Source organism: Cetorhinus maximus, chromosome 22 (assembly GCF_964194155.1).
Source record: "Cetorhinus maximus chromosome 22, sCetMax3.hap1.1, whole genome shotgun sequence".
Classification (NCBI taxonomy): Eukaryota; Metazoa; Chordata; class Chondrichthyes; order Lamniformes; family Cetorhinidae; genus Cetorhinus; species Cetorhinus maximus.
This window is the reverse complement of record NC_135900.1, coordinates 60707390-60830632: the sequence shown is the minus strand read 5'-3', so window position 1 is coordinate 60830632 and position 123243 is coordinate 60707390. Positions and strand designations below refer to the sequence as shown.

Below are 123243 nucleotides of genomic sequence, written 5' to 3'. Positions count from 1 at the left end.
GAGACAGACAGTGGGAAGGGAGAGAGACAGACAGTGGGAAAAAAGAGAGAGATAGATAGTGGGAAGGGAGAGAGACAGACAGACTGACAGTGGGTCGGGACAGAGAGAGATAGCTAGTGGGAAGGGAGAGAGACAAATTGACAAAAGAAGCAAAAGCAACACGAAAACCATTCACACAGCGAATAGTTGTCTGCAATGCACCGCATGAAAGTGTGGTGGAGACAGGCTCAATCGAAGCATTCAAAACGGAATTAAGACTGTTTCTGAACAGGAAGAATGTGCAGTGTTATGGAGAGAAGGCGGGGGAATGGCACTCGGTAAATTGGTCATTGAGAGAGCGGGTGCAGACGCGGTGGGCCCAAATGTCCTCCAGTGATTCTGAGTTGCAGAATCTGTCCTGCAATGTAAGAGCTGTGAAAATTAATACACCAAGAGCAGTGCTGACTGTAAACAGGTCAGTATCATAAATAGGTTGCTAAACTTCATTCCCTTCCTGGAAACTGTCACTGCCACACATTCCCTCCCAGCAGAAGGGTGACATATTGAGTTTGTCCGCAGCTACCATTTGTATGGTTTCTTGATTCTCTAGCAGCGTCTTTTCTGTCTTTATACAGTAGGCCTTTTTTTGCCAACATTTCACTCCACTTTTTCTCTAGCATAGAGCTAGCAGAACGCGAATCAGTTTACAAGTACAGTTCAAAATCAAATTCAGGTCCTTCAAGTGAGTTAAAAGCAAAAAACTGCAGATGCTGGAAATCCAAAACAAAGATAAAAATACCTGGAAAAACTCAGCATATCTGGCAGCACCTGCGGAGAGGAACACAGTTAACGTTTCGAGTCCGTATGACTCTTCAACAGAACAGGTGAGTGCCCAGTCAAAGATGAAGAAAGCACTCTTGAGTGAGGGGTTTGTCCTCTACGCTTATCATTAATTATGATTGTTTAACTGCTTATTGCCATTGCAGAATAATCATTGGTTACAAGGCCTGTGTAAAACCTCAGACGGCCTCAAAGAGTACATCAACTCATCACCATTGATTGTTGCATAATTGGTTTGTTAGCATTAGTAAATGAGAGCAATTTCTTTTGATGCAGCTTCAGTTGAGCTTTTACAATCTGTGCAGTGACTGCTACAAATTCAGCAGGAGCTGCATTATACGAAGGCAACAGCCTCTGTTCAGTCTGGTATAGGCTGTAATCTTCAGTGGAGCTGCCTGGTGCTTTGTGGTGTTTCCAAGCCTGACTGTAGCCTCTGTTCAACTTGGATAAAACTTGTGCTTTCTGGGCTGATAGAGCCTTTCAATTCATGAATATTCCATGAGGACAGGAGGCAGGTTTAAAAAAGTGTAGGAGACTGAAAAATATTTTCTTTCTCTATCTTTCGCTTTGCATGAAAAAAAGTTTAATTTTTCTTTATTTTTTAAAGGCATATCATCCTCTTTATTCCCTTGTGGTCTCACTAGAACATGCTCCTCCTGTGGTCTAAAGGAAGGATAGGTGAGCTGCTCCAACATCCCCAACCATACCATTCTTCAACTGACTGTTCACAAGCATTGATAGCAGCCTGTTGGTGACCGTCTCCATCACTTCTTCGTTGCTTTACACTGCCCCCATCCCCACACACTCTCCTTCCCTCCCACCACCTTCTACTTTGACTTCTTCTTGGTGCTTTGCCACAGCAACACAACTGAGATTTGGAAATGAAAAATGTGAGGAAATTACCCGGCATCCTCACCATATAGATTTACCTAGAAATTACAACAAGCAGTCGGTGTTTGTGTTTCTCCTCACTCTGTCTCCTGCCAATGCAATATGGCCACGCAAGACGACCACTGATGCCCATTTGCACATAAGCACTGGTCCGCACATACGCGGAAATCCAATGAAGTCGCTGCTGGAGCCTCCAGCCTAGAACTCGAGTGACAGAAGGGGGAGGGAAGGATTTGCAGACAGGACGCTAAAATCCTTTCCTTGTGGAATATTTTACTGCAGTCATGTTTGAGAGTGTTTCTAAACTCTGTCTCACTATCCCAGTCATGTAAGTGGATTGTAGGTTTCTGTGAGTGTTCGATGAGGCAATATAGATGAGGCAACCTACAATCCACTTGCATTACTTGGAGAGTGAGGCCAAGTTTAGAAACACTGACCAACATGACTGCAGTAAAACATCCCACGAGGAAAAGATTCTAGTTTGTCATCTGCAAATCTTTCTCTTCTAACGGAGTAAAAGGAGTTTCCAAAATCCATCACTGTCAGTCCAGGATAGAAATTCACCACATTCTGCCTTCCTGCTGCCAGTGATGACCATGCATGCACCTTGCTGCACATTGGCCCCTATAAATATGGCAGCTGTTAACCCAGGCCTGTCATCAGCATACAACTGCGCATGCACAGCGTTGACAGCAAATGCAGCCATTTATCCTCCACATGATCAATAGTTCTAAGCCGATTTGGTCACCCTGTTCCTAGGTCCTTGTATTCTCCTTTCCTTTAATCATCTATCTAACTTATTCTTAATTGTTGAAATAGTCTCTACCTGAACCATTAAGTACGTTCCATTGCCTCACAACCCTGTATGTAAAAGAAAATGTTTCTCCTGATCTGAACTAAAATAACATATTTAACCTGATATCTATGTCCCTTTGCTCTACACTACTCATTCACAGGAAACAGTTTCTTTCTGTCTCTTCTGATCAATTTTTCATAATTTTAGGCATCTTTATCAAATTCTCCCATAACCACTGTTCTCATGAGAACAGCCACAATTTTTCCAAATGTTTCTTTGTATTTGCTCATACTAGGCAGCATCCTAGTGAATCTGCATTGTACCACCTGTTGTCCCAACATCATTACTGTTGTCTGGGGTCCAAAACGGCATTTGCTATTTCCTTTATGGTCTTCCAAAGATTTTATGTGGATTGATAATTACTTCTTGTCTTTTATGTTCTATATCCCTTGCCATACAATTCAGTTTTCCATTATACTTTTTATGCCCTTATCCACTCGAGGTACTGCTTTTAATGTCTTGTGAACCTGAGCCCCCAATTCCCTCTTCTTCCACATCACCCAGTTTTCCATCATAAAGAGCATCAGAATATACCAACTGACAATTAAATTCTATCCGTCGTTCTTTTTACCTGTTCAACATATTATGAGTCTGTCCTTACAACTTTGTTCGGTCCTCAGAATTACTAACGATGCCTCCTATTCAGTAACATCTGCAAATTTGGATACAGCTACTAGCTCTATAACCAAATCATTTAATGTATGCAGTGAACAAAACAGAACTGAACCCTATGAAATAGACCCATTTCCAACCACTGACAATCTGTTCTTGACTCCAACCCTTAGCATTGTTCCTTCTTACCAGTTTTAAATTCAATTTCTTATTGTTCTTCTAATTTCTTATCCATTGATGTTCTAAGGTAAATTTTTTATGTGGTACCTTCTCAAAGGCTTTCCAGAAATCCATTTACACCAAATCCACTACATTTCCCCTACCATCCATCATGACTTTCACTGCCTCAAATAACTCTTATAAGTTCGACAAGCATAATCTCCCTTTCTGAAATCTTATTAGCTGCTTCAAATTATTTTCTATTCAGTTGAATATTTAATAATTTCATCTTAAAATCATGATTGCAGAATTTTTTCCTACCACAGATATTAAACCAACTGGCCTCTAATGACCTTGGCTACCTTTGTCTCTGAAAATAGCCATTACATTGATTACTGTCTAGTCCTCCAGTCCATTGAATAGAATGATAGAATCATGAAATCTAATTCCTAGGAATTTAAGGAATCTCTGTATTTCTTTCCCTATTTCCCTAAGGATCTTTGGAAGTTTCCAGTCATGCCTTCTTTTATCTTAACTAACTTCTGTAGTTTTAACTCAATATCCTTCCCTCTGAATGTCCCTAGTTACATGGAACAGATTTTCTTTACTGATATATTTGTACTATATGTTCACTGTTTTTAAGAATCTCTTTTGAAATTCTATCCTCATGCTACCTCCTTGTTTTCCTTATCCCTTCCTGGATCTCATTCCTTATTTTCTCATATTCTTACTTTTATTATACCTAAACCCATCATAACCCTTCCTCTTCAACTTTAGCTTTGTTTCAAACTTCATTTACTCACAGCTTTCTGAAATTTGACAATTTTTGTTAATGGAATTTTTTATTCTTTCATGGGGTATGGGCGTCACTGACTAGGCCAGCATTTATTGCCCCTCCCTAATTGCCCTTCAGAAGGTGCTGGTGAGCCAACTTCTTGAGCCGCTACAGTCCACGTGCTGTATATACACCCACAGTGCTGTTAGGAAGGGAGTTCAGGATTTTGACCAACAGTAATGAAGGAATGATGATATGATTCCAAGTCAGGATGACGTGTGGTTTGAAGGGAACTTGCAGGTGGTGGTGTTCCAATACATTGAGCTAACCTTGTCCTTCGAGATGGCAGAGGTTGCAGATTTGGAATGTGCTGTCAAAGGAGTCTTGGTGAGTTGTTCCAGTGCATTTTGTAGATGGTACACATGGCTGCCACTATGTATTTGTGTGGATAGGGCACCAATCAAGCGGGCTGCTTTGTTCTGGATGGTGTCAAGTTTCTTAAGTGCTGTTGGAGCTGCACTCATCCAGGAAAGTGGAGAGTATTCCATCACACTCCTGACGTTTGCCTTGTAGATGGTGGAAAGGCTTTGGGGAGTCAGGAGAAGGTTACCCTCTGCAGAATTCCCAGCCTCTGACCTCCTGTTGTAGCCTTGGTATTCATATGGCTGGTCCAGTTCAGCTTCTGGTCAATGGTAACACCCAGGATGTTGATAAAGGGGGATTCAGCTATGGTAGTGCCATTGAATGTCAAGGGGAGATTGTTAAATTCTCTCTTGTTGGAGATGGTCATTGCCTGGCACTTGTGTAGCCCGAATGCTACTTGCCCAAGTCTTGGTGTGTATGGACACTGACTGCATCAGTATCCCAAAAGGCATGAATGGTGCTGAACATTGCATAATCATCAGTGAACATCCCCAGCTCTGATCTTATAATAGAGGGAAGGTCATTGATCAAGCAGCTGAAGATGGCTGGGCCTAGGACACTACCCTGAGGAACTCCTGCAGTGATGCAGGGCTGAGATTGACCTCCACCAACCACAACCATCTTACTTTGAGATAGGTATGACTCCAACCAGTGGGATGCTTTTCCCTCTTATTCCCAATGACTCCAGTTTTGTTAGGGTTCCTTAATGCCACACTCAGTCAAATGCTGCCTTGATGCCAAGAGCAGGCACTCTCACCTCACCTCTCCATGTTTGGACCAAGGCTGTAATGAGGTCAGGAGCTAGGTGACCCTGGCGGAACCCAAACTAAGCATCAGTGAGTAGGTTGCTGCTGAGTAAGTGCCAATCGACATCACCTTCCATCACTTTGCTGATGATCAAGAATAGACTGATGGAATGCTAATTGGCCAGGTTGGATTTGTCCTGTTTTTTTTTCCTGTTTTCCCACATTGCCAGGGATATGCCAGTGTTTCAGCTGAACTGGGACAGCTTGGCTAGGGGCACAACTATTTTGGAGCACTAGTCTTCAGTACAATTGCTGGAAAATTGTCAGGGCCCAAAGCCTTTGCAGTATCCAGTGCCTTCAGCCATTTCTTGATATCACATGTAGTGTATCGAATTGGCTGAAGACTGGCATCTGTGATGCTGGGGACCTCAGGAAGAGGTTGAGATGGATTGTCCACCTGGTACTTCTGGCTGAAGATGGTGGCAAGTGTTTCAACCTTGTTTTTTGTACTGATGTGTTGGGCTCCCCCATCACTGAGGATGGGGATATTTGTTGAACCTGCTCTTCCTGTTAGTTGTTTACTTGCCCACCACCATTCACCATTGGATGTGGCAGGACTGCAGAGCTTTGATCTGATCTGTTGGTTGTGGGATCGCTTAGCTCTGTCGCATGCTGCTTCTGCCGTTTGGCATGCAAGTAGTCCTGTGTTGTAGATTCACCAGGTTGACACCTCATTTTTAGGTATGTCTGTTGCTGCTTCTCGCATGCCCTCCTGCACTCTTCATTGAACTAAGGTTGAACCCCGCCTTGATGGTAATGGTAGAGTGGGGGATATGCCGGGCCATGAGGTTACAGATGGTGGTTGAATATGATTCTGCTTCTGCTGATGGCCCAAAGCGCCTCATGGATGCCCAGTTTTGAGTTGCTAGATCTGTTTGAAATCTATCCCATTTAGCACGGTAGTAGTGCCACACAAGAAAATGGAGGGTATCCTCAATGTAAAGGCAGGACTTCCTATCAGCACTGTCATGGACAGCTGCGCCTGCGACAGAAAGATTGGTTAGGACAAAGTCAGGTAGGTTTTTGCTTCTTGGTTCCCTCCCCACCTGCCACAAACCCAGTCTAGCAGCTATGTCCTTTAGTTCTAGGCCAGCTCAGTCAGCAGTGGTGCTACCGAGCCACTCTTGGTGATGGACGTTGAAGTCCTGCACCCAGAGTCCATTCTGTGTTCTTTCCACCTTCAGTGTTGCTTCCAATTGGTGTTCAACATGGAGGAGCACTGATTCATCAGCTGAGGGGAGGCAATAGTTGGTAACCAGCTGGAAGTTTCCTTGCCCATGTTTGACCTGATGCCATGAGACTTCATGGGGTCCAGAGTCAATGTTGAAGACATCCAGGGCAGCTCCCTACTGATTGTTTACCACTGTGCTGCCATGTCTGCTGGATCTGTCATGCCTATGGGACAGGACATACCCAGGGATGGTGATGGTGGTGTCTGGGTTATTATCTAAGGTATTATTCCATGATTGCTTGACTAGTCTGTGAGACAGTTCTCCCAACTTTGGCACAAGCCCCCAGATGTTAGCAAGGAGGACTTTGCAGGATCGACAGGGCTAGATGTGCTGTTGTCATTTCGTGCTGGGTCGATGCTGGTTGTTCCATCGGTTTCATTCCGTATTCTTTTCTGTAGCGGTTTGATACAACTGAGTGCTAGGCCGTTTAAAAGTCAACCACTTTGTTGTGTGGCTGGAGTCATATGTAGGTCAGACCAGATAAGAATAGTAGATTTCCTTCCCTAAAGGACATTAGTGAACTAGATGGGTTTTTAATGACAGTAGACAATGGTTTTATGGTCAGCATTACTGAGACTAGCTTTTTTAAATGCAGATTTATTGAATTTAAATTCCACCATGGTGGGATTTGAACCCTTACTAGTCGAGTGACATCAGCACTACGCCACTGCTTCCCATTGCATTTATTTTGCAATCTTGCAGTCTTTTGTTTTTTAAACACATTTCTATTATTGTTCTCCAGTCTAATGTAAAATTTTCTCTTTCCAACCCTAGCTTACTCTTCATCTTTCGGAAATCTACCCTATTCCAATCCAGCATCCTTGTTTTTAAGTTCACTTTCTATTTCAGCCTTATTTCATGTTGCTGAGATGCACACCTATATTCAACTCATCTTTTTGGTTACTTGTAACGAGATCTAGTGATCCTTTTCTCCTTATATGCATGTGAACATACTGCTTAAAGAAGCTTACACACATTTCAAGAATTCTTTTGCATTTACTCCCTCCCTGTCCCAGTCAATGAATAGATAATTAAAATCTCCCACAACAGTAATTTTGTTAATCCCATGCATTTTATTAACTATCAAGAATGGCTGAACAGGCTGGGACATTTTGCTCTAGAAAAGCAAAAGCTGAGAGGGGTGACATAACCTAGGCCTTCAAAATTGAAAGGGTCTAATGGGGTGGGCATAGAGAAGATATTTCCACTTCTGGAGGATTCCAAAAGTAAAGGTCATAAATATAAAACAATCACTGAAAGATCCAATAAGGAACTCGAGAAAAAATTCTTTACTCAGAGAATGATTAGAATTTGGAACTCACTGCTGCCTAGTGTAGTTGAGGCTCGTAAAAGCTATGCATTTACAGGGAAGCTAGATAAGTACATGAAGGAGAAAGGATTAGAAGGGTATAGATAGAATGAGTTGAAGAGGGGTGGGGGATGGCTTGTGTGGAGCATGAACACCAGCATGGAGTATTTGGGCTGAATGGACTGTTTCTATGCTGTACATTCTATATAATGTAATCTCCCTGATCTGCCTACAGATTTCCTTGACCATTTCCCTCCCATAATTAGTGGCTCTGTAGTACAACCCCATTAAAGAAACAGCCCCTTTATTTTTTTACCTCTGACTTACTATATTGACTTTTTTCTTGTACACCAATCCTTTATACAACATGTATTTCTTCTTCAGTTTTACCATTACCCTTTCTTCTTAACTTTTTATTCCCTCCTAAAAATATAATCCAATATTTTTATTGTCCACTGCCGCTCAGTTTGCAGTGAGACATCTGTTACTGCTGTTGTATCTATATTTCTCTGTTATAACATTGCATTTAATTCCCCAGTTTATTTCCCACATACTTGAGCAGTGCAGTACCTGACCACCTTCTTTGTCTTTTCATATTTAATGCCATTCCTTTCACCAGAGTTTTATAACAAGCCTCATTTTGCCTGCTTCTAACTGGTTGATTTTAATATTCTCCTTCTGATCCTATTATTCCCTCTGCATGTTTCTTTTGCTAAATTTTTGTTCCTTTTATTTTTGCTTCATCTACATCTACATTCTCTTGCTCCCTTTGAAGGTTTTTATTTTCCCTGTTGCCTTCCTCTCTAGTTCAAATGAGCCTGCACTTCAATATTTCATTACCTCCCTTCCTGTTCAGATGTAGCTTACTTTTCTGGAATAACTACCGTCTTCCCAGCTTATTGCTTTAGCCAAATACCAATCTTCCTAATCGTTTTATCCTTCCCTATTCTAGCACATGGCTGGGAATATAACCCAAACATTACAACCCTTGAAGTTCCTTTCCTAACAGTGCTTTCTAACCTCCTGAACATCTTTTGTAGGACTTCAAGCCTTTTCTTTCTTATATTGTTGACCCCTCTGCATGGCTCCTCTTATCTCCTTCCATAATCATTACCAGTCTTTCTGAAAGGTTCTTTACTCCATCATCCAGGAGATACTAGAACATCTAGAGCACACTGTCTGGACTGCTAAATATCATTTCCAACCCCCGTCTTGTCCTGGAGCAACTTCTAGTATTGTGTTACATTCCCTAGGTAGCCAAGGATGTACCACAAAACAAACAAAACCTGTAATCCTAATTGAATTGTTAACTTGCCTTCCCCACCCTCCACCCTGCACCCCCAAACCTCCCCGGTCCTCTCACCAAAATTATCTCATGATTTTTGGTGCTATTGCAATGCTGTGTGTCTCTGGTATGTTTGCCTATGCCTCTCTTGCAGTTAAAACAGTGAAACACATTAGACCATAGTGTTATCATTGACCATTGGTAATACAACTTTGGCAAGGAGGGGCCTTTCTATTAGGTTACTTATTAGGTGGAATGATTGCACTGCCATTGCTAAGTGACCAATCTCTTAGTTCAAAATGACTAAATTGTTCACAGTGGAAATTTTCCCATTGGTGAGATTGAAATTCTTTCCTAATATGTAACCATAACACTAACAAGTCCCACCAGAATTCTGGTGCTTGTAATTTTCCCTTGGACCACCGTAGAATTTTGTCTAGCATGAAATGCCCTGGAGCAATGTTGTGTTACATTCCCTGGGTAGTCAAGGATGTACCACAAAACAAACAAAATGTGTAATAGATTTTGTCACATGATCATGGATGATGTAGTAAAGGACATTTCAGAAAGACTAGTAATGATTATGGAAGGAGATAAGAGGAGCAAAATAATTTCACTCTGTTTAGATCTCAGACAAGAAGAGAGGATGACTGTCACCTAGAATTACTGAGCACCAGATTATAGAATCTCTGCTTCATCTCAAAATTACTGTTATCCATTAATCATTTGATCTCATTCAGGTATAACTTCGTACGCACTTGTGTTTATTCCTGACTTAAGTGTGAAAACTCTCAAAGTCACTAATATAATTATATTTTATCCATTACAAATCACTATGTCAAGGGTAATGATAAATATAAGGTAAAACATTTTGTAATCTGTTTGATTTTCCTGCTTTACTACTACAGTTACGAAATCAGTGTTTTAGGCCAGTGACATTTTCCTTATTTCATAATATACATGAATTTTGTGCAGTTTTGCTTTAGTAATCAGCATGTGTTGGATTATGTCCAAAGGTAGCACTGTAGTGTTTTGGTAACTGAAGTGAGTATTGTGAGCATAATTGCTAAACGATTCACTCATCTTGTTTTCCTGCAACACAGCACGTTTAGGATATGGTAATACTTTAAGGGCCCGATCATTTCCAAGCTTACTAGAGTTTGGCCAGCCTGGATTCGACCATGAAAATATGATTGTGAGGTTTCTGGGAGGACGGTTCATGACCATTACTGCATTGACATGGTGCAATTTTGTTTTTAGAAGTAAATGCATTTTTGCAGAATTAAACTTGCTCATAATTTATTAAAGAAATACCAGGTTTCTAACTCCGATTCAATGGGGTGCTGTTGCACATTCAGCCATTGAACATTGAAAGTACATGTATTTAAAACATTAAGTGGAATAAATATCAACCCTTTAAGTACCCGGTGCATATGTGGGCATTGGAGCAGGCTGTCAACCTGACAGATGATGCCATCTTGACTTAGTAAGTTCAGTTACCTTCTGTAGGACTGCGTTGACAAGTATGCATAGGGCTGATGGCTCAGCTCATTCTCAGTTGCATAGGGCTGATGGCTCAGCTCATTCTCTTCTATTGCCCCTGTACTGCTCTTCTTGGGTCTTTGTAACAAGCAAGTTGGCTCTTCTGCCTGGCACCTTCCAACACTGGGTGTACCTATACTACATGGACTGCAGTGGTTCTAGAAGGCAGTTCACCACCATCTCTCAGGGTGATTAAGCATGGGCAATAAATGCCAACAACACAAAAATGCTGAGAACAATTTTTTTTAAAGTCATTGCTCTGTCGAAGAGCCCTGTACCTACTTGTTTAACTTGCTGAAAGTCTTCCTTTTGGAACTTCCGGATTCTACCACCTCCCCACCCTGCCCTGTGAAACCAGGAGTTCCATATCAGCCACCTGATTAAACTAAGACCAGATGCTTTGGTTCTGCTAAATGTTGGCGAGCAGCTCAGATGTTTGGTTCTCCCTCTCCAAAATAGGTGCCATCCTCATTGTGTGCATTTTCTTCCATAGCACTACTGAAGTTTACAGTACAGAAGAAGCCAATTGGCCTGTCGTGTCTCTGCTAACACTTTGCTTCAGTAATTCCAAATTAATCCCATTGACCTTCTTTCTCGTCCTGGTCTTGTAGTTGAAGTAATAGTGCATTTAGAGTGCAGTTTTGGGTGTCTCAGGGAGAGATATCAGCTGGAGGCCCAAGCAAGAAGCCTTGGTGTTAAGATATTGTAAATCTTCACTGAGTTTAGCGTCTGTAAGGGTATTGCTAGGGTAAAAGGAATGGTGTGAGTATGAATCGTTTTCTTGTGTTTGTATTGAGATCCCTCCAACCTTTTTATCTGGTGTAATATAGCTCTTTTTTTTTCCTTGTTTAATAAATGTTTTATTCTTTATGTTCAAAGTTCATCAGTAAACTCCTGTGAATTTGTTCATTAACTTTTCTCCACAGTTTCTAAAAAAAAGCACAGGATCAATGAAGCCAGGTTTCACTCTGGAACCTGACTTGTCCATTATTAACATCAGCTGGGATCGTCACAATAGTGGGAGATTCAGCGAATATCAAGAGAAGGTGCTTAGATTAAAACTCCCTTCCAAACAGCACTGTGGATGTACCTTCAACACATAGCCTGCAGTAAATGTCGGCCTAGCCAGCAGCACCCATATCCCATGAAAGAATAAAAAAAATGCTGGGTGTTTAGATTTCTTTTTTAAACTTTAACAGTTCCTAACGGGATTATAACATTAGAAAACTTGTTAGCTAAAACGGGAATCTGTAATCTGATTTGAGAGCTTTAGTTAATTAACTGACAGAATTATGCCATAAGATTTCAAGCTTTTAAATAAAAACAAACTATATTGTATATCAAAATGAATTAAACAAAGGAATTGCTTATCTTAACACTATAGTTTATAAAGACTTAAACTCAGTTCTGCTTTCCCCCCAAGAATTCCCTTAACTTACAAAATCTTGAAGGCTTATTCACATTTCTAGATAGCAACCCAAAGGTATGCCACAGTCTTCCGGAATTACTTTCATTCTCCTCAGTATTCCAGCTTTTTCCCAGATTTATGCAGATCCTTCCATTAGCTTTTGGCTAAGTGACCCTCCAATTTCCTTTACAAACCTCGCGACTGTGGACTCTCTAGCTCCCTATCCTGGCTTTGGACAGACTGCTTTTCCCAGTCTGCTTCCACGGCTTCTGTACAGCTCCTTCCAAGCTAACTATTCAAGCCTGCTTTCTGTCATAAAACTCTGCGAGGTCCACTGTAGATTTCTTCCTTTAGTTTCAAACTAGGCAAATCTCCAGCTGCTTTTCCCCTCTTAAAATCCAAACTGAGATAGAACCCCCACCCATATTCCTTGCAAGGAAAAATAAAGTTAGTATCTTCACTGCTTGAAGTGCAGGCCTAGGTGCATGCATTTTCTTTGGCTTTCCCCACTCTGAGCTGTAGCCTACACAAGGCCACATCTGCAACTGCCTCTGTCTTTTCCCCCAACTGAACTAATTGCTCCTATCACCAAACACACACAAATAAATTAAACAAAAGAACCTTCTGACCAAGGTTGCACCCTGAATCGTTATCTCTGGCAACGTGGCATGCTTTGGGATGGTTCAAACAAAAATGCAAACAAATTATTTTATCTTCAACACAGCTCTTTGATTCTGCAACCCAAAGGAATAATATATATTTCTAATGGATGTAATTGCCCTCTCTCCAGACTCCCTTGGTCCATTACATGCTTCAAGGTGGGTCATTCATTGTTCGAATTTTTCACCATCAACTCTGACCTTGCAAGATAAACTCAAGTTAGCTTTTAACTGTAATTACCTTCAACCTTGTTAGAATTGCATTTACTTCTGGGTTGTTTATCAGTTTCTCAGTCAAGTGCCTCCATTTTTCTAGTTAAAACTTTAATTCCCAAAACTAAAAGTTATATTCTAAAACGTATGCAGTAGATATTTGCAACACTAAGCCGATCTTTAAGCATTAACATAGTGTTTGAAGGATCATTCTGTGCTTCCTTCTTGGTTAGAGTACAAATATAGTATTGAATAAAAATAATCATTTATTTCAAAAACAGTGTGCTGAACTTTAATAACAGAAATACAGTGGATTGCAGTCAGGTTAGATATTCAAATTCTCAAACCCAACCCCGACTTGCCTCCAACCAGCCCACTCCCAAGTTTAATGCAGTTAGGACAAGGGGTGGGCAGCTGACACACCTCAAGGAGGCGGGTTGGAAATTGAAGTATTTTAATGAGGCTTGCAGCCTCTGATTTAACCTGCTTTGAAGGTTCATCAGTAGCAGGGCTGGTTTCCTAGACCTTGGTAAACCCAGTAGCTAAAAGGAGGCAAAGACAGCTTCAGGAAGAAGGAATGCCTCTCTACAGCACAGTTTAAGAGTTAGGAACAGCAGGAGTGCTTCCTCCCAGACCGATAAGAAACCTCACCCTCTCTTATACAAAGACCCCAGGTTGGGGATTGGACCCGCTCTTTCTCCCTCGATTGTTAATTGGACCTACCTGCTCCAGAGTCTTCCCCACCTGGCTGGAAGCCAAGCTTGTCAATCAGACTGACTTCCAGGTGGCGAACCTGTCAAAGCAAAAGACAAACGAGGTGAAACCTAGGCTTCTAGATTGTTATTCCTCCGAAACAAAGTTTTGATTTCTGAAATGCGTTATGTGCAAGAAAAGACGTAGCATTTTTAATGTTATCTCATCAATCTTCTGTACTGCTGCACAGAGGAGGACAGATTTTGGCAGTCATCATCTAGGCAGTAATCTTGCAGGGTGAATGCCCCCGCCCCCAGGGGGCTACTGCCTTCCTGTCCTTATTAAATCAATGAAGTGAGTTAGGCAGGTTCGATAAAGGATGGTGCGCTGCTCTACTATTTTACCAGCCAGGTGGTGAAGATCATATGGTTGTCAGAGAATCTCTGTCTCTGAAGTCTCGTGTTGCTGATTTTCTTAGTTTTTCCTCTTCTGCTCCTATGTCTCTCTTCTCTCTTTGCTGCTTCTCTTTCCTAAATATGTCCTTTTGATGATCTTTCTGTCTTGTCTTCTTTTCTTTCAGGTGTAAGATGGTGGGTGATCTAGCAAGGAAAGAAACCATTAATGGCATTTGGGGTGAGGATTGGGGGAAAAAGTGTCCATCCCTTCCCATTCACTCTTCCAGTCACATGTTTTACTCTTTTCTCCTCCTCCATCCCTCTCCTTGCATTTCCCCTAATAGCTTCACCTTCAGTTACTGAAAACAGTAGCTAATTACGAAATAGGAACTTTTGTGTGGCACACAATGTGCCATATTTAACATTGAAAATTCCTATCACAGCATCACCTACAGGAGAACAGGTACTGCAGGTACTTAAACGAGTTTTCTGTGAAGCATGTCCTGCATGTAAAATTTAGTGTATAATAGGTAAATAGGGGCTGAACTAGTGATCTGTTTATGTTCAAGTTGTCATTTTCCTGCCTTGTTTGCATTTGTTTTATTCTCCAGAGGCTGTGACTCAAGTTTTGCTGTTTCCTGTTTCTAATCCTAACCCCATTCTGTAAAGGATATGGGCAAAGAGCAGGGATATAGCTCTGGTTGAAGAGCTAGCACCAGCACAGGTATGACGGGCCAATGGCCCTCCTTGTGCTGTAATTTGTATAATTTCATAAACTTTAGTGTACCATATTCCCTTGCCTGTATCATCTAAACTAGGACAACAAACTTGATTGAAAACCTTTCAACCGATACTTTTGTCAGCATATGTGCTACGGTTTCGAAGTAAAGCGTAATCTTACAATGTGAACAAAGTAGTGGTAGTGGTGGACATCTTGTTATCCATTAGGGATGAAAGTCCACACTTATTAGATTTTTTTTGGACACACAGTCAGTAAAAGTAGTTACAAATCTAAAATGACATCAAAGGGATAAACGCTATTTGCCTGAAAAAGTTTACTCCCATATATTATAACTGTACCTTACTTAATCTCCTGTAGGAATTTTTTGCATAACTTATCTCATGACTCCAGAAAATCAATCCATCGATTCCCACATCTTCACGCTTCAACCCTGACTGATCACTTTCCACCAATTACATGTCCTTTGTTCTAGCAGCACAAGAACTGTTGTGTTCCATGATGTATTTAGTTACCCCTCTTTCCGTCTCTATCTCTCTGTACCCCAGATACTTATTCAGTTCTTTTTGACGAAGTTAAGACTGTATTAGTTCCTTTTGATGAAAATCTATTTTACATGGGCTGAATCTTCTGGTTGGCGTGCGGGGGTGGGCCCGACATGCCGACGCGTGATGACTTTGGGCGTGCATCATTTCGTTCAGCGGGCGCGCACCAGAGGCAGCTGCGCGCCTGCCAAACTGTCAGGGGCCTATTAAGGCCATTAAAAAAGTAATTTAACTTGTTGACAATGCTGCCCAATAACCTTCAGGTTGGCGGGCAGGCAAAGAGCCAAAATGGCCTTCGTGTTTTTCAGGAAACCTCATCCACGGACGGGATGAAGTTTCCTGAAGGTTTCATAAAATAAATAAATTTTACTTCACAAACATGGCCCAGCTCATGTGACACTGTCACATGAGGGGACATGCTTAAATTAATTTGCACTTTATTTATTAAAAAGTTTTCACAACCATTCAATCTCCCCAGCTCCATAAAATGGTGGTGCACAGCTGATCGCAGGCGCCAATCGGCTCCGCTCCTGCCTAGCCCGCCCGCCATGGGAAAAATTCTCCCCCATATTACTATTAGTGGGAAATTTATCTAGGTCTTTAGCCTCATCTGATATTTGTTAATTTTCTTCTTAGTTGTAAGCCACTAGCAACTACTTTTTATGAATAATTTTCCAAGATTTATTACACTAATAGACAACAAACAAACAACTGGATCTCTGTCTTTGCCTGTACAATCACACCAGTGTAAAAGGCTGAATTTCCCTGAACCCATTGCGGTAAGAATATGGTGGTATAATCAAGCAATACCTAAAGACTGTTTAGACAAAACTGAGATAACTTAGTGTGGTATTTATCTGATAAAGATTAAACTAAAATAAGGCACACTTGCAATCACCTCATGCTCTCCTCTAGGTTTTGGGAGAGGCAGAGGCTTTCAAAAACAAGTAAATTGTGTTATTGTGAAATATATAATTTCTTCAATTCAATTTTATTTTGTTCACCCTTATTTTGGACATTAGAGGTGTGAGTTACTGAAATAGAAATTGTGGATGATAGTCATTTTGGATTCGTAGTGACGAGGGCTAGTTGACATAGGATTTTTCTTTTTAAAGGTCAAGTAGGAAAAGCAAAAGTGCACATTTGAACCAAGGGAGGAAAGAGGGGGAAGAAGAGCAGAAGGGAGGGGTAGACAAAGCAGGAGAAATGAAATGGGAGGAGGGGAATGAGAGAACAGGAGCAGCATGGGAATTGGATATTGGGCGTCAACTACATAGAATAACATATTAACAGCACAGAAACATGTCATTAGGCCTTAACAGGTCCATGCTGTTGTATGATTCACACTAACCTCCCCCAGTCCTCCTTCATCTAGCCCCATCAACCTACCCCTCAATTTCTTTCTCCTCATGTGTTTTTCAAGCCCCTTTAAATGCATCTCTGCTTATCACCTGAATTATTCCTTGTGGTAGTGAGTTCTGCATTCTAACCACTCACTGGATAAAGAAGTTTCTCTTGAATTACCTACTGGATTTATTAGTGACTATTTTATATTTATGGGTCCTAATTCTGGTCTCCGCACGAGTGGAAATATGTCTATGTCTGCCCTATGAAATCATTTCATAATCTTAAAGATCTTCATTGGGGCATCCCTCAATTTTCTCTTTCCTAGTGAAAGGAGCCCCAGCTGGTTCAATGTTCCCTGATAGGTATGACCTCTTTAGTTCTAGTATCATTTAAGTACATCTAATTTTCACATTCACCAGTGCCTCTATATCTTTTTTATAATATGGAGACCAGAACCGTTCACAGCACTCCAAGTGTGGTCTAACCAAGATTCTGCACAAGTTAATATAATCTCTCTGCTCTTCAATTATCTCGCTCTGGAATTCAAGCCCAGTGCTTTGTTTGCTTCTTTTTATGGCCTTATTAACCTGTGTTACTATTATTGATGGTCACAGATGGGAGTAGTACAGGAGAGAAACTAGCGTGGTGAAGATTTCAGGGGCTCAACCAGGGTGGTTAGGGATATATCAAACAGGGATCTACATCCGAGTGGGGTGAGAGTAATAGCATCAAATGGTCCTAGTGAAGTCGAAGATAAGAAACTAGTGCGTTTGACCTGGGGCCACACCAATACAGATGAGCTCATTAAGAGAACAGCCAGCAGTGAAAGTGTTTTTTTAAATTAATTCTGGCAATATGGATATCACTGGCAAGGTTGGCATTTATTGTCTATCCCTCGTTGGCCTTGAACTGGTGCATTTGGTGTGGTGAAGTTCTTGCAATGTTCATAGATAGGGAGTTCCAAGGTTTCTTCAGTGCATTTTAATTTGCTGGAGTGACAAATACTTCACCTCGTATTCTGCCAGCCATGACTCAGTTGGTCGCACTCTTGCCTTTGAGTCACAGGGCTCTGGGTTCAACACAGGGTTCTGGGTTCCATTCCTACAGCGCTTGAACACAAATATCAAGGCTGACAGTCCAGTATGGCTGAGATGTTAAACGAGGTCCCATCTGCCTGCTCAGGTGGATGTAAAAGATCCCATGTCACTATTTTGAAGAAGAGCAGTGGAGTTAACCCCAGTGTCCTGGCCAATGTTTATCCCTTAAGCATCATCACAAAAACCAGATTATTTTATTAACATATTGCTTTTTGTAAGAATTTGCTATGCACAGATTGGCAGCCACATTTCTACATTACAACAGTGACTATACTTCAAAAGTACTTCATTGACTGTTAAACACTTTAAGACATGCAGTGCTTGTGAAATGTGCCATATAAATGCAAGTCTTTCTTTTCACATTCCGAATCTGCAAAATGATAGATATTTAAATGAATATTTCATCAAAATTTTATTTTTTCTCTTTTATTCTATTTGTCTGTTTATTTTGATCTAACAGTTTTTCTTGAATCTTTGATTAGGTCTGGTTTTGATGGAATGTAGATATGACCTAGGGACATATTTCGATCTGGTCGTCTCCTCTTAGTTCCACCTACATAACCATCATTCCCCAGTCTAGTAACAAGCAGCTTTGTCCCCAGAGCCCTGCTGGTCTAAAACTCGCTGTTTTGTGGCAATTATATTGTGGCACTGTCTTTTGCTAAAGCTTTGCCAATAACATCAATGGTGCATTTGGAGCTGCTCCTCACAAAATGGATTCCTACAGTGCTGAGGCAAAGGTAAATGATGCTGGTTGCCATTGGGCACCCTTTTCTCAGGCTGCAGGTGGGCCCTTCTCTACAGATCCATTGTCCAGTTTTGATGTTGATGGCCTTTATGGACCTTTCTCTAATGTCAGAGAAGGTCTGTATTTGGAAAAGTCACGGCAACTGCGTTTTGTGTATCTGTGCACAAATAGTTGTTTCGATGTTAGCTGTAGTCTAGGGCAGACTTTAAGTTGACATCAGTAAGTTCAATCACACCAGACTCATTATCATATTGTTTAACTTAGAGCCAGCAGTCAGATTTTATTCTGCTCCCCTCCCAACCTCAGTACACACTGAATATTGCAGGTTCCAACATTTCCATTTAAACATTGGGGCAAGCTTTTTCAGTGCCCTGACTACCAGATAATGTAATATGTTTATTGCATGCTTATGTTTGTTTTAAGCTAATTTAAGGGAGAAAAGTGTCAGCCTCTTCACTGCAATTGTTAAGAAGTTCAGTGGTGTCTGCTATCCTTTAGAATGCTGAATTTTCAGTGACCAGCCATTGTAGGAATTTCACATAATTAATTCAGCTTGCAACACAATCTGACTGCGTGCCTCCAGTTCTGTGTTAACTCATTTTACTGCCTTGCTAAGATGCTGATTGGTAATTCTGAAAGTTGAAAGGCATTATTTTTAGAAAACTGACTTTTGCCACAAGATCTGTTTATTTCATGTCCATCTCCTTTACTCCTCTTTGTTTTGATGGTGGAGACAGTGCTCTTGTAGCTCACTCCACTGATCATTCCTCTGGAATAAGACTGGACAAAGAGTGTGAAGAGGAGGTTGCGCCATGGAAACCATTACAGCTGAGCTGGATTCAGTAATGTATAGCTGTAACAGGAATTACTAAAATCGGCAATGGAAACCCTAACTAGTCATTTTTGTCACCACTTCTGTGCACCAGCCCAGGAATGTTGAGGGTCCACTGCACCTTGGCAGGGTTTGGTTCTTTCAACAAAGATTGCCTCACCAATACTGCTCAGTATCATAATACAACGTGAACTGACCAGTTGAGCTATTGGGGAGGATGGACATAATTTATTTATAACAGTGCAATTTGAATATTCTATCAATCTTGATCACTTTGATATGCTGCTATTCTTAAAATGTCTTGAAATATTTAACTCAACTCGGCTATGCGTAAAAATAATTAATAGTTTGTTAATTGTTGTTTCAATTAAGTTTTTGGGGTGAAACTTAACAGCACCAAAAAACATATACTGTCCTTTTAGCCCTTTCACTATTTCAGCCTTGTGTGGAAGGAGTTGGAACTACAAAAGCATGGGTACTTCTGAGATTGTCTCTGATTTATTTTATTGCTTATTACTAAATTGGAGATGATTTCATTCCCTACTCTTCGTTTTGCTAAAACTCTTGATGCATCCATTTCATCCACAAAATATCAAGGTGCAAAAATGTATCATTTAGTTTAAAAATGAATGCAGCCATAGTATCAGAAATATTGGGCAAATAGTGTCTGGAGTAGATTGCTCAACTCTAAATTTAACTTTCTGTTTGTGCTGGTGAAATGGTTAACACGAGACTGTAGCATGAACCAATTCTAATTAATGGGACTTTTTCTTGCAGCGTTCCTGTCCCAGTAGTCAGCCTTGAGAAGATCCCTAACCTGGTGAAAGCAGATGGTGCCAATGTTAAAATGAGTTCCACCACCACTACCACCTCTACCACCTCCTCTGCCTCTTCATCTTCCACATCTTCTGCAGCTTTGGTTAAATCTGCTTTGACATCAACAACATCAAAGCCTGTGCCACCTTCACCTGAGAAGATTCTGAATGGGAAAGCAATAGTATCTCCTGCGATAGACAAGAAACACCAAAATGGCACTAAAAGCAGTAATAAGTCTCACAAAAGACTTTCTGGTGAGCATTGCCACCTACTTTCTCCTGTACTACAGTTAAATATTTGTCATTGTTCATATTAATAATGAAAAGGAAATCTACAGTAACTCGGCAGAGCAATACCTGTGAGGTGTTAGGTAGCTGGATTGTTGTTCGCTGATATATTCATGTTGAAGTTAAGATTTAAAGCAAAAAAATCACTTAAGCTTGAAAGAAGTTATTCATTACAACCTGGTCATCTCAGTGAGCTTAATCTAAAGCTTATGTATTTAATCATCTGGGCTTCCGGGGGAGGGGAAAGGTTAGAACTTTAAAAAATATGGTTTTTTTTGGAAGTTAGTCCCATTTAAAATACTTGCGTTTTAAAGAAACCAGAATTGGTGTACAGTGTACATGTGCTGGGATGAAATGCTTTGGGTTTTGGAGAATATAGGGTTGCACAATAAGCCTTGCTGTCCACAGGCTAGGGAGGGAATAAAATTATCCAGAGATCCTGCCGTGATCTGTATCCAGGGGCTCCTCTGAAATGTGCTTGTGTCTGGATGTTCAGTGAGGACACAGTTGGTTCAGCTGCACTGCCCTCCATAGTCAAACAACATGTCAACACTGACTGCCTAGGTCCTGGTATGAAGGCTGGCTACTTGGATAATGTACTGATGTATTCCTCTTACCTATGAATCTATATGTCAGCAAGAATCAATATTCTCAGGAAAGGAAATGCCAGTGATTAACCGTAACAACATGGATACAAAATTGACCAAGAGACAGCTAACAGGAGTAATGATGAAAAGTTGTTTTTCAGATTGGGGGAAGTAGAGTGGTGTTGCCCAGTGATCGGTATTAGGGACACAGCTCTTTTTGATGCACATAACCTGGACTTAGGCATATGAGGCATAATTTCTAAGTTTTCAGATGACACAAAACTTTGAAATGTAATAAGCTTGAGGACATTAGCAGTCTTCAGGTGAAATGGGCAGACACTTGGCAGATTAAATTTAATGCTTAAAAAGGTGAAGCAATACATTTTGGCAGGAAGCGTGAGGAAAGGTAATATAAATTAAATGGTACAATTTTGCAAGGGTTGTAGGAAGAGAGAAACCTGGAGAATTTGCATCCACAAACCCTTGAAGGCTGTAGAAGAAGTTAGTAAGGCTGCTTTGGAAACAAAAATGCATGGGGGACCCTTGGCTTTATAAGTAGAGACATAGAATACAAAAGCAAAGAAATTATGATAAAACTTTACAAATCACTGGTTTAGTCTCAGCTGGAGTAGTGTATCCAATTCTGGGCACCACACTTCAGGAAAGCTGCCAAGGCTTGGAGAGGGTGCACAGGAGATTTAACAGAATGGTATCAGAGACTAGGGAAACTGGGATTGTTCACCTGAGAGCACATAATGTCAAGAGGAGATTTAATAGTGATATTCAAAATTGTGAGGGGTTCTGATTGAGTAAATAGGGAGAAACCAGCGGGGTCAGGAGCAAGGGGATGCAGATTTAAGATAACTGGCAAAAGAACCAGGGTAGGAATGAAGAAATAAAATTACGCAACAAGTTAGAATCTGTTGTAATCTGGAATGGTGAATATATCACTGTCTGAAAGAGTGGTATATTCACCAACAACTTCAAAGAGAAATAGAGTATACAATGAAACCTGTACAAATGGACACCCCACAAAAAAAGACACCTGTAAAAAAACAGACACTTATTGATCACCCCAAATAGCTTATAATAGAGATAATAACTATCCCTTGAAACCGCAGGCGGTTGCAATTTATGAATTACAAATAGCCTTCAATGCACACAACCCATTTATAACATAAAATACCAAACATACAGGCAGGGGATCTTTTGTGTAATGGAGATTTATTTACCCAGCATGCACAATGACAGAGAAACCACCAATGCACACACACAGACACACCCTCTCTCTCTGCATGACTGCTTGCAAAGAAAGAATTGATAATTAGGGGTCCCGAAATCATGGGGATGCAGGGCACTCTCACTGAAATTGCAAGGGGCTCATGTTTGGGGGATGGGGGGTCAAAATGGACACATTGAGTCTTGGGATGGGAGATGGAGCAAATTGTTCCCCCTTTTTCCCGCTTACCCTCTTTAGCTGCTGCCAGATGTTTTCCTGGTTCTTGGAATATCTCATAACAGCTGTTGGCATAAAACCACACACAAAAAATCTCAACTACAGGGAGGTGTATCTTTAAAGGTGTCCAATTACATTTATAGAAGTCATGTGAGTCAGTGACATGTGATCTGATGTCACATGATCAGATGTCATGTGGTCAACATATCAGAAGATTAAACTTCAGGGAATGTCTTCAGCCAGAGTTGGATACCATACCCCAACAGTATGTCAGGTGTTGATGAGCGACTTTCCACCGCCTATCACTTCAGATATCAGCAGCTGTAGCACACAGAACTGGGGTTCTTAGCAATTTGCAGGACATCAATCTCCCCCATAGTTTGGTTGGAATCTGACAGGCACTGTGATCCTACATCAGCCACCTCGCCCTATGAAAGCTGCCAACAAAAGCAGATCGTAGGGTTAGGGAATCCCTCCTCCCTCAATGGAAAAGGACCATTAGACTGCAATGAGCGAGGAAACCCAACAAACAGAAAATGAACTAAAATTTTATCCTGCTGGCAAGCCTCCGGAATTCTGCACGATCCCAAGTAAGGGTGGAAAAAATGAAGGAATGCTGAATGAGATGCAGCAAACCCTGGAATATTTAGCTTTCAGAATGTACATATAATGATTTTGAAAATAAAAGGCACCTGATGCAAGTCCCTTAGGTATCCCTAATTTACATTATTCAATAATTCAGTGTACTGTATCCTTAAAATGAAAAATTTGCAGGGCTATGGGGATAGAGTGGGAGAGTGGGACTAATTGGATAACTCTCTCAAAAGAACTGGTACAGGCACAACATGCTGAATAGCCTCCTGTACTGTGATTCTATGACTCGGCAAATAATAATTAATAGTAATTTCACACCAATCCGGCAGATCAGAATTTTTAAGAATTTTCAAACAAAGTCTTCAGATTGGTTCATTGCAATGCTGCTTGTAATGATGGCATTGGAAAGATTTTTTTAATAGAAGGCTATATGTAAGAGGAATCATTGCCCTTCTTTCAACTTTTTTTTTAAGATTTGAAGGATTAGATTTGGAGAATTAGGGAATCAAGTGAGGAGCAGGTAGGGATAAAAGTAAGGATGTTATGCTTCAATTATACAGGACATTGGTGAGGCTGCATCTTGAATAATGTGTGCAGGTTTGGTTTCCTTATTCAAGGAAGGATGTAAATGTGTTGGAGGCGGTTCAAAGGAGGTTTACTAGAATGATACCTGGAATGAGGGGGTTGTCTTATGAGGAAAGATTGGACAGACTGGGCTTGTTTCCACTGGAGTTTAGAAGAGTGAGGGGTGATTTGATTGAAGCATACAAGATCCTGAACAGTCTTGACAAGGTGGACGTGGAAAGGATGTTTCCTCTTGTGGGTGAATCCAGAACTAAAGGATTCTGTTTTAAAATTAAGAGTCGACCTTTTAGGACAGATGAGGAGAAGTTTTTTCTCTGAGGGTTGTGCAACTTTGGAACTCTCTGCCTCAGAAGGTGGTGGAGGCGGGGTCATTGAATATTTTTAAGGCAGAGGTAACAGATTCTTGTTAGACAAGGGAATCAAAGGTTATTGGGGGTAGATGGGAATGTGGAATTTGAAACACAAGCAGATCAGCCATGATCTTATTGAATGGCAGAGCAGGCTTGAGGGACTGAATGGCCTACTCCTGTTCCTTATTTCTTATGTTTCTTATGATAAAATGGGGATTTGAAAAATTAATTGTTAGAATTTGAATCTTTGAATATAACAGTTAATAAAATCTGAGATTCTGTTTCATACAGGGTGCCAGTGGCAAGCTGAGCAAATTAATACTTGTAAAAATTAATGACCTCAGAAGTTTTTCAGATGTATTGAATGCATCTTCCTAATGCTACAAGATGCCTTTATTTGACTACCTCTTGTATTTTGGAGTAAAATCCAAATTTTTTCTTGTTTGCTTATTCATCACTTTTCCATCATGTGTTTTAAATAATTGAGATTGTCGGATAGTATTGTTAAATAGCTGGGGAATGTGAGAAGTATGATGCATTTTCTGTTCAGCTATCAAGCCCATCATTTTATCATATCGTCATTAGTTCTAATTTACTTACAGTTCATTCATGTTCAGACCTTGTATTTTAAACTGCAGTCAGGCTAGGGAAATTGCATTATAAAGCTTGAGCTGCTTCATGAATCTCATACTGACTGCAGTATTCATTTGTAGTAAATCTTAATGACCCTATATTTTCAAGAAATTTTCAGCAACTAAATTTATTCAAAGGGGATTCATGTAGCACAGTGAATGCATAGGGTCATAAAGCAACATGATCTATGTTTGATCCTCCACTTCAGTCAGTTCCTTACGTCTATAACAAAAACAAAAATACCTGGAAAAACTCAGCAGGTCCAGCAGCATCTGCGGAGAGGAACACAGTTAACGTTTCGAGTCCGTATGACTCTTCAACAGAACTAAGTAAAAATAGAAGAGAGGTGAAATATAGAGGGCCAGTGATGGGTGGAGATAACCAAAAGATGTCACAGGCAAAAGGACAAAGAGGTGTGAAGGTGATAATATTATCTAAGGAATGTGATAATTAAGGGTAAAAAGCAGGACAAGCAAGGTACAGATAGCCCTAGTGGGGGTGGGGTGGGGTGGGTTGGGGTGGGGTGAAGGAGGCGAAATAGGCTAAAAGGCAGAGATAAAACAATGGATGGAAATACATTTAAAAATAATGGAAATAGGTGGGAAAAGAAAAATCTATATAAATTATTGGGGAAAAAAAGTGGGGGGGGTTGGAAAGGGGGTGGGGATGGAGGAGAGAGTTCATGATCTAAAATTGTTGAACTCAATATTCAGTCCGGAAGGCTGTAAAGTGCCTCGTCGGAAGATGAGGTGCTGTTCCTCCAGTTTGCGTTTAGCTTCACTGGAACAATGCAGCAGGCCAAGGACAGACATGTGGGCATGAGAGCAGGGCGGGGTGTTGAAATGGCAAGCGACAGGGAGGTCTGGGTAATGCTTGTGGACAGACCGAAGGTGTTCTGCAAAGCGGTCACCGAGTCTGCGTTTGGTCTCTCCAATGTAGAGGAAACCTCATTGGGAGCAACGAATGCAGTAGACTAAATTGAGGGAAGTGCCAGTGAAATGCTGCTTTACTTGAAAGGAGTGTTTGGGCCCTTGGACGGTGAGGAGAGGGGAAGTAAAGTGGCAGGTGTTGCACCTTCTGCGGTTGCATGGGAAGGTGCTGTGGGAGGGGGTTCAGGTGTAGGGGGTGATGGAGGTGTGGACCAGGGTGTCCCAGAGGGAACGATCCCTGCGGAATGCCCCCGGAGGGGTGAAGAGAAGACGTGTTTGGTGGTGGCATCATGCTGGAGTTGGCGGAGGATGATCCTTTGAATGCGGAGGCTGATGGAGTGATAAGTGAGGACAAGGGGGACCCTATCATGTTTCTGGGAGGGAGAGGAAGGTGTGAGGGCGGATGCGCGGGAGATGGGCCGGACACGGTTGAGGGCCCTGTCAACTACCATGGGTGGAAAACCTCCGATAAGGAAGAAGGAAGACATGTCAGAGGAACTGTTTTTGAAAGTGGCATCATCAGAAGAGATGCGACGGAGGCGAAGGAACTGAGAGAATGGGATGGAGTCCTTACAGGAAGCGGGGTGTGAGGAGCTGTAGTCGAGGTAGCTGTGGGAGTCGGTAGGCTTGTAATGGATATTGGTGGACTGTCTATCACTAGAAATTGAGACAGAGAGGTCAAGGAAGGGAAGGGAAGTGTCAGAGATGGACCATGTGAAAATGATGGAGGGGTGGAAATTGGAAGCAAAATTAATAAATTTTTCCAGGTCCAGACGAGAGCATGAAGCAGCACCGAAGTAATCATCGATGTACCGGAGAAAGAGTTGTGGGAGGGGGGCCAGAGTAGGACTGGAACAAGGAATGTTCCACATACCCCATAAAGAGACAGGCATAACTGGGACCCATGCGGGTACCCACAGCCATACCTTTTATTTGGAGGAAGTGAGAGGAGTTTAAGGAGAAATTGTTCAGTGTGAGAACAAGTCAGACAGAGGAGAGTAGCGGTGGATGGGGATTGTTCGGGCCTCTATTCGAGGAAGAAGCGGAGAGCCATCAGACATCCCGGTGGATTGGATGTCCAAGGTGAAGAGGAGGTGGTTGGGGCCAGGGAACTGGAAATTGTTGATATGATGTAGGGTGTCAGAGGAATCACGGATGTCGGTGGGAAAGGACTGGACAAGGGGTGAGAGAATGGAGTCAAGATATCAAGAAATGAGTTCTGTGGGGCAGGAACAGGCTGACACGATCGGTCTGCCGGGACAGTCCTGTTTGTGGATTTTGGGTAGGAGCTAGAAGCGGACCATCCGAGGTTGGGAGACTATCAGGTTGGAAGCTGTGGAAGGAAGATCTCCAGAGGAGATGAGGTCAGTAACAGTTCTGGAAACAATGGCTTGATGTTCAGTGGTGGGGTCATGGTCCAAGGGGAGTTGGAGGAAGTGTCTGCGAGTTGACACTCAGCCTCTGCGAGATAGAGGTCAGTGCGCCAGACAACAACAGCACCACCCTTGTCAGCAGGTTTGATGACAATGTCAGGGTTGGACCTGAGGGAACGGAGTGCAGCAAGTTCAGAGAGAGACAGGTTAGAGTGGGTGAGAGGAGCAGAGAAATTGAGACGAGTAATGTCACGGCAACAGTTCTCAATGAAAAGATCAAGAGAAGGTAAGAATCCAGAGGGAGGGGTCCAGGTGGAGGGAGAATATTGGAGGTGAGTAAAAGGATCCGTTGAACAGGGAGAGACTCCTGCCCAAAGAAGTGAGCACGGAGACGAAGGCGGCGGAAGAAGAGTTCAGCATCATGCCGAGCCCGAAATTCATTGAGATGAGGGCGTAAGGGTATGAAACTAAGTCCTTTGCTGAGCACTGAACGTTCAGCATCGGAGAGTGGAAGGTCAGAGGGTATGGTGCATACACGGCCGGGGCTGGGATTGGAAGACGGGATGGGGACAGAGGGACAGGCAGGGGTGGAGGGTCCTGGATGGGTGTTGATATCGATGAGTTGCTGGAGCTTGCGTTCCTTAGCACCTGAAAGAAAGAGACAAAGTTTCTTGTTGAGGCGTTGGATGTCTGTCGTGTTACTTTGGGAAGTGCTGAACAGACACCAGGGGCAGAATTTCTGGCTGACATGCGGGTGGCGGAGCCTGCACGTCTGCGCTTAAAATGTCACGCGCTGACTTCGTGTGAGCGTCCCGACGTCAGCGCGCAGCATCGCGATATTTCGGTCGGTGGGCGCGCACAGCAGCAGGACACTCACCCGCCATTAATTAAAGGCCTCGTTAAGGCCCTTAAATTGCCAATTGTCCGGGATTTTGAGGGGCCCATGCGAACTTCATGCACTGGCGGGATATCAGAGGGGTTGTTCATGTTTTCCATGAAGTTTTGATTGCAGAAAGTGTTTTAAAGTTGCGTGTTTGATTGTTAGCAGTTCACATCAATTTCCAAGAACTTTTTGAAACCAGTCTGCAGACAATAATCTTTCTCAGGCCTGCAGCTTTCCGGGGGCCTCCATTTAGCCTTGGGGTATGGGTTCTGACATCTCCACTGGAGGCAACTCCTCTGAGGAGGAAGGGAGAGATAGAATAAGAAGGAGGCCAGGAGTGTACAATCCAGGGGACCCAGCTTTGGGAGGCCAGGCGCAGGCACAAGGGGCACAGGGCCAAGAGGTTGTCCAAGGTTGAAGGGGCCGCAGAAGACGCCACTATCCTGTTGCCAGTGTATACAGGCGGAGAAGCAGCTACCTCAATATTTTCTGAGGTGCAGTGCCGAAGGAGGCTCTGACTGTCAAGGGAGACAGTCAACTATATCTGTCAGGTGATTGGCTCTGAGATCTCCCCTAACTGTGTGGGTGGACACCCCATGCCAGCGGCTCTGAAGGTCACAGTTGCCCTCCACTTCTATGCCTCTGGCTCCTTCCAGGGCTCGGTGGGTGATCTTTGCGGTGTCTCCCAGTCAGCTGCCCACACTTGTGTCAAGCAGGTTACAGACGCTCTGTTCAGACGGGTGTTGACCTTCATCCACTTCCGCTGCGACCAGGCAAGTCAGACACAGCAAGCCAGAGGCTTCACGGCCATTGTTGGCTTCCCCCGCGTCCAGGGTGCAATAGACTGTACACATGTGGCCATCAAGGCGCCAGCAGGTGAGCCCGGTGCCTTTGTCAACAGGAAGGGCTTCCACTCCATGAACGTGCAGATAGTGTGTGATCACAGGATGCAGATTCTGCAAGTTTGTGCAAGGTACCCAGACAGCTCCCACGACGCCTACATCCTCAGACACTCCCAGGTGCCGGGGCTCTTCAGTGGCTCTGGCTCGGCTGGATGGGTGGCTGCTGGGTGACATGGGCTATCCCCTCAGAAGGTGGCTCATGATGCCTCTTCGCCATCCAAGAACAGAAGCTGAGCAGCGGTACAATAGGAGCCACGGCACCACAAGGGCTGTGGTGGAGAGAGCCATCAGTCTTCTCAAGATGCGCTTCCGTTGCCTGGACCACTCAGGGGGCGCACTCCAGTACCCCCCAGATCGCGTCTCTGTGATAGTGGTAGCATGCTGCACTCTGCACAATCTTGTGCTGGAAAGAGGGAATGCAGTTGACGATGAAGACCCTGACGCCCTGGATGAGGCTACACATGATGAATCCAGCAGTGGCTCAGAGGATGAGGAAGCACAGGACGATGATGAGGGGCTGCACGCCGACCCGCTACTACACCAAGGAGGCAGGGACACCTGGGACAATTTAATCCAACAAACCTTCAGCTAGCTCCACACACATGGATCAGCAGGAACAGCATTGCCTGGCGCTTCCACACGTGGCATTTAGGTGCTACATCTTCCACCAGACTATTTTCTAAATGGGGAGAGAATTCAGAAATCTGGAGTGCAAAGGGACTTAGGAGTCCTAGTCCAGGATTCTCTTAAGGTTAACTTGCAGGTTGAGTCAGTAGTTAGGAAGGCAAATGCAATGTTGGCATTTATTTCGAGAGGACTAGAATATAAAAGCAGGGATGTGCTGCTGAGGCTTTATAAGGCTCTGGTCAGACCACATTTCGAATATTGTGAGCAATTTTGGGCCCCGTATCTCAGGAAGGATGTTCTGGCCCTGGAAAGGGTCCAGAGGAGGTTCACGAGAACGATCCCAGGAATGAAAGGCTTAACATATGAGGAACTTTTGAGGACCCTGTGTCTATACTCGATGGAGTTTAGAAGGTTGAGGGAGGATCTGATTGAAACTTACAGAATACTGAAAGGCCTGGATAGAGTGGACGTGGGGAAGATGTTTCCATTAGTAGGAGAGACTAGGACCCGAGGGCACAGCCTCAGAGTAAAGGGAAGACCTTTTAGAACAGAGATGAGGAGAAACTTCTTTAGCCAGAGAGTGGTGAATCTATGGAATTCATTGCCACAGAAGGCTGTGGAGGCCAGGTCATTGAGTGTATTTAAGACCGAGATAGATAGGTTCTTGATTGGTAAGGGGATCAAAGGTTATGGGGAGAAGGTGGGAGAATGGGGTTGAGAAACTTATCAGCCATGATTGAATGGCGGAGCAGACTCGCTGGGCCGAATGGCCTAATTTCTGCTCCTATGTCTTATGGTCTTATCAGCTGCAACTAAGGGCTTAGTACAGAAACATCTATGTCCACACAAACACTGATATGTCTGTGAAACATACAAATGCAGCACAATGGATACACCCTCAGCCATGGTCAGAAAAGTGGACTTTATTATGTCCAAAATATAACAGTGACTTCTCCATTGCAAACATAAGAATTTTTTTCTCTATTCTAAGGCCAACACAAAATCACCAGTGACATACCCGTGGAGTGCCTAACGTGCCTTATGCTTTCGTTTTTGGGTGCTACGTCTAGGTGCTGCCCCATCGGTCGGAGTGGCTCGTGAGACAGCCTGCTGACTCTGCTGTCCTGTTGGCGTCGATGACCTTAGCGGGCATCCTCTGGCCCATGGAGCCTGTGATGGCCCTGCCTGGGGGCGGAATGGCCAGTGCCAGAACTGGCACCTCCCCAGTTGTCACAGCCTCAATGGAAGCAACGTTGACTGGCAGAGGGGCGGAGGAGCTGCTGCCCTCATCAGGAGCGTTCTGAGAGAAGCTCGCAGCGATGACAAGCAGCTGCTGCGCCGACGTGAGGTCCCATTTGACCTCCCTGCTCACCGCAGATGTATGGGCACCGAGTGCCGACGCTTGGTGCCCACAACATCTTCCACATTGGGAATGACCACCCGTGGCCAGTACCGCTGCGAGGGCTTGCAGGTCAGAGCGTAACCCAATCAGAAGATTTTCCATCCGATCGAACCTCCTCTCCATGAGAGTCGCCAATCTCTCATTGGAGGAAGCCTGAAGCTCTGCCCTGAGGTTCATGCCTTCACGTGCACTATGCCTGCACTCCTCTATCGCAGAGACCAACTGAAGCATATCCTCATGCAACCTTGCCAGATGCAAACGCGCTTCCTGCCGCTTGTCCTACAGCTGCTACATTGGTGACAACTCCAGAGGCACATCATCAGTGCCGGACTCAGCATGTGTCTCGTCCCCTGCAGCCCTCCGGCTACTGGCGCCATCGGCACTCTCTGCCCCAACCATCTCCTCCAGCGATTGTGAAGTGCTCTCTCCACTGTGACCCGGGACACTAGCCGATGGTAAATTCCCCACCGAGGTGTTTGTGTCTGTGCTGATGCCTGGCTGGCTGAAATGATGTGCCACAAGTTGCACGTCTTGGGCCTCAGGCGTGGAGGGGGAGCTCTGGTGTCTGTGGGCGTGGCCATGTGGTGGTGATGCTGAAATTAACAACAAGGAGGATCATCCTCCGCCATTTCCGCCAACTCCAGCATGATGCCACCACCAAACACATCTTCCCTTCGCTCCCCCTGGTGGCATTCCGTAGGGATCGTTCCCTCCGGGACACCCTGGTCCACTCCTCCATCACCCCTTACTCCTCAAGCCCCACCTATGGCACCTCCCCATGCCCATGCAGAAGATGCAACACCTGCCCCTTCACTTCCTCTCTCCTCACCGTCCAAGGGCCCAAACACTCCTTTCAAGTGAAGCAGCATTTCACTTGCATTTCCCCTAACTTAATCTACTGCATTCGTTGCTCCCAATGCGGTCTCCTCTACATTGGAGAGACCAAACGCAAGCTGGGCGACCGCTTTGCAGAACACCTGCGGTCTGTCCGCAAGAAAGACCCAAACCTCCCTGTCGTTTGCCATTTTAACACACCACCCTGCTCTCTTGCCCACATGTCTGTCCTTGGCTTGCTGCATTGTTCCAGTGAAGCCCAACGCAAACTGGAGGAACAGCACCTCATCTTCCGACTAGGCACTTTACAGCCTTCCGGGCTGAATATTGAATTCAACAACTTTAGATCTTAAACTCCCTCCCCCCATCCCCACCCCGTTTCTTCCCCCTCTCTTTTGTTTTTTCAATAATTTATATAGATTTTTCTTTTCCCACCTATTTCCATTATTTTTAAATCTACAACTAATACCTTGTCAGTCTTTCCACCCCACCCCCACTAGAGCTGTACCTTGAGTGTCCTGCCATCCATTCTTAATTAGCACATTTTCTTAGATAATATCACCACCTTTTACACCTCCTTGATCCTTTTGTCTGTGACATCTTTTGATTATCTGCTCCTATCACTGCTTGCTTGGCCCTACAACCACCCCCCCCCACCTCAACTTCTCTCTCCCCACCCCCCCACCTTAAACCAGCTTATATTTCACCCCTCTCCTAACTATACTCAGTTCTGTTGAAGGGTCGTGAGGACTCGAAACGTCAACTCTTTTCTTCTCCGCCGATGCTGCCAGACCTGCTGAGTTTTTCCAAGTAATTTTGTTTTTGTTAACAAGGACAGTGCATCAGTTAGCGTACAGTCAGTTAAACCTTCATCCCTTTCTCCCCAAGCCTCATAAGTCGCTCACCCTTCAAGACCCTAAGGAGACAAATATTGGTGGGGTGGAAAAGAGTCAAGAGGAAGCCCAACTATTAGACGTGCATACAGACAGGCTGGTCAGATGGCCTCAGGAATGTCACATGGCATGTTATGTACCATTGGAGTGGGGAGGGTGCAGAGGTACCTGACCTGGATGCATGCTGGCCTGGATAGTTGCGCTGCTGAGGAAACATCGCAAACACTTGCAACATTTGCTGTGGATCACAGGAGATTGAGAGGTCACATTATTGACCTTCACACCGTTAGGAGGGACATAGACCGGGTGGGCAGAAGGCAACATTTCCCCTTGGCGCAGGGATGAGTAACGTGGTGGCATTTATTTAAGTTGAGTGCCATGAGGTTCACAGCTGAGGTGCTGAGGACCTTTTGGACAGAGTAATGTGGGGCGCACTGGCTGAAAGGGTGTTGGAGGTCCCAAACTCCTAAGATGCAATAAGTCTTTGGCTGTGCAGCAGCGATGCCATGGCATGTTAGGCCATGGTGATAGTGGTCACAAACGGGAGAAGGTGACTTTGGAAGGTGGTGGAGACACGAATCCTCAAGGGGATGAGGGACCTTTGTGTATGACCCACACTTCAGAATGTCTCAGTCTGTGAATGAGCAGTGTTACAGCATTAACAATTGCAGCAACCATCAGTTGTTTGGATGGTGGGCAAACAGAGTGAATTCCCATTCACTCTGTGGACCTCAAATACCTGGCCGCTGGACCCCAGCCTCGCCGCCCTGGCCTCCTGCCTCCTCCCCAGCTCCATGGCCTGCTCTTCAAATGTTGTGAGGTGCTGGAGCAGGGATTGCCCAATTCCAGTCATCTGGTGCTCCTGCTGATTGTGTTGACTTTGTGCCTGCAGAACAGAGAAGAGGATTTATTGGGGCTGATCGCTCATGTACTCTGCACGCGCACGCCACACCCCAACCACAGTGGCCCATCTGAGGCCTCCAGCGGCTCCTGTCCACAATACTGGTGACCAGTCCCCAGAAGATAGTACAGCTGGTCCCAACCCCCTCCCCCAACGGCCACCTTGGAAAGATTCGGCGTCCATCACTTTGAATATCACACGGCTCTTAGCGCCCATGGCAAAGAGGCACAACTAGGTGCGGCGCCGATGCTAGCAGTTGGCACTTGGCCACAACACTTTGAGGCACCCCTTGCACCGCCCCATCACCATCAATATGACATGTGTTGGAGTTCTGAGTATGTGTCTAGCTGCCTCCCCTGCAGGTTGTCCCCAGACTACTCAAATGTGATAAACACCAACATATGCTGTGGGAGAACCCATCTTCTCCTCAACCACTGAGGCTTATGTCAGCATGGTCAGTACCCGTTTGCCCACCCAACGTGCGCCAAATGCCCAATGCAGTAACGACAGCAAGATGAGGGGGCGCGGGCGGGCTCAAAGGCTAAGGCCAGCTTCTGGGTCAAATGGCCAAGGCCAACATGGTACTCACCCTTCCAGAGCGCAGCAAATCATTGAATCTCTTGCAGCACTGGGTGCCTGTGCGCCGCACATCATCATGGGTGCTGACAGCGTCACCAACCTCCTCCCACGCCTGGCTGGTGACATAGGGGGCCCTCCTCCTCCTCCCATCATCCAGATACAACACATCCCGACGGCTGGAAACCCCTTGGAGGAGGACAGCAAGGCATGCATCGGAGAATCGAGGGGCACAATGCCCCCCCGCCCCCCGCTGGCCTCTCCTGCAGCCTGTCCCCCTCCTCCTGCTCATGCTGCTGTGGAACCACAGCTGCCTCCCTCTCTCCCCAAGTGGCCATGGTGCACTGCCTCAAGCAGGCTGCCTGGCCACTCTTTATGCAGGCTGCCGGTTCCCCATTGGAACTGGCGGCCTGAAGAGCCCCGCCCCCGCAACTATTTTCACGTTCTCCACCAGAGTCGCTAACCCGCTGGGCGAGCCTTGCCCGCCCGCGGAAAATAGCGGCGAGGCCCGTTTTGGCGGCGGCAATCAGCTGCCCACCCGCCCGTCAAAGGGAAAATTCTGGCCCAGGTGTCTTCTCAGAGGGAGGGGGAATCTAACCTTTGGTTACTTGGGCATGTCCTGGAGCCCGGATATTGATGATGGCCAGTGCAGGCCTGGCAGTAGTTTACATCCCAGAATTTACAGACACAAGTGATAGGGAAACCAGATGAAAGGAAAAAGAGGAAATAAAAATTATGGGACAAATGTGCCTGGAAATTTACTTCATGCAGCAAGTACTCTTAATGCTTAATATTAGTGGAAATATATATGAATTTTCCAAAGATGAATTGAGTTCATCGGTTTAAAAAAAAATGTGACTGGGCCTTCATTCCCACACCTAATAAAAGGTCTTCCATTACATTGTATTCATATTCACGTAACGTTAGGAAGCTCCTATTCATTCAGTCCACTTTACAAATCCACAAATCTTCCCTCGGTCAACCTCACTTCCCTTCTTTCACTCCTTCAAATGCTGCAGCTGGTGCTGAGTCCAAAGTCCTGCCAACATCTCTCAATGACCTGCAGCCACATCAGATGTGTTCCAGCCCAACACAAAGCTGATTTCATTCCATGCCTTTTCTTGAACATCAGAGTTGTTCACTCTTCAAGCTCCAGAAAGCAGCTGATGCATACTACATAACCTGGGGTGCCGTTTCTCTTGGCCATCAATGGTGTTTACTCTTTTGCAGTCATATATCCTTTGCTATACACCCTCAAATCAACCAAAGTATGCAAAAAGTTTGAAATCATTATTTTAGCTATTTCAATTTCTTCTTAAAATGTTTGTATAAACAGCTTACTTTGACATTGTTCTGCAAATTCACAATAGGCTGGTTGTTCTATAGAATGGTAATTAATATGAATAGTATGTGCACTTTAATATACGTTCATTAGATCGATATAGAGCTGTGTTCACAGGTTGTTGTTCTACTGTCTTGACCATTAATTTCCCTAATCTCTGAGTACAGAGAGAGAATTTTTTTCCCCCCTGCTGACTGTTATCCGCCCTTATTGTCACTCCAAATAAATCTGAAGGTTTTTGGTGCTGGGGAATACTTTGGCATTAAGCTACAGTTCAGTCATCGATCCAGAATCAAACTCAAAAGTATTCACCATATCGGACATCTGTAGCTGTGAAAGGTCTTGCATTCTATATTTTCTCAAATACGAATATTTCCAAAAATGACAGCATGCTAATCTGAGGTTTGACTGAAAATGTGTCAGAATGGTTTTGGAAAGCCCCAAAATTACAATTGAATAACTAACGACAAGTTTCACAATGGTGTGACAAAAAGAAGCACTCTTCTACAGTGGTCCTCCCTTAAACTCTATGTATTGTGATTAGATTTTAAAATTCAGCTGTAGTTGAGTGCCATGTCCTAGATAACATGAACAATTCCAATTGGTCTTGAAACTTCAGAGGAGGAACCAGGCTACTGTCCAACAAAACTTACTGTGGTATTTTTGAATCCAGCTGATTATTCAAACTCTCAACTATTGGGAGAATATATAATTGCTGACATTAATATTGATGCAGTATAAATACAGAGCGAGAAAGCACTCGGTTGATACATTTGCATGGCGATAGGCTAAATTTCACAGAGCACTCTTTCGTTTCCTGCCCTTAATACCTAAAATGGAAACATTCAAAGGAAAGTTACTTTCAGGATCTACTTAAATCCACTACTTTGCTAGCCTGTACTGTGTTACGGTTAAATCCCAATTTGGTTAGAAACTACTTTTCTTTTTCCTCAAAGTTTGTTCCTCGATGTACATACCTTCTGGAGTTGACATGATCATTTCCATGTAAATCTCTCAGTGGATGCAACCTTTTATCCAATATTGATGTTAAGATTGAAAGTTATTCTCCAAAGAATACATTGTTCTCATTTTCTGACCTTTATTTCCTTTGTGTGAAAAATTCAGTAATCTAGAATGCAGATTACTCAGGATTATACAGTGTACAGAATACAGTAGATATCATGATGAATATAATAGTTGTCCTTCTTGTCTTTGTAGAGTCTATAAAAATGTTAAGTTTGCTGGACAGTAAACTCTTCTCCAAGTGCTAAATGTAATGAGAAGGACTAGACCAGGGCTCGGCAACCTTAATAACAAGAACCATTTTTCAAATTCATTTCAAGAGCCACAATGCTGTTACTCAAGTGCCAATAATAATGAAACACAAGACAGATACTTTTCGGCTAAGGTAGTGTTTTTTAGTAAAATGCCTGTCAAGATTTGATCTTTTTGTTGTCGAATTTCTCATTGCAAATGAGTTGCAAATTCAGGTGAATATGAATAAACTAGGCTGCGTTTTCTGCCAATGCCATTCATGCATAGCTCTAGTGTTCCTCTGCTATATTTACTGTCATACAGACTCATGCAGCTGTGATTAATTGGGGTGGCCATCTTTAAGACTGGCCCATTGTATCAGACTGGCAGCAGAACAGGATTTCATATACTTGACACTGCTAGACTGAAATTCTTTTGCACCATTTTAATGCAGAAATAAAGTTGAAAATTTAAAGCAGCAAACCTATGAACAGAAAATCTTGGAGACACTCAGGCAGCCTCCAGAGTTTTCTGTTTCCGAGTTGCAGCATCAGCAATATTTTTCTTGCCTTTTTTTGGGAATTTTGCTGGTTGAACGTTGTTAGTGGAAATATGATTTTTCAATCATTTTTCTGCCATTCATCTGTAGTTATAAAATATTAAAAATCTTAAGACCTGCATACATTTCCTGCCTACAAAGCCAATGTTTTGGGCACACTTTTATAGAATAATTGGCAGGCTGGGCGCAGTAGAGTGACATCTGCGTGGAGCATTGCGCAGGTGGCCATGTTCCTGTTGGTAGGAGACACAGCGAATAAATAAATCTGTTCGTTTTGAAATTCTCAATTTTCATATTCGATTTATATCTTTTGGGGCCATTTCAGCTCCTTTAATGATGCCAATTTTTTCAAATTAAATTCAAATGCTAATAAGTAAAAAAGAAGTGTCTGTCAACCTTAATAGTACTACAGGTATGATGTCCAAAATCCGGCACCCTCAGGATCGAGACCGTGCCAAATTTTGGATTTTCTGGGGTTTTGGATTAACTAACTAACTCCTTCACACAGGCTTCACGGGGACTGAGATAAATGACTGATTTCTGATTCTCTCCCCTGAAAGCAGCCAGAAATGTTGCAATAGAATATGCAGAGAGAATCCCTGACTATCTCCCACTGAGGGAACAGGCAACTTTGTGGCCGGAGAACAGGGAAGGCTGGCGGACGCAGATTTTAAAGCATCGCAATGGACTCGGGTCCTATGTGTGCAAAACTCTTGCAAATTCTGTCCTTTGGATCAGGCCGAAAATGGCCTCTTCATTCCCTGGTTTACCCTATTCAGGGAGAGGCATCCAGATCTCCCGAGAGAAAAATGTCTGGTTTTCAGACAATTCGGGTTTGCGAACGGCTGGATTTTGGACATCATTTGTACTTAAATGACACAGCAAGCAACACCGATGGTTACAGCAGTGTGTCTCACAACCAGTACTACTGATGAATACTGCAAACTTCCTCACAAAATCGCCTCAGAGGGCCACAGTTAGTTCCTTTGTTGATGTACATGTCCCCATCTGTGAGTGATTTGCATGATTGGCTAGCGGGCAATACATTAGCCATTATCGCGATGGTGCATGGCACCATTTTGCGTGGCAACACAGTGCAGCTGTAATTTGTTATGACGTGTAACCCAAGCAACCTTTGAAAGAATTTCATACTTTTGTGATTAAATATTTCACAAGTTCTAGCTGCTATCTGTTAAAATATCCATTGCTGAGGCAAATTTTAGATATCTGATATTTGATTTAACTTAGAAACACAGGTGTTTTCCGAAAATTGATAATGAAAAAAAATGGGTTTGATTGATCAAGGTCAGGAGTTGCACACGAATCCCTAATGAGCCACAAGTTGCCGACCCTGGACTAGACTTTTCAATACACATGAAACCTACCTGATCCTGTTAACCTACTACATCAGAGTAATATTTAGGTCCACTTGACGCATCGTAATAGTATACAGATCAGTATGCAGCGATAGATCTCTGATGCTGGTTTTGAATTAAATGAAGTGCTATCAAAGTTAGGCATTTTTTTTCAGAAAGGTTTAGTGCATGTACACTTGAGATTAATTTGACTAAATATTTTGACAGTAGGTGGTTTGACATGCCCCATGTGATGTCACACTGAACCATATATGCCAAGAAGCTCTATTAATCACTGAGTATTAACATAAATTCCACCTTCTAAAGTAGCTGTGAGAAACACAGCCATAATAATTGGTGGTGCTTGTTTGATTATTTTGAAAAGCATTGGATTCTCTAGCTATTTGCATTTCTGTGGCTTGAGGTTGCTACACTTCCTCCTTATTGCCGATCTATCACCTTCTTCAACATCTTTATCTAGTCCCATCTTTTCCCTGTAGCCCTGCAAATTCTTTTCCCTCAAATAATGATTCAATTTTCTTTTGAAAACCTTATATTAAATATGTCTCCACCATACTCTCAGGTAGTGCATTCCAGATCCTAACTATTTGCTGCATAAAAAGTTCTTCTCGTATCACTGTTTCTTCTTTTGTCAATCACCTTAAATCATCCACAAAAGGGAACTGTTTTTCCTCATTTAGTCTGTCCAGACCCCTCATGATTTTGAACTCCTGTATCAGATCTCCTTTTAATCCCTTCTTGAAGGAGAACTGCCCCAGCTTCTCTAATCTATCCACCCAATTGAAGTCCCGCATTCCTGGAATCATTCTTGTGAATCTTTTCTGCACCCTCTCTAATGCCTTCACATCCTTCATAAAGGATGATGCCCAGAACTGCTCACGATACTCCAGTTGAGCCCCACACAGTGTTTTATAAAGGATCATCATAACCTCCTTGCTTTCGTGCTCTGTGCACCTATTTATAAAGATCAGGATCCTGTATGCCTTAATAACCGCTCTCTCAACCTGTGGACATACACCCATAACCCTCATTGTTCCTGCACCATCTTTAGAATAGTATCCTTTCTTTTATATTGCCACTCCTTGTTCTTCCTACCAAAATGAATCATTTCACACTTCTCTGCATTAAATTTCATCTGCCATGTGCCTGCCCATTCCACCAGTCTATGTCCTCTTCACTATCCACCTCACAGTTCACAATACTTCCAAGTTTTGTGTCAATCCACAACTTTTAAACTTAAGTAAGTTATTAATATAGATTAAGAAATTCAGTGGTCCTAACACCAACCCCCACTATTCACCTTCCTCCTGTCTGAGAAACAACCATTTATCACTATTCTCTGTTTCCTGTCATTCAGCCAACTTTGTATCCATGCTGCTACTGTCCCCTTTATTCCATGGTCTTTAACTTTGGTTTCAAGTTTGTTATGTGGCACTTTATCAAATGTCCTTTGAAAGTCTATGTGCACCACATCAACCACATTATCCTACCCTCATCAGCCCTCTACATTACCTCATCAAAGAACTCAATCAAGTTAGTTAAACATGATTTGGCCATGACAAATCCATGCTGACTTTCCTTAATTAATCGATGTTTGTCCATGTGACTGTTAATTTTGTCCCAGATGATCATTTCTAAAGGTTTTCCAACCAGCAAGGTTAAATTGAGAGCCCTGTAGTTGCTGGGCCTATCCTTGCACCCTTTTTTGAGCAAGGGTGTAACATTTGCTGTTCTCCAGTCCTCTGACACCACAGAATCACACAATTTAGCAGCAGAGAAGGAGGCCATTCTGCCCATCGTGTCTGCACTGGCTTTCCAAATGAACATTATGAGCTAGTGCCATTTCCCTGTCTTTTTCCCTGTACCCCTGTGCATTATTTCTATTCAAATAATCATCTAATGCCCTCTTGAATGTCTCGATTGAACCTGCCTCCACCACACTCCCAGGCAGTGCATTCCAGACCCGAACCACTTGTTCTGTGAAAAAGTTTTCTCTCATGTCACATTTGCTTCTTTTGCAAATAACTTTAAATCTGTGCCGTCTTGTTCTTGATCCTCTTACGAGTGGGAACAGCTTCCCCCTATCTACTCTGTCTAGCCCCCTCATGATTTTGAACATCGCTATCAAATCTCCTCTTAGTTTTGTTCTGCCCAACCTCTCCAATCTATCTTCATAACTGAAGTTTCTCATCCCTGGAGCCATGCTTATAAACCTCTTCTACAGTCTCTCCAATGTGTTCATACCCTTCTTATAGTGTGGTGCCCAGAAATGTACACAATACTCCAGCTGAGGTCTGATGAGTGTCTTATATAAATTCAGCATAACCTCCTTGCTGTTGTACTCTATGCCCCTGTTAATAAAGACCAGAATATTATATGCTTTATTAACTGCTCTCTCCACCTGTCCTGCCACCTTCAATGATCTATGCATATAGACACCCAAGTCTTTCTGTTCCTGCACCCCCTTCAAAATTTCACTCCTTATTTTATTTTGTCTGTCCATGTTCTTCTTACCAAAATGCATCACCTCACACTTCTCCACATTGAAGTTCATTTGCCACCTATCTGCCCACCCCACCAACTTGTCTATGTCCTTTTGAAGTTCTACACTGTCTTCCTCGCAATTTATAACACTCCCAAGTTTCAGATCATCTGCAAAATTTGAAATTGTCCCCTGCACACCAAGATCTAGATCATTAATATATATCTGGAAAAGCAAGGGTCCCAATACCGACCCGTGGGGAACTCCACTGCAAACCTTCTCCATCCCTGTATCTAAGGAGAATTGGAAGATTATGGCCTCATCTCATCTTGTCCAAGTGACTGATCAATTTTATGTGCAGCCAGCCTATCCAGTATGTCCTGTTTATCAATTTTTAGCCCATGCAATATCTCAACTGCATCCTCTTTTATTATGACTTTGGCAGCATCTTCTTCCTTGGTAAAGACAGGTGCAAAGTACTCATTTAGTACCTCAGCCATATCCTCTGCCTCCATGCGTATATCCCTTTTTTAGTCCTTAATCAGCCCCACTCCTCTTTTTACCACCCTTTTATGCCTATAGAAGCGTTTATGATTCCCCTTTATGTTAACTGCTAGTCTTTTCTCATATTCTCTCTTTGCTTCTCTTGTTTTTTTTCACTTCCCCTCTGAACTTCCATATTCAACCTGGTTCTCAATTTTATTATCCACCTGACATCTGTCATATGCATCCCTTTTTTTCTTGCTTCATCTTACTCTCTATATCTTTTGTCACCCAGGGAGCTCTTGCTTTGGTTGTCCTATTTTATCCCCTTCAAGGTAATGTACCTAGACTATACCCAAACTATCTTCTCTTCAAAGGCACACCATTGTTGCATTACCATTTTGCCTGCCAACCTTAGATTACCTGAGCCAGATCAGTTCCCACCCTATTGAAGCTGGCCCTCCCCCGTTAATTATTTTATTCTGCTCTTTGTTGGTTGAGGGATAAATATTGGCCAGGGCACTAACGATACAGCTGGGCAGCAGGGTGGCACAGTGGTTAGTGCTTCTGCCTCACAGCTCCAGGGACCCAGGTTCAATCCTGACCTTGGGTGTCTGTCTGTGTGGAGTTCGCACATTCTCCCCATGTCTGCGTGGGTTTCCACCGGGTGCTTTGGTTTCCTCCCATCGTCCAAAGATGTGCTGGTTAGGTGGATTGGCTACAATAAACTGGTCCCCCAGTGTGTATGTCTGTGTGGGCATGTGAGTTTGTGCCCTGTGATGGACTGGCATCCCATCCTGGGTGTACCCCGCCTAGTGTTCATTGTCTATCGAGACAGGCTCCCACCCCCCGCAACCCTGAATTGGATGAAGCGGTTCTGGAAAAATGAATGAGTTTTCCTTGTCCTTTCCCATAACCAACCTAAATTTTATGATACAGTGATCACTGTCCCCTAAATGCTCCCCTGCTGACACTTGATCCACTTCACCTCATTCCCCAGAAACAGATCCAGGGATGCTTCCTTTTTCATTGGGCTAGAAACATACTGATCGAGAAAGTTTTCCTGAGTGCACTTAGAAAGTCTGCCCCCTCTCTGCTTTTTACATTATTTCTCTCCTAGTCTATATTAGGATCATGAAAATCCTCTATTCTTGCACCTCTCTGTAATTTCCTTGCAAATTTGTTCCTCTATACCTTTCCCACTGGTTGGTGGCCTATTGAATATACCCAGTAGTGTGATGGTGTTGTTTCTTAGATTTAACCAAATAGATTCTGACCTTGACTGCTCTAGGACACTGCGTTATACAGTTGTAGTAATTATGGTTCTGATAATCGCAGGGCTGTAGCTTTAAAAATAATCCTGTGTTCTAAGATCACATGATCTGTGTAAACCAATGAGTTAGCAACGCGGGGGAACCTCTAGGGGAGAGTTCTTCTTTAGTTGTAGAGTTAGATGCACAAACGTAGCTGCTACTGCTGTCTTGTAAATAAAGTTCAATGTTTCCACCAAGAAAAGTTGCCTGGAAAATCAACTCTCTAACAAACTGGCGATGAGCATAAATCAGATCTGGTGCTGTCCCCTCACCCAGCGATTGTGAGTATCTGAGATAATTAAAAAGAAAGGAAGATATACTCATCCAAGATGCCACAGCTTGGCAGAATCGATCCCTTTGAACCAGCCACAGACAACTGCTCTCAATATATAGACCATCTTGAGCTCTACTTTCGAGCCAACAAAATCACGGGGAAGGAAAAGGGGAGAGTGATTCTCCTGAGTATTTGTGGGAGCAAGGCCTACAGTTTAATTCGAAGCTTGATTGTCCCCAGTGCCCCTGATTCGAAGACCTTCAGTGAATTAGTAGATCTCGTTAAGCGACATTTTCAACCCAAGCCTTCAGTCACAATGCAGATGTTCAGGTTCAATCCACGGAATAGAGCCCCAGCGGAGACCATTACTACCTACGTGGCAAAATTGAAACAGCCAATGGAATGGTGTGATTTCAGTGAAACCCTGAATGATATGCTCAGTGATTGTTTGGTCTGTGACACGTAAGAGGATGCTATTCAGCAAAGATTGCTGGCTGAAGTGGATTTTGATTTTAAGAAAGCGTTAGAAATAGCGCATGTAATGGAAAGTACTACAAGGGATTCACAAGCGATTCAAGGTGTGCAAGATGGTGCCATTTTCCTGGTTGGGCAGGAACAGTCAGCTGAAAGTGGCGCAAAAAGCTGGGACTCCGCCGTGAAGCAGGAAACAGCCCCCACGAACTGAAAATTTAGAGGAAGCAGCTTAGCAGCAAATTTGAAAACTAATTTTTATCGATGTGGAAACAACCATAATCCTAACGATTGTTAATTTAAAAAGGTGGAATGTTATTTCTGCCACAGAAGTGGGCACATATTGAAACATTGCAAAGCAAGATTAAAACAGGCTTCCAGGCAACAAACGAAGTCCAATGAAGTATATAGTGTGGAAGAGCCAGAAACAACCAATTCTGACATTTATTCCTTATTCGGCGTGAAAGTTGGGAAGACAGAATCAATTCCTGACACATTGCAAGTGAATGGTAAACCCTTATAAATGGATGTAGACACTGGTGCTTCTACCACTGTAGTAGGAGAATGCACTTTCAGGTATTTAAATAAAGGTGCTCAACAATTAAATTTGGAACAAATCTCTGCCAAGTTGAAAATGTACACAGGTGAAGAAAGGTAAAAGGTAACACTATAGTACCTGTTTATTACAGACACCAAACAGCACAATTACCAGTGATGGTATTAGAAGGTAGAGGACCAAGCCTTTTAGGTTGAAATTGGTTGAGGGAAATTAATCTTGATTAGCCAGTGAGACTTCAAAAGGAAGTAGGAAGAGTTCCTGAGTTGGAAAAGGAACAAGCCGTGTACTTCAGAAAGAGCCTGGAGAGTCCAAGGACTGCAACTGGATGCAAAGGATTGTGCGGCCATTCAACAACCTGAAGAAATAAAGACTGTCTTAAACAATGACATGGAAGAACAACAGAAGAAATTCAAGGAGACTCTGCTGAATGACAGAATTCAAGATGAAGCGAGTTAGTTTCACAAAGAAAAGGAAAACCTGTTGAAAGACCTTCGCACACTACAAGGATCCCTCAGGCCAAAGTTTGTACCTCTGGAAAATTATGAAGAGAAGCAGGAAGAATTTAACAACGCTCTGAACAGACTGAAGAACCAATTGGCAGAGAAGATGCAACAATGTTCAAGATTCTAGGAGGAAGCCAACAGATACAAGAAGGAGACAGAAAAACTGAAGAATCAGCTGAATTAAGCTAAGAAGGCCTTGATGGAAAAGTCTTGGAACTTTCCAAGATGCGAGTAGATAATGAAATCATGGCTCAACTACCGAACTAAGACAAGTTGAGATTTCACCTGAGAGAAGTCTGGCCACCAGTGAAGTCAAAAAGAAGGCCGAGACTAAACTCTATGGTAGAAAGAAGACGACAAAAAAGAAGATCCCGAATAGACAATAAAAGGTGGGAATGAAAAAGCTAACAGGTGAATCGTTGGAAACTAAACTTGCTGGTTTCCCATTTCACGACAGAACAACCCCCCACGCTACGACAGGTGCAACACCTGCAGGGTTACTGATGAGGCACTGTCTTCAAACAAGACTAAACCTGATACTTTCCAATTTGGAGGGGAAGGTGGAGAAAAGTCAAGGGAACCAAAAAGCAACTCATGATTTGCATGGTCATGAGTGACAATTTACTGTTGGAGAAGCCGTATATGTAAGGAATTTTGGTGGACGACCAAAGTGGTTACCTGGTAAAGTAAGCTCTGTGACCGGACCATGTGGAATTGGAGGGCCGGATCACCCATAGGCATGTGGATCATTAAGAATGAGGGAGATACCCCAACAAAATGTAACCATTGCTGAACCTGTGGTTCCTTTTGAAGTTGCTCAACCAAGGATAGACATGCCTGATGTCTCTGTTGGAGTGGAAGACACTGAACTGCCTGTGCCTAATAAGGTACCTAATGTTAACGCGGTTCCAGAGAATGTGGTTCCTGCAAAAGGATCAGAAGTCATGGAGCTACGACATTCCACACGGATCAGGAAATCACCTGAAAGACTGAGCTTCTAATTTCATGACTTGTGTAAATATTGTAATGTCATGAGATAAATATCCTTGTAAATACAAAATGTACAGAAAACTTAAAGCGAGAGGAATGTGGTAATTAGCTTTAAGAATAATCCTGTGTTGTAAAATCACATGATCTGTGTAAACCAATGAGTTAGCCGCATGAGGGAACCTCTAGGGGAGAGTTCTTCTTTAGTTATAGAGTTAGATGCACACAAGTAGCTGCTGCTCCTGTCTTGTAAATAAAGTTCAATGTTTCCACCAAGAAAAGTCACCTGGAAAACCGACTCTATAACAGCAGTAATATAGCTTTGCTGATTCAGAATATGACCAGTAAACAGATAAACATAAATCACTGACATAACCGACAGCATAAGTGATTTGATGTGTTTACATTTTGTTTCATGAAGTATAGGCAGTATTTCCATTCTAAAAATTTGCACTGATCTGAAAAAATGGTCCATTTTTCCTCCTTTTTTCAAAATGAAAGTTAGAACAGTAAGTATTCCAATTGATTTAATAAAATAACTTGATTTAGTACAGCTGCATATTCCCCAGCTTGCCTTTAGTTTACAGCCTCCACGTTCTTATTTGCTGCCAGTGTATTAGCTTTTGATTGTTTGCAAACTTGTGTTGTTGGCCCAATGGTTGCTTGCTGAAACTCAGCCAAAGTCCACAATTGACAACGAGGCACTTACTGCCATTGCAATTCTGTATTTTTTTCCTCTTCTTCTCTCTCCCCCCCCCCACACACACACACAAACAAACAAAAAAAACCTCCCATTTTCTCTGGCCGCTCTGAAAGGCATGGATTCATTTTGAGGTCAGATCCATGACTGCCTGATATCCTTTTTGCATCTTTGGATTGGGAGAGAAGGAAATTGGCTGGTACACAATTTTAATGCCTGTTGAAGTATAAAATTTGTTTTAATAATCTTAACACTCTGGTTGTTTTTTAAAATTGCCGCTAGGATTCTGCACATATAATAATCACTGCTCGCTCAGTTTTTCTTCTGATGAAGTTAACTGAAGGGTTGAAGAACTGAATAAATGCATGGTCTTTAGGTGCGCTGTCAGCCAAGCCATCAGAGCAACAAACACAAGTGGCATGCGAACGAAGTTTTGTAGATCTCAGCCATTGAGGGCATAATTAGCAGCTTAATAACTGATTCAGCACATTACTATAGATACATTATAACTGGCTCTTCTGCTATTCCATCTTGCAGAAAACAATGCAAGATATTGTTTTATTGTAAGTCCTTTTTTAAAAATAAATAAAGCAAGCCAAATATTTAAGTGGAATAACACCAATTCTAAAGGGAAATAATGCAGATCTGGAAATCTGAAATGAAAATAGAAATTGTTGGAAATGCCCAGTAGGTCAGGCAGTAATTGTGGAAAGAGGAACAGAGTTAGCATTTCAGGTCACTGACCTTGATGGAAGTTCATCGACCTGAAACGTTAACTCTGTTTCTCTTTCTACAGGTGTTCCTTGACCTACTGCATATTTCCAGTATTTTCTGTTTTTATAACAGCAATTCTGCCAATTCAAGGAAAATTGGAACATTGTGTCTGGTACAGGAGAAACTCATGGAACTCATTGTAGTTGAGACAGACATATCTGAACCTGAATTTGTCCTCAACTGATGTTTATACAGACGCATTCCACTTGGGACCAGTGGATTGTAATGGATGGAAACCATGGCTAATTTTCCCCTCTCTTTCCCCCAACCCCCACACGAGGTGGGGCGGGCGGAGGGTGGGGTGGGGTGTTTTTGGATCTCTTTCCAGACATCAAAACTCGGAAAGTTTCCAAACGTTGCACCTTTCTGTACTTTCCAGACATACTGGACGAGAAGCTCATGGTACTCATTGTTGTTGAGGCAGACATATCTGCATGTCAGACAGCCCCAGAACTTGAACTCGTGAACCTTCAGTCTCTAGTTTGTTACGTTGTCCACCTGCCCAAAGCGGCACTGCTGACTTAACTGGACAAGTAGTTATAATTTTCAATGAAACAATAAAGCTTTTGTTCATACTTGAAGGTCTCATTGGCTTCCTGCATTTCAATATAACGTATAATATTGGACTCAAAGTCATGTCCCACTATCGTTCCAGTAAATTAGGAGTATAGATTTTGCGGATAGAACCATTCAGGCTAGATGTAAGTCAGTTACTAAGCATCATGTGTTGTGCTTGACATAATTATCCATGGAAAGCATTTTGGTTCATACGATATGATCTTTGAGGCAAATTGCAAACAGCCTGTCATATATCCTGTCATATATAGGACTGCTAGAAATCACAGTGTACACATTTGTTGGGGAAAATTTACACCCTGAACCTACTTGGATAGCAAGGACACTGGATACTTAAAGCCTTGTGCAGGAACTTTACAGCAAGACAATTGGGAAGATTATAGGATGAGCCAGTCCATTTCCATGAAAAAAAAGCAAAACATTCTACTTAAGGACAAGGCCAATTTTCTGTGATCTTTAATCTGCTTATCAGGAGTATATGTATAAGCATAATGCAAGGCATTGGAAAATTCTGCATAAAGTCTGTCCTGACTGAATTGGAGTTCTGAATCGAACAATATTCAGCATGAGGCAGTTGTAAAATGGTAGTTGACACTTGTACACCACTTGTGTGATTGGGCCACAAGGGAATAAACTGCCTTTATTTTCAGGTAGCAGCAAATATTGATTTCATTGCCCAGTAAAGTGATAATTAATGTATCAAAAATCAAAAGCCATAATGGAGATGTGCGTATTTGTCACTTGATAACTCAAATTCACCTTCATTTCAGCTGAAGTTCCAGGAATAAATCCCACATAGAAACAGAATATCCCAATTTTTATTTATTTCTATGAAAGATCGACTTCTGTGTCATGATGCAAGATGAGGGCCACAGTTATCCCTGAGAAATATAGGGCAGGATTTTCCCAGGCATTTGGAGGTGGGTTTAAAGATAAGAAGGGTGGGAAAGTTCCAGAAGGTAATATCTGATTAGGATTCCAATGTGATCTTGCCCTCTTTCAGCTTTCCCCAGGGCAGCATTTGAAGTTGTGCTGACAACCCTTTTGGATCTGTGGGGTAAGAATTATGGGCTTGTTAAGGTTGTTAAGCTGATTACAAGGTTGTCCTCGACTCCGGGATGGAACCTGTTTCCTGACCTGCCAGCAACTCGCCAGGGTCAACAAGGGAAGTGGGAAGAGGGTCACAGTGGGAAGAGCCTAGTCAGTGAAATGACAAGCTAGGAAGGTTTTGATCAGTTACACTGAAGAACTCCAGGCATGGCCAATAAGGGACTGCAATTCAAAGCATTACTTCTCTCAGAAAGTGCTTTAACTGCTTGACAGGTGATTGCCACCTTCTTGGAAGGCATTTCACCTCTCTAGCACTTTGCTCACCTTCAGTGGCACTTCCCTGCTGCCAGCCTCCTTGATGCATGGGAACAGCTTATGCAGTTCCACCTTCCACCTGAGGGTCAAGAGCTGAGGCCACACCACTGCCAATTGCAGTGGGACGACATCAGCAGCAGCACCAGCTGCCTTCTCAGCTCCAAATGACAGAGAAGATTCGGCTCGAAGAAGGTGAGACCTCAACTCGGTCCACAACCAGAGGATCAACCCTTTCAACATGTCTGAGCACCAGTGCCTCAGTGACTTGCTGCCTTAGCCTTCTACTGACATCTGCAGCCTCTTGAAACGAGACCTCCTTCCTAATGGACCAGTGGGTGATACTGCTAGTGGCCAATGATGTGCTTATCACTGGAGGGACAATCCCTAGGTTTTTGCTTCTCACCAATTAGCAAGGAAAGAAAGCAGAGAGATGTGTATGTTTGTAATGGCATGTGTGTGGGGAAGGGAAGTATACTATTTGTGGAGGTGAGTTTGAGGCATAAATTTGAAAGGATGATAGGCTGAGTGTTGACTGTTCAGATTGGGATGTGAGGAGACTGCAGTGAGGAATGAATGAAGCTGTGTGTTGACCTGAGGCATACTATGCAGGAGAATGTTGGGCAAATCGCAGTTGCAGTTTTGGTACCGCCACTTGCCTGTCATGCCGTGCTGAGGTCCTGGATCCTCTCGCACTGCCTGCAGCTTGGGGGGAGCACGTTCTTGCTGCTAACTTCCTCAGCTACTTTCATCTATGAACTGCTTGGTTGGAGAAATTGCCCTCTTCTTCATGTCCTTGGGAGAGCTCACCACACTGCAGCCCCTCAGATCCCGCAGCAGGACCTCCAGATAAGAGTAAGAGGCCTTAGGGTAGAACAATGTTCCCCGGTCTCCTCTCCATTCCTGTAGTTGCATGATGAAAAATCCAATTGCTGGTGAGTTTTCCTGAAACATGCCGTGATCCCTGTAATTAGAAGACTGTCCCTAGACATAATGAACACATCACCCTGCCCTCCACTCCCTGGTTGCAGAGACCAGAGGTGGGCTGGTAATTGGTTTGCCCTCAAAAAGCAACTGCTGGGTGTCTTGTGCAGGGAGCTCGGTGCTAGAAAATGCTTCCGTTGCCTTGGAAGGATTAAAGCGGTAAGATTGAGCCCACAGTGTTTAAATATCCTTTCCAGCTTTCGAAGTATACTCCTATATGGTCACAAAAGTAGTTCTAAGCATCATTTTCAGTATATATCTAATATTTAGTCTAATAGTACAGAATTGAAGAAATGCAGTGAGCAGTGAAAATAGCTTTCTCAGCATTCTGTGAATAAATGAATAAGTTGTAGCCTAATTCAGTGCAGTGACATTGCTTCAGCCACTTGGCTTATAATAAAAAAAAGACTAATTCTGTAACCGTGGAACCCAAAGGCATTTATATGATCTCTTTACTGTAGTAAATCATTGCAAGGCACTTCAGGAGTGTTATCAAACAAATTTTGGCATCAAGCACGTAAGGTGGCCAATAGCTTTGTTAAAACAGGTAGGTTTAAAGAGCAAAACAAAAACAAAAATACCTGGAAAAACTCAGCAGGTCTGGCAGCATCTGCGGAGAGGAACACAGTTAACATTTCGAGTCCGAATGACCCTTCAACAGAACTAAGTAAAAATAGAAGAGAGGTGAAATATAAGCTGGTTTAAGGGTGGGTGGGGCAGGTAGAGCTAGATAGAGGGCCAGTGATAGGTGGAGATAACCAAAAGATGTCACAGACAAAAGGACAAAGAGGTGTTGAAGGTGGTGATATTATCTAAGGAATGTGATAATTAAGGGTAGAAAGCAGGACAAGCAAGGTAAAGATAGCCCTAGTGGGGGTGGGGTGGGGTGAAGGAATCAAAAAAGGCTAAAGGTAGAGATAAAACAATGGAAAGGAAATACATTTAAAAATAATGGAAATAGGTGGGAAAAGAAAAATCTATATAAATTATTGGAAAAGAAAAAAAGGGGGGGATCGGAAAGGGGCTGGGGATGGAGGAGAGAGTTCATGATCTAAAATTGTTGAACTCAATATTCAGTCCGGAAGGCTGTAAAGTGCCTAGTCGGAAGATGAGGTGCTGTTCCTCCAGTTTGCGTTGAGCTTCACTGGAACAATGCAGCAAGCCAAGGACGGACATGTGGGCATGAGAGCAGGGTGGAGTATTGAAATGGCAAGCGACAGGGAGGTCTGGGTAATGCTTGTTTGATTCCTTCACCCCACCCCACCCCCACTAGGGCTATCTGTACCTTGCTTGTCCTGCTTTCTACCCTTAATTATCACATTCCTTAGATAATATCACCACCTTCAACACCTCTTTGTCCTTTTGTCTGTAACATCTTTTGGTTATCTCCACCTATCACTGGCCCTCTATCCAGCTCTACCTGTCCCACCCACCCTTAAACCAACTAATATTTCACCTCTCTTCTATTTTTACTTAGTTCTGTTGAAGGGTCATTCGGACTCGAAACATTAACTGTGTTCCTCTCCGCAGATGCTGCCAGACCTGCTGAGTTTTTCCAGGTATTTTTGTTTTTGTTTTGGATTTCCAGCATCCGCAGTTTTTTGCTTTTATCTTAGGTTTAAAGAGCATTTTAATGGAGGAGAGAGAAGTGGAGAGGTTTAGGGAGAAAATCCCAAAGCTTAGGACCTAGGCAGCTGATCCGGCTGCCAATGCTGGAGTGATGAAAATCAGAGCTATTCGAGAGGCCAGAATTGGAGGAGGATGGAGATCTTGGAGGGTTGTCAGTCTGGAGGAAGTTAGAGATAACGAGGGATGATGCTATGCAGGGATTTGAAAAAAAGGATGAAAATTTTAAAATCAAGGCTTTGCCAGACCAGAAACCAATGTTGGGCAGCAAGCACAGGGGTGATGAGTGAACGGGACTTGATGCAAGTTATAGGCAACTGAGTTTTTAATGAATTTACAAAGGGTGAATTTTCCATACTATTCAAGTTATAAGATATAGAGGGAGGGGTGGGGTGGGCGCTGGCTAGACCAGCATTTATTGCCCATTCCTAATTGCCCATGAACCAAGTGGCTTGCTCGGTCATTTCAGAGTCAGCCACATTGCTGGAGTCACATGTAAGCCAGACCAGATAAAGATGGCAGATTTCCTTCCCTAAAGGACATTAGTGATGGGCTTTTATGACAACTGACAATGGCTACATGGTCCTCATTAGACTTTTAATTCCAGATGTTTTATTGAATTCAGATTTCACCATCTGCCGTGGTAGGATTTGAACCTGGGTCCCCAGAGCATTATCCTTGGTCTCTGGATTACTAGTCCAGTGACAATATCACTACTGCCTCCCCTATTGAGGTTGGAATCCAATACTTATTAGTTCTGTCGCAGAATTCCCAAGTGTTAAGTAACAGTTATATTGAGATTCTTGGGATTCTTCTTTTCGATTCAACTAGTTGCCTGACATACATATTAGGTTCGATCAAAAATGAAGCTATTCAGCAATATTAAATTAGATAAGGATGATTATTACAAACTGCTGGTGGTTTTGAAATGTAAGGTATGCCCAAGAGAACTTTGGGAAATTCATAGACATGTAACTCTCTGTTCTCATGGTAATGCAATCCTTACTTAAATATTTAATTAGGTTCCTGTAAAGTTTATGCAAAACTAATGCAAAAGCTCATGCAACCCAAGATGAAGCGTGCAACCCTGATTAATAATTGGCTAAATTATAGGCAGTGGAGGGTAGTTCTTGACAGTTATAGATTAGACTGAGCAGCTTTACCAAGTGTACTTGAAAGTTCCTGCGCTTCCAGTGTTCAGTCTTGTCCGACATTGATGTTTCTTTGAAGTTTTTTATTTGACAAAAAGTTGTCCTAGAAGCAGATATCAATCAAAAAAGTCTGCAGCCATTTAAGGTTAAGAAGCACAAGGATATTCATTACTGAGAAATGTGATGTAATGCATATTCTGAGGGTAAAAATGGCAAAATCTTTTTCTAATTCACATAGCATCCTGATTTGGAAATATATTGACTCAGTGATGATAAAGGAACAGCAAAGTCCTAGAACTCTGTCTCTACCAGCACTTTGGGTGCACCTACACCCCATGGACTGCAGCAGTTCAAAGCAGCAGCTCACCACCACCTTCTCAAGAGCAATTAGAGATGGGCAATAAATGTTGGCCTTGCCAGTAACGCCAACATCCCAAAAAAGTATTTAAAAAGCTAATTACAAATCAAAAGTCAAACTATTCGGGTGAATTTGCATATGATGAGATTATATTGTAAAGTCAAAACTTTAAAAATGTTATTTCAATTAAACTAATTCCATAAACTTTTTCTCATGCCCAACAGAATATCGACTTCCACGTTTATTCCTACATTCCCTTTGAACTGAGGGTGATCAATGAACTCATTTACCAATGGGATATACACTGGAATTCATATTGATTGCCGCTTTACACTCCTGTTTTCTCTGATGCATTATCAAATAACATTGACAGACCATATATCGCAGTCTATAAACTATAAATCAGATTTATTAAGAAGTAAATTTAAACAAAATAAGAGAAAAATATGAGAAAGCTCTGGCTGGTAAAAGTAAGGAAAATCCCAACATATTCTATAAGTATATCAATGGGAAGAGGATAACCAGGGAAAGAGTAGGGCCCATTAGGGACCAAGGGGGCAATCTGTAGGTGGAGCCAGAGGACACAGGTAGAGTTTTGAACGAATACTTCACATCCGTCTTCACCCAAGAGAATGAGGATGAAGTTATGGAACTCGGGGAGAGGGACTGCGAGGTTCTTGAGCAAATTGATATAGGGAGTGACAAGGTATTGGAGGTGTTGGCAGGCTTAAAAGTGGACAAATATCCAGGCCCAGATGATTTGTGTCCCAGACTGCTGAGGGAGGGAAGGGAGGAGATCGCAGGGGCTCTGACCGAAATTTTTAATTCCTCTCTGGCCACGGGAGAGGTGTCAGAGGACTGGAGAACAGCTAATGTGGTTCTGCTATTTAAAAAGGGTTGTAGAGATAAGCCAGGGAACTATAGACCAGTGAGTCTCACATCAGTGGTAAGGAAACTATTGGAGAAAATTCTGAAGAGCCAAGGTTCGATCAGGGATAGTCAGCATGGCTTTGTCAGAAGGAGGTCATGCCTAACAAATTTGATTGAATTTTTTGAGGTGGTGACCAGGTGTGTAGATGAGGGTAGTGCAGTTGATGTAGTTTATATGGATTTCAGCAAAGCCTTTGACAAGGTCCCACATGGGAGACTGGGAGACTTATAAAGAAGGCAAATGCACATGGGATACAGGGTAATTTGATAAGGTGGATTCAAAATTGGCTTAGTTGTAGGAGACAGAAGGTGATGGCAGAAGGCTGCTTTAGTGACTGGAAGCCAGTGTCCAGTGGCATACCACAGGGATGTGTGCTGGGTCCCCTATTATTTGTCAGTTATATAAACGACATAGATGACTATGTGTGGGGTAGGATTAGTAAGTTTGCGGATGACACAAAGATTGGCTGGATGGTTAACCGTGAGGTTGAGTGTCTTGGGCTACAGGAAGATATAAACGGGATGGTCAAATGGACAGATAAGTGGCAGATGGAATTTAACCCTGAAAAGTGTGAGGTGATACACTTTGGAATGAGTAATTCGACAAGGAATGAACAGCATGACACTGGGAAGTTCTGAGGAACAAAGGGACCTTGGCGTGTGCGTCCATAGATCTCTGAAGGCGGAGGGGCATGTTAGTGGAGTGGTGAAAAAGGCATATGGGACACTTGCCTTTATCAATCGAGGCATAGATTACAAAAGTGGGGAGGTCATGTTGGAGTTGTATAGAACCTTGGTAAGGCCACAGCTGGAGTACTGTGTGCAGTTCTGGTCGCCACATTATAGGAAGGATGTGATTGCACTGGAGGGGGTGCAGAGGAGACTCACCAGGATGTTGCCAGGGATGAAACATTTAAGTTTTGAAGAGAGGTTGGATAGACTTGGGTTCTTTTAGTTGGAGCAGAGAAGACTGAGGGTCGGCCTGATCGAGGTGTACAAGATTATGAGGGTCATGGACAGGGTAGATAGGGAGCAGCACTTCCCCTTAGTTGAAGGGTCAGTCGCGTGGGGACACAAGTTCAAGGTGTGGGACAGGAGGTTTAGGGGGGATGTGAGGAAAAACATTTTTACCCAGAGGGTGGTGACGGTTTAGAATGCGCTGGGAGGGTGGTGGAGGCAGGTTGCCTCACATTCTTTAAAAAGTACCTGGATGAGCACTTGGCATGTCATAACATTCAAGGCTAAAAATAGAAACAAAAAACTGAGGATGCTGGAAATCCAAAACAAAAATAGAAATACCTGGAAAAACTCAGCAGGTCTGGCAGCATCGGCGGAGAAGAGCAAAGTTGACGTTTCGAGTCCTCACGACCCTTCAACAGAACTAAGTAGAAATAGGAAAGGGGTGAAATATAAGCTGGTTTAAGGGGAGGGGGAGGGTTGTTGGGACAAGCAAGCAGTGATAGGAGGAGATAACCAAAAGATGTCACAGACAAAATAACAAAGAGGTGTTGAAGGTGGTGATGTTATCTAAAAGAATGTGCTAATTAAGAGTGGAGAGCAGGACAAGCAAGGTAGCTCTAGTGGGGGCGGGGTGAAATAAACGATGGGTGGAATACATTAAAAAATAATGGAAATAGGTGGGAAAAGAAAAATCTATATAACTTATTGGAAAAAACAAAAGGGAGGGGGAAGAAACGGAAAGGGGTTGGGGATGGAGGAGGGAGTTCAAGATCTAAAGTTGTTGAACTCAATAATCAGTCCGGAAGGCTGTAAAGTGCCTAGTCGGAAGATGAGGTGCTGTTCCTCCAGTTTGCGTTGAGCTTCACTGGAACAATGCAGCAAGCCAAGGACAGACATGTGGGCATGAGAGCAGGGTTGAGTGTTAAAATGGCAAGTGACAGGGAGATTGGGTAATGCTTGCGGACAGATCGAAGGTGTTCTGCAAAGCGGTCACCCAGTCTGCATTTGGTCTCTCCAATGTAGAAGAAACCGCATTGGCAGCAATGAATGCAGTAGACTAAGTTGGGTGAAATGCTGCTCCACTTGAAAGGAGTGTTTGGGCCCTTGGACGGTGAGGAGAGAGGAAATGAAGGGGCAGGTATTGCATATGTTGCGTTTGCAAGGGGTAGTGCCGTAGGTGGGGGTTGAGGAGTAGGGGGTGATGGAGGAGTGGACCAGGGTGTCATGGAGGGAACGATCCCTATGGAATGCCACCAGAGGGGGTGAAGGAAAGATGTGTTTGGTGGTGGCATCATGCTAGAGTTGGCAGAAATGGCGGAGGATGATCCTTTGAATGCGGAGGCTGGAGGGGTGATAAGTGAGGACAAGGGGGAACCTATCATGTTTCTGGGAGGGAGGAGAAGGCATGAGGGCGGATGTGCGGGAGATGGGCCGGACACGGTTGAGGGCTCTGTCAACTACCGTGGGTGGAAAACCTCGGTTAAAGAAGAAGGAGGACATGTCAGAGGAACTGTTTTTGAAGGTAGCATCATCAGAACAGATGCGACGGAGGCAAAGGAACTGAGAGAATGGGATGGAGTCCTTACGGGAAGCGGGGTGTGAGGAGCTGTAGTCGAGGTAGCTGTGGGAGTCGGTAGGCTTGTAATGGATATTGGTGGACAGTCTATCACCAGAAATTGAGACAGAGAGGTCAAGGAAGGGAAGGGAAGTGTCAGAGATGGACCATGTGAAAATAATGGAGGGGTGGAGATTGGAAGCAAAATTAATACATTTTTCCAGGTCCCGACGAGAGCATGAAGCAGCACCGAAGTAATCATCGATGTACCGGAGAAAGCGTTGTGGAAGGGGGCCGGAGTAGGACTGGAACAAGGAATGTTCCACATATCCCATAAAGAGACATGGGCCCCAGCTATGCCTGTCTCTTTATGGGGTATGTGGAACATTCCTTGTTCCAGTCCTACTCCAGCCCCCTCTCACAACTCTTTCTCCGGTACATCGATGATTACTTCGGTGCTGCTTCATGCTCTCGTCGGGACCTGGAAAAATGTATTAATTTTGCTTCCAATCTCCACCCCTCCATCATTTTCACATGGTCCATCTCTGACACTTCCCTTCCTTGACCTCTCTGTCTCAATTTCTGGTGATAGACTGTCCACCAATATCCATTACAAGCCTACCGACTCCCACTACAGCTCCTCACACCCCGCATCCTGTAAGGACTCCATCCCATTCTCTCAGTTCCTTTGCCTCCGTCGCATCTGTTCTGATGATGCTACCTTCAAAAACAGTTCCTCTGACATGTCCTCCTTCTTCCTTAACCGAGGTTTTCCACCCACGGTAGTTGACAGAGCCCTCAACCGTGTCCGGCCCACCTCCCGCGCATCCGCCCTCATGCCTTCTCCTCCCTCCCAGAAACATGATAGGGTCCCCCTTGTCCTCACTTATCACCCCACCAGCCTCCGCATTCAAAGGATCATCCTCCGCCATTTCCGCCAACTCCAGCATGATGCCACCACCAAACACATCTTCCCTTCACCCCCCCCATGGCGGCATTCCATAGGGATCGTTCCCTCCGTGACACCCTGGTCCACTCCTCCATCACCCCCTACTCCTCAACCCCCACCTACAGCACCTCCCCATGCAAACGCAAAATATGCAACACCTGCCCCTTCACTTCCTCTCTCCTCACCATCCAAGGGCCCAAACACTCCTTTCAAGTGAAGCAGCATATCACTTGCATTTCCCCCAACTTAGTCTACTGCATTCGTTGCTGCCAATGCGGTTTCCTCTACATTGGAGAGACCAAATGCAGACTGGGTGACCGCTTTGCAGAACACCTTCGGTCTGTCCGCAAGCATTACCCAGACCTCCCTGTCGCTTGCCATTTTAACATTCCACCCTGCTCTCTTGCCCACATGTCTGTCCTTGGCTTGCTGCATTGTTCCAGTGAAGCTCAACGCAAACTGGAGGAACAGCACTTCATCTTCCGACTAGGCACGTTACAGCCTTCCGGACTGAATATTGACTTCAACAACTTTAGATCTTGAACTCCCGCCTCCATCCCCACCCCCTTTCCGTTTCTTCCCCCTCCCTTTTGTTTTTTCCAATAATTTATATAGATTTTTCTTTTCCCACCTATTTCCATTATTTTTAAATGTATTCCACCCATCGTTTATTTCACCCCACCCCCACTAGAGCTATCTTGTTTGTCCTGCTCTCCACTCTTAATTAGCACATTCTTTTAGATAATATCACCACCTTCAACACCTCTTTGTTATTTTGTCTGTGACATATTTTGGTTATCTCCTCCTATCACTGCTTGCTTGTCCCAACAACAACCCCCCCCCTCCTTAAACCAGCTTATATTTCACCCCTTTCCTATTTCTACTTAGTTCTGTTGAAGGGTCATGAGGACTCGAAACGTCAACTTTGCTCTTCTCCGCCGATGCTGCCAGACCTGCTGAGTTTTTCCAGGTATTTCTGTTTTTGTTTTGTATAACATTCAAGGCTATGGGCCAAATGCTGGTAAATGGGATTAGGTAGGTAGGCCAGGTGTTTCTCACGGGTCGGTGCAGACTCGATGGGCCGAAGGGCCTCTTCTGCACTGTGTGATTCTGTGAAAACCAAGAATGACCATAACAGTCTTTAAGTTACAAAGTTGAACTTTCAGTTCCTGTTTCAAAGTAATAAAATGTCTTAATATTTTGATCAGTAGAGCAACAGTTTTGTGTTGACTATGCTAGTGATGCGAGGTTTTAAGTGAGACTAAATTCCAAAGGAGCCATTTGTTAGCCTCTGGCCATATACCAGGACACCATGAATGGGATTGCAAAACTTGGAAGAGGCATTTTTTTTTCCTGTTTGACAGATTCAGAACATGAAGTTGACTCCAGCATCAGATACCTTGGTTCACATTTACAACAGACTCAGCTCCTGCACTAAATGTAGAGGAGTTGATTACTTCTACTTAACAAGCTGTGTGTGTGCCAATTCCAGTCTATAGGAAAAGTAAGAAGAGGCGTAACCTCCAACATAATGTAACTGGGAATCCAGAGGTTTGTTGTGCTGATCATTACGAAGCCTAGTGGGCTGAGTTTAACAAGTCGTCACCAATCGAATTTTCAGACATAGTGTGAAGAGTGATCTGGGACAGTAAGGCAGGTGCAGAACCTTGCCATTTACTCCATAGACGCTACCAACATTCAACATAGCGTTTGTACTGCCAACGATTGAACCAGTCAATTGTGCCTTATATCTGCCCATGAGCTTTCTTTTTGTCACAACTCAATCACTTTCACCCTTGGCAGTGGCTGCTAATGGATTGAAATGCCATTTTGAGCCTTTCAGAATTGTTGTTCCACCCTTTCATGCAATTTTCTGGCTTCACCTAGTATGTTCCTTACACTTGGTCTGCACAAGTACCTGTGGATAATAATATGGGCGAATTAACAAAGGAAATTTCAGTGCAATGACACATTGGTATGAACGCTGCTGCACAGCACTTAAGATTTAGGTATGATTTGCACCAGTAGCGCCCCAATAAGTGTTATAATTCAAAACAACAGACCTCTGATTGTTTGCCATATAAAACAATGATACAATGACCAATGTTGGGGTTTATGACAAGAGATATTTACAATTGAAGTCTGAAGAGATTATACAACACCATAAAGTATTAGATACTGGTCACGCAATACATTAAGGCCTAAAAACATGTGTGGGGATCGCAATGCATGATTAATCCATGCCCAATACAGGCAGCACACAGACTTTGTACTGCCTGCTCATTTATGTGACTGAAGTATGTACGCAGTGTTAAGTGTGCTGTTGAATTGGCTGTATGCCAGAGCAGGGCTGCAAAATTGTGAGAGGCTAGCATGAGTCCAAGCTAGGCTGTGCTGCTTAAAGCCAGCATGCACCTCTCCAGCCTGTATTTTGAGTGGAGCAGGTGCTAAAAATGGCTGAGGAAAGGTTTCTAACCTGAAAGAAGAGTGCCTAATAGTACAACAGGGGAGATGGCAGGCTTCAAGCTTTCTGATATAGCTCTGAAAACCTTGATAATTTATTTATCTTATTCAATGTGTAGATGGATTGAGTTGCAGAGTGCAATTGCCGAACCATGATCAAAAATCCAGAATAAATGAAAACTATAATATCTCTGTTTATTGTTACAGGTGATACATATACTTTAAAGCTACTGTAATTTACATCTCTTTCTGGCTAGTTGTTTTAATAGATTAAAAATGAGTATTGCTGAAATTTTTGTTGAAGCTTTTCATCTTGCACTCATCAGGACCGTTTGCAAGAATACCAAATTACCAAATGTAAAGGGAACAGCAATTTATACTATATGAGAAGAGAATTCTGAATGGTAGAGGCATTGCCATGGAGAATACACCAGCTGATGTTGTTTTCTCCATGGCAATTCTTTGAAAATTTAATCCAGGCAATTTAACTCTGATTGGTCAATGCATTGCCCTGAAGAATGAACCAGCAAATGACTGTCACTTGTTTTGTTTAGCTGAAACAGGTGCAACGTGTGTACATGTTCTTTCTGTCTGCAAAGAACAGGGCCCTCCCTATGTATTAATATATGTAGCTTCCAATACAGACACATCCGCCACCCTGTGAGCCCGATTGACAATCTTAAATTGATTGTCAGCATAATTCGTAGCACACTGATTTAGCAAATGGTGTCCAATCGCAAAATCAGACCTAATGTTAGACACTGTGTTTTGAGTATTGCAAGCATGGGCTGGTTGGGTATGGTCTCTACCTTGCCCATTGCAAACAGCGGAAGGGACGTGCTGTTTGAAGTGATCCACCAGTCTTTGGGATGTGCGGCCTACATACCTAGCATTACACTGGCACTGAAATTCACATTCCACATTACTCACTTGTGTGATGAGCGTCTTTTTGGCATTCTATAAAATTGTGCATTCTCCATGGCAATGCCTCTACCAATCAGAGTCCACTTGCCAACCAATCAGCACTTTCTTCTCATATAGTATGAATTGTTGTTCCCTTTATAATTTGGTATTCCCGTGAATTGACCTGATGAGTGTAAGATTAAAAATGATAAATGCCAACAAGCAGATGCCACACCAAAGCAAAATATTATGGCTACTGGAAATTTGAAATGAAAACAGAAAATGCTGGAAATACTCAGGTCAGGTGACATTTGTAGAAAGAGAAACAATGAAAATATCAGGTTGATATATATAATAATTTTATATTGACATATCAGGTTAATATATATTCTAACAAACTTCTCACAGGACACTTCAACTGGTTTCATAACCCTGTAACTAGAGGCAATGCTGGAGAGCTCCCTAGTGTTGCAGTGTGTTCCATGGGTTGACAGTAGTGATGTGAATCTGTCTTGCATAATTGCATAAATGTGGTTACTAGCCTCCACACTTGCCCTCCGACTGCACAAGCACATGACAAATCCTCAAATGAGTGAAGAAAGCAGTTAGAGCTCCAATATCATCCTTTTTTTAAAACTTGTATCTTGAAGCCAGAAATCATGGGCCGATCAGTTGAGAAAGGATTCAAGCTGACCCACTGACCTGTCAGCTCTACTCTTTCCAAAATGTCAGGCTTCGCTCAGTGTTAACATTCTGGTCCCTGAAACCAAAGGTCAAGTCCCGCTGCAGAGACTGCAGCAGATAATTTCGGCTGACAATTCAGTGCAGTACTGAGGGAGTACTACACTTTTGGGGTTACTGTCTTTCCAATGAGATGTTTAGTCGAAGCCCTTCTGCCCTCTCAGATCCCAAGCCACTATTTGAAGAAGAGCAGGGCTGTTCCCTCAAATATTCTGGTCAATATTTATTCTGAACGAACACCACTGAAACAAATTTTCTGGTCATTTATCTCCCTGCTGTTTGTGGGAGTGTGTAAATTGGCTGCTTTCTGTCTCTGCATCATAACAGTGTACTTCAAATGTACTTAATTGGTTATGATACGTTGACATGAAAGATGGAAGTTCTTTTCTTTGCCATCCCTGCTTTTAGCTCCTCATTATAATTATTCAGCCAGCACACCTTCTAGTAACTCACTGTTTAAAACCCTCAGCATGGATATACCTCTAGGGCTAATGCTTGTATCGGAAAGAGTGATGGTTACAGGGTGCTTCCATTCTTAGAAGGGACTATGACCTGTCACTTTTACCTGTGAAACATCTATGTAAAAAGCAACATAGTTTACTTACTGCATGACATTGAGAACACACTATGCAGCCTGACCTTGCGTGTATGCCTTTGGAACAATGAAAGCATGAGTAGAGTGAGATGGAAGAACACAAGAAAGATAGTAATGATCCAGAGTTTGGGGGCAACCTTCAACTTTACCCTTCTGTACTTCCTCTATGCATTCCGGCCCATTGATCTTCAAGATGGCACCTTCAAATGCAGTCACCAACTTGATCTTTTAATAGGCCTCTTCCAGTCCAGTTGGACCTCTTCTATTATGTGACATCATGGTCTACAAGCGAAAAAGCAAACGTAAGTTGGAAGTGTGAAGCAAGTGGCCGTTCTGCAGCCCATCGCTAGTGTCATTTCATGTGTAGGCATCCTACACAAGGATTTTGTAATGTGAAACTTTTTCAGGAAGTGAATGTGGGAAAAGTTACAGCTGTGAGTTGCTGCTGCAGAATCAATGTGCATCATAAGCAATAAATGTGGATTAAAAGGTAGTGTGAAGGGCAATGGTGGAATTACTTTGCGACATATACTGCTGGACTACTTAGGATAAGATAATGATATTTTTAAAATCTCAAAATTTGAAGCTTTTGGTTTAAATAATTAGGAAATTACATTTATTTTGTGAATGATATCTGATACTTTTTATATTTCCTTTGGATTTTTATTTGTGCTGCGGGTGAGCAAAAACAAACAAATACCTTTGAAGAAAGAAGGTCAATTTGTAAAGCTGTTGAAAAAGCATTCAGGTTCCTGAGATTTATAAATAAAGGCATATCATACAAAATCAAGGAAATGATGCTAATCAATGGTTGGGCCTCAGTTGGAGTATTGTGCCTAATTCTGGGCACCACACTTTAGGAAGGATGTCAAGATCCTGGAGAGGGTACAGAAGAGATTTACTAGAATGGCACCAGGGATGAGAGACTTTAGTTATGTGGAGATTTGGGGATCATTGTTCAAGCAAAGAAATTTAAGGAAATAATTAATTAAAGATGTTTGAAATTATGAAGTGTTTTGATAGAGTAAATAAGAATAAACTGTTTGGGATCAGAACCAGGAGGTAGACATTTAAGATAGCCAGAGGCAAGGGTTATGTAAGTTATGATTTGGAATGTATTGCCCAACAGGGTGGTGGAAGAAGATTCAATAGTAATATTCAAAATGAAATTGAATATAAACTCGAAAAGGAAACATTTGAATGGGTGTGGGTCTGATTGGACAGATCTTTCAATGAACTGGCACAGATATGATGGGCTGTATGGCCTCCTTCTGTGCTGTATGATTCTATGCTATTGTAAGCATAAAATGCATAATTTTATATTTACAAATGCAGGTGTGATGAGATCACCTTGTATTTCTGATGACTGTTTTCAGTTCTGCATGCTCTGATGTGCCTGCTTCATGCATGATGGATTTGATCGTTGCTTTTCAACTGAGCTGTGCGTGGAGATATATTCCACTGGGCATCGATGTGATCCTGCCAACATGGAGTCCAGCTATATGATGTGTCCACATTAACGCATTGTTGCTGGAAAGTGAAGGAGCTTCAATTCCTGAACCAGCTGTCCCGGCTACTGGTTCATGACTGCACAAAAAGCGAACCGTTAAAAAAGGTTGAACAAATAATATAAGCTGTTTACAAGTTTTAAGTGGAGCACTTGACAGTTGATGAACTTGCCTGATGTATGTCAAATCTTAATTTGTAGGCTCAACAATACTTTATATTAAGCAGAATATTAATAAACTTGAACACTGAGCATTTTGCCTCAGCTGGAACATTATATATTTCTGCTTTTTTTGTGCTCACAATCAGCTTGGGTATAGATATTGTGGGAAAAACCCCATTTGTCTGGCCATGATCAATAGTCATTGTAACAGAATTCAATTTATTTTAATTTCAACAGAGAGGGAATTTGACCCCAACAGACATTGTGGTGTCATGGATCCTGAGACAAAGAAACCATGTACAAGATCACTCACGTGCAAGGTATTCCTTTTACTCAAAATGATTGGCTGACTTATTTGTTGATACTTGCATTGGAATTTTCAAAACGAAGTATATTTTATAGGTAGTTATTGAACATGTAAAAATGCATGTGTATATTAAAGTTATAGCATATACTTCGAATTTGAGTTTGAAATCTTTATTAACAAAGCAACAGCCATTTCACATCAAAAATGTTTGAAGTGCTTTGAACCATTTCAACAATACATAAGGCACAATATTTACAACTAAGCTAATCCTGTTAAACTACTTCATAATTGTAAGCATCATTTCACCCAAGATATTGTATCTGGTAAGCCTTTCATATTTTTTATTCTGGTCTTTGCACAGACTCATTCACTTAATCATCGGAGAGCTGTGCCAGGGCGAAGGAAACAATTTGACATTCTTCTTGCTGAACATAAAGCTCGCTCAAGGGAGAAGGAAACTGTAAAAGACAAGGAACACCTACTAGTGTCAAAGGAAACTCATCAGAGCCAGTCTATGCCTACACAGGAGCAGGTTACAGGATCTTTAACTAACACTGGTTTGGAGCCTAAAGTTACATCGCCAGCAAAATTGAGACTGCTGAATACTGCCCTTTCTAGGTGAGTTGTAACGTGATTTTGCTGTTTACAATTGTCAACTCTGTTCTGAGAGTTAACTTAACCACTCAACAAGTTTATCCAGTGATTGCAAGCTGCATCCTGTATCATTTGTATGTGCTTCTGCTTACAATGGCATTCTGAATTTCAAAGGAAACTGGAGCGCACATTCACCCATCGACATGAACCTGTCCTGGAATTTGTGCACTGAATAGATTCAAATGTCACGTAAAAGTCCCAGAAAAACAACCATAATTAAGCGAGATAGTCTAATCAGGGAGAGGGGGAATTGTGCGATTTCATTGCCAGTTGGACAGAAAAAAGAAACAGTGGTAATTCATTGTCTTGTGCTGCATGCACCACATCAACAGAAATACTTTTTTTTTTCCTGATAATGTCTAAAAGATATAATGAACTCAGCTAAAATTCTGCCCTGTACATACAGAGTGGTATGAGACATTTGCAGAAGAAAATGTAATTTACAACTGTATTACTGTATAATGAAATTGCCAGTTTCTTACTGACTCCTTGCTCTGATTCCAGGTAAGCAATCTTGGAGGGTTTAGCCAATTAAACTATTGAAATAAGTAACAAAATGAGTATCTTATTTGGAAGCCAATTTCTACAAATTATTATGTATACCAATCTTTTACAACAATAACTTCAAAAGATTCCAAATAATGGTTTGGCGCAATGTATCATTTGTACATGAATAAAATGTACATTGACTAGTTGATCCAGCATATCACGGGAATAATCCTTAAATTGAAAAACTCATGAGAGAACCTGTATGGATTCCTGTATAGCTAAGAGAGCACCAAATCATTCACGCCTTCCTGCCTCTTCTGCTCATGGGAGAGAATTACTGTACAGTATTCTGTCTGTTTTAAGTGCGCCCAAGTACATGCTGAGAGTTACTTTCTTTATATTGGCTTTAGATTTTATGTAAATTGCAGGAAGACCCTACCTGTTAGTAGGGTAGAAACTATTGTTGATACTTTGCATTCAGGACTTTCATAAAAGGAAGCTATGACTATCATGGAATAGTTAGCCCATCCATCTGTGTCTAAAATGCACACCAATATGCTCTTAAATGTTTCATATTGTGGGTTGTCAGTTAACTCAGGATAGGTGAGTTATTCTCTGGGCACAGTTTGGTTAGAGATGTTTTCTATCTATTTAACAGGGCAGCCTGTTAAGTGTACTTTTGTGGAGATAGTAGGGTTGCTGCCTCTCTGTTATTCTAGAAATGGTTAGTTTGAGGCCTATGATGACTCAACCAAGGCCCTGAAAAGGACCCCAGCCTGACCAAGAAATATGAAATTTGTCCTTATGCTGTTGATTGCAAAAATGATTATACTTGCTGTGGAAGGGTGAAAGAATTCTACAGGAGTAGAGAACAGGAGCAAAGGCCTGTTGAATAGCTGAATTCCGACTGTAGAAGTTAATAAAAAATGTACCTGTTCCATTCTGATGCATTTCTGCTCATTTTGGATGCTCATAATGAAATCATTGCTAACATTACCAAAAATCTTCTTTTGCTTTCTCTTGAGAAATTATCCATTGTATACAAGGGAACAAAGCAGATGAAATACTTTTTCACTGTGTAATAATCCTTCTTCAAATAGAGTTTACCAGTTTCATTTTCAGCAGGGATCTGAATTGAAGAGGAATTTCTGGTGTGTAACCTTTGCTCTGTAATGCACCCTCTGTGTTCATAAAACAAAAACTGTGTACTTCCTTAATTTAATTACTTTTTTTGCAAAAGCCAAATCTTGTTAAGAGAATTCTACCTTCATGAAACTATTTGATAATTGGGAGTATTCATCTATTCACAGTAATCTAAAATAGATTTATTAGATTGACAAGTACTCTTATTTGGCCCATATCATTGAAAGGAGCTTAGTAAATTGGTGCAGGTGAGGGAAGAAATGAAAGTGAGACAACAGAGCAGAAGAGAAGGTCACATGATGGGATGATGCAATGTTCTCTTAAATGGACAGGTATCTAGAAATGTATTCATGGGATGTGGACGAGAACTTAATTTGAAAAATGATAACTCCTTGGTAAGCAATCTGTCTGTCATTTAATTTTAACTATGAAGTTTTAACGAAGATGTGACTTGTGCATCATTTTGTTCACTTCAGTTCCATCTCTGCCCTTTAATGTGTGATGTTTCAAAATCACAGAATCACACAGTGCAGAAGAAGCCCTTCGGCCCATCGAGTCTGCACCGACACGTGAGAAACACCTGACCTACCTACTAATCCCATTTACCAGCACTTGGCCCATAGCCTTGAATGTTATGACATGCCAAGTGCTCATCCAGGTACTTTTTAAAGGATGTGAGGCAACCCGCCTCCACCACCCTCCCAGGCAGCGCATTCCAGACCATCACCACCCTCTGGGTAAAAAAGTTTTTCCTCACATCCCCCCTAAACCTCCTGCCCCTCACCTTGAACTTATGTCCTCTCATGACTGACCCTTCAACTAAGGGGAACAGCTGCTCCCTATCCACCCTGTCCATGACCATCATAACCTTGTACACCTCGATCAGGCCGCCCCTCGGTCTTCTCTGCTCTAACGAAAACAACCCAAGTCTATCCAAACTCTCTTCAAAACTTAAATGTTTCATCCCTGGCAACATCCTGGTGAATCTCCTCTGCATCCCCTCCAGTGCAATCACATCCTCCCTATAATGTGGCGATCAGAACTGCACACAGTACTCCAGCTGTGGCCTCACCAAGGTTCTATACAACTCCAACATGATCTCCCTTCTTTTGTAACCTATGCCTCAATTGATAAAGGCAAGTGTCCCATATGCCTTTTTCACCACCCCACTAACATGCCCCTCCACCTTCAGAGATCTATGGACACACACGCCAAGGTCCCTTTGTTCCTCAGAACTTCTTAGTGTCATGCCATTCATTGAATACTTCCTTGTCAAATTACTCCTTCCAAAGTGTATCACCTCTCACTTTTCAGGGTTAAATTCCATCTGCCACTTATCTGCCCATTTGACCATCTCGTCTATATCTTCCTGTCGCCCAAGACACTCAATCTCACTGTTAACCACCCGGCCAATCTTTGTGTCATCCGCAACATTACTAATTCCACCTCCCACATAGTCATCTATGTCATTTATATAAATATCTTGTAGCAATATTAATAAAAATCTCAAATGAAGGCCATTTTGCCAAAAATCCTAGATAAGTAATTGAGATACATTTGTTTGTACATTTGCGTTCTAGTGGAGTTTATGTTGTGGTATTGTGTATAAAAATTGGGCTTTCCCCACTCCGTTGATTTGCTGGTTAAAGGATGGAGTACTGAAGCCACAGCAATAAGTCAGGTCTCTGGTTCAATGCCCAACTTATACTGAGTTGTCTGATTGCTGTTACGGTGGTAGTAGATGTTAAATAAATATAAATTGTTTGAAGATGATTTAATGATGTCACATGATCTATTGAGCAGTTGTTTTATGGCAAAAAGTACAGAACGTAAAAGTAGAGATTATAATATATAAACTTTCAACTTTAACAAGACCACAATTGGAGTATTATGTGCAGTTTTAGGCTGTGACACTACAGGAAGGATATTGAAGCATTAGTGAGGCTATTGCACAGATTCAGTAGAATGCTGCCTCGTATGAGGAGGTACAAGAAAGATTTAAAAACTTGGGGCTACATTGGTTAGAATAAAGGAGATTCCAGGATGGTTTGATAAAAATGTTGAAAATTATGATGGAATGGGGCAGAGTAGTTAGAAATAACTTTTACAGTGATTGAGAAGTCTAGAATGAGGGGATTTACGAGCTTGTGGTCACTGACCTGAGCCAGTGATTAAAGTAGCGACCATGTGAACATTTAAAAATAGCTCAGATGGGTTGATAGGAAAAGTGAAGAAAGGGATATGGAAACAAAGTGTGTATGTGGAATTGAGACTACTGTTCAGATGGAGAATAAATATCACCAAGATTGGGCCATAAGGTCTGTTTCTGTGTTGCAATTTCTGTGTAATTCTGTGTTCTTTTTATTTTCTGTTATCTGACCCAACATCAAAAAATCAGTACTGAAGATCTGAAATACAGTCTCAAATTAATTGAATGTTTGTCCTTTGCTTTCAACAGGGTTTCATCTACCAGCAGCATAAATAGTATGGGCACTACATCTAGCAGTGCAACAGTATTGGAGCTACCATTGCCCATAATTGGAGATTTAGCAAGTCGATTATCCAGTGATGAAGGAGAAATGGATGGTGCAGAGGAATCAGAAAAACTGGACTGTCATTATTCTGGGCATCACCCAAGGCCACTAGGCGTATGTTGTACATTTTACTTCAGTGTCTCATATTTGTTTTTAACACTTGAGTTTCATGTTTTTTAATCTCAAAATATGTGGTTTAAAATAATTGCTTTGCATTGTTTTGTAGTATTGCACTTTTGGGAGTCGCTTGATGGGCAGAGGTTTCTATGTCTTTGACAGACGATGGGACCGTTTTCGACTGGCACTTAATTCAATGGTAGAAAAACACCTAAATTCACAGATGTGGAAGTGAGTCCAATATTCACCCTAGTTCATGAGGTTAACATGAGAACAGTTTTGAACGTGAAGGTTTTATTTTAGTCCCTGATAAACACCTAATGAGCGTGTTGACAAATACTGTACTAAAACCTGATCTTGGTTACACACATGAATGCCAGAGTATCAGGTGTGTTTTCACCTCACCTGGCTGCAAGTGCACATTTCATCTAACTTTCTATATGGATGGCTGAATAATCTACTAGTAACGAGGCTGGTTCCTATTCTAATGGAAATTTGTTTCCAAGTCACTGGGTCAGTTGTCTGTTGAACTGGAATGTGTCTTATCAATTCTCAGTTAAATCATTGGTTGTGGTACTTCAGTCTCAGTGGAAGGAAAATATCCTTTTTGTCCATCATGCCCATGTAATGTTACCTTCCTGCTACTGAATTGTGGCATTGCAGCCAGGCAGGCAGGAGTTCATATACTGGACTGCACAATGCATCTGGTTGATGGCAACTAGAAGCAGCTGAGAAAAGAGCCACAAGGCTCATGTTAATGCCATTAGACTGGGTTATAAAGATAGATTGCAGAGGCTTGTATTATCCTGTCTTAAAAGGGAGTGACTAAGATAACCTAAGGATGAAAGGACATTGGTTCAAACTATAATTAAAAGCAAATTTAGGACTAATGTCACGAAATTCTTCACACAACAATGCCCAATATATGGAATGGAAATCTTGGAAGGGTAGTGGAGGGAAAAAAAGCCCTGGAATCAATTAAGAAATTGGATGCTGTGATGGGGAGACTGTAGGGCTATAAGATCATTGAGTGATGAACTAAGCTGGCCCAAAGGCTTTTCACATCTGTATCTTACCTTGTAAGACAAAGAAGAAAGACGGTTTTTACGGAAGAAGTGAGAATAGATTGGAAGGAGGGTTGAGATGGAGGAATACTAACTATATGAGAATTCGAGAATTCAGAAAGTCAGAGAGTACACTTAGATATTATTGAAGTATATCTTGACCTAATATAAATAATACTCCTCCTGATCTTTTAATAAAGAATGATTAATTGCACACAAGCATAACATTACATTAATGTTTGCTGTTTTCAGTAGTGACTAGAACTGTACAAATCATTCAAGTTCAAATGTTTGTTTTTCTTTCTGATCTTTAATTTCTTTGATCTCAACCCCACACCTGTGCTTCTTCCATCAGAAGAACAACCTAAGTGGATCTGTGGATTCATCTTCAACTCCGTTAACAAACACTTTCCTGTTGAGCTGCTGGTAGAATGTGGCTATCAGGGCTGGGCTCTCAAGTTCTGACATGAGACTTTCAGTTTTTCCCTAGGTCGTTTAAGCCAACAGAGAAAAGGTAAAAGTCATCATGTGCTGACAGGCAAAGAGGGTTGTCAACCTTTATCAGATGTAAACCTGTCTCTATTGGTCCTGGACAAGCACTTAAAGACCAATTGAACAGCCTGTAGCAAATAATCTGGATGTTAATCCTCAACTCCTTGTATCTTGCACGGTGTTTTACTGAAATCCAGACCTATCTTTGAAGAGTGCTGCTCCACTGAGCCCATCAAGGTGTCTTCAATTGGGCTCAAGACAGGTGGCCCCCAGAAAATAGTATCAGCTGCAAGGTTATGTTGCCCTGGGGGACAGATGTCCTCTGTTTGCTGTATATTGCAAAATTATAAGCATGACTTTGATAAAAGCATTCCTGATTTTGCAACAAATTACAAACAGAGAAAACCTTCCCATCCCCCAGAAGTGCTTAACCAAATGACCAATGCCACGCAGTGAAACAAGTGAAATTAAAATTTGATTTCTCTGTCTTTTATGTCAGAATTGTTGGTTTATCTTTATAAGTGTAGATATCACAAGTGGAATATTAAATGTAAATCTTCTGGTTTTTTTTCCTTCACAAACAATTTTAGGAAAATCCCTCCTGCCGCAGACAGCCCTATGCCATCTCCTGCAGCACCTATTACCACAGCTTTCTCAGCACCAGTGCTACAGCCTTTGAGCAGCCCTTCTGCAGTTTATCTTCCTTCAAGCTCACCAATCACTCCGTCTTGCGTAATGACAGCCCCAGTGTTGTCGTCAGCAGGATTTGTGACTACAGTGGACACCAATTCCATCATGTCATACACTGCTGCCTTTCCACAGGCAGCAACTGCATTTAATCTGATGGACTCTGGGTTCAAGGCCCCATCGTTATTATCACCGGTACCTGTTGTCATACCTTCCCCGTCTCTCAGTAAACCACCGAAAACAAAAACCAGCAGATCCTCCAAAGTTAAGGACCTATCTTCACACGGTGACAAGGGCTCATGTAATAAGAGGAAGAAACCACCGGCACCACCTCCTGCCTCCTCTCCATTTTCATCGTCGCTACAGACCTCATCTTCGACTTCATCGTTTTCAGGGTCGCACAAAAGGAACTGTGTGCTGAACCCCGGCACCACATTGAACTCATTTCCTGCAACATCTTCCTACAGCGTAATGTCTGTGCACAATACGAACAATGGAACCAACGCACTCAGTGCCAAAATAGACCCCTCAGGACGGACTTCTTTGCCTGGCAGCTCGACAGATTCTATTAAACACATGAGCATGGTGGTGAGCAGTATTGACCCTACTCTCTCTGTTTCTTCCCTGGTGCACCACCCAGGGGACCATGCACTAGCAGCACACAATGCTATGTCTTCGCTGCCCCTTCCTTTTGACAAGTCAGAAGGGAAAAAGCGTAAAAACTCTAGTTCCAGCAGTAAATCCAGTAAAATAACCAAAATGCCTGGTATGAACAGTGTTCACAAACGAAGTGCTGCCAACATTATATCTTCAGTCTCAGAATCTACAAACAATTCTGTCTCTCGCCAGGTAAGGACTCTGATTTCTGTAACTTTCTTTCTGAAAACTCTGGCTAATCTGGAACTGTTAAGGATTTTGCCTCTTGCAGTACTTAGGTGCATCAATAAAAACGACACGTTATCTGACCATTTATCTCATTGCTGTTTGTGTGATCTTATGCACAAATTGACTGCCATATTACTTAAATTGCAACAGTGATGTCACTACAAAAGTACCTAATTGGTTGAAGAATGCCTATGGATGTGGTAAGACCAGCATTTATTGCCCATTCCTAATTGCCCTTAAAGTGATGATAAGCTACCTTCTAGAGTGCAACTGAGTAGCTTGCTAGGGCATTTCAGAGGGCAGTTGAGACAATCCACATTTCTGTGAGTCTGGTGTCACGTGTAGGCCAGACTGAGTCTGGTAAGGACAGCAGATTTCCTTCCCTAATAGAAGTTGGTGAACTAAATGGGCTTTTTATGATAGTCTGGTAGTTTCTTGATCACCATTACTGATGCTATCTTTCTATTCCAGATTTATTTAATTAACTGAATTTCACTTCCTAAACTGCCATGGTGGGATTTAAGCTCCTGTATCCCAGGCCTCTAGTTCAGTAACATCACCGTTATGCTAATGTACCCAGAATTTGCATATCTTTCAAACTAGAAATACCAACAGATCTTGGTATTCTGATTTAGCATTTAGTCACCAATGAGAGAGCAGTACTGAGAAAATAATTTTCCAAATCTTCAAGATTATAAAATTCAAATTTAACTATTGTGCTACAAAGAAATGTACATGCAAACTGAACTAAGTTGTCTGGACCTTGTGAATCAGATTGTGAGCTAGACTTTGGACACCCTTGATATAATGCAGCCCCTGTCTTCATTTTCACAGTTGTTACTGTTGAGATAGTTTGGTGAGTTATAAAGGTTCATAGTTCTTACTAAAACTATTCAAAGATAATAGAGAAGGATTCTGTGGCCCTTTTGAATTTCATGGGGCATTTGGTTTAAAGCCAGTTCTATATTTGACGGTAGCTTCTTCTCAGGACCTTTTAAGACACTTCCAGTTAGGTAATTGATAGAGAGCCCTGTAAAATAGGTCAACCTCAAATAAGAGAATTTAAAAAAAGACTTGCATTCATCTAGTGCCTTTCACAACCACCAGACGTCTCAAAGCACTCTACAACCAATGAAGTACTTTTGAAGTGCAGTCACAGTTGTCACTGTTGTAACATAGGAAATGTGGCAGCCAATTTGCACACAGCAAGCTCCCACAATAGCAGTGATAATGACCAGATAATCTGTCTTTTTAATGATGTTAATTGAGGGATATATATTGACCATTTCATCAGGGGGAACTCCTCTTCCTTCTGAATGGCTGCCTCCTGTGGTGGTAGATCCTTCCTTCCTTCTATCCTTGCCTTCCACAACCCCAGTTGGTGGCATAATGGAATTCAGGAGGTCAGTGTTTATGGAATTGTAGACTTGAACACGATTTGGATCCTTTGGTTGATGCACTTTTACAGCAGTTACTGTAAACTAGATGGGTTATACAGTTCACTGAAAAACTTGGCCAGACAGTTGTAAAAATGTAAAGTTCAACTTGTAATCAAGCCAACATTGTGTAACTGCATGACTAGCAGACAGTTCCCTACTCTTCACCTATGTGATGTCAATGAAGTGTTTCCACTGGCAACAGAAAATATTTATCCTGGTTCTATTACAGGAGTCTAGTAGAACAAGAGATTGGATTATGAATGGGAAAATGTGAATGAGTAATTAGTTTTATTTGAAATTATTACCCATAATAATTAGGTTCTCTTAAAAATGTATTTTACTTCAGATTTAATTTAGAGATATGAATATTTTAAAATATCTGGTTTCCATCGTATTCATTTCTATAATGCTGTTGGCCATTTCGCTGGTTTTTACAGTAAATCTACTGGGTTCATAATTCCATTTTGTAGGATCCTTATGTTGCAATTAGCTTTTCTTTATGATAAAACTAATTGCTAATGCAGTCACAGTTTTTTTGTATGTGTGGTGAGAGTGTCTAGTTTTGGTTTTTATTAGAACTCTTAAGCATAGTAGCTTGAAATTGCTGCCTGTCAGTACTGTTTCAGAATCCAACAGAATGATAAAGTACAGAAGAAGGCCAGTATTAATTGAGTACTCTGCATCTGCCTTTGCCAAGAGAGAAGGTGCTGCCCAAGTCATGGTGAATGAGGTGGTAGGTAAGATACTGGATGGGCTAAAAACTGATAGAGATATTGGATAAGCTGGCTGTACTTAAAACTGATAAGCCACCAGGACCAGATGAGATGCATCTGAGGAATCTGAGGGATATAAGGGAGGAAATTGCAGGGGCACTGGCCATAAACGTCCAATCTCTCCTTAGATACAGGGGTGGTGCCAGAAGAGTGGAGAATTGCAAGAATGTTCGAAAAAAGGTGAGAAAATAAGCGTAGCAATTACAGGCCTGTCAGTTTAACCTTGGCAGTGGGGAAGCTTTTGGAAACAACAATTCTGGATAACACTAACAGTCACTTGGACAAATGTGGATGAAGAAAATCAGTAAGGATTTATTAAGGGCAAATTGTATTTAACTAATTGCTTGAGTTTTTTGACGAGGTAACAGAGGGGTTTGCTGAGGGTAATACAGTTGATGTGGTCCACATGGACTTCCAAAAGGCATTTGATGAAATGTCACATAATAGGCTTGTCAGAAAAGTTAAAGCCCATGGAATAAAAGGGACAGTAGCAGCAATGGCAAAAAAGTTGGCTGAGTGCCAGGAAACCGTAGTAATGAATGGTTGTTTTGTTGGACTGGTGGAAGGCAAATAGTGGGGTTCCCCAGGGTCAACATTAGGATCCCTGTTTTTCCTGATATATATTAGTCACCTAAACTTGGGTATATAGGGCACAATTTCAAAAATGGTGGATGACACAAAATCAGAAGTGTGAGGAAGATAGTGATAGACTTCAAGAGGACATAGACATGTTGGTGCAATGGGCAAACGTGGCAGATGAAGTTTAATGCAGAGAAGTATGAAGTGATTAAATTTGGTAGGAAGAATGAGGAGAGGCAATATAAAATAAAGGGTACAATTTATAGGGGGTGCAGAAGCAGAAGGACCCAGGGACATAAGTGCATAAATCATTGAGGATGGCAGAGCAGGTTGAGAAAGTGGTTAATAAAGCATACCGGTTTCTGGGCTTTATCAATAGGGGCATAGAGTACAAAAACAAGGAAGGTATGATAAATCATGTATAAAACACTGGTTCAGCCTCAACTAGAGAGGGTACGGAAAAGATTCATAAGACTGGTTCTGGGAATGAGGGACTTCAGTTATGAATAGATTGGAGAAGCTGGGGTGTTTTCCTTGCAACAGAGAAGATTAAGAAGAGATTTGATAGAGCTATTTAAAGTCATGAGAGGTCTGGACAGAGTAGGTAGGGAAAACCTGTTCCTGTTGGCAGAAGGATCCCAAACCAGAGCACACTGATGTAAGCTGATGGACAAAAGTAAGGTGATGGGCAGAAGAAGCAACAGCAAAATGAAAAAAGGCTTTTTTTAATGAAGAAATTGGTTAGAATCTGGAATGCACTGCCTGAGAGTGTGGTGGAGGCAGATTCGATCAAGGTCTTCAAAAGAGAATTGGATACTTATCTGAAGAGACAATATTTGTAGGGCTAAGGGGAAAAGACAGCAGAAAGGGACTAGCTGAGTTACTCTTGCAGAGAGCCAGCATGGACACAATGTGCTGAATGGCTGTCTCCTTTGCTGTAACTATTCAATGATTCAGCCTGTTTTACCTGTGCTGTTGCTTTGTTAGAGATACCCAATTGGTCCCACTCGCCCACTCTTTCCGCATACTCCTCTAATTTGTGTTCCGTCAAGGTTATATCCAATTCTCTTTTGAAAATTATGACCCAGATCTTCTGAAGAGCAGCAATCATCAGGTTGGCGCTCCGCTCAAAAATTCCTCCAACTCAATGTGGCTCCAAATTTCTTCTGGGACCTTCCAAGCCCGGCTTTTCCAGAAATGTGGAGTGCAGTGTCCCTCGGTGAGCTATCAAAGCAGACTAGAGTCGAAGGCAAGACAGCACACACCCACTTATTGCGGCACCAGCTGCCGAATGGAAGTTTAAATGTCCAGTTTGAATATTAGTGAATGGATGAGTGGATGAATAAGTAGGTGGGTGAGGTAATTAGGCCAATGGGTAGGGTGAGTGAGGTGGCGGTGGGGGGGTGGGTAGTCAGGTTGGGTTGGGGGTAGTCTGGTCGGGTTGGGGGTAATCTGGTCGGGTCGGGGGCAGAGGTAGTCGGATGGTCGGGCCAGGGGAGGTAGTTGGGTCTGGTTGGGGGAATGGTGGTCCAGCAAATTGCCTGGTCTGTTCAGGAGGGGGTGGTTGGGTCTGGTCGGAATGGTAGTTGGATGGTCAGGGAAGTAGTCGGGGTCATGGGGTAGCTGGGTGGTTGGTGTGAGTGAGGTGGATCAGTTGTGTAGTTACCCAAATGTCAGACCATGTTTTAATCTGTCTGACATTTCCTGGGTAACTATCCAGGTAAGTACATTAGAACGGCTCAAAGTCTCTGACTCTTAACTCAGAGTCTGAGACATTTGCGGAGGGTCCTGGGGAGCAAGGGAATTGCCCTTGGAAGTTGAAACTTCCGAACAATTCCCAGGAAGGTTTGGGCAAATATTTCATTTGTTTCCCCTACTCTATCAGACAGTGCATTCCAGATCACAACAACTCATTGCCTAATTTTTGTTTAGTTGTATCAGGTTCTTTTGCTAAGCACCTTATATCTGTGTCTTCTGGTTCGCGACCCTTCTGCTACTGGAAACAGTTTCTCTTTATTTACTCTATCAAAACCATTCATTATTTTGAAGACCCCCATCAATTCTTTTCTTAACCTCCTTTGCTCAGAGGAGAAAAACCTCGGCTTCTCCAGTCTCTACACATAACTGAAGTGGGTCATCAGATGTAGGTTATTTTGTACAAAGCAGCTTAAAACTAACAAGGCCTTGGGAAAATTAAGATCAACATTGATATTATAAATAATGTCACATAACTGGAATCCCATTGCTACTTCAAGCTTTTTGTTTGTTGTACTGAGCCATTGATCTTGTGTTTCTTGGGCAGCAATTTCACCAATTTTTTTTTTAATCTGTGTCTCTATTTAGTAATTGTGCAACATAAGGAACTAGCGTAAAATGAACAATGTAAAACATGACAGTAATAGAAATCCTCAACTGGTCAGGCAGTACATGTTAACTTTTTTAAAAATTGGAAGCACTTCACTGTCTTAAACTTGAAAACAACCTTTTAAATGATAAAGCAATTAAAGGGAGGTTTTTCCTCAGTAACAAATCTGTTTACTTGAATTACCTTTTGAAACCAGTTTGAGTCTTGTCTCCTGTCTACCATTTGCTAATTATAGTAATGGGGAGTATATTTCCATTTATTTGAATTCCTGCTTACTCAGGTCTTTTTGCATAAAGGCAGTTCCGTCATATTTAATAATACAAATTTACTAATGTTGTTAATCCTCTTTAACAATAAGTGGCTGTATTTTAACAGTGGCCTTGGCAAAATGGTAATTCTATCCTTTTGTCTTTTTGTTCATGACATCTTTGTCAATCTCTCCTTTGTCCCCACCTATCGCTGGCCTTCTATCCAGCTTCACCTGCTCCACCACCCCCCACTTCAACAATATAAACTTCATCACATTTCTACTACTCCAGATCTGAAGAAGGGTCATAAGGACTCGAAACGTTAACTCTGTTTCTCTCTCCACAGATGTTGCCAGACCTGCTGAGATTTTCCAGCATTTTCTGTTTTTGTTTCAGATTTCCAGCATCCGCAGTATTTTGCTTTTATATTATGGTAATTCTAAGCTTTGGCTTGTTAATGTCTATTGTGATCTCCCACTCTGCCCAGTTCTAAATCTGGAGCCATACTGACTGCAGAGATGATGAGTTAAAGGCTTGGGTTTCTCTTCAAGGAGGGAAAGGAAAATTAGGCAGGTTAGTCCAGCACTTCTGGGTGGTCAGCCGAAGGTGGCCATCAGTAGAGCTTTGCAAGCAGGCTAACGAGCAGAGGCACAAGTCCATTTGAACCGAAAAATACCAAGATGCATTATTTGGCTAAAATTATAAAACAAGTGCATTTTTCTTCCTTCTGGTATTTGCCTGTTAGTTTTTGAGAAATGTTTGTAGGGGCCTGTCTGCTATCATTTCCTGTGTCTTGTCATTGTGGGTAAGATTATTCTGACTTTAAAGCAATGTTTTTATTCAGACCTTAAAATAGGAGAGTATCAGTTTAGCAACAGAAATTAGTCCTTGAATTATCTATCCTGCACCTGACTTCCACTTTTTACACACCGTATATAGTACTCTACCATGAACTACTTTCAGTTCCTGTCTTTAGTGCCAGAACTCATCTCAGTTGAATACCTCAAGCACCATATCCAGAAACATCTTGTAGAATATGGACTGAAGTTCAAATGTCCTACAAAAGAGCTCAAGAAATAGGAGCTCGAGTAGGCCAATATGACCTTTGAGCCAGCTCCCCCGTTCAATGTTTCCTGCCTGTCCTCCATAGTCCTTGGACTCCCTTGTAAATCAAAAATGTGTCTAACTCAGCCTTGAACTTGTTCAATGACCCATCCTCCATTGCTCTTTATGAAAGTGAATTCCAAAGATTAACAACCATCTGAGAAAAGAAACTCTTCCTCGTCTCCATCTTAAATGGAAGCCCCCTCCTTCTGAAGGTGTGCTGCCTATTCTAGATTCCCCCATGAAGGTAAACAACCTCTCAGCACCAGCTCCATCAAGCCCTCTCAGAATTTTATGTTTCAATGAGATCACCGCTCATTCTTCTAAACTCCAATATGTATTGGCCCAACCTGCTCAGCCTTGCAGCTGCCCGATGACAACCACCAGTTAGCACCTTTGGGGAAAGTAGGTTGTGAATGCTTATATCTTTTCTCAATCTCTTTCTTGGGACAAAAAGCTGGATTACAAGTCAAGGTAAAATAGTAATATTGTGCACTAGATAATCTGGATTTTTTCTACCAGGCTCACTCCAAAGTAAAACAAACCTTTGTAAGTCAGAAGGTCATGCATTCCAGACTACTCCAGAAACCTGAGCACATATCCAGGCTAATATGTCAAAGCACTGTTGAAGGAGTGCTGCATTGTTGGAGCTAGTCTCTCAGGTGGATGTAAAAGATCTCATTAGAGTACTTTAAAGAAGAGCAGGACAGTTCTTCCCAATGTCCTGATGAATATTTAACCCTTAACCAACATCACTGAACATATAATCTGGTCCTAATCACATTGCTGTCTGTGAGGCCTTGCTGCATGCACATTTCCTACATTATCACAGTGACTACAGTTTGAAAATACTTAATTGCCTGTAAACCACTTTGGGACATCCCAAGGTTATGAAATGAACTATAGAAATGTCAGGTTTTTTTCCCAAAGGAAATTCTTATCTAGTCAGGGCAAGTGCAGTTCTTGGGCCTCCTATTCCTCCTGACTATTTCTTTCGGAGACAATAATTGGTTGATTGGTTATCCCTCAAGGAAGGAAAGTTTTGACATCAAATAATAGTCTGGCTTTTGAGAGGGACAAGTTAAGAACTTAGTGTCTAAACGGAACAAGTGAATGATATTAACAGAGCCAAAATATCAATCACTTGCTCTGTTAGACACTGTGCTCTGAGCTCGCCATTTTTCACTCAAAATAGCAAGTGAAAACGGTTTGTCATTTAACGTGGGAATAAGGAGAGTCCCAGCCTTAGTCTTTGTGTGAAGCCTCTTGGCTAAGTTCTGACATCTAGCCTTTTCAGGTAGTTGTGGCATTTCTATAAGCTTTTATTTTATTTTGCGAAAAAGTGTGCAGATTTAGGAGATGAACCTCGAAAACGTGTTCTCCTCCTAAACCTCCTTACCTCAGCATGAGATTTGCATCTGTTCTGTCACAAATAAGTGTCTCCAAGCTTAAAACTAGTAGCTTCAGGAGGTTATGATGTGAAAAACTTTGGATTTACCATTGCTCATATTCACTTGTTAATTACAATTTTTATGCACTATTCTGTTCCAATTGAAATTTCCAGCACTTTGTACTCAGGATTTATTTAAGAACTAGTGTTTGTGAACTATAGTTTTATTATTTGGTACTGTAAATGCTAAATACCTGTGTAATTTTCAATCAAAATATATAGTGACCCACAGATTCACTAAGATTATCTAATAATTTACAGTGTTAACTTCACCATTTTAATTTATTACGGCAAAATTTACCATTAATTTAATCCCACATCAAAGGTGAGAGCTCATTGGTGAGTTAGCGGGTAAGTGTTTTTCTCCAGTTTTTTTCTCCAGTTTAAAATAGATTAAGCTAACGAAAGGTAAGAGTTCTAGTTTTTATTTAAAGTACATAAATAATTTAACTTTCTTTTGCTGTATTTAACTTAAAAGGGTTTTTTTTCAACTAGAGGCATGGCAGGGCAGCTCAGTCCCATGTTATGTACTGCCTGCAACATGTGGGAAGCCCTAGACGCTGCTTGTGCTCTGACCGACCACGTGTGCAGGAAGTCCCACCAGCTGCAGCTGTTTGAGCTCTGAGTTTCGGAGCTTGAGCGGCAACTGGAGGCACTGAGGTGCATCAGCGAGGCTGAGAGTTTCGTGTTTTTAGACATTGTCACCCACAGCTTACGGAAGTGCAGTCAGAAAAAAGGTGTCAGGCAGGTAATCAGGAAATCCCTAGGGTGCATCTCGCTCGGGAACCGTTTTTGTGTTGGAAAACAGTGAGAGTGACGGTTCCTCTGGGGAGTGCAGCCACGCTCATGGCATTGTGAGTGGCTCAGCTGCACAGTGGGGGAGGATAAAGAGGGGAAGAGCAATAGTGTTAGGAGACTCGATAGTAAGGGGAACAGACAGGTGTTTCTGCAGCCGTAGACGTGACTCCAGGATGGTATGTTGCCTCCCTGATGCCAGGGTCAAGGACGTCACTGAACAGCTGCAGGGCATTCTAAAGGGGAGGGCAAACAGACAGCGATCGTGGTACATATTGGTACCAACGACATAGGTAGAAAGGGGAATGAGGTCCTGCAAGCAGAATTTAGGGAGCTAGGAAGCAGATTAAAAAACAGGACCTCAAAGATAGTATTCTCTGGATTACTTCTGGTGCCACGCGCTAGTGAGTATAGAAATAGGAGGTTAGTGCAGATGAATGTGTGGCTGGAGAGATGGTGCAGGAGGGAGGGCTTTAGATTTCTGGGATATTGGGACCTTTTCTGGGAGCGGTGGGACCTGTACAAGGCGGATGGGTTGCAGCTGAACTGGAATGAGACCAACATCCTTGCGGGGAGGTTTGCTAGCGCTGTTAGGGAGGGTTTAAACTAACTTGGCAGGGGGATGGGATCCTGAGAGGAGGTTCAGCAGGGGGAGATGCACAGCCAAAATTAGAAGAGAGAGCAAGTGAGTCTGGAAGGCATAGAAATTAGAGGCCAGTTAAGGCACAAGAGAGTTTGGCAAGGTTGAATGGTATTTATTTTAATGCGAGGAGTCTGACAAATAAGGCAGGTGAGTTGAGAGCACTAATTAACGCATGGAAGTATGATGTCATTGCTGTCACAGAGACATGATTGACAGAGGAGCAGGATTGGCAGCTCAATATTCCAGGATATAGGGTCTTCAGGCTAGACAGGGAAGGAGGTAAAAGAGGAGGGGGTATCGCAATATTGATCAAGGAATCAATTACAGCAGTAAGGAAGGATGACATCTTAGAGAGCTCTTCAAATGAAGCCATGTGGGTCAAACTTAAGAACAAAAAAGGAGCAATCACATTTCTAGGAGTGTACCATAGGCCCCCAAACAGTCAGAGGAATAGAAGAGCAGCTATGTAGGCAAATTTCAGAGAAGTGTAATAATAATAGTAATAGTGGGGGATTTCAACTTCCCCAACATTAACTGGGTTAGTCAGAGTGTGATAGGTTTAGAGGGAGCGGAATTCTTAAAATGCATCCAGGAGAGCTTTTTAAGCCAGTACGTAGAAGGTCCTACAAGTGGTCGTGGACTTAATTTTAGAGAATGAAGCTGGGCAAGTGGTAGAGGTATCAGTGGGGGAGCATTTTGCAGATAGTGATCATAAATCTATTAGATTCAAGGTTGTTATGAAAAAGGACAAGGATGGGCCAGAAATCAGAGTTCTAAATTGGGGGAAGGTGATTTGATAAGATCAGATATGATTTGGCCAGAGTGGACTGGGAGCAGCTCCTTTTAGGTAAATCTGCATCAAAGCAGTGGGACGCATTCAAGAAGGAAATAGGGAGAGTACAGGGCCAACATATTCCAGCAAAGACAAAGGGTGGGACCAACAAATGCAAGGAACCCTGGATGTCAAGGGATATACAGGATTGGATAAAAAGGAAAAGGGAGGCTTATGGCAGATACTGAGGGCTCAAAACAACGAAAGCCCTAGAGGAGTATAGAATGTGTAGGGGGGAACTTAAAAAGGAAATTAGGAGAGCAAAAAGGGGGCATGAAGAAACATTGGCAGGTAAAATAAAGGAAAATCCAAAGTTATTTTACAAGTACATTAAGAGTAAGAGGATAACTAGGGAAAGAGTCAGGGCCCATTAAGGACCGTAGTGGTAATTTGTGTGTGGAGCCAGAAGACGTAGATAGGGTTCTAAATGAATACTTTGTGTCGGTGTTCACAGATGAGAGGGACGACGTGGGTATGGAAATCAGGCAGAAGGACTGTGATATAATTAAAGAAATTAGCATAGAAAGGGAGGAGGTTCTAAGTGGCCTGGCAGGCTTAAAAGTAGATAAATCTCCAGGCCCGGATGAAATGTATCCCAGGCTGTTGAGCGAGACAAGGGAGGAGATAGCAGGGGCACTGGCAATAATTTTCAATACCTCTCTGGCCACAGGAAAGATGCCAGAGTACTGGAGGATAGCCACTGTAGTACCATTATTCAAGAAGGGAGGAAGGGATAAACCAGGGAAGTACAGGCCAGTCAGTCTAACCTCAGTGGTGGGGAAACTATTGGAAGCAATTCTGAGGCACAGAATTAATCTACACTTGGAGAGGCAGGGATTGATCAAGGACAGTCAGCATGGTTTTGTTAAGGGGAGGTCATGCCCGACCAATTTGATTGAATTTTTCAAAGAGGTGACCAGGTGTGTAAATGAGGGCAATGCATTTGACGTAGTCTACTTGGACTTCAGCAAGGCTTTTGATAAGGTCCAGCATGGGAGACTGATAACGAAGGTAAGAGCCCATGGGATCCAAGGCAGTTTGGCACATTGGATCCAGAATTGACTGAGTGGCAGGAAGCAGAGGGTAATGGTCCAGGGCTGTTTTTGTGACTGGATGCCTGTGTCCAGTGGGGTTCCACAGGAATCAGTGTTGGGTCCCTTGCTGTTTGTGGTATATATAAACGATTTAGACTTGAATGTAGGAGGTGTGACCAGTAAGTTCGCGGATGACACGAAAATTGTTGTGGTGGTAAATAGTGAGGAGGATAGCCTTAGTTTACAGGAGGATATAGACGGGCTGATCAGTGACAAATAGAATTTAATCCGGATAAGTGTGAGGCAATGCACTTGGGCAGGACAAACAAGGCACAGGAATACACAATGAATGGTAGGACCCTGGGAAGTATCAAGGAACAGAGGGACCTTGGTATGCATGTCCACCAGTCCCTTAAGGTAGCGGGACAGGTAAATAAGGTGGTCAAGAAGGCACGTGGGATACTTGCTTTATTAACCAAGACATAGAATTTCAGAGCAGGGAGGTTATGCTTGAACTGTATTAAACGCTGGTTAGGCCACAGCTAGAGTATTGCGTGCAGTTCTGGAATCCACATTACAGGAAGGATGTGATTGCACTGGAGAGAGTGCAGAGGAGATTAACAAGGATGTTGGGCTGGAGAGTTTTAGTTATGAGGAGAGATTGGGTAGACTGGGATAAAAGCAAAAAACTCTTGAAGGGTCATTCGGACTCGAAACATTAACTGTGCTCCTCTCCGTGGATGCTGCCAGACCTGCTGAGTTTTTCCAGGTATTTTTGTTTTTGTTTTGGATAGACTGGGGTTATTTTCCCTGGAGCAGAGGAGATTAAGGGGGGACATGATTGAGGTGTATAAAATTGAGGGGCATCGATAGGGTAGACAGGAAGGAACTTTTCTTCTTGGTGAAGGGATCAGTAACCAGAGGGCATAGATTTAAGGTAAGGGGCTGGAGGTTTAGAGGGGATGTGAGAAAGAATTTTTTCACCCAGAGGGTGGTAGGAATCTGGAACTCACTGCCTGAAAGGGTGGTAGAGGCAGAAACCCTCATAACATTTAAGAAGTATTTGGATGTGCACTTGCGATGCCATGGCACACAAGGCTATGGGCGTAGTGCTGAAAAATGGGATTAGAATAGTTAGGTACTTGGTTGACCGGCACAGACTTGATGGGCCGAAGGGCATTTTTCTGTGCTGTAGACTTCTATGACATTACAAGTATTAGACAGGATTTAATGCTGTTCACAAAAGAGGTTTACGGAACTGGTTCCAGTGATGAGAAATTTCAGTTTTGAAGATAAATTGGAGAAGTTGGAACTGTCCTCCTTGGAGAGGAGAAGGCTAAGAGGAGATTTGATAGAGGTATTCAAAAGCATAAGGCGGCTGGACAGAGTAGATAGGGAGAAACTGTTCCTGCTCATAAAGGATCGAGAACGAGAGGGCACAAATTTAAAGTGATTTGCAAAAGAAGCAAATGCGCTGTGAGAAAAAACTTTTTCACACAGCCAGTGGTTCAGGTCTGGAATGCACTGTCTGAAAGTGTGGTCGAGGCAGATTCAATCGAGGCATTCAAGAGAGCATTAGATCATTATTTAAGTAGAAACATTGTGCAGGGTTACGAGGAAAAGGCAGGAGATTAGCACTGAGTCATAATATTCATTCGGAGATCCGGTGCAAACACGATGGGCCGAATGGCCTCCTTCTGCACTGTAATGATAAATATCTCTGATAGGGGATAGTGGAAAGATATAAAATTGGTCCCTGAATATACTGATCTAAAGACTTACTTGTGATAAAAGAATGGTAGCTGCTTTGATCTGGTAGTTATGAAGTTTAGATTATAAATTGGTGCTGACTGCAATGTGTAACCAAAGGTTAGCAGTTTCACCTGCCAGGTTCTTTGGCATCGATTGGTATTTTGGTGATATCTCTTGTATAAGTGTGTATGTTTTATATAGTTGATGACAGGTCCAATCTAATTGAGGACGTCATAAAGCACAGGACTGAAACTTGAATGGATGATAATTGCCTAAGATTTAGGATTAGATTACAATCTCAAACTATTCTTAGGTATCTAGGTTTAAAATGCCTGATTCAAATTTCTGGAGTCTTTTAACCATTTTTGTTGTTCTGGTTCTGACTCTGCCAGCGCGGACTCATTGGTGTGACTCACACTGAGGGATCAACAATTGTGAGTTTGTTATTGCAAGATTATTCAAAAATACTTTAAAGTAGCTAACCAGAAACTCTGTGGTCCATATATAAACAATCTAAATATTATCAATTAAATTTGCTGGTACCACTTATACCTCTACCGTATAGTATTGTGTTTTCCCCTTTCTTACTCTGTTATTCTGGCTAACTCGAGCCGAAAGCAGTTTGTCTCTGCTAATCAATTCCATTAAATAACTCTTTGCAGATAGCTTTATACAATGCATTGAGAGATTAGGAAGCATTTTGTAAGTAAAAAGAAAGGCTTGCATTTATATGGTGCTTTTGACGACCAGCAGACATCTCAAGGTGCTTTACAGCCAGTGCAGTACTTTTTGAAGTGTATTCACTCTTGTGTTCTCAGCACCCTCCTTTACAGTAGTGAAGCATGAACAACTTACGCGAGGCAAGAAAAGAGGCTGACCTGCTTCCGCCTCTGCTGCTTCAAACAAATATTGGGCATCTCCTGGCAAGAATGCAGAATGTGGAAGTACACCAGGTGCTTGAGTGTTTGCTTCTTGAATCACTGGCAACTATGTTGACTGGGCATGTGAGCCAAATGAATGATGATCGCATCCCCAAAGACATGCTTTATGGCAAGCTTGCTATTAGCACAAGACCAAGAGGTCACCCTGTCTGCAAGCAAGACCTCAAGTTGACTGGGATCAGAGTTGATGCATGGGAAGTCCTCACTGCTGACTGGAGTGTCTGGAGAGAAGCGGTCAGGAAGGGCGTGGGAAAAAGCAGAGGGTTAAAAAAAACGAGCAGATGGCGGAAAAAAGAGCCCAACAGAAGGAAAAATAACTGGAAAAACTCAGCAGGTCTGACAGCATCTGCGGAGAGGAATACAGTTAACGTTTCTAGTCCGTATGACTCTTCATCAGAACTAAGAAATATAGAAATGAGGTGAAATATAAGCTGGTTGAGGGGGGTGGGACAGGTAGAGCTGGATAGAGGGCCAGTGATAGGTGGAGGCAAAGAAGAGATTGCCAAAGATGTCATAGACAAAAGGACAAAGGGGTGTTGACGGTAGTGATATTAGCTAAGGAATGTGCTAATGATGACATTAAGGGTAGAAAGCAGGACGAGCAAGTGATAGATAGCCCTAGTGGGGTGGGGTGGGGGGGGAAGGGATCGAAATAGGCTAAAAGATAGAGATAAAACAATGCATGGAAATACATTTAAAAATAAATAGGCGGGAAAAGAAAAAAATATATTTTTTTAAATTATAAATTATTGGAAAAAGGGGGATCGGAATGGGGGTGGGGATGGAGGAGAGAGTTCATGATCTGAAGTTGTGGAACTCAATGTTAAGTCCGGAAGGCTGCAAAGTGCCTAGTCGGAAGATGAGGTGCTGTTCCTCCAGTTTGGTTGTGAATCATGAACTCTTTCCTCCATCCCCACCCCCTTTCCAATCCCCCTTTTTCCAATAATTATAATTTTTAAAAATATATTTTTCTTCCTCAATATTGTACTGAATTAATAGTCTACATTACTTGTTCACATTTCTAAAGTGGGACTTGAACCCACAACATTCTGACATGGAGGTGAGAATACTCGCAACTGAGCCATGGCTAACATGGAGGTAGGTAACTTTAGTGAAGATTTGTGCAGGAGTAAAATACTATTTTCCAACTTATAACTAAACACCTTTAATACATCTTTGTGCTTGATACTGGGCCTCAAGAGGTTAAGTTGTTAATGCAGGTTGCCTAAACTAGGATTCTCATTCCCTTTGAGGAAATTCACCTTTGAAATGGAGCAGTCAAACAAGCTCCCTTTCCTCGATGTGCTAGTTGAAAAATCTGCCAATGGGTTCTCCACTGCTGTCTATCACAAGCCTACCTTCATTGGTCAGTATAGGCATTGAGATTCCTACGGTTCCATGTGCTATAAGATTGGCCTTATCGGTAACTGTGCAAGCTTGATGCTGAAATAGTGTGCATCAGAGCCATCTTGCGAGCTAACGGCTACCCCGATCAGATTATTTCTCGCTGTATATCATGCAAACTGATGAATGGAAGAGTAAGATGCTTCAAAAATTTGAACATCAGGTGAAGCTAGCCGTTTCACACTGCTACTGTGCAGTAGCAACACAAGTGGTAATCTCCAATAACAGGAAGCTGCTGTCAAGCTAAAAAGATGTTCTGCCTATCTCACAAATGAATATATGAATTTGAATACAAGTGTGATGCCAGGTAGGCCATACGTCCCAACGACTGGCAGATCATATCAAACAGCACATCCCTTCAGCTGTTTACAACAGGCAAAGTACTACCAGTGCCCAACCAGCCCATGCTTGCAAAGTTCAAAACATAGTGCCCAACATTAGATGTGATTCTGTGATTGGACAGCACTTGCTAAACAATCCTTCCTGATTGTGCTAAGAATTACACCGACAACCAATTTAAGATTATCATTTGGGCTCATTTATGTGTGCTAGAAGCTACATTTTTCACATACGCAGCCATGTCCTTTGCAGACAGAAGGAACACGTCCACGCATTTCAACTAAACAAAAGCTTGGGGGACAGCCATTCCCTGGTTCATTCCCCATGGCAATGCCTTTATCAATCAGAGTCAACCTGCCTGGTTTGAATTTAAGCAAAAGCTGGGCAGTTAACTATTCCCTGGTGCATTCTCAATGCCAACGCCTCTACCAATCAGAGTCTACTTGCCAACCAGTCAGCACTCTCTTCTCATGCAGTATAAATTGTTGTTCCTTTTACAATTGGTATTCTTGTGAATCTGTTCTCATGAGTGCAAGACAAAAAGCTTCTCTTTTTTCAGCAATACTCAAGATCTGTACTACCAACTGACTGGTTGTAATTCCTTTGAATATAGAATGTTCAGGGGTGATCTAACTGAGCTGTTTAAGGTGATTAAAGGATTTGATAGTGTCAATAGAGGTAAGGGCCTGGAATTTGCAGTTATATGATGGCAAAACTATCAATATTCGCTGTCATTATGGTGTAAAACTGACAAGAACTTCTGGTGTCTACACTTGCGCAGGTAAACATGAAGGCCAAAAGTTGCTGTCAGTGATACCTTGCACCTCCACTGGGCGTCTTGTTGCAGTCTTCCTAGATGCAACAGAATCATTGATTTGACATGCACCTTAACTTTGTATGCACTATTCTCACTGTAAAAACCATTGAAAAAGTGAAGCTTTGTCAAATGAGATGTAACTGATATTATAATGGTCATAGTTACTGCTGCACAATTTCTCTGGTTGTGAAAAATTAGCAACAGATGTCTGGAGTGTCATTCTCTCCATTCCATGATAAAAATTCCATAGATTTTATAGAACTTCTCTGGCCACACAGCACAATGCCAGAAAGAGATCATCACAGAACTCCATAGGCCAAAGCCTCTGAAGCAAAATGTTTCCACCTCATCATCCGCTGATTTTTGTTGCCAAGCAAATTTGAAAATCGCTTATTAACATGCCATTAGTTCCATGGGCTTATAATCTATAAAACTTCCACATAAGATATAGGAGTAGAAGTAGATCGTATGGCCTCTCAAGCCTGTTCCGCCATTCAGTACAATCATGGCTGATTTTCTATCTCAACTCCACTTCCCGGCTGATCCCCATAAACTTTGCTTTTCTGAGAGACCAAAAGTCTATCTCAGCTTGAAAAATACTCAACGATGGAGCATCCACAACCCTCTGAAGCAGAGAATTCCAAAAATTCACAGCCCTTGAGTGAAGAAATTTCTCTCCATTTCAATCCTAAATTATCGGCCCTTTATCCTGAGATTGTGCCCCTTCTTTCTAGATTTCCCACGGGGAAACGGTGCTTCAGCATCTACCTTCTCCAGTCCCTTCAGAATCTTGTATATTTCAATGAGATCACCTATCATTATTCTATACAATGTAGGCCCAATTTACTCAGCTACAAATCAGCATTCAGCGAAGACACATGAAGAATCCTTGAAAACGCATCTTGCTGATCTAGCACATGTATATAGTGGAATACTTAATGATTTTTTACATGAAGCACAAATATCTGGTGGCTTTGCAAGGCCTCAGGGCCAACCCAGACATACATATTTGTAAGCCTGATCAAGAAACCGGAGTAGTCATTCTAAACAACCGCGATTATTTTGACAAAATGCATACTGTTCTCAATGACAATTCCAAATTTGCATTTATTGGAGCTGTCGCGAACCATCACTGCACAGTTTTGCTCGAAAGCAATTTACAAAAGCATTTGCTAAGAGTTGTGTAAGAGTAACAAGCTGCCTTGTGACATATTATAGGATTCGACCTCTTGACTCACTGCATCCATGCATGTATGGGCTACTGAAGCGCAAAAAAGTGATGTACCATTGCAGCCTATTTAATCAATGACCAGTACTGTGTAGATGAAGTGGTCAAATGGTTGAGTGAATTACTACAGCCAGTTCTAAGGTGTTTTCCACATAACGCTGTGAAAGATTCCTTCAGCTTTGCGAAAACTATACGAGACCTACGTATTGATAGCAAAGCCTTGTCTATATGTTCGTTTTACATTGCGAGCTTATTTACGAACATGTCACTGAAGGAAGCCATTGACATTTGCGCCGTGTTGCTATATGACAGCAATATAGATGCACCGTGAATTTCTGAATTTGTATTAATTGAACTTAGAAACTCGCAAAGTTGAATTCAGTTTTAACGGCACCATGTATGCCCAAACAGATTGTGTAGCCATGGGATCCCCTCTAACATTTGCTAATGTTTTCATTGGTTTCCACCAGAAACGCCTTTTTTAAACAGGAAAAGAGTCGGTAAAGTGAGTGTTAGTCCTCTAAGAGTGAGAATAATAGTAGATAATAAATAAATAGAGGGTGAAATGAACAATATTTTGCTTCTGTGTTCACTATAGAGGATATAAAAAACATTCCACTAATAGCTGTAAATCAGGAGGTGGAGGGGAGGGAGGAACTTGGTGAAATTTCAATCAATAAGGAATCACTAATGAGCAAACTGATGGAGCTGCGGGCTGACAAGTCTCTGGGTCCAGGTGAATTTCATCCTCGGGCCTTAAAAGAGATGGCTAATGAGGTAGTAGATGCGTTGGTGTAATTTTCCAAAATTCCCTATATTCTGGAAAGGTTCCATCAGACTATAAAGTAGCAAATATAACCCTCCTATTCAAGAAGGGAGGTAGAAAACAGGGAATTATAGACCAGTTAGCTTGATGTCATGGGGAAAGTGTTAGAATCAATCATTAAAGAGGTTATAGCTGAGCACTTAGGAAAACACAAGGAAGAGTCAGCATGGTTTTTTGAAAGGGAAATCATGTTTAACCAATTTATCAGAGTTATTTGAAAGTGTGAAATGTGCTGTGGATAAAGGGGAGCCTGTAGACGTACTGTACTTGGATTTCCTGAAGGCATTTGATAAGGTGCTGCATCAAAGGTTATTGCGAAAAATAAAAGCTCATGGTGTAGGTGGTAACAAATTAGCCTGGATGCAGGATTGGCTGGCAGAAAACAGAGTATGCATAAATGGGTCTTTCTCTGATTGGCAGGATGTGACTAGTGGAGTTCTGCAGGGGTCTGTGCTGGGGCCTCAAATTTTTACAATTTATATCAAAGACTTAGATGAGGAGAGCGAAGGCATGGTAGCTAAATTTGCAGATGACACAAAGATAGGTAGGAAAGTATGTTGTGAAGAATACATAAGGAGTTTGCAGACGGATATAGTTAAGTTGTGAGTGGGCAAAAATCTGGCAAAAGGAGTATAATGTGGGAAAATGTGAGGTTGTTCACTTTGGCAGGAAGAATGAAAAAGCAGAGTGTTACTTAAACAGAGAACGACTGCAGAATTCTGAGGTGCAAAGGGAACTAGGTGTACTAGTACATGAGTCACGAAAGTATGCAGGTACAGCATGTAGTCAAGAAGGTTAATGGAATGCTATCCTTTATTGCGAGAGGAATTGAACATAAAAGTAAGGATGTTATGCTTCAGTTATACAGGACATTGTTGAGACCGCATCTCGAATACTGTGTGCAGTTTTGGTCTCCTTGTTTAAGGAAGGATGTAAATGGGCTGGAGGCGGTTCAGAGGAGGTTTACTCAGTTGATACCTGGAATGAGTGGGTTGTCTTATGAGGATAAGTTGGACAGGCTGGGCTTGTTTCCACTGGAGTTTAGAAGAGTGAGGGGTGACTTCATTAAAGCATATAAGATCCTGAATGTTCTTGACAAGGTGGACGTGGAAAAGATGTTTCTTGTGGGTGAGTCCAGAACTAGTGGGCACTATTTTAAAATTAGGGGTCACCCTTATAGGACAGATGAGAATTTTTTTTTCTCTGAGGTTCATCTGACTTTGGAACTCTCTGCCTCAGAAGGCAGTGGAAGCAGGGTCACTGAATATTTTTAAGGCAGAGGTAAATAGATTCTTGTTAAGCAAGGGAATCAGAGGTTATCGGGGATAGATGGGAATGTAGAACTCAAAATACAAACATCAGCCATGGTCTTAATGAATGGCGGATCAGGCTCAAGGAGCTGAATGGTCTACTTATTCTCCTATTTCATATGTTCATATTTGATGGAATGACGCCTAATCTCCTACCCAGTGCATATTTCCAATACGTAGATGATGCAATCGCGATATTTGAACATAGGAGCAGGAGAGGCTATTTGGCCCCTCTAGCCTGCTTCAACATTCAACTGGATCATGGCTGATGATCTACCTCAATGCTATTTTCCCGCACCATCCCCATATCCCTTGATGCTTTTAATAGCTAAAAATCTGTGGATCTCTGCCTTGAATGTACTCAATGACTGAGCCTCCACAGCCCTCTACATAAGAACATAAGAAATAGGAACAGGAGTAGACCATTCAGCCCCTTGAGCCTGCTCTGCCATTCAATAAGATCATGGCTGATGATCTTGTGTTTCGATTTCCACATTCCCATCTACCCCCGATAGCCTTTGATTCCCTTGCCTAAAATGAATCTATCTACCTCTGCCTTAAAAATATTCAATGACCCCGCCTCCACCACCTTCTGAGGCAGAGAATTCCAAAGTTGCGCAACCCTCTGAGAAAAAAAATTTCACCTCACCTCTGTCCTAAAAGGGCAACCCCTAATTTTAAAACGGTGCCCCCCTAGTTCTGGACTCACCCACAAGAGGAAACATCCTTTTGACGTCTGCCTTGTCAAGACCGTTCAGAATCTTGTATACTTCAATCAAAGCACCCCTCACTCTTCTAAACTCCAGTGGAAACAAGCCCAGTCTGACCAACCTTTCCTCATAAGACAGCCCACTCATTCCATGTATCAAAATAGTAAACCTCCTTTGAACTGCCTCCAATGCATTTACATCCTTCCTTAAATAAGGAGACCAATACACAGTATTTGAGGTGAGGTCTCACCAATGCCCTGTATAACTGAAGCATAACATCCTTACTTTTATGTTCAATCCCTCTCGTAATAAAGGATAGCATTCCATTAGCCTTAAATACTTGCTGTACCTGCATACTAACCATTTGTGATTCATGTACTAGAACACCTAGTTCCCTCTGCACCTCAGAATTGTGTAGCCGTTCTCCATTTAAGTAATACTCTGCTTTTTTGTTCTTCCTGCCAAAGTGAACAACTTCACATTTTCCCACATTAAACTCCATTTGCCAGATGTTTGCTCACTCACTCAACCTGTCTATATCCATCTGCAACCTCCTCATGTCCTCTTCACAACATACTTTCCTACCTATCTTTGTGTCATCTGCAAATTTAGCTACCATGTCTTCACTCCCCTCACCTAAGTCATTGATGTAAATCATAAAAAGTTGAGGCCCCAGTACAGACCCCTGTGGAACTCCACTCGTCACATCCTGCCAATCAGAAAAAGACCCATTTATGCATACTCTCTGCTTTCTGACAGTCAGCCAATCTTCTACCCATGCTAATATGTTACCCTCTATGCCATGCGCTTTTATTTTCCTTAATAATCTTTGACGTGGCACCTTAGCAAATGCCTGCTGGAAATCCAAGTACAGTACATCTACAGGCTCCCCTTTATCCACTGCGCATGTTACTCCTTCAAAAAACTCCAATAAATTGGTTAAACATGAATTTCCTTTCACAAAATCATGCTGACTCTTCTCTATTGCCTTGAGGTCTTCTAACTGCCCAGCTATAACCTCCTTAGTGATTGATTCTAATAACTTTCCCATGACAGACATCAAGCAAACTGACCTATAGTTTCCTGTTTTCTGCTTCCCTCCCTTCTTGAATAGAGGGATTATATTTGCTACTTTCCAATCTGATGGAACTTTTCCAGAATCTAGCAAATTTTGGAAAATTAACACCAGCGCATCAACTACTCCATTCGCCACCTCTTTTAAGATCCTAGGATGTAGTCCATTGGGACCTAGAGTCTTGCCAGCCTGCAGCTCCATCAATTTGCTCAGTACCATTTCCCTAGTGATTTCAATTTCACCAAGTTCCTCTCTCCCGTTCACCTCCTGATTTGCAACTATTACTGGAATGTTTTTTTTATCCTCTATAATGGACATAGAAGCAAAATATTTGTTCATTTCTTCCGCCATTTCCTTATTATCTACTGTTAACTCCCCACTGTCACTCTCGAGAGGACCAACACTCACTTTACTTACTCCTTTCCTTTTTAAGTACCTGTAGAAACTCTTGCTATCAGAAAGAGATCCACTTATACATATTCTCGGCTTTCTGACATTTCTAGCTAACTTCTTCTCATACTCTAATTTCTTTTTCTCCTGATTAGCCTTTTAGTGTTTCTTTGCCATTCTTTATATTCTGTCCAATCATCTGCCCCGCCACTCATCTTTGCGGAGTTGTACGCTTTTTCCTTAAGTTTGATGCTCTCCATAACTTCTTTATTCAACCACGGATGGTGGGTCCTCCCCTTATAATTTTTCTTTATAGTGGGAATGTACTTATTCTGAATACTCTGAAATATCCCCTTAAATGTCTGCCACTGCTTCTGTATTAATCTATCCTCTAGCCTAGTTTCCCAGTTCACTTTAGCTAGCTCAGCTTTCATCCCCACATAGTTGCCCTTATTTAAGTTTAAGATACTAATCTTAGACCTGCTCTTCTCCCTTTCAAACTGGATGTAAAATTCAATCATATTGTGGTTGCTGCTACCTAGGGGTGCCTTTACTCTGAGGTAATTCATAAATCCTGTCACGTTACACAATACCAAGTCTAATATAACCTGCTCTCTGGTTGGTTCCAGAACATGCTGCTCTAAGAAACTATCTTGAAAGCATTCTAAGAACTCCTCATCCAAGCTACTATTGCCAATCTGCTTTTTCCAGTTTATGTGTAGATTAAAATCACCCATGATTATTGCTATCCCTTTATCACAAGCACACAATATTTTCTCTTCAATACTTTGTCCTACACTGTGGTTGCTGTTAGGGGGCCTGTAGACTACTTCCACTAACTACTTTTTCCCCCTACTATTCCTCATCTCCATCCAAACCGATTCTACATCCTGATCTCCTGAACCAAGGTCATCTCTAACTATTGCACCAATGCCCTCTTTGGTTAACAGTGCTACCCCTCTACCTTTACCTAGCTTCCTATTCTTCTTAAATGTCACGTAACCTTCAATATTAAGGACCCAATCTTTGTCTTCCGGCGGCCACAACTCCGTAATTGCTATCAGATTGTATTTATTTACTTCAATGAGGGCCATCAATTCATTTACTTTGTTATGAATGCTACGTGCATTCAGACAGAGAGCCTTCAGCTTTGTCTTTTTGTTACCTTTGTAACATCTAGTCTTCACTGTTGATGTATTCATAGGTTTTTTCTCTCCCTGTCCCTTCCTGCCATTCTCTGACTCTCATTTCTCATTTTACTATTTTGCTCTACTGTCTTGACTCTACATCTTGTATTGTTACCTCTACCCAAACTTGATCCCTCACCCCTCTTGTTTAGTTTAAAGCCCTCTCTACTTCCCTAGTTATTCAATTTACGAGGACACTCATCCCAGCATGGTTCAGGTGTAAACCGTCCCAACGGTACAGCCCCCACTCTCCCCAGTACTGATGCCAGTGCCCCACAAACCAGAACCCATTCCCCCCACACCAGTCTTTGAGCCACGCATTCGTATCTCTAATCTTATTTGACCTATGCCGATTTGCATGTGGCTCAGATAATAATCCAGAGATTATTGCCTTTGAGGTTCTGCTTTTTAATTTGTTACCTAGCTCCTCATGCTGACTTTGCGGAACCTCTTTCCTAGTTCTACCTATGTCATTGGTATCTATATAGACCACAACAACTGGATCCTCCGCCTCCCACTGCAAGTTCCTCTCCAGCCCTGAGCAGATGTCCCGAACCCTGGCACCGGGCAGGCAACATAACCGTCTGGACTCTCGCTCTTTGCTGCAGAGAACAATGTCAATCTCTCTCACTATACTGTCCCCTATTACCACTACATTCCTTTTTGCTCCCCCCACTTGAATGGCTTCCTGTACCACAGTGTCATAGCCAGTCAGCTCATCCACATTGCAGACTTCGCTTTCATCCACACAGGTTGTGAGCACCAGAGACCTGTTTGACAATTGCAAAGTCTGCGGTTCCTCCACTACTGTCTGCTCGGTCCCATGACCTGCCTCACTGACAGTCATATTCTCCTGTCCCTCAATACTGACCAAAACAGATGACCCACTTCCAAGAGGTGTGCCTTTCTTCTTGAACAAAGTATCCAGGTATTTCTCCCCTCCCTTATGTTGTGCAGTGTCTGCATTTTGCCTTCCTGATCCAGAATTCTTCAAGCTGCTTACACTTCCTGCAGATGTGTTTTGTCATGGATCAACTTGGCATCCAGAAGCTCCCATATTTCACAGCTCAACATAACACCTGTCCTGCCATTCTCACTTATGATATTTAATTTACTTTAATTACTTTCTTCCTATGTATGTTACATTTTACTGTGTTTATTGAATGCTAGTACCACTGACAACTAGGGTTATATGCTTCTTAACTACAAGGTATGTCTTCGCGTTCTTTTATCCTGTGTCTCCACCGCTCTCCTCGCGCTCTTTTATCCTGTGTCCCCTCCGCTCCCCTCGCGCTCTTTTATCCTGTGTCTCTGCCGCTCTCCTCGCGCTCTTTTATCCTGTGTCTCCGCCACTCTCCTCGCACTCTTTTACCGTGTCTCCACCGCTCTCCTCGTGCTCTTTCATTCTGTGTCTCCACTGTTCTCATACTCTTTTATCCTGTATCTCCGCCGCTCTCCTCGCGCTCTTTTATCCTGTGTCTCCACCGCTCTCCTCGTGCTCTTTCATTCTGTGTCTCCACTGTTCTCATACTCTTTTATCCTGTGTCTCCGCCGCTCTCCTCGCGCTCTTTTATCCTCTGTCTCCGCTGCTCTCCTCGCGCTCTTTTATCCTGTGTCTCCGCCGTTCTCCTCGCGCTCTTTTATCCTGTGTCTCCACCGCTCTCCTCACGCTCTTTTATCCTGTGTCTCCACCGCTCTCCTCACGCTCTTTTATCCTGTGTCTCCGCCACCCTCAGCGAAAAAAACCTCCTCATCTCAGTCCTAAATGGCCTACCCCTTATTTTGAGACTATGGTCCCTGGTTCTAGACCTGCTCCCAGCCCTCGCCACCAATCAGGAGGAGCTAGAATTTGCAGTCGCTTAAGGATTTCCTTACATTCCTTAATACGTTCCATCCAGCGCTCAAATTTACTTTTGAGATGGAGCAGTCTAACATGTGCTCCCTTTCCTCAATGTGCTTGTTGAGAAATCCACAAATAGGTTCTCCATTACTATCTATCACAAGCCTAATTTCGCTGGGCAATATACATGTTGGGATTCATGTAGCTCCACTCGCTATAAGATTTGCCTTATGAGCAATACCGTAAATAGGGCCCTAGCCTTCTGAAAGCTTAATACAGAAATAAAGCATGTCAAAGTTATTCTGTGGGCTGTGGCTATTCTGATCAGATCATTGTTCACTGTGTATTGCACAAGCTTGCAAATGGGCCAAAGACTGCCATTTTCAGACCTTCAAAGTGCCCAGACTACCTCAAATTACCCTGGAAAGGCAAAGTATCTCAAAAATTTGAACAACAGGTTAAGGAAACATTTTCACACTGCTATTACACTAGTGGTATTTTCCATTAACAGGATGCTGCTGTCAGTCCAAAAAGACACCTGGTTAGCACACAATTGAGCAACATCATAGATGAATTTCAATGCCAATGTGATGCCAGGTACATAGACCATATGTCCCAACGATTCGCTGTCAGCCCAGCGAAATTAAGCTTGTGATAGATAGTAATGGAGAACCTATTTGTGGATTTCTCAACAAGCACATTGAGGAAAGGGAGCACATGTTAGACTGCTCCATCTCAAAAGTAAATTTGAGCGCTGGATGGAATGTATTAAGGAATGTAAGGAAATCCTTAAGCGACTGCAAATTCTAGCTCCTCCAGATTGAATCAAACAGCGTGCTCCTTTGGTTGTTCGTAATATACAGAGTACAAACCGTACTCTACCACTAGTGCTTGTAAAACTCAAAACAAAACATCTGCTGTTAGCTGTGATTCTACAATGGGCAGCACTCAAAATAATCCTGAGTGTGCTAATAGCTACACTAACAATCAATTTAAGAAAATCAATCAACCTTGTAACATGGCTCATTTATGCTTACAAGAAGTGACATTCATATGCAGGAACCCGTTCTCTGCAAGCAAAAGGAATATGTTAAAGCCTTACACCTCTTTTGAATTAACAAGGAGCTTGGGGAGCCGATAGCTCCCTGTTACTTGCTCCATGGCAACGTCTTGGCCAATCAGAGTTGACTTGCCAACCAGTCGGCACCCTTTCCTCCTGTAGTATAAATGGTTGTGATCATTTGAAATTTGGCACTCTTTTGTTTGTCCTGATGAGTGCAAGGCAAAGAGCTTTGGCTCTTTTCAGCAATGTGCAAATAATTATTTTGTTGCGTTATTTAACTGCAGCCAGCATTGACACTTGTCATTCTTTTGAAAAGAAATATGTGTTCACATTCTTGCATCTGTAATGTCATTAGAAATTAATCTTAATTTCCAGGGTGGAAAATTTTATACTCTCACCAAGTGGTAAATTATCTTTGACTTGAATTTTTTTTTTAACTTTCTCATTTCTTTTATGCAGATTGGGAAAAGTAGCAGCATATCTTTATCACAGTCCAGTCCTTCAACTGCAACAAACCCTGTACATGGTAATAGACAAGTAGGTATCACTGTATTTACACCAGTACTAATGGCTCCAGTGGACGTGCAGTATATTTTTGTGATCTTAAGATGGCAGGTTTGTTTTTTAATTGGATTCTGAGTGTAGCCCTTCAATAAAGCTCAGGTGGCTCCCACAGATTTATGTTTACTCCAAAATTCCTGTCCAGTAATAAAACAGCACATATTTTAACTGGTACCAAGTTACTTGTACATCTTTATGGTAAGTAGCATAAGTATGGAGTATATTGACATTTTAACAAATTGACAAAGACCATACTGATACTTCCTTCAAATCACACTGGGAGAGAAAGATACCTAGGACACAAAACTGAAAGAAAAAGCTTCAAATTCCAATGTGACATAACCTCTTTCTTCAAAAACCAAGAAGCTGGTAGATGGTAGAGATTTCCTCAAGAGAACCTTAATCCCTTTAATTCTTTAAAACTTTCTTTGGCTCCCCGGAAGGAAGAAGGATTAGAACACAGCGATGGAACTATGCAGTCCAGTTCAGTCCTGTTAAGTGTATAACTGATTTTCCATGTTTTCTTACACACTGCTGGTCAAGGATTGACAGTCCCAGTGAAGAATTCTGTAGTACTTTTAAAACCCATTTATCAGGAAAAATGCTATTTTATGCTAAAATAATAAAAGAGCATACGATTGCCTAAAGAGCTTGGGAGTGCAGCATTTGCTTTGGCTGATCAAAGTCGATAGATGAACAATTAACAGATTAGCATTTGTGATGATAATATTTGTATCGACTGCAAAACTTATACTTCTCTGCTAGAATGAAGTCCCAGAAAAAATATTTGAACTAACAGCTTTTAAGTACGTACTTTTAAAAAAGAAACCACCATAATTCTGAACATCTAAGTGGATTAAATTGTAAATGAAGCTTGTAGCTATTATCCAGCTGGATCAACAGTTGGGAGAAAGCTCAAGTTGTGAGTAAGAGTATCTTTAATTAATCGGATTCTTAGTATTGTGCGATTATTGAATGAACAGTAGCTGCAGTCATTGGTATAAACAGAATTGGGCTGAATTTTCATTTGGCTGAGGAAGTGGGGCTGGAGGTGAGCAGGCCAGCAATTTCCCACTACCGGTTTACTGGCGTGTTCCTGCTTCCAGGCCATTTTGGAACCGTCTGGATTGGGGGAGGTGAGTGTTGACAGCCACCTGCCTGCAAGTTGTGGTTAACCAATTAAGGCCACCTAAAGGGCCTATTTAGACCACTCTGCTGATGCTGACTGGAATTTTACAATTGGTGCGTCCCCCGTCTCCCCCACTCAACCCCCGCCCCAAGGCCCAAAAGCAACCAAGGGATGGAGACGGCCTCCCGGCGGAAGACTGGGAGACCAGTGTACCATCCGCAAAGAAAATCCCCATCCAACCCTGCATTTGCAATAACCATTGGGCCACAGCTGGTGTCCAGTGGAAGGGTTACCCCTGAAGGATTACAGCCTGGCAGTTGTAGCCTCTTTGTATTTATTAACTTGTAAAAAGGACTTCAAAGGCACCTCCATCTTGAAGTGTGTTCTCTTTCTCCTGCCTACATTGGCAGCTCTCACCCCTGACAGTGTGGCTTGCAATCTTTCACTGCTGGCGGGCCTCCTGCAAAATCACTTCCAGGATCCCACTGCTGTCGTCCCCAGGTTCCAGGCCTGAATTACTCCTGCCATCAGGATTGGGACTCTGGAATAAAATTCCAGCCCACTATCTCTGGTTTGAACTCAAGAAAAGCGAACAATGAATTTTCCTACTCTAGAGCTAGCCTTGTTTTAGGTACTTGAATTTCAGTCTTGACTTATTGGTATTCCGTCATTCCCCACAACTTTGGCTTTCTATAATTTCAGGGGAGGGCAGGTTTGAGGATTATCATGTTGGTGTCTACTCCATTTCTCCTCTACACAGTGTGATATTATGCATTAAAGATGCAAAATATACATATGCAATTATGGTTGGTGTTGGTCAAGCACACTTCCTTAACAGGTCAGTGAAGCACTGGCAATGATGAGCATTACAGGCACATCCACTGGCTGAGGCATCTCAGGAGAGGTAGTATCATTAGACCAGTAACAGAAATGTGGGAGATAGAGGGAGAGACAATGGAGATATTTGTGGCACTAACAAATTAAAAGCTGTTAACTCTTATAATGTGCACATGAGCCTGTGCTAATTTGAAAATTCCTGTTGATTCCAGTCTCTACAAAAATGGCTTGTAGTCTTATGATTTGACTTGCAAAATCCTATTCATATTACTGAATGTCATTTTCTGTACAGATCCTATAGTTAGTGGTTTGCTGTCATAGATTGGGTGAACTCATATTCAGATAGTTGTGTATCAATTATCAATGCTACTCATTGATCTTCTGAGACCAAATAAATTCTCTGCCTAATCAATTGTTGTTTAATCTTAATCTTGGTTCCATCTCTTCTCTGTCCAAACTTTCCATTTTTTTAAGGGGAGAGAAAAAATGTGTGTATTGATTGAACTTTGTTTCTTTTCTTATTTAAGATGCTGTTGTGTGGTGAAGTGGACCAAATTCTTATTTTAATATAAGCTTCTGAATTTCTGAAGAAAACATCCCTAAATTCCACCTTACACCCAGAGTCACCATCTCAAGAATATATTGTTAAATAGTCATATTAAAGTGACTAGATTACTTATTTTTGTCAATATCTCCATTTAAACCTGCTATTACTGTATTTAACAAACTCAGTGTTTTTGCTTTCTGTTTATACCGGAGTTTAATTCTATTTCTCTCTTTGCAGCCAAAAGTTCATCAGTGAAAACTGATTTTATGGGGTATTAGTCCAAGACAGTGGTTACAATTGGCACTGGTACTCACCTTTAACTGCACAATGGACTGCATCGATAAGACGAAAACCTCTGCTCTGAAGACGTGAAGAACCCTCCCTCTCAGCCAATACCTCCTAGCGGCCTTTTCCCCCATTCTTTTAGCAATGGTGAATGAACGTGTTGTGACTTACCGATCATTCCTTTGTTTTATGAAAGAGAGCCCTATTTCACTTGTTCCCTTTGGTGGTGGTTTAGAGATGCCCAGTAACGCAATATAACAAATTCTAGAAAAGCCGGGATAATCATGATTTTCTTCCCCCCCCACCCCTCCACCTCCTATGGGGATAGTTATAATCAGAAATGTTAATCATGATCTAAAGCAACTTGGCAAATGCGCAAAGATAAAAGTTATCAAAATCTATTTTTTACCTGGACATTTTTTTAAATTCTTGACAATTGGCAGGATTTATAGAATCCAACCTGATTAAAATTTGTATCCCTATAGATTTTATATAAATGATATATCCTAACATAAAATGTTGTTTTGTGACATGGCAGGTCTTGCGCAGTGTGAGGCATTGAAGGAAAATGTCTAACTTTTGTTGTACCAGCACTCACACTTTAGTGTTGCATTTGTAATTCCATCCCTGAAGAGACCCAGCTACCAGAAAACAAAAATATAGGTTTTTTAAATACAGTCTTTCTCTGTGGAAGGCAAAATATATTCATTCATTGGCACAGGTGGAATCTTGAGAAAGTACCCTTTTAAGTTAGGAGAGTAATGGAAACTTGATTGCCACCAGCTTTGTTTCAAGGGATGTTTCAAAAAGGTGGAGTTTTCTAGCTCAATAATGTCATGTGTCGTTGCAGAGGGACTGATGAGAGATTAAGTAGAGAGCAAAGGTCAAGGAAGTGTTAATAATGTCTTATTATTCAGTGTTAAAAGTGCACTTATTTGTGATGGATCCTTCCCAATGAGAAAAGAACAGGCAGGGATTAAAGGAAGACAAGGATGTTCCTGTAATAGGGATGGATTTTATGGTTTTTAATAATGGATCGAAGTTGAAAGAGGACATTCTGTGAAATAAACTAAAGCTGGTGTGCAGAGACTGTTAAAATGAAGTTGCAGCACAGATAAATATTTTTCTTAAGCTAATCATCATCCACCCAGTTGAGAGATTGTTCCTTTGTTAGTGTTAATTTTCATTAATTTATGATTTGTCATTTTATTAATGCTCTAACTGACCAGGATAGGTTCAGAAATAGAATTTAGGAAAGTCGGAAATTGTGTGTTTATATATTTTTTAAATAAATTTGGATTGAACTTTTGCTATGTACATTTTGTTAGACTGAAGATTGTGTACATATCTGTTGTTATTTTTGCACAAATGTTTGTCATGGTTAGCTTAGGAGCTTATAAGTATTTTAATTTTTCTAATTTATTGTGGGTTGTTATAAAACTACAGGGGGTGGGAAATAAATTCCCAATAATTAGAATAATTTTTTATATATATATTAAAACAAAAGCTGAAGTCTGTCATGAATACAAGCTTTCCTTCTGAAACTGGCTGTGCTCGTCATAAACTGCTACTGGGCAGTGAGATGCAAAAGAAGTCCGTGACTGAAGGGAACAGCTTGGTAACTATAAAAAAAGTATCAGCGGTTGCCCACATTGTGGGTTTTGGTATTGTATATTGTACCAGTACAAATCATGGACGCAATGCATAAGCCTGTCAGCCATAAAAAGACAGCAGATTACTGTATGCCTTCTTTTGTATTGATGTAACAATTGTATATAAAGCTGATCAAAAACTTTGTAGAAAATAGTTTATACAGCATTATTATATTATTGCTGAATCTCAGTGAATTCTTGGGAAAAGAAAGTTTTTCTATTTACACCTTATTTTTTGTTACACTGTTGACCCATGGCATTTTGACAAAACTCTGTGGGTTTTGCATTGCTGGTCAGTCATGGGTGTGTTAATACTGCTGTTGCACAGACAAGAATTTGCACCTGCCTCATTGTGCTTTCCTACTGCAGATTTCAATTTATTCCCCCATCCAGTGATAAAGAAAGCATGTAAAAATCATCCTGCGTGCCATACTGTAACCGTTCTCTTTCTGTAAATGGATTTAATAACACTACGTATTTTCACTTTGCTTTGTGCACTTTTCTTTTCCATCTCTTCCTCTCACTTCACAGCACCGCCTTCCCCCCCACCCCAACCCAACCCAGCAGTGTCATTGCATTCATTCCATGCCTACCTTCATCTTTGTGGTATTGTTAACAGAATGGTGTCTAGAATAGCTGTAAATAGTTAATTTGATGGCATACAGAGAAAATAAATTGAACAAACCTTGTTTCTGATTGATACTGCCATGGTTCAACACCCAGCTTGGAGATATTCTCTAGTGAGGGATGTATTTTTTTTTGTTTTGTTTTGTAACAGGCTTTGTAAATAAAAAATAATTTATATGTTTGTAAGAAGTGCACTTTCCTGTTGTATCTTTAATCCAATTTGTAGACTCCCTCCAATTGTTTTCGTTTTTTCAATCAATACGAGAAAATGTTTATAAGTTAGCTACATGATAATTGAGTCAACAATTTGAGTTAATGAAAAGTGGTTTCTCTTTTCCATCAGTACAAATAGTGCCATGGGATTTAGGTGTAAAAATCAGATTTAGTCAGATATTTTGATACCATTTCCAGGAACTGGTCTCGCACAGCATCTCCAAGACATCTTTGTTGAGCACGACACCAAGCTTGTGTTCCCAGGTTTGTCCAATTATATTTTTAAACATAATTTTAGAACTTTTAAATATTAATAAAGATGACTGTGGTTAATGTTTTAATGTTAAATCTTAATTGGCATACAGATACCAATGAGCCAAGTTTAATGTATACATGTAAGCAGAGCTAATCTTGACCTGGCCAAAGAGTGAAGTGGCGTTGGCAGTATAACCCAGGCCTATCAGCTCCACAACACTGTAAGCAGGTGCTAGACTAAAACCCACTGTACAATGACTCCTGGGACATACTTCAACTTTACTTTAGCAAGAAGCAGCTCCATCGCTGCAACAGGTCTTCAATTGCCCCATTTCTGATAATTCTATCAGTCACATCTATACCCTGCATCAGCTGAACCTGATAGTTGGTTTTCTACCATTGTGTTTATCACACTTCGGCTTAGTGTTTTGGCAACTGAGACTAATTGAAAACATATGACTAGAACTTAACTGTATGCTTAAATCTGCTAACTTAGATGACTGAATTGGTATGGTCAGGGTGGGATACAATTCCAATTACAGTATAGATCCTGGGAATGATCTGCTATTGTGACATTCATTGGATATCAAATTAAATGTAAATTGTTTCTATTTAGAAAGCTTTAAAGGGAAAGGCAAGCCTTTTTGAAACTTAAAATACTTCAGTTAGTTAACTCATTGGCAATAAATCATCTCCAAGGGCCGAGTTACATTCCACTGTGATTAAGTAGTCCACTTTACAATATTATACCAGCGGGAAATTATTTCATCGGTCTCGTGCTACATGTTCTGGCTAATGGTTCGTTAACAGCATGACTATCTCTAATCTAGTGACTAGTCTCAATTACATTCTTCAAAATGAGTACAAATTTTAAAGAAAATTCTGTAGAATTAATGGGTTTTTTTTAACCAATTACATTCTGCAATGCATTCATACTGATTTACTGTCTTCTGTATAAATCAGCACTTTTCTGATATACTATACTGTGGTCAGGGAAATCCTTTAATCCTAATCGATCCAATGAACAATAAAAAGATTCCAATAAAATAGATCAACTTTATCAAACAACTCCTGCCAGTTCACACCATCATGTATGTAGATGAAGATTTAGTACAAGAGTAACATGGTCTGGATACCATCTTTCTAGACGGTATCTACATTTTATTTAACTTATGTGCCTTTCTTTGAAATGTGCAAATTTTAGGCCCTTATGAATAGATGAGACTGAAAGGATCTCTAAAATTCACTCTTCGTTCATGGATTGTTTTAACTTCGTATTACACGTTGTTATAATCCCAGCTGATGTTACTGCTGGACAAGTCAGATCCCAGGGCGGCTTGATAGATCCTAATTTTTATTTCTTTGTTTAGTTATGTGGAGAGTGGCTACTGAACAGTCATAGGAGTCAGCTGATGAACTTTTAACAAAAGAATAAAACATTTAATAAACAAGAAAAGATGAACTAAGTTTACATTACTGCTTCACCCACAAATATACCTTTACTGATATATACAGATTCATAAGGATAAGTTACAAAAGCTGTCTTATACTCTCATGTTACGGGTAAGTACACAGTCCATGTAAACCAATAGGTGATCTGTGGTTAGGCACACCACACTCTGAACCCAAGTGACAGATGCCATGGATCTCTCATCAACTCCCCCCAGATGCTTGTCACACCGTGAACCAACTGGTCTCACTGAACCCCATCTTTCACACAAGGGTTTCCAATCTCCAGTCTCCAAGAACTCACTTTGGAATCTTCTCCCAAACCGACAATTTCAGACGCCTTCCACAAGGGTCCACCTCCAGGGTTTCGAACTCTCCTTCTGATGTTCCACTCCCATGTGCTTTCAAGTTTTCTTCCACACGCATTCTCACTGGCTCAGCCATGCCAACAGATCACCAGTGCTTCACATGCCCATAGTAAAGGGTTACAGACCTTCAGCTGTCTCCTTGGACCTTCTGGCTTCTCACAAGCCATTTTTGCTTTAAGTCTGCTTCCTGCAGCTCCTCACTCTTTACTTAACAGGACCTTTTCCAGATTTCTGTTCTTCCCTTTTACTAGAAGGTGTTCTCGAGGCCTTCCTCCGTCTGTTCTTTGGGGGAACTTGCATCCTCTACAGTTCCCTCTGCTGTGTCCAGCCTCTCCAGGCAGCTGGCTTCAACTTTAGTTTGGGACTTGCTATCTGTTCTCTTATGCTGCTTCTGCTGGCAACTCCTTTCAACCTTGGAGCACACACCAACTGCAACCAAACTGAACTGAAACTACTTTTCTGTCACTGTGGGGTCTCCTTTTGCTAGGCAACAGTAGTTACTTTCTACCTTTGTTTTGCCTTCCCTTCAAGAGTCGTAAAATCTCAAGAGAATGCAGGCACACAAACAAAGCCTTAGACCTGCTGTCTCCACTCTTAAAATGAAACTAGATCCCAGGTTTCACCTTTCACCCACAAATAGAAAATATACATTAAACTTAAAGCTAAACCTCAAACTTAAATCTTAATCCTATCACCTACAAAAACAAATATAACTTACTTAAACAATCTCTAGTTCCTAACAACATGGATAGGTCAATGCTTGGACCAATTCATGATGTCCTGCTAAATGTCGTATCTTCTCTTGGCATGAGAAATTACATGTTTAAGTAACATCTACTGCCGTAGAGTTGATTCCTGCAGTGTGCTCTGTTCTGAATGAGCTGGAACTTATATAAATAAATCTACATAATTACTTACTAGCATCAAATGGGAACAAGTAATGGCTAAACTAGAAGATGAAGACAAAACTAGGTGAGCACTGTCATGTTTCCAGTGATATTTCTAGTGAGCAGACATATCTGGTAAATTTATAAACAACATGATTTTAGGACTAAGTGTACATGCAACAAACTACTTGAGTGGTTAGAGGTCAGAGATATCTGGTTAATTTAGCAGATTGATACCATTACATTTCTTGTATAGTAATCTTAATTAGCTACTTCAAATTGCTAAACTCATCCATGATAAGCCTGTAATTACCTAAGTTCAATCAAGCTCCGAATACTTTCTCCAGAAGGATGGAATCTATAAATTAATTTTACTTCTGGATATTTTTTCATAACTCAAGTGGACATAGTACAAAATTTCACATACTAAGCTGTTAACAGTTTAGGTTTTCCAAAAATACAGAAAAAAGCTATTTCCATTCACAGACTAAATCTCTCTGCATCCTTATGAATGCCAGGAGCGGAGTAATGTTCAATGGGAATAACTACCCTTAGCTGTGATGGATGCACTGATGAGCATATAGGATACCAGCCATATTCCCACATGTACTCCATGAAGTGTTTTTTAACCACTCTGTGAAATAAATGCATTCAAGTTGTAACAGGTAGATTTATTTACATGTTTGATATTGCATTAAAGGAGAAAGAAAAAGCAAGCCACTAATAGCACAATATTTGAAAATAATGAAGATTGAATCAATCAACAATGAGTTAAAATGTCTTTTACATGAACCTATTCCCTACAATTTATGCAATAAGACTTCTCAAAGTGAAACTCTGTAGTTGGCATGATTCCTGTGTTTAGCCCACAGAGGCCAAGTGTCAATTCCACAAAATGAAGTGAACAAGAGATTAAAGAATAAAACACATGTTTTATATAATCTCTGTCTCCAAACAAGTGTTCCATCACTCAAGATCAAAGACATTATTGAAGAGTTATTGCATGCCATACTAACACCTAATTTGACCCGTACTATTTCCTCATAATTGCTGAAACATAAACAATAGACTTCTGGAGTTGAATAACAAATTACACTTATGTAGCATATTAAAGTGATAAAATGTCACAAAATGCTTGGCAAAGGTTATAAAAAGAGTAAGAAATGCAGGGAGGATGGATTGGGGTGGTGACTAAAAACAAGATGGAAGAGAGATTTTGAGGAAATGTTAGCACGGTGATGGTTAGGTAAAATGCCCGAGTGATTTCAACCAAATTGCAAATCGTAAGGATTAGAACTAGGGAGGGCACTGGAGTAATCCGAATTTGGAGATGAAGAAAACATTAGGCATTTCAGTAAAAGTGAATTTGGAGGCAGAGGTGAGCAAAGCTGTAAAAGTGGAAATTAATGGTCTTTGTGTGACAAGAATAAGGAGTTTGAAACTCAGTTTGGCATCAAAACAGGAGACCATGGTTGTGAATCAATATCTTATGGATATGACAGAAATTAGAAAGCAAGGTAACGAAGGGATCATTTTAGGTGGGAATGGAATACAATGACTTCATTTTTGCCAGTGTTGAAGGAAATTTTTGATCATCACTGACTTATTATCTAAGCAGTTGGACAGTTCACTAGTTAAGGAACCATGAGTGGTGAAGGAGATGGTGAAATTGGATGTTATAGATGTGGGAAGGCATACAGGTGACAGTTAATTTCATGCTTTTGAATGATGTTACCAAGGGCCAACATGTAGACAAGGAAAAGGGGACCAAGGATCGATTTTTGGGCCCCACCAGATGTGTCCAATGAATCCATTACAGGAATGTTGCTGACTGTTGGAAGGCATAAGAGTGGAACTGTGTAATGATAGTGGACTGAGAGATGAGAAACAGAGAAGAGATGGTAGAGAAAGAGCAAGTTAAACATTTCAGTGAGGTCAACAAGGACAACAAAGGATAGCACACTGTATCCGCAGTTACAAAGGATGCAATTGATTATTTTTATGAGGGCAGGTTGGAAATTGGATTGAAGGACAATAGTGCTTTTGAGCAAGTCATGTTAAGAGGGTATGTTGAGGTGAGAGAAAAATTGAGAGTTTGAGAGGGTGTTGGAAAGAAAGCTTTTTCTCCAGGAGCGGCAGGTGATTGCAAAGAGAAGCAGGCATGGAAACATGGATAATTAAAGGAAGCAAGTGATCATTAATAACTTTGTTGAAGAGAAAGGTCTCAAAATTAGCAAGTCTACTCAAGGTAGCAAGATAAATGGATTGGCTGAGAGTTTGGATAGAGATAGGTATATGGAGTGTGATTTTGAATCAAGGGAAAAGAGAAATTGAGGATGGGATGCAAAGAAAATTTAGAAGATTGAAATTCATCGAAGGTAAGTTGTTCAGCACAGAGGTAGAGTAAGGTGTATCTTAGAGCATGCTGAAGGTATTTTAGCTAGGTCTAGAGGCGTCCTTCAGTACTCACCAGCAAGGGTGCCCAGGATGATAGAGGTGTGATGCAGGTGAAGAAGGGTGAAAGTGCTCACAATGCAAATTTAGATGAGAAAATTGAGGAAAAGAAGAATATAAGGAGGGGACCGCCATCCAGTAATATATAGAATATCCAGCGCTGAAACAGGCCATTCAACCCAACTAGTCTATGCTAGTGTTTATGCACCATTTGAGCCTCCTTCCATCCTTCCTCATCTAACTATCAGCGTAACCCTCTATTCTCTTCTCCTTCATATACTTATCCTGCCTCCACTGAAATACATCTATACTATTCACCTCAAACACTTCCTGTGGTAGGATGTTTCACATTCACACCACTCTCTAAAGTTTCTTCTGAATTCCCTGTTGGGTTTCTTGGTGATTATTTTGTATTGATGGCCACTGGTATTGTTCTTCCTCACCGATACCCTATCAAAATCTTTCATAATTTAAGTCCTCTGTTAGGTCATCCCTCAGCCTTCTCTTTTCAGAAGAAAAGAGACCCAGTCTGGTGGGTATAACCTCACATTTATGTTACCATCCTTGTAATTTTTTTGCACCCTTTCCAGTGCCTCAATATCCCTTTTATAATATGGTGGCCAGAACTGTCCACAGTATTCTAAGTGCGATCTAACCTTTCTGACAGAAGGTCACAGACCTGAAACATTCACTGTTTCTCTCTCCACAGATGCCGCCAGACCTGAGTATTACCTGCATTATGTTTTCATTTCAGATTTCCAGCATTAATGGTATTTTGCTTTTGTATTAGTGATCGAACCAAGTTTTTATACAAGTTTAACACAGCTTCGCTACTTCTCAATTCTATCCTGCTAGACATAAACTTTGCTCAGTTGGAAACCTAGGAATTATTTGGCAAATTAATTTCAGTAGTTGTTGGGATATGCATGCACCTTCACAACACACAATACTTAATTTTCCAATGTATGTTTTGTCCAAGCAGCTTCAACTCCATCTAACACAAAGGAAGAGGCAGGTCAATAGCAGAAACAAACATAAATTATAATCTTTTTTAAAAAGTACTTTCTTAACAATTACTGGCTTCTTTGGTAAAAATAAACATATTGCCTTTGTAGCATTAGAAATTTGCAAAGTGATTTGTCCTCAATGGAGTTGTGAAATTAAGTGCTGATCTGTTTCTAAACTGACTTTCAGGATGGAGTGAGGGAAAGTACAGGGGATGGAACTTCATTATAAAAGGCTCTTTTCATGAGAATAATAGAGGAGGAAGTGTGTAAACAACACTTATTTCATGAAGCAATTTCCTCTTTAAACACTATTTCATTATGTAGCTGGTCTGTTTATATTTATTAAAGTAAATCTAGCAAAGCGGCTTTCAGTTTTGACAACCACTGAACCGAAGTGTTTCAGGTAGGGTCGTGAACAGAAAAAATGAACAGTGCACTGTTAAGTACTTGTATAATTTTGCATGTGAACAATGAACGTTGGTAATGATGCACCAAGCCCTCTGTTCCTTGCAAAATAAAACTGAAAATGCAAATCATGCAGTGGCTTTCTTTCAATTTTTTTTTACAATGTCTCGTTTACTTAAATGGGATCGTGTGATGTCAGCAGCAGCAAACATTTAAACTGAAATGTGCATTCAGAATTTACACTTCAGTTGTGCACACATATTTCAATACTGTTCTGTTCACCTGCAAAGATTATGCGAGTGAGTTTGAAGTGGCTGTCACTATGCCCACCTGATGATGTTGATCAGGAACCTAATTTTAATATTGACGGTGATCTGCCAGCAACATTCATACTCCCATTGGTAGGCCAGGAAATCTAGCTGAGCTGCTGCTATTTAAAAGCAACATACCTTATAAAAGGGATGGTGCATATCTGGATGATGGACATTGGAGTGGGTATTTCCAATTATGCTCAAAAGGTGACTGCAGCCAAGGCCACCAGACTTTTGGATGGTGTGGTGGAGCAAGTAAACAGCAAAGAAGGTCCTCTTCCCAAATGGTGGGTTCTGGGTGCCCAGGCAAAAAATGCAGCAGCAATGGAGAGTGATGACTAACCATGTCAACCAAAAATATTGCTCCTCAGACTTGGCATCTGCTACGCTTACCCTATCTGCTGCGCTGCTAATCATTATCATCCTCCCCTTTTTCCAAGTACATCAGATACTAGGCCAAGCTTCAGAAGACGCTGAGGAAAAAAACCCTTCTAAAATGCAGTTCCTGGTGCAACCAACAAGGTAAGTTCATTTTTAAAAACCTTAGCAGCAGACTGCATTCAGATATATCTACCCCACTTTCACCTCCTGACTCTTCACTTACTCAGAGGGCTGCTGAACAGCACACTGATCAGACCTTCACTGTGGAGAGAGAAACATTGTTAACATTGCAGGTCGATGAAATATAATCATGAATTCTGAAATGTCATCAACCTGAAAAATAAACTCTTTCTCTCCACAGAAACTGCCTAACCTGCTGAGCATTTCCAGTATTTTCTGTTGTTATTTTAGACTTCCAGCATCCACTGTATTTTGCTTTTGTATAAGTGCTTTTTCTATCTTTATTCTTTCATAGGATGTGGACGTAACTGGCAAGGCCAGAATTTGTTGCCCATCTCTAATTGTCCTTGAACTGTGTGGCTTACTAGAGCATTTCAAAGCCAACCACATTGCTGTGGGTCTGGAGTCACAAGTATATACTAACATAAGAATTAGGAGCAGGAGTAAGCCACTCGACCCCTCGAGCCTGCTCCTTCATTCAATAAGATCATGGCTGATCTAATTGAAACCTCAACTCTACATTCCCGTCTACCCCAGATAACCTATCACCCCCTTGTTTATCAAGAATCTATCTACCTCTGCCTTAAAAATATTCAAAGACTCTGCTGCCACTGCCTTTTGAGGAAGAGAGTTCCACAGGCAACCCTCTGAGAGAAAGAATTTCTCCGCACCTCTGTCTTAAATGGATGAACCCTTATTTTTAAACAATGACCCCTAGTTCCCACAAAAGGAAACATCCTTTCCACATCCACCCTGTCAAGACCCCTCAGGATCTTATATGTTTCAAGCAAATCGCTCTTCTCAATTCCAGCAGATACAAGCCTAGCCTGTCCAACTTTTCCTCATAAGACAACCGCCCATTCCAGGTATTAGTCTAGTAAACCTTATCTGAACTGCTTCCAAAGCACTTACGTTCTTTCTTAAATAAGGTGACCAATATTGTACACGAGACTCCAGATGTCGTCACACCAATGCCCTGCATAACTTCCCTACTTTTGTATTCAATACCCCCTGCAATAAATGATAACATTCTATTGACTTTCCTCACTACTTGCTGTACGTGCATACTAACATTTTGTGATTCATGCACTAGGACACCCAGATCCCTCTGCATCCCAGAGCTGTTCAATCTCTCAACATTTAGATAATATGCTCCTTTTTTATTCTTCCTGCCAAAATGAACAATTTCACATTTTCTCACATTATACTCCATTTTCCAGATCTTTGCCCACTCACTTAAACTATCTATATCACTTTGTAGCTTCCTTTATGTCCTCTTCAAAACTTACTTTCCAACCTATCTTTGTGTCATCAGCAAATTTAGCAACCATACCTTCCATCCCTTCATCCAAGTCATTTAAATAAATTGTAAAACATTGAGGCCCCAGCACTGATACTTGTGGCACACCACTTGTTACATCTTGCTAACCAGAAAATGACCCATTTATGCCTACTCTTTGTTTCCTGTTAGCTAGCCAAGCTTCTATCCATGCCAATATGTTACCCCCTACACCAGGAGCTTTTATTTTCCAAGATAACCTTTCATGTGGCACCTTCTCAATTGCCTTCTGGAAATCTAAGTACAGTACATCCACTGGTTCTCCTTTATCCACAGCACATGTTACATCTTCAAAGAATTCTAATACATTGGTTAAACCTGATTTCCCTTTCACAAAACCATGTTGACTCAGCCTGATTGCCTTGAATTTTTCTAAGTGCCCTGCTATAACATCTTTACTAATAGCTGTAGGCCATACTGGATAAGGATGGCAGATTTTCTTCCCGAGTGAACCAGATGGATTTTTACAACAATCAGTGTTGGTTTCATCATTACTGAGACCAGCTTTATATTCCAGATTTCCAGGTTTATTAATTGAATTTAAATTTCACCGGCTGCCGTAGTGGGATTTGAACCCATGTCCCCAGAGCATTAGCCTGGACCTCTGGATTACTAGTCCAGTGACATTACAACTACATCACCATCTCACCCTAATTCACTTCCATGTCTCCTCCAGAAACGTCCACCCTGAAGACATTCTGCTCTTCTCTCTGTCAAGATTTCAGTTTTTCTCTTTTACCATATACACCTTCAATGCTTTCTATTTCCCTTTGACCAGGTTGGGGAGATGGCGGCGTAGTGGTATTGTCACTGGACTAGTAATCCAGATACCCGGAGCCCCAGAGCATCACCCTGGGTTTGAATCCCACCACAGCAGGTGGTGAAATTTGAATTCAATAAAAAATATGCAATTAAAAGTCTAATGATGACCATGAAACCATTGTCGATTGTCGTACAACCCATCTGGTTCACTAATATCCTTTACAGAAAGAAATCTGCTGGCCCACATGTGACTCCAGACCCAAGCAATGTGGTTGACTCTTAAATGGCCTAGTAAGCCACTCAGTTCTCAAGGGCAATTAGGGATGGACAATAAATGCTGGCCCATCCAGCAATGCCCACATCCCATGAATGAATAAAAAAAGGTATCTACTAAAACTTGCTTTTACAGCCACATCTCCTTCCCAGTAACTGACTCCAGCTCTGACTTATTTCACATGGATTCCAACTGAAATTCCACCCTTCAATATAGATAAGTCTGAGGTAGCAACTTCTGGCAGGAAGAATGAAAGACCACATCCACCTTAGAAAATAAGCATCTAAATGGGAAGGAGGAACAGAGATCATAAGCTATGTGGGTACAGATACCCAAATCACAGAAAGAGAAGCAGTTCTGAAAAAGCAAACACACCATTGGGGTTCATGTCGAGGGAGATAGCTGCTTCTGCTTTTCAATTCTATGTTGAACTTGGTTAGAACTTTGGTTAGACCACCCTAGGAGTACTGTGAGCAGTTCTGCTCTCCAAATTATAAAATTAATATAGAGGCACTGAAGAAGGTGCAGAAAAGACTTATTAGAATAATACCAGAATTGAGAAATTGTAACTAACAGGCAAGGTTGAACAGGATGGAGCACTTTTTAAAAGAGAAGTCTGAGGCATGACCGATAGAAGTCTTTAGAATTATGAAAGGGTGTGACAGGATAAGTGTAGAGAAGATAGTTCCACTTGCAGGCTGGATCAGAACTAAATGCCATTGATATAAGATGGTCAATAATAAATCCAACATGGAATTCAGGAGAAACTCTTTACCCAGGTTAGAACGTAGAACTCACCACCACAGGGAGTAGTTGAGATGAAAATAATGTAGATGCATTCAAGGAACTTAGATAAACTTAGATAAACAGGAAAAAGGAATAGAATGATATGTTGATAAGGCTAGATGAAGAGGGATGGGAGGAAGCTCAGAATGGAGCAAACACCAGCGTGGACCTGTTGGGCTAAATAGCTATTCTTGTGCTGCAAATACTCTGTAAAATCATTGACCTAACTGCAAATGGATACTGGACCAAGTTGTTTTAACTTTACAAATGAACTAGGTAATTATCACTTTCCTGGTGAACAGCAATACCAATGCGGTCACAGACATTTCTCCTCCTGGGCGGTATCCACAGGAATGAAACACTTCCCTGGAGCCACACAGTTGTAACCAATACCAACAAAATAGGGCTCTTCCGTGTCCTCTGGACTAAGGAATGCCTGAGAACTGGTATTTATTGGCAGTTTAATATCCCTGGTTATAGAGTTTTCAAACAAGATAGAGTTGGAGATAAAGAAGGAGGGGGGTGGGGGTAGCACTAATGGTTAAAGAATCAATTCCAGTTGTGAGAAGGGATGATATACTAAATGGGTCAACAAACGAGACTTTATGAATTGAGCTTAGAAATAAAAAAAAGGGGCAGTCACACTACTGGGAATATACTACAGACCCCCAAATAGTGAAAGGGAGATAGAAGAACAAATATGTAGGCAAATTTCTGCTTGTAAGAACAAGAGGGCAATAATAGTAGGAGACTTCAACTATCATAATATCAACAGGGATTCAAACAATATAAGGGGCACTGAGGGAGAAAAATTCATGCACTGTGTCCAGGAAAATTTTTTCAACCAATTAGTGATAAACCCAATGAGAGAAGATGCAATTCTAGACCTAGTCTTGGGGAACGAAGAAGGGCAAGTGGGTGAAGTGACAGTTGGCAACCATATCGGGGACAGTGATCACAATTCAGTTAGATTTTGCATTACCATGGAAAAGGACACAGATAAGGCAAAAGTAAAAGTCTTGAACTGGGGGAAGGCAAATTTTGCAGAAATGAGAAGGGACTTGGCTGAGGTGGACTGGACAGCACTGCTGGAGGATAAAACAGTGGAAAACCAGTGGGAAGTACTAAAAAGCGAGATCCTAATTGTACAAAGTAGACATGTCCCCTACAAAAATAAAGAGTAGTACTGCCAAATCTAGACCCCCCTGGTTGTCTAGAGGAATACAGGGGAAGATCAAACAGAAAAAGAAAGTGTATGATAGGCACAAAGAACTAAGCACTTCAGATAGCCTAGACAAATATAGGAAGTGCAGGGATGAAGTAAAAAAGGGAATAAGGAAATCAAAGAGAGGGCGTGAAAAAAGATTAGCAAGTAAAGTTAAAGATAACCCGAAGATGTTTTACCAATACATTAATGCTAAAAGGTTAGTTAAGTAAAAAGCGGGACCTATCAGAATGAAGATGGAAACTTGTGTGTAGATTCAGAGGCTGTGGGAATGGCTTTGAATGAATATTTTGTCTCCGTGTTTACAAAGGAAAGGGTGGATGTAGATATAGTAGTCCAGGAGGAACACTGCGGGAATTGGACGGGATAGTCATAAAGAGAGAGGAAGTACTCGAAGGGTTAAAATTCTTGAAAGCTGATAAGTCACCAGTGCCAGATGGATTGTTTCCAAGGCTGCTGAAGGAAGTCAGGGAGGAGATAGCAGATGCTCTGAGGATGATTTTCCAATCTTCACTAGATACAGGGGAGGTACCGGAGGACTGGAGAAATGCAAACGTAGTTCCATTGTTTAAAAAGGGATCAAAGGAAATGCCAAACAATTATAGGCCAGTTAGTCTTACATCGGTGGTGAGCAAATTAGTAGAATCAATCCTGAGAGATAGGATTAATTTTCATGTGGAAAGGCATGGACTAGTCAGGGATGGTCAACATGGATTTGTTAAAGGAAGGTCTTGCCTCACAAATTCGATTGAATTCTTTGAGGAAGTAATAAGAAGGGTTGATGAAGGTAGTATAGTGGATGTTGTGTACATGGATTTTAGCAAGGCATTTGACAAGGTCCCACATGGTAGATTGGTCAGGAAAGTAAAAGCCCATGGGATTCAGGGTAATGTGGCAAACTGGATAAAAGGTTGGCTTTGTAACAGGAAACAAAGGGCAATGGTCGATGGATGCCCTTGCGAATGGAAAGTTGTCTCAAGTGGTGTTCCACAGGGCTCGGTGTTGGGACCCTTGCTGTTTGTGTTATATATTAACAATTTGGACGTGAATGTGGGGGGCACGATTGGGAAATTTGCAGATGACACAAAGATTGGCCGAGTAGTGGATAGTGTAGAGGATAGCCAAAATCTCCAAAATGATATAGCTGGGTTTGTGGAGTGGACGGTAAAGTGGCAGGTAGATTTTAACATAGAGAAATGTGAGCTCATACATTTAGGGAGGTCAAACAGTTACAGGGATTACACAATAAAAGGGAATATACTAAGAAGGGTAGATGAAGTGAGAGATCTTGGCGTACAAGTACACAGGTCCCTGAAGGCAGCAGTTAAAGTAGACAAGGTTGTAAAGAAGGCATATGGAATGCTCTCCTTCATTGGCAGAGGTATAGAATATAAAAGTAAGGATATAATGTTGGAATTGTGTAAAACACTGGTGAGGCTACAACTGCAGTAGTGTGTGCAGTTCTGGTCACCACATTACAGGAAGGATATAATAGCTCTGGAGAGAGTGCAGAGGAGGTTTACAAGAATGTTGCCAGGGTTAGAAAAGTGTAGCTACGAGGAGAGATTGGATAGGTTGGGGTTATTTTCCTTAGAACAAAGAGGCTGAGAGGTGACTTGATTGAGGTGTACAAAATTATGAGGGGAATAGATAGAGTGGACAGGATAAAATTGTTTCCCTTGGTGGAGAATTCTCGAACCAGGGAACATAGATTCAAGATAAGTGGCAGAAAGTGTAGGGGGGACATGAGGAAGAACTTTTTTACGCAGAGGGTAGTGGATGTCTGGAATTCGCTGCCCAAGTTGGTGGTAGAGGCAGAAACTCTAAACTCTTTTAAAAAGTACCCAGATCTACACCTTAAGTGCTGTAAGCTGCAGGGCTATGGGCCGGGTGCAGGAAGGTGGGATTAGAAAGGGCACCTGGGTGTCCTCAGTCTGGTATGGATAAGATGGGCCAAATGGCCTCCTTTTGTGCTGTAACTTTTCTACGGTTTCTATCAGTAACGTATATTGCTGTCAAGGATGCTAAAGCTGCCCTAATAGCTCAAAGGTTCAGCTAGTGAGAACACACACAGGAAAACATTCAGAAATGAAATCTTCTGGCCTGCTCTCACTACCAGAACAAACACCCACTACTACCCCCAGCCCCTCATACCGAGAAGTAGAAGCACTTTTGAGTGGAGATTTCACTTCCATGTTCCCTTTTGCCATCATCACTCCTATCACACTGTTGCAGACCAACCTGGTGAAGATCAGTGATGTGTTGTAGAGTCACGGATAAAGTACCTGATAACCTGTTTAAAGCAGCACATATGTTAGCCTGCAAAGTGTGCATAGCCATGCTAATTGTATGCATCAACTCATTTGAGAGCCTTGTTTGAAGGATCCATGAAGGTGGCAGACATTCTTCTAATTCACCGCACCACCAATCCATTAGTGATTGAGTTGGACTCCCCCATCCTTTTGGCTATTATGCAGTGTGTTTGGCATATCTGACAGCGCCTGGCTAAGTTTCTGTTGCATCTTTAGCATTCTCCTTCACAATGATAGACCCTGGGGTTCAGTATCTGAGTGCAGCTGAGAAAGCTTGGAGCAAATTGTGCTGCATGATGCAGACTCTCCATAGTTGTCCCTGCCACCACTGGCTGCTCATGCTCACTTATCAGATGTGAATCACTAGGCGAAATCCCAACAAACTGTCTTTAGTGGACCCACTGAAGTGCAATTATTTGCACTGGTGCATGGCTGTATGTTCTGTGATTTTGAACCTTCAGAAGGAATGAGGTCCTTTGAGGAATCATCCTCTTGCATTATTTGTGACATTTGCTGTACTTGGGAGGCCCTGAAGAACAAAATAAAAGATACAATGTAGTCATGGCAAAGTTATGATCTTCACAGTTCATACTCTGTTTTCTCATAATTCAGTCATTGACGAAATATGTCAGAATATAATTGTGATTATAATTGTCAGTGATAATTGTAATTCAGTCACCAGCTCTTTGCAGTTTTCCTTTTCTCCATTTCTGATTTAGAGGGATGCAAATGGGCCACTTATCTCCAGGGCATCATCTTCCGCATCTGCGAGCAGGGCAATTTGTGGTGGTCCATCTCCAGTCATCTCCCTCTTCCTTGCATTTTGCACTCTATTCTACAAGTGAAAAAATAGGCCTGTGAGTGAGTGAAGGGCACATATTCTCCCAATGGATACAGTGCATTCAATGAAGGTGATTATCAGACAGGCACATCGCACTGCATAAGGATTGGGATGAGTGACAACAGTGAATTGATAAATGGGGAAGTGATGAAGGGCATAAGTGTGAAGGCTGGTTGCTGCTGAAAGCAGTGTAGGTGTGAGGAGTGATGTGATTGATAATGCTTAGCAAGACAAAGTGAGAGTGAATCAACAAATGTATTCACTTTTCCTGACCTAGTGAGGTCATTAAACTGCTTCCTGCACTGCATCCAAGGCCAAGACCAAGGCACAATTGACTTACTACTCACCACCTCAGCTACTTCCAACCACACCTCCTTGGTGAGGGCAGCAGGTTTCTTGCTTCCAGTGCTGGGAAAAGTAATTTACACGGTCTTATGTGACAGGAATTACATGGGTCAGTAACCAGAAGTCACAGGTTTAAGGTGATTAGCAAAAAATACTGGAGGCAAAATGAGAGGAAAAGAATATTCAACAAGTTATTGTTAACTGGAACATGCTGCCTGAAAGGGTGCTGGAAGCAGATTCAATCGTAACTTTCAAAAGGGAATTCTACAAATCCTTAAAAGGAAACAAATTACAGAGATATGGAGAAAGAGCAGGGGTGTGGAACTAATTGGATAGCTCTGCCAAAGAGCTATCACAGGCATGATGGGCTGAATGGCTTCCTCCTCTGCTGTGTCATTCTATGGGCAGGATTTTCGTGTCATCGGGCGGGCCCGGGACCGGCCAGGAAATGGTCTGCCACCCACGATCAGCTATCGACCGTGTGAAATGCGTGCTGAAAGGCTCAGCGCTGCTAGGGCTGGGGCAGGAGGAGAGTGAGCGCTGAAGTCTGCGCAGGCGTGGAGGAGCAATGAAAGCTCCCTGAAGGCGGAGAGCTGCCTCAGGGAGCTGAAGAATTTTAAAATCAAAAGTAAAAATTCGGAAATGCTGAAAAAAATGTCCCCACAATAGGACTCACTCATAAACATATACATCATAAAAATTGTCAAAACATTTTAATTCTTTTTTCATTAATGTCGGAAACCTCATCCTGCCCGTAGATGAGGGTTCCTCAAAAATGCAAAGGCCACCTGGCCAATTCACCAGCCCACCAACTGTAAGGTTGGACGGGCAGCAAAAAAATCTCTCATAATTAATATTTTAATGGCCTTAATAGGCCTCTTAACTGTTGGTGGGCCTGTGCACCCGCCGACCGAAATATCACGCGAGTGCGCAATGACGTCAGAATGCTCGCCCGACTTCGCCGTGTGCTATTTTATGCCCACCCGAGGGATGTAAAATTCTGCCCTATGATTCTGTGTCAAAACATTATCCTCCTGTAGTGTGTGCACTACCCATAGCTAAGAAGGCAGTCCTCCTTGTCTATCAATGCTGCTCTGAGACAGCCACTGGGAGATGTGCAACAGCAGTCGGGAGCTGAATCCCCAGCCCACCACCACAGCCAATTCTAGGGAAGCCTTCCACCAATGGAGCTCACAGCCTCACTTCAGAAGCATGGCATTCAAACTTGTGTCACCTGAGTTATGGCAATGTATTACTGTGGTGGTTTTACTTCATGCTACAATAAGAAGTTACTTTACACTCTTTGCAACCTTGCAGTTGCAGAATTAAGTGTCCATTTGTTCTTTACCAGCAATCCAGAGGATCAAACAGCTGCTAGACTACCTCTGTGTCAGGTGGTGAAGGAGCCAACAAGAGGGAAAAATACAATTGACCTCATCCTCACCAATCTACCTGCCACAGAGGCATCTGTCCATGACAGTATCAGTAGAAGCGACCACCGCATAGTCCTTATGGAGACGAGATCCTGTCTTCACATTGAGGGTATCCATCATCGTGTTGTGTGTCACTACCCTCGTGCGAAATAGGGTAGATTTCAAACAGATCTAGCAACTCAAAACTGGGCATTCAAGAGATGCTGTTGGCCATCAGCAGCAGCAGAATTGTACTCGAACACAATCTGTAACCTCGTGGCCCAGCATATCCCCCATTCTACCATCAAGCCGGGGGAATCAGCCTTTTAATGTTGATTTAATGAGGGTTTAATGGAGCATGCAGGTGAGAATGGTAGGAGCAGCACCAGTCATACTTAAAAATGAAGTGTCAACTTGCAGAAGCCAAAGCACAGGACTACTTACATGTCAAACAGCAGAAGTAGCATGCAAATGACAGAGCTAAGCGATCTCACAATAAACTGATCAGATCTAAGCTCTGCAGACCTGCCACATCCAGTCGTGAATGGTGGTGGACAATTAAACAACAGGAGAAGGAGGCTCCATAAATCACATTCAGCCTCAAGATCAGGGAGCCCAACACATCAATGCAAAAGACGAGGCTGAAGCATTTGCAACAATCTTCAGCCAGAAGGGCCGAGTAGATAATCCATCTAGGCCTCCTCCTGAGGTCTCCAGCATCACAGATGCCAGTCTTCAGTCCATGTGAAATCAGGAAATGGCTGAGGGCAATGGCTGATGGCTGATAGTGCAAAGACAATGGGCCCTGACAACATTTTGGCAATAGTACTGAAGACTTGTGCTCCAGAATTAACTGCGCCCCTAGCCAAGCTATTCCAGTACAACTACAACACTGGCATCTACCCAGCCATTTGGAAAATTGCTCAGATATGGCCTGTTCACAAAAAGTCGGACAAATCAACCCAGCCAATTACCCCACTCCCGCACCCCCTCCATCCCATCAGTCTATTCTACTCAGCAAAATGAAAGAACGAGTAGTGGACAGTGCTATCAAGTGGCACTTGCTCAGCAATAATCTGCTCACTGATGCTCAATTTGGATTCTGCCAGGGCCACTCAGCTCCTGACCTCATTACAGCCTTAGTCCAAACATGGACAAAAGAGCTGAACTCAAGAGGTGAGGAGTGACTGCCCTTGACAGCAAGGCAGCATTTGACCAAATGTGGCATCAAGGAGCCACAGCAGAACTGGAGTTAATGGGAATCAGCAGGAAAATTCTCCATTGGTTGGAGTCATACCTAGCACAAAGGATGATGATTGCAGTTGTTGGAGGTCAATCATCTCAGTCCCAGGACATTGCTGCAGGAGTTCCTCAGGGTATGCCCAACCATCTTCAGCTCACCAAGGTTCCCTCAACAGCACCTTTCAAACCCATAATCTCTACCACTTGGTAGGGCAAGGGCAGCAGATGCATGGTAACACCGCCATTCATTCTTTCATGGGATGTGGCCATCACTGGCTGGGTTAACATTTATTGCCCATCGCTAATTGCTCTTGAGAAGGTGGTGGTGAGCTGTCTTCTTGCTGCAGTCTATGTTGTAGGTGTAGCCACAGCGCTGTTAGGTGAGGAGTTCCAGGATTTTGACCCAGTGACAGTGAAGGAACGGTGATATATTTCCAAGTCAGTATGGTTAGTGACTTGGAGGGGAGCTTTCAGGTGGGTGTTCCCATGAATCTGCTGCCCTTGATCTTCTAGATGGTAGTGGTCATGGGTTTGGAAGGCGCTGAGTAAAGAGCTTTGGTGAGTTGCTGCAGTGGATCTTGTAGACGGTACACACTGCTGCCACTGTGCATCGGTGGTGGAGGGAGTGAATGTTTGTGGATGGGGTGCCAATCAAGCGGCTGCTTTGTCCTGGATGGTGTTGAGCTTCTTGAGTGTTGTTGGAGCTGCACTCATCCAGGCAAGTTGGAA

General features: G+C 42.1%; 1 protein-coding gene and 1 long non-coding RNA gene across 3 annotated transcripts; one reads left to right on the top strand and one right to left on the bottom strand.

Moving 5' to 3' along the window:
• Positions 1–14685: 14685 nt before the first annotated feature.
• atxn7l1 (ataxin 7-like 1) lies at positions 14686–104255 on the top strand. 2 transcript variants are annotated; one of them, XM_078568416.1, is made up of 9 exons: positions 14686–14801; positions 20163–20455; positions 64150–64232; positions 64581–64837; positions 68964–69153; positions 69266–69387; positions 71303–72248; positions 98888–98965; positions 101740–104255. In XM_078568416.1, the coding sequence occupies exons 2-9, from the start codon at positions 20233–20235 to the stop codon at positions 101755–101757; spliced, it is 1917 nt and encodes a 638-aa protein (XP_078424542.1). In that variant the 5' UTR covers positions 14686–14801; positions 20163–20232; the 3' UTR covers positions 101758–104255. The 2 variants fall into 2 exon arrangements, with proteins under 2 accessions (XP_078424542.1, XP_078424543.1); XM_078568417.1 differs by lacking the exons at positions 98888–98965; positions 101740–104255 and adding an exon at positions 86117–86427.
• LOC144696745 (uncharacterized) lies at positions 60175–122648 on the bottom strand. The gene is made up of 2 exons (XR_013580235.1): positions 122570–122648; positions 60175–61091 (listed from the first exon to the last, which is right to left on the bottom strand). It is a non-coding gene; the product is annotated as an uncharacterized LOC144696745 (long non-coding RNA).
• Positions 122649–123243: the final 595 nt, after the last annotated feature.

What these genes read in the sequence shown, in the direction of transcription:
- atxn7l1 (XM_078568416.1), top strand. Translation starts at nt 20,233, where the DNA reads ATGAGTTCCACCACCACTACCACCTCTACCACCTCCTCTGCCTCTTCA. An exon ending in GTCTCACAAAAGACTTTCTG is followed by an intron (nt 20,456 to 64,149) that starts GTGAGCATTGCC and finishes TAATTTCAACAG; the next exon opens with AGAGGGAATTTGACCCCAAC. An exon ending in CTAAATTCACAGATGTGGAA is followed by an intron (nt 69,388 to 71,302) that starts GTGAGTCCAATA and finishes AAACAATTTTAG; the next exon opens with GAAAATCCCTCCTGCCGCAG.